The sequence below is a fragment of the Nyctereutes procyonoides genome, unplaced genomic scaffold (genome assembly GCF_905146905.1).
Source record: "Nyctereutes procyonoides isolate TBG_1078 unplaced genomic scaffold, NYPRO_anot_genome, whole genome shotgun sequence".
NCBI lineage: Eukaryota > Metazoa > Chordata > Mammalia > Carnivora > Canidae > Nyctereutes > Nyctereutes procyonoides.
This window is the reverse complement of record NW_026575030.1, coordinates 23,563,547-23,705,770: the sequence shown is the minus strand read 5'-3', so window position 1 is coordinate 23,705,770 and position 142,224 is coordinate 23,563,547. Positions and strand designations below refer to the sequence as shown.

General features: G+C 52.6%; 1 protein-coding gene across 1 annotated transcript; it reads right to left on the bottom strand.

The window, feature by feature from the left end:
* Positions 1-23,062: 23,062 nt before the first annotated feature.
* On the bottom strand, positions 23,063-141,449 carry SEMA5B (semaphorin 5B). The gene is made up of 22 exons (XM_055315780.1): positions 141,408-141,449; positions 63,628-63,829; positions 57,911-58,010; positions 52,871-52,916; positions 42,713-42,775; positions 42,236-42,334; positions 41,504-41,717; positions 40,595-40,880; positions 38,150-38,285; positions 36,802-37,009; positions 36,496-36,703; positions 29,511-29,628; positions 29,172-29,353; positions 28,064-28,207; positions 27,756-27,903; positions 27,258-27,483; positions 26,304-26,522; positions 25,719-25,889; positions 25,466-25,615; positions 25,109-25,153; positions 24,599-24,804; positions 23,063-24,381 (listed from the first exon to the last, which is right to left on the bottom strand). The coding sequence occupies exons 2-22, from the start codon at positions 63,779-63,781 to the stop codon at positions 24,223-24,225; spliced, it is 3,282 nt and encodes a 1,093-aa protein (XP_055171755.1). The 5' UTR covers positions 63,782-63,829; positions 141,408-141,449; the 3' UTR covers positions 23,063-24,222.
* Positions 141,450-142,224: the final 775 nt, after the last annotated feature.

Here is a 142,224-nt window from a genome sequence, read left to right as displayed (position 1 = left end):
CTTACAGAATTGCTTCTTTTATCTCAGAGCAGACTATGATCTTTTTCCTTATGCGTACTTAATAATACAATTTGAACATAATGGAACATTCTAAAATAAAGTCAGGCAGGGACTTCATCATAGCCCATATTAAATGCCGAGAGGTAGATCATATTAAAAAAAGAAACAATCTAGGAGGCTGGGTGAAGGAGGCTGGATCTTGTAATTCAACCGGTACATTTGGGGCCCCTGCTGTATGCTCAGCACCGTGCTACGTACTGAGGATGCAAAAACAAATACGATAGTGTCCTGGCCCTCACATTCATTTTCTGATGAGTCCATTCACAAAAACTGTGTAATTCAAAGCTAGGAACACACCCTCCCCCCACTCCAATGCTGCTAGAAGTTTTGTAGCTTATTTCTACAACTGTCCATGGTACCTTACCCCGTTTGGAAGAATATGTTCTAAATCCTGTCTTCTTGGGCCATTACAAATCCATGCATGCCCCTCATCAATGAATGGATATATGTAAGCTCCACACAGTATAAAATACTCCTGGCCAGCTTTGGAAGGGAAAGGCAGAGAAAGCTGTTTTGACGACTTGAGAAGAGGGGAAAAGGTTTTAGGGAAAGCTTACGAGCTTCCAAAGATTTCTGATCTGTTAGTGCTCATTCAGACATGGGATTAGGCAGGGGGGAGAGCCTTCTAGCAAGGAGGAGACAAGGCCATGTAAGGAGGCCCAGGAGAGCACCGTGGAAGAGTTGGTGAGACGTAAGCCAGGCCTCTGGGCATTTGGTAATGTCTCTGCTGAACAAAAGTGGAGGAGGAGGTTTGGAGGCAGAGCTGTAGTTGAAGCAGATTCTGGAAAACAGCCCTGAAACTGGCTTAGTCTCACTGAGTCATCTGGGCCAGCCTCCTGCCTCCAAGTACATCCTGCCTGTAGCATGTCTGGCCCACTACTTTCTCAGCTCGAGAGGGATGGAGACTCTACAACCTGCTCGTCTTCTGTTCCAGGGCCATTCCCCATTTGCACTGATAAGTTCTTGTTTTCAAAGAATGGAGGCCAGAGGGGGGTGCTCAAGAAATAGGGTGGTAGAGGGAGGCAGCAGAACACATCAAGTGAAGAGGAATTGTGGTGGTGAGGAGAGAGGCCCCACATTTCCCCTTGGCGCTCACAACCCTGCAGGAGCCCTAGAAGGCGGGCCAGCCACCTGGGACCCCCGCCCTCACAGATGCCCTGTCTGGCACAGCGGGGTATCCCATTCAGCTCTGAGAAAGCAGTGGGAACTAGACATCCACAGCCTCCCAAGAGGATCCCTGTTTTACTCAAAAGGCTGTAACTTTAAGTCAGTCCCCCCTCCCTTCCATCCCCCAAGGAATGTGCTGCAAGTGAAGGCAATGCCTTCAATACCTGTTGTGTTTCCTTCGCTCTACCAGAATAGTTACTTCTCATGCCAATTTTGGGATGCAAACAGATCCTAAGTAGTCCAAGTAGACTTAGATCCAAGTAAAGTTCCCATCTCCTGCTCCATTCAGACTTCTCCGGCCACCTCCACCCTCTCAGTCACACTCCTAGAAGCCAGCCAGAAAGCCTGTCCTACAGAAATCACTCTCCCAAACCCAAGCTCTTTGTTCTCCTACTGTTCCTAAGCCACCATGATTTGGTCTAATTTTATACTGTGCGTAGTTGTCCGGCCTACGTAGCTGTGCTGTACCTGACAGAGGAGGAAGGCAAGCAGAGGCCGGGGCAGCGGGTGGTGGGTCTGATGGCTACAGAAACGGAACTAAGGCAGCCCCCTCTGCCCCCCGGAGCAGGAGCCTGCAATGGTCCCGTGGCCACCACCGTCCAAACCGGGGGACCTAGCGTGCCAAACAGGCCCCTCCACTCCCATTCCTCGGGTTTCCTTAGGTCACCCTGCCTTGGGCCTTGAGCCTCCTCTGGGCCTTGAGTCTCGTTCCTGTTTGTGCCCTCCAATTCCCTCCTGTTCGTCCCAGGCTGCAGTGAAGCCCCTGCTTCCTTTCAGTCTGTGGGAAAACAAAGTCCTTTCCTGCCAGGATCCAGGTCCACCCTGGGAATAGTTTTTGGCTGAAACTGCCACAGTTAAACACAAGAAGTTCTGATTGCCGGAGCGAAATAGTGTTCCAGCAGGCTGCAGCCCACTCCCCGCTTCTGGGGCTCTAAGGAGGAGAATGGTCAGGGCTGTGCCAGAGGAGGACTGAGGAGAGACCTCGTGATCCCTTGAGATTGCTCCCAGCTCCAGAACCTGATTTTTTTAAATGGCAACACCAAGATCTAGGGAATACAAAGGTGCAGTCTCCTTGACAGCAGGTGCCCCGCCTCCTAGGACACCCCCTGTGCCTGGGCAAACTTCCTCTTCCCAGCACAAGACATGGCGTAAATATGAACAGGTGCAGGGTGGGGGTGGGGGAGTAGCTTAAAATCTGCCCACCCTGAGACTTAGTGCTGGGGGTGTGGTGTGCATATCCACTGGCCTGGCTCCGTGACCCGGTGGGTCTATGCCACTGTCAAAGCATGAATGCGTGTGATAAATGCCCCTCTGACACTCGTCACGATTTAGGAAGCGTTCTGTGCATTTTTTTTTAATAAATTACTTTTTATTGGTGTTCAATTTACCAACATACAGAATAACACCCAGTGCTCATCCCGTCAAGTGTCCTCCTCCGTGCCCGTCACCCATTCACCCCCACCCCCCGCCCTCCTCCCCTTCCACCACCCCTAGTTCATTTCCCAGAGTTAGGAGTCTTTATGTTCTGTCTCCCTTTCTGATATCTCCCACACATTTCTTCTCCCTTCCCTTATATTCCCCTTCACTATTATTCATATTCCCCAAATGAGTGAGAACATACACTGTTTGTCCTTCTCCGATTGACTTACGTTCTGTGCATTTTTAAACAATTCTTACCATGTAAAGATTGTATTACATTTTAATAAAAGAAATTTTTTTGCATTTTACTTTTTTAATATTTGGGATTTTATAGACTTTTATTTTATGGCCAAGTTATACTTTTGTAAGGAAATGTTGAAGTCTTGAGTACTTTTATTTTAAAACTATAGTTCATGTCAACTGTAAGCACTGATAAATAGCATTCATATGCAATTTTCCCTCCTTTTCATCGGGTCTTTTTAAGAAACTATGTTTTGGTGAAGCATTTGATTTAAAACTCTGCTTCATTTTACATGTTGTGAATACTGAAGATTCTGAAAAATAAAGATGCATTAAAAACCTCTGTGCTGTTACATTGTGGAAATGGTAATGTGCGTTGCTTTGCCAAAGTGGTAATTAAATGTTTAATGGTTTAGAACTCCTAGTTCAGAACGGGGGTTCTAGTCATTACTCACAGCGCGGGAGCTTCCATATAATAAGCCTCCGTTTCTTGGGAGAAGGCACATGAGGACGGCGATCTCCTGTTCAGTTAGGAAATATGGTTATGTTGACTTTATAGTTACTGTGCTGTGGTTTTGCAATAAATGTGTATTGAAAGCACTTGTGATAAAGTGGTCTGCATTTTGTTTTTAATCAAACTCCAAATGGCAGGAGAAGCGGAGCCAAAACTCCCTGCGCATTTGGGCAGCGAGATATGCTGGAGAAACACGAGCTTGGGAGCCTGTCCTGCTCCTCACCAGCAAGCCCCGAGACTTGGGAATACTTTCATCTGTTTTTGGTGATCCTGTTCTCTCACCCATTAAAAAAAGTATAATTAAGATGAAGGAGTGGGCTAATTACACCTACCTCATATGGATTTTGTGATGATGGGAGAGAGAACAGTGAACATAAAGGACCTGGCACATCTCTGTCGCCTGGTGTTATTTGCCTTCTTCCTTTGCTTCCCTCTTGTATCCCTCCCAAGGCCTTCGTTTTAATTTTCATTCAATTTTTTTAAGATATTCGAGTTAAGGGGCGCCTGGGTGGCTCAGTAGCGCCTGCCTTTGGCCCAGGGCGTGATCCTGGAATCCCGGGATCGAGTCCCACGTCAGGCTCCCTGCATGGAGCCTGCTTCTCCCTCTGCCTGTGTCTCTGCCTCTCTCTGTCTCTCTGCCTCTCAAGAATAAATAAAATATTTAAAGAAAAAAAAGATATTCGAGTTAAAATTTGTTGACTCCCTGAGCAAGGTGATAGTTAATAAATAAGTCCTTACATAGTTAAAACTCCCTTTCATTTATCATAGATGTGAATCCCCAAAAAGGCTGACCACAGCTGGGTTGAAAGAGCATTTGGGAAATGTGCCAGTGTTGTTTATATACATACCCCAAACGATTACAGCCTACTAGAGATCCAAAAGGATTTGCCTTTGTGGAATCTGAGACAGAAGAACAAGGGGCAAAACCTATTGAGGTAGGTCCAGATCCATCACGAAAACATGGAGGAATTTTTAGTCCCAAAGCAAGCACACCCATGGGTGAGTGGTGGGGAGCCCGGGCTTGAAAAAACTCAGCATCATGAATGTCCTTTAACCTTTTGGAAGGAGATTCTTCTTAAAATTTTCTGGATTAGTTTCCAAACAGTCCTGTTCTCCTCTCGAAGGTTCCAAAGTCTTCATTTTTAAAAATACAGAAAAGCATAATGCTTCCTTTACTTCTGACTGTAAATGATTTTAATATAGAACAGATCATAGCTATATTTTTATGTTCTATCCTTAACATTATATCATGAACATTTTCCCATGCCCATGGAAAATTTTATAATTTAAAGTATCTAATTTTATTATTGGACATTAAGACTGTTTCTGGGGAGATTTATTCTGGGGAATACATGTTGTATATTTATCCTCGACCTAGTTTCTGATTCTTTTCTTAGAAAAGATACCTAGAAGGAGAATTATTTGGTTTAGGTATGAAGACTTTTAGCTTCTGACAAGTATCCCCATATTAATTATTTATCCAGCTTAATGGGGAAAGAAGTGTTATTTGTCTACAGTCCCTTCTGACACCAAATATGTATGTTTTTTCACACAAATTCTCATCAGATACCAACAGGTTTTTTTTAAAATTTTTTTATCTTTTTAAGTAAATCCTACCCCTAACATGGGGCTAGAACCCAGAACCCTGAGATCAAGACACTGGCTGGTGCCCCCAGACACTAACAGTTTAACTCAATTGTGATACTAACTGCCTGGAGTTAAGGTAGACCCAACAGGTTAAAGGCTCAGCCTCAGGGGACTGCTCTCCTACCCCCCACTTCAGACCCCAGTTGCAAGTCCACACTGTCACCTGTGCTTCTGACCAATAAAAAGCTATAAATCAGCGGTTCCCATGACCCCATCCTTAGGTTTGCTCGTTTTCTAGAAGGTCTCACAAAACTCAGGACAACAGTTTAGGTGTTAGATTACCAATTGATTTAAACAGGATAGAACTCAGGAACAGCCAGATGCCAGAGATGCACAGGCAGGGTGTGGGGCAGGGGGCAGGGAGCTTGCAGGCACTCTCCAGTCATGGCACCACCTCCCAGCACCACCTCGTGGTCATCAACCTGGGAGCTCAGGTCCAGATGCCCTGCAAAGTAGGGTTTTTAATGGAGGCTTCGAGAATAGGCACGATTGATTAAATCATTAGGCATTAGGGATGAACTCAAACTCCAGTCCCTCTGCCCTCCCAGGAGGTTGGAGGAAGGCCGGAGTGCCAACCCTCAAGTCACGTGGGTGGTTCCCCATCATGGGTAACCATCCCCCATCTAGAGGGGATCCCGGACAGCCCAAAGACACATTGCATCGGAGACCCGAAGGGCTTGAGGAGCTGTGTGCCTGGAAATGGGGGGCAGAGACCAAAGATTTAGTCCTTATTGTGCCATAATCCCTATCAGGGTCCACCAGCAAATGAGTTTCAGGGGTTCTCGTCAGCTGGGAACAGTGACAAGGAGGGTGACAGGAAGACAAGTCACACAAGCCTCTCCTTCCTCTCCCTGATGTTGTCTTCACTTAGAAAGCACACGCCCTGGCACGAAGGGGCCCTGAGTCAGCCCTTTAGTCCTTCTGTAAGATATTAAAATATTGAACCTGATGATCTTTAAAATTCTGTTCCCTTCTGGATTCCAGCAAGTAAGAGGCCCAAAAGAGGACATGCAGGAAGGGATGGAGAGAAGGAGGGAGAATTGCCAAGCAGATAAACGAGGAGGGGCAGGCCCTCCGTGGGAGGCGAGGCTGTCACTTGCAAGCGCTGTTTCATGCACAATGTCCTGGGCCGGTGTCATTAGTGCCCCCAAAGGAAGCTAGGACATATTTTGGAATTCTGTCAATGAAGCAATTTTTGTAAAACTCAAGACCCTATTTTCCATATTTACCTTGACATGCCAGTGACTTGGATCACGGAAAGGACCCTTCACCCTCCCAGGCTCCACTCAGTAACAGTGGTAATAATTTGGGGCGCCTGCTAGGAGCCTAGTACTGTTCTAAGCACTTTCCCTGCTCCAGCCTTAAAACAGCACCCCCCCCCCCGGAGGTTCTATTATTAGCTCCATTTTGCTTTAGAAGAACAAATTGCCCAAGGTCAGATAGCTGGTGAGCAGTGGGGTGGGTTTGAGCTTGGGCTGCCTGGCTGCAGAGGAAGCAGTCCGGGCAGACACCCCCCATTCCCCCACCCTCACACACACACACACACACACACACACACACACACACACACCACGAAGGGGGTTTTTCAAGAGCAGTGTCTTTGTATCGCCAGACTTTGTTCAAGGCCCTGTTCTACACCAATTCACTCTTCACAAAGTCCCATAAGGCAGATGTCACTACTCCCACCTGACACAGCACACAGCTCGGCAGTGGTGGCGGGTCTAGAATTCAAAAGCCTAGGGTCATCCCTCCGTTTCAGGGGCCTTCAGATCAGGGCCCACGAGTGCAAGAGGTTCCCAGCAGGATGGATGTCAGGAGAACCGAATATACGGCCTTTCCTAACACCGCCTGAGATCTGAGACCCTCCTGCTGACTTGAGGTCAGGCCTGGTGCTGCTCTCACTTTCCAAACGGAAGGCAGGTCCCTCACACTTGCACCGTTACTGTGGAGGTCCTGGGTGGAAAACCTCTCACTGCCCCCCCCTCCACCCAGAGAAGTGGGAGGGGAGCAGGAGAACAGTGAAAAATACCCAGGGCCACAATACCGCTCCTAACCAGCTGTCAGGAACCCGGGACCCCAGGGTGGGGCTTCCCATCTGTCCCTGTCTTACACATAGTTCCGTCACAGACAATGGGGCTTCACAAGTGAGGAGCTTTGACTCATGTTGAGATGCTCAGAATGTGGACGTCGTATAGAGTGGGGGAGCAGGAAGGATGACAATTGTTATAACCTTGGTCATGGGGCACCTGGGGGGCTCAGTTGGTTATAGCTCAGGTCATGATCTCTGGGTGGTGAGATCCAGCCCCCTGCTGTGGGGCTGCACACTCAGTGCGGAGTCTGCTTGTGGTTCTCTCCTTCCTCCTCTGCGTGTGCAAGCTCCCTCTCTCTCTCTCTCTCTCTCTCAAATAAATAAATAAATCTTTAAATAAACAAGACTACCCAAGATCGGAATAAAGAATGCTGCTCCTGAAGCCCAGCCTCTCTGCCCGTTTCCCATCCTCAGTCTGGAGGAACAGCTCTGAGAGGGCTCTCCTTCCCCTGGGCCTCACCTCCCCCTCCCCACCCCAGGACATAGGAAGAGGGGAAGAGGACTGAGGAAGTTCCTTGTGCACTTCAGACAGGTGAATACTATACCTTCAAGCAAGAGACACATGGTAAGAGCCAGTTAGTATTTTATATTTTCTTGTACATTCATTCATACTTTTAAACGGCTTTATCAAGATCTCATTGCCATGCAGTTAGCCTCACATATTTGAGTGTACACTGTAAGTTTTGAAACGTGTACACGCCCATGACACCATCACCCCCGTCAAGGCATACCTCCCACCCACTTTAATATCCCTCCCTCCACCCCAACTGTTGACATACTCTGTCCCTAGGCAGCCATCGTTCTGCCTTCAGCTATTATGGTTTCTATTTTCTAGAACTATTTTCTAGAGCAATGTAGTATGCACTCTTTTTTTTTGCCTGGCTTCTTTTACTCAGGGTAATTATTTTGATGTTCCTTGATGCTGCTGCAAATATTAATTCATTCCTTTTATTTTTTTTAGATTTTATTTATTCATGAGAGACACAGAGAGAGAGGCAGAGACATAGGTAGAGGGAGGAGCAGGCTCCATGTGAGGAGTCCGATGTGGGACTCGATCCCACGACCCGGGGATCACGCCCTGGGCCAAAGGCAGATGCTCAACCGCTGAGCCACCCAGGTGTCCCTCAGGCCTTTTTATTGCTGTTTACATCCATTGTATGGATATACCACAATGTGTTTCACCATGTGCCTGATGATGGATAATTGGGTTGTGTCCTTCCAAATAAAACTGCTATGAACATTTGTGTATGAGTCTTTGTGTGTACACATATATTCCTTTGTCTTGGGTCAATAGCTAGGCATGGAATGACCAGGTCGTATAGTAAATGCATGCTTAATTATCTAAGAAGCTGCCAAACTGTTTTCCAAAGCGGTTGTTCTATTTTATATTCTCACTCGCAGTGTAGGACAGTTCTAGATGTTCCACTACACTTGCTGTGATCAGCCTGTTTAGTTTTAGTCATTTCAATAATGTGCTGTGGTATCTTTTTTTTTTTTAAGATTTTATTTACTTGTTCATGAGACAGAGAGACAGAGAGAGGCAGAGACATAGGCAGAGGGAGACTCCACCCCGGGACCCGGGGATCATGACCTGAGCCAACGGCAGACACTCAACCACTGAGTCAACCCAGGCACCCCTGTGCTGTCATATCTTATCATGGCTTTTTTTTTTTTTGCATTTTCCTAACAACTAATGATGATCAACTTGCCACATGTTCACTTACCATCCATAAATCTCTGGTGAAGGGTCTCGTCAAACTTTTTACCCATTTGTTATTGGGTTTCTTGTTACTGAACTTCGGTTTGTTATTATTGTTGTTTTTTAAGATTTTATTTATTTATTTGAGAGAGAGAGCATGAGCAGGGGAGGAGTAGACGCAGACTCCCCACTGAGCAGGGAGCCAATGTAGGCCTCCATCTCAGGATCCTGAGATCAAGACCTGTGCAGAAGGCAGACACTTAGCCAACTGAGCCACCCAGGTGTCTCCAGTTCTTTATATATCCTAGATTTGTCAGTAGTTTCTCCTAACCTGTGGTTTATCTTTTAATTGTTTTCACAAAATTCTTAATCTGAAGAAGTCCAATTTATTAATATTTTCTTTTATAGATTGTGGTTTGGATGTCCTATAAGATCCCTACCTGGGATCCCTGGGTGGCGCAGCGGTTTGGCGCCTGCCTTTGGCCCAGGGCGCGATTCTGGCGACCCGGGATCGAATCCCACATCGGGCTCCCGGTGCATGGAGCCTGCTTCTCCCTCTGCCTGCTTCTCCCTCTGCCTGTGTCTCTGTCTCTGTCTCTCTCTCTCTCTCTCTCTCTCTCTCTCTGTGACTATCATAAATAAATTAAAAAAAAAGATCCCTACCTACCCCTAGCTCATAAAGATTTTCTCCTATTTTTTTCTTCTAAAAGTTTTATCATTTTTATTAAACTTCATCCAAAGATTCCCAAATATGATAAGTCAATATTCATCTTTTACTTGGATACAAGTCTCCTTTTCTTCATTGCCAACTCTCTATCATTTTTAATTCCTACTGTAGATTTCAGTGTGCCCACTCCGGTGGGAGTGCTTTGTGGATTCTTCTGGAAATAAGGCACTTGGCAACGAGCATAAAAACATGTTTTGCAAGTCCTAAGACTCTCATTCGTCTCTCTCTCTGTTGTTAATCTTTCTCATTCTAGTGATAAGTAACATCTATTCGACAGCCCTGCTCTCTAAAATTTTACTTGACATTTAATAACTGTCAAAATTCAAGGAACTCTATACTGTTTGATGTTAGTAATAATCATAGTATCTCAATCCCAAATCATGTTTAACTTAGATCTCATCCTCATAGGAAATTTTAAAAATTAATATTATAATTCACATATATATTTTAGTTGCAGAAAGTAGGATAGTGTGAACAATAAAAAGACTTTTGAGCTTAAAAATACATTACATTAGGGCACCTTTCTAAGGGGAAGTGGAATGATATACACCTTTAAAGGGTAAAAAGAACAATGTAGATTTTCCAATTGTTCAAGTAGAATCTTTCTGTATTTTTAAAAATGCCGTGCCTTTTAGGTTCTATTAGTTACATTTAAAAGAACAGTTTTATTTTTAAATGTCAGTATTTACAATATGCTGGCAATTACATGCTCTGGAGATCTCTAAACTTGGAGGAAAAGTTCTAGATGTCAACGTAAAAAATGTGTGTAACTAAACTCTTCAAAATTCTTTCAGAAACTATGTGGTTAAAAAAAAAAAGAATAATTATTAGCCATTGCTCTGCCTCACAGCACCTCACATAAAAGAACCGGCAGGTGTATGCCTGGTGCTGGCTGACTGCTGGGCACACTCCTCAGAGGAGGGAGATAAGATGCTCAGGGAACTGGATTTACCTCAACATATGACCAGGCAGGTAACTGTGAATGTGTCAAATTCCTCTTTTCTCTGAAAGGGAAATTAAAGGTAAAGATCAGGGGCGCCTGGGTGGCTCAGTCAGTTAAACCTCCGCCTTCAGCTTGGGTCAGGGTCCCAGGGTCCTGGGGTTGAGCCCTTTGTTAGGCTCTCTGCTCAGCAGGGAGTCTGCTGCTCCTTTCCCCTCTCCCCCTGCTTGTGCTCTCTCTCTTTTCAAATAAATCTTAAAAAAATGAATAAAGGTAAAAATCAGAAGCCAAGCCAATCTTGCACCCTGTAGATGGAGAATCTCCTTGGTGGGGATTTGGGTGGAGGGAGGAGAGGGGCCAGGAGAGTGAGTTCTGAGCCGTGGATGTCCATGAGCTGTGTGCTCCTGTGGCCACAAGCACCAGTTACTTCAGGCATCTTAGCAAGATGGTCCGACTGGATATGTATGCTGAAGCCTAGGCAGGGGGCAGCCAACCCTGATTCCCCCCAGCCAGCCCCGTCTCTCCATGGGAGACTCTCTCATCCCTGTGTGTCTATACCATTCTTGTATTGCTACTGGCCAACCTAATCTTCATTCTTCAGCCCAAGTCCCACATGGAGCCAATCTTTTGACTGGCTTGGGTGATTTCCCTCTGGGCTTTTGGGCAGAGGCCTTCGTGCCAGGCCACCCTGTGGCAGATAGAGCCAATCACTGGTCATCCTTAGGCAAAGACCAGTCTAATGTTGTTTGCCTAATGGGAAGAAGACTGGAGTGGGGGTTGTTTCAGAGATTTGGGAAGAATAGACTCGACAGTCCCGTGACTGTGCATCCATTTAAATGTCATTCTCTGGGGTTGAGATGGAAGTCTAGTCTTCTCAGCCCCATGATTGCTCGTCCCAAGCCCTTCCCACAGATTAAGTTGAAGTCATGGCCTTTATATCACTATTCAGGGAACATGGTCCTGTGTAGACATTAAAATGAAGATCAAGAAAACACAAGAACTTTTAAGTCCACAAAGATACCCTAAGCAGAAGGGAAACTGCTTCTTGCTCAGATCAAAGTACTAGAAGTAGAGGTCAAGAAGGAACCATGGAGGAATCCAGAAACCTCAGGCCTTTTTCCAACCCCTGATATAAGAAAAAGGGGGAAAGAAGGGGAGGTAACAGTATCCCAGCGAGCTTTGATATAGAGGGCTTATCCAGTTTTGGAGAACAGGAAACCTAGAACATCTGGCAGACAAGCTTTGATGGCTCAAGGAAAACAGGTGTGATGGGGCCGTCAAGGGAGATTTGACCAGGTGCCCTGGGGAATCAGGACCATGTGGGCAAGCAGGGAGCTCCTCGGAGATGAAGGCCACTGAAATCACCCAGACTGACTGTCTTTCCCCCAGCATGAGCCCTCCCATTAAAACTGGAGAATTACCTCCAACAGAGAGATTAAACTAGAAGGTGTGGTGCAGTGTTACAGTAAGTTAGACACTGTATCAAATGTGGGTATTCTTTGAGTTTTTAGGAATTCACTCTGCCTTTATGGCCCTACCCAAGGGTTGTCTTTGCCGCACTGTTTATAACAAAAGACTGAAACACATCCTCAAAGTCCATCATTGAGGTTTGGTTAAATAAATGGGGTGCAATTGTTCGGAAACAAGGTAGCCCTGGAGCACTCTGCAGGGAGAGTGGTAGATGAGAAGCTGAAGCCGATGCTGACACTGAGCAGGCTTGCATGTTGCCTGCAATGTAGATTGGAGCAAACGCCACGGTCAACGTGGGGTTCAAGTTGAGGCCAAAGCCAGTTATGAACATCTCAGAAGAAAACTTTGGGGATACAAGAATTAATCTGAAATTTCACCCCCAAGAATGAAACGATTCTTATGATTTTGCTATTAAAATTGGAATGGTCCCATTTTAAGCGTGCTGTTAACGTGCAGGAGCAGTGGTTGCTCAGCATGGTCAGCTGCTCTTTTGTGATACAAAGTAGATGCTCACATCACAGGAGAAGAGTAGAGAAGCCAGATATTTTTTTTTTGGATATTACATTTTCCTGGATTTTTTTCTCTTCTCTATTCCCTTTATGTTCTTTTTTTTTTCTGTCTAGATTAAAGGTGATTCATCATAGATATGTACAGGATTTGGTAATTTTTTCTGGTTATGGGATGTTGAAGTAGAAAAGCTGACATTCTTTTTTTTTTAAATCCATTTTCTTAAGATGTAAACTCTCAAACAGAATTTATTCTTGAAAGACTCATAACCTAAATGGAATTAAATACCCCAAATTAAACATACGGCTTCAAGGTTATTTTGTTTAACATAATGAATGCTAAAGAGAGATGCCAACCCAGTTGACAAATATTAGAATTATTATTTAATCAAATCTCTATTACTCTTCCCTGTGATATTTTATATTTTTAATTTTTATTTATTTATGATAGTCACAGAGAGAGAGAGAGAGGCAGAGACACAGGCAGAGGGAGAAGCAGGCTCCATGCACCGGGAACCCGATGTGGGATTCGATCCCGGGTCTCCAGGATCGCGCCCTGGGCCAAAGGCAGGCGCCAAACCGCTGTGCCACCCAGGGATTCCCCCTGTGATATTTTAAATTGCTTCACATCTGTTGGCTCACAAAGCTCATAAAGTTCTTCCTAAAGTTCTCGTGCTCACATTTTCTTGCAGTGTTCTTTTTCTAAAAAAAAGATTTTATTTATTTAAGAGAGAGAGAGTGCGCACAAGCAGGGAGAGGGACAGAGGAAGGGGGAGAAGCAGGCTTCCCACTGAGCAGAGAGCCTTGAACCCAGGACCCTGAGATCATGATGTGAGCTGAAGGCAAGATGCTTAACCGACTGAGCCACCCAGGCGCCCCCCTACAGTGTTCTTTTTAACTCTCAGTCTTCTTCCTTTTTCTTTGCTATTTTGAGGTGCTTAAGTGTGTTTGAACATAAAATTAGTGACTTTCACAATCATTAATTATTGTGGCATTTTACTTTTACAATACTACACATACGCATGTAGTTCCACTGATGGAATTTGAACATATGGAGCATCGATTTTCACTTCAAGATTTACCTGGACATTTATAATGAATATCACGTCTGCACAGTAAATCTCAGAGGCATGCCATGTGTCCACCATGGGAGTCGACGTGCTGATTTGAGCCAGTGGTAACCTGTGTAACCCTGACTGTAGACCACGACAGACTCAGGGGAACCATAAATGATGGCTAAGGACACGTGCAGCTGGTTAGACTTCCAAAAGCGGCGCCTGAAGGCCAATTTTTGGCTGAATATCAAGATTAAAGCCAGACTTCGGTACATTTTATGTGTAGACACATAACTGTGCGTATTTGCCTGTGTTTTGTTGCCTCTATCCACCTCAGGAAGCGGAACTTGGGGCCCAGGAATCAAGAATGGGGGGGCACTTTTCCCTGAATATCTTTTTGTACTGTTTTTTTTTTGTTGTTGTTGTTGTTTCATTTTGTTTTTAAAGATTTTATTTATTTATTCATGAAAGACACAGAGAGAGAGGCAGACATAGGCAGAGGGAGAAGCAGGCTCCCCGCAGGACTTGATTCCAGGACCCCAGGATCATGACCTGAGCCAAAGGCAGACAGACGCTCAACTGCTGAGCCACCCAAGTGTCCCTTGTGTTTTTTGTTTTCTTTTTTTCTTCCCCATGCATGTATTCCTTTTAAATACCTGCTATACACCTTGAAGGAATTAATTAAAAATATATTTTGAAGGGAAATTGTAAGCTTATCTTCAAGCAAAGAAACCCTGTGGGTCAAGGCTACAGATAGGCAGGAATTTGATGCTATCTTGGTTATCTCTGGTTACATCTAAAAGAGCTTTGTGATACCAACTATTTGGGACCCACTCTGCTGGCAATCAGGGATTTACTGGGGGTGGGGGTGGGGAAGCAGAGCCTGTTTGTGAGTGCTCAAAGTCCCAAATGTGTGTGTGGGTGCTATGTCCCATCAGCCCCTGGACACTGGGCATAGTCCTCAGGAAAACTGTTTCTTTTATTAATTTTTAAAAAAATTTTACTTACTTATTTTAGAAAGAGAGTGAGCAAACATGAGTAGGGGGAGAGGGAGACAGAGTAGCAGACTTGCTGCTGAGCAGAAAGCCGGATGTGGGGCTCAATCCCAGCACCCTGGGATCAGGACCTGAGCAGAAGGCAGATGCTTAACCAATGAGCCACCCAGACACCCTAAACTGTCTCTTTTAGAGTGTTTGGAAGGACCTTGTGAGTAGGGATGAATTTTGCAATAACTTCAGAGATAGGACTCCAGACCCCAAGGCCTGAACTCCTCCTTCAGTCACCAACATGGGCAACACAGCCACAGAATTAGAGCCCAACTCCGTGAGCACCAATCCCCTGTTGGCAGCTCAGATGAGGAGAGGAGCTTTGCCTGAGTTCGTGTCTGACTGGCCTGCAAGGGTTCTCCAGTGAGTCATCTGGGGTGACCTAGTAACTGGAGGCACAGAATGACCTGAGCAGAGGGCCGGGCTGGGAGTGAAGCAGCTGGGCCTCCATGTGGAAGACTGTCTTCTGGAACAGAATCAAGCCCTTAGGAACGCCCGGGCTCCAGACCAAGACAAGCATCCATCACTTGGTATTAAGAGCTGAGTGTCTCTTATCTAACAGAAGCTCCCCTTTTAGAATGTTGCCATTCCGGGGAGCCTGGGGGGCTCAGTCGGCCAAGGGTCTGACTCCTGGTTTTGGCTCAGGTCATCATCTTGGGGTCATGAGACTGAGCTCTGCGGCAGGCCTCTGAGTCGGCTTGAGATTTTCTCCCTCTCCCTCCCCCTTTGCCCCTCCTGCTATGTGCATGCACGATATAAATAAATAAATAAATAAATAAATAAATAAATAAATAAATAATAAAATCTTTAGAATGTTGCCAATCCAGAAACAACATTCGTCTAGTTGGTTATCCAAGAAAGGCATTTTCCCTGGTTCCTGTGTGAGGACAGTGAGTTCAGGGAGTCTGTTTCTCCAGCAGCAGACCCAGCCCTGAGTAGCACCAGAGACTCTGAGACAAGGTATAGGGGGCAGAAAGAGGCCCAGCACAGGGAACCCCAGAGCACTTGGCTAGAAAAGAAAAGATGAAAAAAAGTACCATGTATAAGATTTTTTCAAAAGCTCTGGGAATCCTAGAATTTAACAGGGATTCTGGGCCCAACCCCTGCCATTTCATAAGCCAGGAAACTAGCCCAAAATGAGGAAGAGATTTGCCGAGGTCACACAGCTGGTGAGTGATAAAGCTAGAGACCCTGAGCTCTTAACTGTCTGCCAAACATGGTTCTCCCACACGACGAAGACTCAGAATGGGTGCTATGAGAACAGGGGCCTGTCCGTTGCCAGCTGCCCGAACGAGTTTGGGTCAATATCCTGTCCCCAGATGGCACGTACCAAGTAAGACTAAATTTTCATTTTGAATACAGAGGCTTGAATTATGCAATGTGACTTTGGAATCAGGATTGGAAACTGTCACCTGGTCAGAGAAGACCTGACTGTTGGCCAGGTGAACTGCCTCTTGTCAACAGCACCTCCCTGACCACTTGGGGAGATCGTCCCCTTGCATCAGCAGTGGGCTCCTTGCCTTGGATGCTTGAGGGTTATGACTGACCTGCTCAGAGACACAGCTATGATGGAGGGGGCCCTACACTCTGGGCATAACCATCCCGCACTGTGGCCCATCTCTGCTGCCCAAGAGAGGAACCCTAGGTTTTGTTTTTCATCGAAACCTCACTTGCCCTGACAAGTAGAAGGGGCCTGGCTGTGTTTCCTTCTCCCTGAGAAATGAACCTCTCACCTCATACTCTGTTTTTTTTCTTACTCTTAGGCATTCCTCTTCCTCTGGGGAGGGTAGGATGTGAGCTCCCTAAGTCAAATCCCAAAGAGATAGTTCCCCAGCCTGGAACTATCTTTACTTTTTTAGGGTAACAACTTTTTAGGGTCTTTATTTGTTTAGGGTCACTACCAGCATGCAAGGTGTGCAGAGAGAAATGTGTCCCCCGAACTCTACATCCTTGAGACTCACAGTCGTGACAGTGAGAAGACTCATTACTTCAGGGTCATTCATGCGAAATCAGGACAATTTTCATTTTTAATGGTTCTATGTAAAAAAAAAATTCCAAACATCTGTGTGTCAAAGCAGGCATACGATCAATTAGAGAAATATTTCAATCTCTTTGACCAAGGATTAATATATTTATTTTTTTTTAATTTTTTTTAATTTTTTATTTATTTATGACAGTTACAGAGAGAGAGAGGCAGAGACACAGGCAGAGGGAGAAGCAGGCTCCATGCACCAGGAGCCCGATGTGGGATTCGATCCCGGGTCTCCAGGATCGTGTCCCGGGCCAAAGGCAGGCGCCAAACCGCTGCGCCACCCAGGGATCCCGGATTAATATATTTATATACACAATAACTCCTTTGTATCTTTTATACACAAAGCAGTAAGGAAAAGATCACCACCTAAGAGAAAAAGCACAGGACACCTCCCTTAAAAAAAGTAGAAATGCAAATGACCAGTATGTGTATGGGGGAAATGGTCACTCACTAAATATGTTTAAATGAACATTTAAACAATTGCATTTTTAAAAAAAAATTGATAACAAGCACATGGAATCTCTGGGTTGAAATTCTGGGTGTGTTGATGACTAGCAATATGATTTTGAGCAAGTTACTTAAACTTATTAAATTTGTTTCCTCATCTGAAAGTTGGCCTGTTAATAGTCTCTTTGAGGATTGCTGTGAGAACCGAGGAAGGTGTTGGTGCACAGCTTCTGGTCCCGTGTTTGGAGGGGATAGCACTTACCACTGTTGGCTCTTGGGGTTAGTAATAAGAAAATGAGAATACACTGCTGCTGAGAGCACATTCTCATCAGCAAGAATCCTGGCCAGAGAAGTTAAGAGCCTTCTCTCTTGGGAATTTATCCTAAGGATATATAGTCATAAATATGGATAAGAAGTTCCATTAAAAAATAAAATAAAAGGGATGCCTAGGTGGCTCAGTGGTTGAGCACCTCCCTTCAGCCCAGGGCGTGATCCTGGAGCCCCAGGATCGACTCCCATATCGGGCTCCCTGCATGGAGCCTGCTTCTCCCTCTGCCTGTGTCTCTGCCTCTCCCTCTATGTCTCTCATGAATAAATAAATAAAATCTTAATAAATAAATAAATAAATAAATAAATAAATAAATAAATAAATAAAAAAGAAGTTCCATAAAAGTATTTTTGGCTAAAGAAAATTTTGAAACAAATGAGTGGTTTCAATAAGTTGTGATAAATGTATGCAATAGAGTGATACCCTTATATAATAGAGTAGAATGAATGTATGTAATAGAATGGATACATGGATACATCTAGGTAACAGAAATAGAATTTATATAATAGAATTTTTTAGGCCAGTATTTTTTCAAATATTATGCAAACTTTTGAAAGTAAACCTTCCTCAGTGTGTAAACAAAATCTATAAAAATGAACTTTCTCTTTTAAGGCATTAGGGTGCAGATACATTGCTACCTGTGGAGCTCTGGAAACAAGACCCTCTCTCCCACTCTCTGACCCATTCCTAGGGCAGCCAGTGAAAGGGGTCTTGAGGCTTACAGAATTTTTAACAATATGGGGAAATAGTGATATAATGTTACAAGTCAAAATCAGAATAAAAACTGTGTATGTAGTATGTCTTAATTTTATAAAGCACTCTGAAACTCACATCTATAAAAAAAATGCTTGGAAAAGAACATAAAAGAATGATGGTTATTTTTTGGCTGGACTTTGAGGCATTTGTATTTTCTTTTTATAAGTTTTTTCCCCAAATTTCTTTTTTTTAATTAAAAAAAAAAAGATTTGAGTTGAGGAGGGATAGAGGAAAATGGAGAGAATATCAAGCAGACTCACTGCTGAGCTTGGAGCCTGGACTTGGGGCTCCATCTCCTGTCCCTGAGATCATGACCTGAGCCAAAATCAAGAGTCTGACACTCAATTGACTGAGCCACCCAGGCACCCCTCCCCAAATTTCTTAAACGAATGTGTACCATAATTATAATCTGGAAAAAAAATTTTTAAATGTTTTATTCCTTTCTTTCTCAATATTTACCCAACATTCAGTTGGCAACAAAAGTTAAGACTTGTTCCTTTGGTGATGTCGCCTCATGATAAGAAAAAAAGTGTAATATATCTGTATTACAAGTTATGCTTCAGTACATATGCAATGCTTTAATTATTATGATTATCTAAATATCATGGTTGTACCAAGTGATAATGATTACATTTCCTTTTCTGTATGCTCTTTTTTATTCCTGGTGTTAACAATTATCTGATATTTGGAGGGAGGGCAAAGAAGAAGGCATCTTCTTGGAAAGGGGCATCTTCTGTGACAAAGATGGGACAGAAGAAAGGGAATCTGGAGTGTTTGTGAAAGTTCTAGCCCTCTCTTGACCTGGATGGTCATTATAAAGCTTTTAGCCCTATGTGCACTAAGCTATACCTTTGTTCTGTGTTTTTTTCTGTGCCTCTGTTTTATTTTCATAAAAAATACTTTTTAAATAAATCAAATAAAAAATACCATCTTTTTTTTTAGTTTTCTTTGAACCCAAACTTAAGTCTTTCCATGGTTTATAAAATAAGATTTAAAAATATTTATTTATTTTTAGAGTGGGGAGAGGTGAGGGGCAGAAGGAGAGGGAAAGAGAGAATCCCAAGCAGATTCCACTGAGCTTGGAGCCCAACAGGGGGCTCAATCCTACAACCCTGAGATCATGACCTGAGCTAAAATCAAGAAAGAGTTGGATGCTTAACGGACTGAGACACCGGGCACCCCTAAAATAAGTTTTATAAAATAAATCTTCATGTAATTTTCCATACAAACCTGCCAGATAATGTGCCTGTTCATTTTTCCTGGCTCTCTCCATGTGCAGGCTCTCCTCCTACTCTAACCTGGATTGTTGCTCTCCCAGCCTGTTGCATGACTGCCAGTCTGGTATCTGTTCTCACCCCTTTCCTGTGTTAGATCCCCTTTCCCTTGGATCTACATTTTGTTTACTCTTGTTTTACTGAAATGAGAACACATGTGAGATATATTTTTTTGAGATTCTGCATATCTGAAAATGTCTTTAATCTACTCTCCTATGACTCATAGGTTGGCTGGGTATAAAATTCACAACCAAATATTATTTTTAGGGGATCCCTGGGTGGCGCAGCGGTTTGGCACCTGCCTTTGGCCCAGGGCGCGATCCCTGGAGACCCGGGATCGAATCCCACGTCGGGCTCCCGGTGCATGGAGCCTGCTTCTCCCTCTGCCTGTGTCTCTGCGCCTCTCTCTCTCTCTCTCTCTCTCTCTGTGACTATCATAAATAAAAAAAATATTATTTTTACTTCAGAATCTTGAGAATAATTTCTACTGTATTCTAACTTTAAATTTTATTAGTAAGAGGTTTATGCCGTTCATATTCCTAATCTTTTTTTGTCTGTTGGAATCTTCTCTTCAAGGCTGTTGTTTTGAAATGTCATGTTTATGTGCCTCTTGCTGCTAGGTACTGATCTGAAGACCTTGTCTTTTGGTTCTGGCAAATTTTCCCAGAGTCTTTCTTTGATAATATCCTCTTATGAGTTTTTCAATGAGCTGTTAGACCTCCTGGATTGATCCTCTAATTTTCTTTTAAAGATTTTATTTTTTAAGTAATCTTTACACCCAACATGGGGTTCAAACTTACAACCCCTTGATCAAGAGTCCCATGCTCCACCAACTGAGCCAGCCAGACACCCAGATCCTTTAATTTTCTTATCTCTTTTTCTCCTATTTTCCATTTCTTGGTCTTTTCATTCAACTTTTTGGGAAACTCCCTTTATCGTTAAACATATTTTTCTCTCATATTTTTTTTTGACTTCTAAGAGCTTTACTCTGTCCATTTTATTTTATCTTGTTATTTCATGAATGCAATATCTTTACTTATTCTGAAGAATTATGGGGTCTTTGAAATGTTCTCTATGTATATATCATCTCTCTTTTCATTGAGTTCCTTTCTTTCATGTTAGTACTTTTTTTCTCTGATGTCTGTGACTCTTATCTGCACATTCCTATTTATGAGGTGCTGAAAAGTGACAGCAGGTTCTGTGTACATGGACATGCTTGTTAATGAGTGTACTTCACTGTAGGACTGTTGCACTGGCTTATTTTTTTCAGAATCTGCAGACTTAGTTTGTTTCTTCAAAGAATCATCTAATAATCTCCTGCCTGGAAGAGGGCTGGGGGAAGAAACTTGTCTGCCAGAGTCTTGGAGTTAGCTGAACAAGGCAACTGCTGAGTCCCACTGATAATCATAGCCTGTTTCTTAAACCTCTAGTGGTCCAAAGAGACCCTCACCACACACCCACTTCGTGTCTGGTATTTCCACATCCAGTCTGGTTCAGTGTCTCAAGGGAACATGCTTATTGCCCTCTGGGGTGACAAAGGAGTGGTGGCCTAGCTATGAGACAAGAGTGAAGATATCTTGAAGGTCTAGCTGAAGTTTACACCAAGCAACCTGTTCCTCTATCTGCTTTCTATATTCATGTATTATGATTTTGGATTATAGATACCTCCTAGTTTTATTGAAAATAGTGATAGCTTTTGTTTTTTGTCCTCTTTGCTTTTTTAAAATATTTTATTTATTTATTCATGACAGACACACAGAGAGAGAGAGAGGCAGAGACAGAAGCAGGCTCCATGCAGGGAGCCCGACGTGGGACTCGATCCTGGGTCCCCAGGATCACACCCCAGGCCCAAGGCGGCACCAAACCACTGGGCCACTGGGGCTGCCCCCTCTTTGCTTTTGGAGTAATGTTGAGAGAATTGTCTTCACACCATCATTTAAAATCCCTAAGTCCCTGCCTTGGTTTTTACTGTAACTGTGATTATATTTTTGGTTTTCTATATCCTCTAAATTTTCTACAATAAAAGTGCTACTTGGATCATAAAACGCAGTTATCCAAAGACAAGAAGGCCCAAGAAGGCCTAGAGTACCCAATCCGGCATTCCCTTTCTCTTTTGCCCAGCCAGCTGGGTCTAAGAAGCCCCCTTGTTTTTCATACCTCGGTTTCCTGACACCATGGAGCTATCCATGCAGCCTCAAAGCACCTGCCAGAGAGAACACAACCACCGGGGAGGACATTCTTGGCTTCCTCACCTGTGGGCTAGGGCTGGCTATAGAGCAGCCTTTGTCAACCATGCAAGCTAATTTGCATGCAGCGTGGATCCCTTAATGCATTCTAATGGTCATGCATCCAAAGCCACAATAGTTTTTTTATAAAAAGAAAATTCACTGTGTGTGTGTGTGTGTGTAGTGTTTTGCCACAGCACCCACAAATTTTCATCCCCATTGATGCCATTCCAGTCTATACGGGGTGAACATTAGCTAGGTATTCTCCATGACTACTTCCTACAGACCTGTCCAGTCCCTCACTTGGAGAGAAGAGCGACCCTCATGAAGTAGACATCCTGGGCCCTTGAACACTCTTGAACTTCACTTCCTCAGCCAGGTCCAAGAGAATCAGAGACCCCCAGATCTAATACTCCACAGGCTCCCACAAGCTCTGGACTCCATTATGTGGTTTTTTTTTAGATTTATTTATTTATTTATTATTTATTTATTTATTATTATTTATTTATGATAGACATAGAGAGAGGCAGAGACAAAGGAGGAGGGAGAAGCAGGCTCCATGCCGGGAGCCCGACGTGGGACTCGATCCCGGGACTCCAGGATCACGCCCTGGGCCAAAGGCAGGCGCCAAACCACTGAGCCACCCAGGGATCCCCCATGGACTCCATTATGTTAAGAGGAACCCAGCAAGAAATCCCAAAACAGGGGATCCCTGGGTGGGGCAGCGGTTTGGAGCCTGTCTTTGGCCCAGGGCGCGATCCTGGAGACCCGGGATCAAGTCCCACGTCGGACTCCTGGTGCATAGAGCCTGCTTCTCCCTCTGCCTGTGTCTCTGCCTCTCTCTCTGTGTGTGTGTGTGACTATCATAAAAAAAAAAAAAAAGAAAAGAAATCCCAAAGCAGGAAGTGCTTATATGATCTCTGAGCTCTCTCTGATTGGGCTCCACCCTGGCCTGAAGACCCTTCCTTTGCCCCAGTGAGCACAAGGGATTCCAGGACTTGGGCCCAGGAATGCTCTTTTCCTCCTTACCACTAGGACCACAGGCTTTAAAGCCTGACCTACAAGAAGAGTTTGCTGGGAGCCCTCGGAGAACTGATCCAGCCAATTAAGCTGAGAAATTGCTCTCTGAATTTAACATGTCCATCAAGTCCTCTCTCTCTCTCTGACTTGGGCTGAGGCTTAGAGGTTATTTACTTAATCCAGCAAAAACTATATTGGGCTTCTCCCATTTCACAAGTTTATTCATTTTCAGTCAGTTTTGGCTTTTATTAAATTTAGTCTTATAAATACCTCATAAAACCACCCTCATTAATACTCCCCTGCTGTACTCACGCATTCCCACTCTGGAGCTGTTGCCTGGAATTGCTGTTAAGGGAACGGGCAAAAAAATCTCAGGCTGTGTTGTCTTTGGTGTACCTCGAGCCCCTACTTACAAATCTGTTTGTCCCTAACCTCTTTTCCAGAAAGGATTTAGAGCAACATGTGTGTATGTGCATATTCTCACAAGTGGAGAGATCCCCTCTGGGAAAGTCAAATTCCATGTGGATCATTTCCTCTCCCCCGAGAAGACCACCTATTACCCAGAGCATTGCTCTGGTTGGCTAGCCCACGCCAGGAGGAGCCCACACACATATGCACGAAGACAGAATTACATTTGGAGACTGGATATCATCTTTAATTATTAATGCCACAGCCCAACATCCTTTTTGTTGCTGTAGCATGTTGAGTGTGTGTGTGTGTGTGTGTGTGTGTGTGTGTGTGTGTACGTGTTCCTGAACAGATGAAGGGCCAGCAGAGACTCCCAAGCAGGTCTCGGCCAGTAACTACCGAGCAGCAACTGGAAGACAGTCTGTCTCCATAGTGGCACGGAGGCTGGACTCCTGCCTCCCTTTCTCCTGGACGCCTTTCCTGCATTCTGAGGGCAAAGCTGAGGCCTGTGCCAGCCCAGATTAAAGGGCTTCTTAGCAAAGATCGATCTTCAGTCCCCAGCCCTCACTGCCTCTGACCAGGGGGATGTCCCTGGGAAAAATGCAGACTGCTGGGCAAAGGTGGACAACCTGGGTCAGCCTTGGTCCCCGTGTCACACTGGGACAGCACCACAGAGGCCCAGCCCCGGGCGGAGAATCCGGAGCTTCTGGGGCCATTTGACTTGTTCCTCTCTCAGAGACCATCGGGGTGTAGCCCAGGTCCTTCCTGGGGCCAGCCAGAGAGAGACAGCCTCGGCCCATGATGGCCACACGAGCATCACTTCCAACCCACACCTAAGAGCCTGCTGTCCTGCCATCTCCGCTCTCCAGTTCCTAGTGTGCCCAGTAGGTCCACAGCCGACACGGCAGGGGAGATCAGCACGGTCGTGGGTCACAAGGAGGCCATGAGAGACCTGGGCTGAGCTGGAACTGCAGCCGTGTGCCAGCCTGAAGCCAGCCCTCTCCCCCATGGTCACCGCCAGCCAGAGCTCTTTGAAGTCGGCTGGGACCCCCGTAGGCAAGGCAGCAAGAAAACCGAGCTGGCTCCACCGTCCCATTTCCACCTGTTCTGGGCCTTAAGGAGGCAAGGAGCCCAAGTCCCCGGGACAGTGTTATCAGCTGTTGGGGAAGCACCGTTGTCCAGGTGAGGCCTCGGGCCGGAAGCTGTGCTTGTTCAGTGGGCTGGGATAGTAGGTGGTTGTGTACACGTTGGTCTGCTGCAACGGGTAGAAATTGGCTCTGTCATCGGGGATCAGATTATTCTTGTTCAGCGTCTGTGGGAGAAGGAAGGACCGAAGGGGAAGACGTAGGGAAGGATGGGGAGAGGGGGCAGCCAGGGCAAGGGGATTAGGAACCAGTCGATGAAAAAACATTCTGGCTGCTGACAGTTCACAACACCACTGTGCCCTTCCAAGTGCCCAGCCCAGCTATTCCCTGCTCAGGGTCAGAACCGCCGCACCCTTCACCCTGCTCCTCTGTGAAGGCTCCCACCTTGAACTCCATGGGTGTGTACTTCTCGTTCTTGGGGGTGCCCCCGCCCTTGTAGTGCAGGTGGTTGGGGGTGGCCGGATGGACGAGTGTAGATTCCTGGGACTGGCGCTGGCAGTGCTGGCAGGACAGGTACACTGCCAAGGTTAGCAGCCCAGAGCCCAGGAAGCAGGAGACACCTGTGGCTACCAGGTGGATGAGACTGAAGCCTGGGAGAGGCAGAAGCAAGTGGTAAGGAAAGGGCCACGGCGAAGAGGAGAGACTCCTGACTGCCTCCCACTGGGAAGCTCTGTGACAAAGAAAGGGCTTTGAGGCCAGAGCCAACGACAACAGGAAGGCTGGGCAGCCTGCCACCTGGGCTTCTCTCACAGGACACCTGGCTTAGGTCAGAGGAAGCCACCAGAGGGTGTGGAGGTGGGCGACTCTTCTTGCATACAGACTTGCTGACTGCCTCCTAGTTGGGGAGGAGGGGTAGAAAGACAGGGCCCGTGAGGTGGGGCAGGTTCCTCTTACCTCCACAGCTGGTGGCCTCCTCCATGCTAGAGGCAGGCAGGATCACTGCGGGAAGACAAGCAGAAAGGATATTGGGACAGGGAGGAGACAAGGGTCCCTCCGGGGCTCGGTCTATCTCCAGTAGGACCCTGGTCAGCACTGACCTGTGGGATGGGGGCTGGGGGCCTGCATGCCACTCTGTCCCTGCTCAGACCCTCTCTCTAAGAGGGGTCGGTGGATTCACTAGAAAAGAAGGGACCAGAGCCCAAAGCACGTGCACCTTCCCCCCCCGTTCCCATCCTAGACCCAATGAGACTCTTCTGAAGGGGAAGGAAGTTTGGGGTCACAGAGTAGTAAGGGTGGGTGTGAAGGACCTACCAGGAATCTCGCTGTAGGGACAGGGGCGGCTCTGGCTGCTATTCCCAGCACAGGTGCTGGGCCCCGGGACCAGGTCTTCACAGTGCCTGCTGCGGCTCTGGGCTCCCTCCTCAGTGCACGCGCTCCACTCGGACCACGGCGACCAGCCTTCTGTGGGTCGTGGGCTGCCATGAGCTTAGCCACCCTGGGACCCCCTGACGGGGATCAGAGGGATCCAAGGTGCTCCCCAGCCCCAGCCAGATGTTGTCCCTACCCGGGCAAGCCTGTGTGGCACACAGGGCCTCCTCTGTGTGCAGACCCAGACAGATGTCCTCGCCTGGGGAGGGCGCGGGGCTGGTGCAGGATCGGGTGCGTTGGTAGTGGCCTCCCCCACAGGAGGCTGAGCAGGGGGACCATGGGGTCCAGCAGGACCAGGCACCCCGCACTGCAAGGGGACCGGGTGTGTGACGGGGCTGCAGGTGCAGGGCCCAAGGCAGTCTTCCGCCCAAGCGCGAGCTGGGCCACTCTGCCCTGGGCCGGCCTGGCCCCATCGGCGGCACCACCCCACGACCCACCCTTAGGGCTGCCCCCCCCCTCTGGGGGTACTGGGGGGAAGGCAGGCTGCAGAGGAAACAGCAAAGCCCAGCTCCATTCCAATCAAGCTTCTTGTCTGGCCAATCCATTAGGGGAGGATAAAAGTGGCCCGGAGGACGCGGAACGGCCCTGCTGGGGGAGACGCCGCCGAGCCCCTGGGTCAGGGCGCAAACCTGCTCTAGGGCCCGCTGTACGAGTCGCAAACCAGAGGAGGCACGAGGTGTGGCCCCTGCCCCCCCCGCGGGGTTCCGCGGGCGCGGGTCACCTGGACAGGCCTGGGGGTTGCAGTCCTGGTACTCGGCCGCGTCGCCGCTGCACGGCAGGCCTCCGCTGCGGGGCTCGGGGTTCGTGCACGTGCGCTTGCGGACGCGGAAGCCCAGCTCGCAGGCCCGGGAGCAGGACGACCACGCGCCCCACGCCGCCCAGCCGCCGCTCAGCGAGCGCGGGGAGGTGCTGCCGCCGCGCAGGAGGTCCTCCACCAGGGCTGCGGGGAGACGCGTCAGCGCGGGCTCCCGCCACGCCCCGGGCACCCCGCCACCGCCGCCCCGGGCACCCCGCCACCGCCCCGGACACCCCGCCACCGCCGCCCCGGGGACCCCTCCACGCCCCGGGCACCCCGCCACCGCCGCCCCAGGGACCCCGCCACCGCCCCGGGCACCCCGCCACCGCCGCCCCGGGCACCCCGCCACCGCCCCGGACACCCCGCCACCGCCGCCCCGGGGACCCCTCCACGCCCCGGGCACCCCGCCACCGCCGCCCCAGGGACCCCGCCACCGCCCCGGGCACCCCGCCACCGCCGCCCCGGGCACCCCGCCACGCCCCGGGCACCCTGCCACCGCCGCCCCGGACACCCCGCCACGCCCCGGGCACCCCGCCACCGCCCCGGGCACCCCGCCACCGCCGCCCCGGGGACCCCTCCACGCCCCGGGCACCCCGCCACCGCCGCCCCAGGGACCCCGCCACCGCCCCGGGCACCCCGCCACCGCCGCCCCGGGCACCCCGCCACGCCCCGGGCACCCTGCCACCGCCGCCCCGGACACCCCGCCACCTCCCCGGGCACCCCGCCACACCCCGGACACCCCGCCACCGCCCCGGACCCCGCCACCGCCGCCCCGGGGACCCCGCCACCGCCCCGGGCACCCCGCCACACCCCGGACACCCCGCCACCGCCCCGGGACCCCGCCACCGCCGCCCCGGGCCCCGGTAAGGGGGGCGGTACCGTCGGTGTCGCAGGCTCCGGAGCCGTCGGCGGGGCAGCTCCGCGTCTCGGTCCTCCGGCGGCCCAGCTGCAGCCCGTGCGGGTCGGCCAGCGGCGCGCGGCACGTGAAGCGGAACCGCTGCTCCTGCCGCGCCCCGCCCTGCGTCACGTTCACCGGCAGCCACGGCGTCCACGGGGTGTTGCGCCGCACTTCGGGGCAGCCCTCGGGGTTGCACGTCTTGAACTCCTTCGGGAGGGGAGCGGGCGCTGGGCGGCCGGCCTGCAGGCGCGGGCCCACCCCCCGCAGGCCCGCCCCGGGGTGCAGGGCCACCCACCCCCGCCAGCCCTCCCCACCTCGGGGTGCAGGGCCGACCCCCCCCACCAGCCGTCTCCAGGCTGCAGGGCCACTCACCCCCGCCAGCCCTTCCCACCTCGGGGTGCAGGGCCGACCCCCCCCCCGCCAGCCCTCCCCACCTGGGGCTGCAGAGCCGCCCCCCGCGCCCCTCCCCCGGGCCTCACCACGCCGCAGCCGGGGCAGGAGTTGCCGTTCTCGCAGGCCCGCCGCCGCGACTGCACGCCGCCCCCACAGTTGCTGCTGCACTTGCTCCAGGAGCCCCAGGACGCCCAGAAGATGGGCACCGGGCAGGGCGCGTTCTCGTTGCAGAACCTGAAGGGAAGGGGGGGCAGTCATGGCTCTAGGGAGTGGGCACCGTTCCCTAAGGAGAGACGCGGGGTGCAGGGGGAGGGCCGGCGAGCCCGGGACCCCACCCGCAGCGCCAGCGCCCCCCGGAGACGCGGACCCGGACCCGGACCCAGGGCGCGCTCACCGCTCCTCGCGGCTCTTGCCCACGCAGATGCGGCCTCCGTGGCGGGGAGTGGGGTTGCTGCAGCTTCGCTGGCGGACCTGGAATCCGATCCCACAGGACGTGCTGCACGGGGCCCACGGGGACCACGGGGTCCACGCCCCGTTCCTGGGGGGTCACAGGAGACAGGGACACGTGAGCCCTAGCGCACGTCCCTATCGGGCCGGTGGCTTCTGTATTGTTGCCGCCAGCGACGCAGGCTCCTAAGCAGGCCGGCTCCCGCGGACCTAGTTATTCCTTTTTCCTTGTTCCTTCCTCAAACGTGTGTTGAGAACCTCTCCCGGTGGGTCAGGCTGTGCCCGGGCTGAGGGCGTGCAGGTAGGACGCGCGTGGAGCTACTCCCGGGGCAGAAGGACGCCTTCCCTAGAAAAGGCTCCAGTTGCCTTTGCAATCTGCAACCTGCGGTTCAGCCTTCTGGGTGGGGGGTCGCTTGCACTCAGACCCATGCTCCCCCCTGTTCTCCAGCACCCCTGCTTCGCTCCAGCCTCAGGCACCATTCACTGCTGAGCCTGCTTTGACTCCATGTTCAAGTTTTGGCTCCACCGCTTCCTGGCAACGTGAGCCTGGGCACGTTCCCGAAGATTTCTGTGCCTCCTAATACTCTTGATCTTCAAAGTAAGGATAATGATTGTGTTCCTACCCGGCGAGGTTGCTGTGACAGTTCAATCAATACACGCACATAGAATGATTTTAAGAGAGTCCAAGGTCGCACCTTCTAGAGGATGGCCATCGGGTCGGGCACCAGGCCTGCCTCCTTTGCCACCATCTCCTACTGTCCTTCGTGTTTGGAATAGTGAGGCCTACTGAGCCTGGGGTCTGTGACTCCTGCGCCTGCCCAGCTTCCCTCTTTGTGTAAAGAGCCCCCGCAAGGCGGAGACTTCTCTCACTAGCGTGGAAATTTCCAACCCCCCCCCACCCACCCAGGGCTCATGTTTTAGCCACCTCTCCAGTCCCCTCCACAGCCCCGAAGTGGCGTCTGTCCCTCTGCAGAGGGACACCTGCCTGGGATGCTCTATTCCACCCTCGCTCCAGTCCAAGGCAGCCACCATCCAAGTCCTGTGTCCTCACGTACCTGGAACAGTTGGCGATGTGGATGGCTGGCCCCAGGCAGTCTCGGCCCCCACAGCGAGGTCGGGGGGAGTCACAGGCTCGGGCCCGACAAAGGCAAGAGCCGGAATTATCCCCATCTAAGTGTTCACATGGTTGCCATGGTGACCATTGGCCAAAGCCCCCATCCCGAGTCACATTTCGCACCTGCAGATACACATCAAACAGGTCACACAAGGCAAGGGATGGGAAAGGCACCAGGTGCCAGGGGACATGGGGGATATTGATGGAGAGTCACAGCCTCAATCACGGGGGGGGGGGCGGGTGGAGAGGTCCCAGGTGGGGGGCATGAAACGGTTCTCACAGGACACGCTGTTATGTTCTGGGTCCAGAGGCTCATGTTGGAGCTGTCCTCCAGTGTGCTGCAACGTTGCTGCTTCCCGTCCCAGCCGCAGTATGGGTCCCGGGCCCCTAGGCACGCCCTGCCGGACAGAGGTCCTGAGACTCCAGGGTGCTGGTCTCCCAGCTTCCCTCGTAGCCCATGAACACACCTAGCCACTCCCCTCTTGGCGCCCTTATCCACCCCATTGCCCTCCACAGTAAGAACTAAGCTCACTGAACACTTAGTGTGTTCCAGTAATCATTTTAAATACTTTACAAGCATGAATTAATTTAATGCAACAATCCACTGCAGAAGGTACTGATATTATTCCTGTGTTATATGGAGGAAACCCGGAGAGCTGAACGAGGACTCAAACCCTTGTCTTCCAGAGCCCACACACTTAACCTTGTCTTCCCCAAGCCTGAGTGCCCCATAGTCCTCATCTAGGGCCACAGAAGAAGATGTAGTGAACAGAAATCCAAAGATGTAGTGCCTCTCGGTCAGAGACCGTGATAATAGAGCCATAAAACATTCGTGATGGGAACCTTCTTAGAGATGGTCTGGCCTAGTGGTTCTCAACCCGAGCTGCACGTTAGAATCACTAAAGAAGCTTCTATTTTTTATTATTATTATTTTTAAAAGATTTTACGTATTTATTCATAAGAGACACAAAGAGATTAGAGAGGCAGAGACAGAAAGAACCAGAGGAAGAGGGAGAAGCAGGCACCATGCAGGGAGCTCGATGCGGGACTTGAACCCAGGACCTGGGGATCATGCCCTGAGCCAAAGCAGACGCTTTAACCGCTGAGCCACTCAGGCGTCCCTTAAGAAGCTTTTAAAAAGTACTGATACCTGCCCCCTCCCATATAAAACTCTCTGGGGATGGGGAGGTTTTAAAAGCTCCTACATAATTCTAATGGGACCCAAGTTGAGTAACTGGGATCCACAATACAACCTTTTTGTTGTAGGAAGGAAGAAACAGTTACAGAGAAGGAAGAGGAGTTTTCCGCAGATCACACAAATTACAGATGGCAGAGCTGGGGCTTGAACCCAGATTTCCTGGCCACGATACTTCCACCACACTCCTGCCTCCCAGCTGGAGGCTGCGTCTGACTTCACCCACTGAGTGAACATAGGCCCATGTCTCCAAACACGGGCACAAGGGCAGGGGACACCTAGCATAGTGTAGGGTCCCCTGGGGCCTCCACATGCTTATGCTGCTAAGTGGCAGGAACCAGAGTCTAGTGCGTTAGCATCATGAGGATGAGCTCAGCCTGCTAAGAGAGGGGTCATGTGTCCCAGGTCCCCCTTCCCGGGCCTCAGGACTGGTCTATCTGTAATAACCCAGAAAAGGTACGGTTCACATACCAATGAATGCCCCAAATGCCTCCACTTCTCATATTGTAGGGCTCCTTTCTTCCCTTTCTCCTTCAGACTCATTCATTATATCCTTTACAGTTTTTGACAACAACAACAACAACAACAAATTAATTCTGGGGGTGCCTGGCTGGTGGAGTCAGAAGAGTGTGTGATGCTTGATCTCAGGGTCACGAGTTTGAGCCCCACACACTGGTTTGGAGATCACTAAAAATAAATAAATAAATAAACAAACAAACAAACAAATAAATACTTTTAAAAACAGTTATATCTCTACTAATAAGACTTCAAGGAGGAGAAAAAGAGTATGGAAATTATGGAATCAGGATTTGCTGTTCATTGCTAAGCAGAGTATCAGATGCTGGAGCCTGAAGGAAGTTCCCTCTGCCCAGGGGACCCCACTGCCAACCCCAGGTGATACCCTGTATCCCTTCTGCCTCCTTTTCCCAACTTCCACCCCTCTTACCAAGCCTGGATGCTCCACAGCAGTGGGCCTGCAAGAGAGGGTCTAGAGAGAGCACTGGGAATGTGTAAGAGATCAGAGGTTAGGATGAGGAAAAGGCTTCAGGGAAAGAAGGTGCTGGACTGCAAGGAGGGTGAGGGAATCCACACCATGACGTGACTCTGCAGAGGGATTTTCGATTGGCCAAAGGGGCCAAGGATGCCAAGGGTTAAAGGAATACACGGGAGAGTCAAGAGTTTGCTCCTTTTGGTGTTTCCAGGATAGAATCTTTCCTCTCAAAGCCTCAGGGCGAGTCTCCTGTCAGGTGAGTTCTTTATTTTCAGTGAGTTCAATGGACCATGTCAGGTTCCCAAGACAAATGGGGTGATATGAGAGAGCTTACAAAGAAGAGGGTGGGGCTTCCCCGTGTTGCCAGAGGAGGCTGAAGCAGACAATGCTGCCCCTTGCTCAGGCAGCCCATGACCTCATGTAAGGGATGCGATGGCTGGGGCTTCAATGGGTGAGGGCCCTGCTGGACCCCAGTAAGCACCCACTGGCCCACCCGGGAATCCAGAATGCTCATCTGTTACTCAAGTATCTGTTTCCATTTTATCCACTCAAGGGCAGTTTGTGTAAGCTGTACAACGTTAGTGTGTTCATATTTTTTTCATTTGGGATCAATGGTTTGATGTGGGGGTGCTTCACCAGCAGAATGCATCAAACTAGACACCAGGGGACTAGATACAGTACATATGCAAAGTAGTCCCAGCAACATGTGCTTTTGAGATTCTGCTCTCCGGCTGACATTTGGACCAAATTTGCTGCTAGCAAATGCAGCCAATCACAAGTCAATGAAGCCCACTCCTGAGAAGCAAACTCCCGAAGTGGCTGATACGGCATTTTATAAGCAACATGAATTAAATGAAAGAGAGCCATGACTAGCGATTAATGATAATAGTAAATAAAATTCTATTCATCAAAAACAAGCCTGCCAGTAGATAAAATGGTTAAGAGCAGAAAATGTGAAACAGTTTTATACAAGATACGAGCAGAAGATTCTGGAGGAATGTAATTTGTCTCATGCTACTCCTTTCATCTAGGGTCTAACCAGTTCCAGAAAAATGGTTCCCAGTTTTGGCTACAAATTAGAATCTCCTCGTGATGTTTTGAGAAGCTTCAGCAAACAAACAAACAAACAACAACAACAAAAAACACTTATATCTGGTCTTCTGGACCAAAGTAGGCCCAGTCACTGGAACCTTTTAAACACTCTGTAGGTGATCCTAAAGAAGAGCATGATTGAGCATTTCTGTTCTACGGCCACAGTCAGGGTTCTCAAGCCAAGAGATGAAGTCCCTTGTCTTCCCAACCCATGACAGGAGAAGAAAGGAAGGAAGAAAAGAAAAACACAGGGTGGATGCTGGCCCCAGCACCCCCACTCCGTCTCCCTCATCCTCTCAGCTTGTTCCCAGTTCTTCCAGATGAGAAAGAGACTAGATTCTCCCCCTGCCCTGCCCTCCTCTGGCCCTGGCTGCCCGAAGCGGCTTGCACGACTCCCCTGGAGTCTCTTCTCATCCACATTCGCTGTTTTGGGCCAAAGACCGCTCCAAAGCTTACGGAGTAGGGAATGTTCTTAAGAAAATGAAAGCTCCAAGGAGAGCATTAAAGTGTGTCTGACTGTAAGAATGGGGAGCTGCTGAGGGTTCCTTTCATAAGAGCAGCCATTAGGCCAATAATATATCACCATGTCTTTTTTATTGCAGTGTCTCAAGCAGCCATTACAAAAGGGAACAGGTCCTTCCTTGGGCTGGGAGGCAGGACAGAGATGGATGGTGAAGGTGAAAGCAGGAGGATTCGAGCGCCAGAGCCAGAGTCGCGCAACGGGAGCTGTCCAAGGTGGAGCGTGGGCGCGAGGGGCCATTCCTTAAGGTGGCAGTGGAGGAAGACCCAGATTTCCTTTCAGGGACGGAGTTTGGGTGGAGATTCTCGGAGCCACCCTCCTGAGGGAGCTGGTGTAGACACCCCCACGCCCCCTCCAGTGCAGCATGAAAGGCATGCCAGGAGGAGGAAGGGGGAGGTTCATGCATAAAACACTGGCTTGGTAGAGCCAGTCAGCAGCTCATTCCCTCTGCCCCACCTCTCGTGAGCCCTGGTCTCTCTCTCTGGCCAGGACAGAGTCTTGGTTATGCCCCCACGGGGCTGAGATTTGCCTAAGCAAAAGGAGGGGGCTGGAGACAGCCCCCTGGATTCTGGGCAGGGTGGGGTGGGGCGGCGGGAGGCGCTGAAAAGGTCTCTGCTAGTCCACCCTCATCCTCCTGCCAGCTTTGGAAGGAATGGGGGGAAATGCATGAAATGTCTCCTAGGACACAGTAAAACCCTGTGACAATCCGGCCCACAACAGCACAGATTCTGATACGGTGTGACAGTTGGCTTATAGACTCTGGAGAGCACAGATGGGTGCTACACGGCCTCGCTCTGGTCATTGTATTAACTTTGCAATGATGAGATCTTCCATTTTCAGATCCACCTGGAGCCTTATAGCAGGGTCTCAATCGGTTGCATAGCAATTCAGGAATCCAAATAGATGAAAGTATCAGACTCCAAACTGATCTCTTTCTACCTTGCTGTCCCACCTGGCCACGCTAGGCAACCTCCCTGTCCCTTCTCTGCAGCATCGTGTGAGAGGGGAAATGCCCCGGCATCTTCCTCCTCTGGGTCCACTGCAGACTTCCTATCTGGCCTGGAGCCACACTAGCTCACCCGGGCCAGCCGTCTGCCCCTCGACAACAATGCTGCTCACCACTGTCTGATTGACCTTTGTCAAACACCTATTCACGCTGCCTGTCACTCCACTCCTCTGCTCAAAGATCACTTCGGGGCCCACAGCCACAGACTCAGATCAAACCCTCCCAGCTGGCTTCGGTCCCACTCTCCACTCTTCTCCTGCACCAGCGTCCTCTCAGGCCAAAGAGTCAATCAGCTCAAGGATCAGTCATGTGTGCAAGGCCACTCTGTGCCTTGGGCTGGGCGTGACCCCCTGCTGAAGCATAGAAAGTACTTGGTTTTGCTCAAGTGGGTTTGCCTTCAAGGATTTATAACCTCCTAAAGAGCAAGACACACTAAAAAGTTTCACACCAACACAAGAGTTAAAGAATACAAGATATGGGGCAAAGGCCGTCAGCGGACAGCCTGTGATTCATGCCAAGTGGTGCTGCCGATACTCAATGTCACAGGTGCGGAGACTCCAGGGAGCCCAGGAGGCTGCAGGGCCTCTACATGCAGAAGAAGCTATTCCCCTCTTCTCTCCACCCTAGCGACCGCCTAGGACTTGCAGGGCAGGCGCTTCATGAGTATGATTCCCAATCCTTACAATAGCTCTGCCGAAATTAAGTATCATTTTTTTCCATCACAATTTCCTCTTATTTTCCCCCGAGGAGAGATCTTCAAAGGTAAAGGACCATATAGCTAGTAGATGATGGAGCGGAGGGAGAAGCCCAGGTGTGTCCAATTCTGTCATGGTAGCCCTGCCTGCTATACCCCCCTCACACGTCCACCACAGGCCACGGTTGGTCTCTCCAGCCAGACATCCACAGTGCTGAGGGAAATGTGAGTGTGCTAGGCCCGTTTCATCTTGTCTCCTTTCTCTCACATCAATGGTCCTACAAAGTGCTCTGAGCATGGTAGGCCTTACTAACTGTTTGGTGTTTTGCGGATGGAACCCCATGGTGGGGCTGAGGGGAGCCTGAGTGTCTGGCCACTGTTCTCCCTTTCTTCCTCCCTGGCTGCCGCACCCAGAGCATCCAGCCTCCTCCCCTGCCCTCGGGACCTCTGCGCAGCTCCCAGCACACGCCACAGGGGCTGGAGAGCGACCCTCAGCAGCAGGGGTACCATTTGTTTCTCAAATCTCGAGGACAGATGGGCACAGCCAGGAGGCTTCTGTGTTGCAAAGGCCACAGAAGCCCACGTGGCTGTGGCGATGCCAACTAAGGCAGCTTTTGATTATCTCAAAAATGAGGGGGCACAGCTCGGGGGAGCTTCACATGGTAGGATTCTGAGATACGTTTCCATTTGGCTTTTGTTTCCCCCCTGAAATGCCAGTGCCAGTATTGCCAAATTCATGAAGCCACTTGAAGCTAAGGTCTCAGAAGCAGTTGGGAAGCAAATACAACCAACAGCTCCACATGGTACCTCACCTCCGCCCACCCCCACCCTCCCAAACACACACACCAGGTCTCTCTGCCTCTTCTAAGTCAGGAAGGAAGGAAAGCAAAAATCTGGTGCTGACTCACAGCATGTCTCCTATCTCCCTGCACATCTGGGTAGGAAGTGCTGTGGTTTCAAAGATGAAGACCTTTCTCTGAATTAAAGGGACCGAGAATGGGCAGCCCGGGTGGCTCAGCGGTTTAGCGCCACCTTCAGCCCAGGGCCTGATCCTGGAGTCTCAGGATCAAGTCCCACGTCGGGCTCCCTGCATGGAGCCTGCTTCTCCCTCGTCCCATGTCTCTGCCTCTCTCTCTCTCTCTCTCTCTTTCTCTCTCTGTATATCATAAATAAATAAATAAATAAATCTTTAAAAAAAAAGCGGGGGGGGGGGGACGAAGAATAAATCAAGAAAGGTAGGGCAGCCCGGGTGGCTCAGGGGTTTAGCGCCGCCTCTGGCCCAGGGCGTGATCCTGGAGACCTGGGGTTGAGTCCATGTTGGGCTCCCTGCATGGAGCCTGCTTCTCCCTCTGCCTGTGTCTCTGCCTCTCTCCCTCTGTGTGTCTCTCATGAATAAATAAATAAAATCTTAAAAAAAAAAATCAAGAAAGGTAGAGAAGGCTGACAGGCCCTAGCTTTGGGGTTGAGGAAAGGGTTAACAGCAGCCCCCCTCATCTGCTAAAGCCCACACTCCCCCAGGCAATGAGGAGTGGTTCATGCAGACTATCCCAATTAACCTTTATGAAAACCCTGCAGATAGTTTATGAGGAGGAACCCGAGGTTCAAAGTGACTGGTCCAAAGGCAAACAAACTGGAGACTGGGCCAGGATGCAGGATGCCAGCCAGGTGGCTCCGGAGCTCTGCCTCTGAGAGCCACCTCCAAGGGGCTCTACCTTGGGGACCTCCCCCCCGCCCCCGCCCCCGCCCCGGCTCCCCGCCCCGGCTCACCCCTGGCTGCGGTAGGCCGCGCACCTCTCCAGCGGCACCCGCAGCACGCCGTCGCTCAGCCCCACGAAGAGCGCGCGGGCGCTGTGCAGGATGCGCAGGCTGCGCAGGGGCTCGCGGCGCCCGGGGGGCAGGACGTGCAGCTCCTCCAGGTAGCAGCCGCGGAGGCTGCGGCTCGTCGTGGACAGGGCCTTCAGGATGGTGCCCGACTCTGCAGGGGCGGAGGAAGGTGGCCTCGTAGGCCCAGCCCGCACCCCCCCCTCCACCTCCACCCCCCCCCTCCAGCCCGGCTGGGCGGCCAGGGCTCACCTGTGCCGATGTAGAGCACGTGGTAGAGCGTGTCCTTGGCCTGCACAAGGTCCACCACGAGGTGTGAGAAGCGCACGCTGTCCTGGGTGACACAGGGCTCGGGGGTCACGGGCTGCACAGCCTCGCTCATCAGGAACAGGCGCTGCGCGTCCTGCAGGCTGCGCTCCGTCAGGTTCTCGTTGGGGCCCACCTCTGGCAGGGTGCCGCACTGCCGCGGGGTGGGGGGTGAGGGGGGTGTCACGCGTGCCCAGCCCCCGGGCTGCCAGCCTCCTATCCCTCTCCTGCCTCATAACCCGGGGGGCCACCGGCAGGTTCTGATTCTCCAATCCCCGCTCCTTCACCCCCAACACCCCCCCCTTTGGGTTCCCTGCAACCCCCTCCAGGGAGAGATGTCTCTTCCTTGAGAACTAAGGGACCATGAGGCTGGGAAGATGGGGAGGAGGTCCCTGCCAGGGACGTGAAGATGGAAAAGGGGCCAGGTTATCTACAAATGAATCATCTGAGTGTGTTTAACAAGTGTCCAGGGATTTCACACTGTCCCCGTAGGTGTTCCTCCCCCTTGCTGGGCCACAACCTGCCTTCCCTCTCCTGCGTCCCTACCAGCTCAAAGTTCTTACGCCTCCTAAACCAAAGCTGGAGGGCAACTACCATTTATTGAGCACTTACTACATTCCAGGCACTGTGTCGGGTGCATATTTAAGCCTTGCGCTTCTCTTAGAGGTTGAGAGTATTATCTCTAGTACCCGACAGGGGTAAAAAGACTCCGGGAGGTTGGGTGACTTGACCCAGGTCAAGGTCACACAGAGGGAGGGCTAGATCTGGGTCAGGATTATCTCCCCGCAAAGCCTGAGATCTTCCTAAACTCTGTACTGCCCTGCGGGCAGGAAGTTGGGTGGATTCGAAAGTTAACCATCCTTAGCTTCCTTTGCCCCATGGCCCTTTCCTCTTCTCCATCACAGCACGAGGGATGCTCAGATTACCCAAGGCTGGGCCTTGACCACTCCTGGCACTCTGACCCTCCAGGAATCAGCACCCAGGCTGGGTAGACTGAAAGCAAACTCCAGCTAAAATCTCGCAATTCTGGCCAGACAGCTGTGAGCGCTCTCCCAGCTCCCTATATCGCGTCTCCCTGGAGGTGGGAAGTCCCATTTAGAGATGGCTCGGAGCATGCTCCATTGCTCTGTGTCCCCCCAGCCCCTTCTCACTCCACCGTCTTAGGGAACTATGGCAGTCTCCGCCTATGGGTGCGGCCCGCTTGGGTGTGCCAAGGAGCTGGGAATCAGCTGGGGGCTGGTCCTATAAGAAAAGCTGGTCTGTGAAGAGAGGGAATGGGGAGGAGGAGTTGTACCTGAAAGTTGGGGATGGGGTTAGCGATGGGGAGCCAGGCGGCCCTGGGGTTCTCCTGGTAGCGAAATGGGCCATTGAAAGCCTGGGAGATGGCACTGAGGTTGAAGGCGCAGACAGCAGAAGCGGCGATGCTGTTTCTGAAAGGCAAGAGGTGGTGGGATGCGGCCCTCCCTGCGGGCCCGGGTGCCCTGCGATCCCACAGCCAGCCGGCAGGACCTAGCGTGAGCCCCGGGCTTCGCACACCACGCGGTGTCTCAGAAGGAGGAGGTGCGGTCCTCACACTCCGGAAACGCTGGGAAAGGCCAGTGATGAGAAGCCCTGGGGGGTCACTCTGTGCTACTGCCTCGTCCCTTTCCCTTCTCCAGGGGGACGGTCACATAAAGTGAGTGTTTTCCCAACGTTTAGCCCATAGCCCACTGTAAGAAATACACTCCACGTTACAGCTCCAAAGAACTCCCACACTGAGCACACACCTCTATAAAGAAATCTCATGAAACAATACCCTTACTAAGTGCATTGTACTCGTACTCGGCTATTTTTATTCCACTCTATTCTGCTTTCTTCATTTTATTTTACGTTGTTTCAAGCTGGTTATCCAACCACTGATTCATGCTGCAGCCCACAACACCCGATGACCTCTTAAGACCCTTTCAGTCCCAGGATCAGGTGTTTTATGAGTCTGATGGGAACAGACCACTCTGCCCAGCGTCTCCGGTTTTGTTCTCGGCATTTAGTCCCTCTCCAAAATGTGTCCATCACCCTCCCGGCCCTTTCTGCCTGGCCTCGCCCCATCATCTCCGGCTGGATGCTGTGCTGATCTCGTGACTGGCCTTCCCGCAGCCCGTCCAGTCTCCTGAATCCATTCTCCACACAGCAGCCACGGTGAACATTTCAGATTGCGTATCCCAGCTGGTCTCTGGCTGGCTCCAAGCCCTTCAATAATTCCCCCTTTCTCTTAGAATAAAGATCAAAACCCTTAAACAGTCTGGAAGGACAAAATTCTTCCTGTTTCTCCTCTTCCTTACCCTCCAGGCTCCTGCCACACTGGTCTCTTCAAACATTTCCGTCTTCCTACTCCAAAGCTCTGTGTGTGTTATTCTCTTGGGCTGGAATGCTCCTCTCCCCTAGTTAATTCCCACTCATCCTGTAGATGCCACTTCCTACAGGAAGCCTTCCCTGATCACCACCCCTCCATACTGGTAAAGGCTTCCCTGCACACTATCCTTTCCCTCTCTAGCATTTATCACAGTTAAACTTGGGTGTTTGATAACCACCATTTCTAGAAGGGCAGAGCCAGGTCTACTTTTGCTCACTGGCACCCCTGCTTCCCTCCCTCTCCCATCACGACAAGCACCTGGCACGATACATAAACTATTGACCATCCGAAGCAATGTCATCATTTCCCCCTGATGCCTCTCCAGCAGCGCCTGCCCCTTGCTCCTGGCTGCCCACTTTCTGGTGCTGACTGCCGGGCCGGCCACTGAGTCCTGGCTGTCAGCTCATGGCCTGCGTGGGCTGTGATGCATGGGGTCCCCCTGCTTCGGATGGCCTCTCCGCTCCTGTTTACCAGTTTTACTCCCATCCCTGTCCATCCCCTCAGACGGTGCTTCCTATAGCCAGCCTGGCCCTCCTCCGAGCCCTGCTACCTGGGGCTCAGGTGAGCCCACAGCGCTCCAGGCCCATATGCTTCTGAGGTCCTTACAGAGAACCCCACGCGGCATCCTGTGCAACAGACGTGTTCCTCGGTCTCCGCTGCCCACTCAGCATTCTGTGCGTGAGCATCACCTGGGTGGGCCAGCCTTGCACGGGAGGTGGTGGGAGGACGGCCTGGCGATCCCGATCCCCAGGACGATCCCCAGGACGGCTACCCTTCTGCACACCCGGGGGCACGGGGCCCCCGTTCCCAGCCTGCGTTCCCCGCGCCATCAGGACTGCCAGGAGACTCTCCCGCTTGGCTTTAGCAGGCTCAGGGAGTCCTGCGGTTGGAAGGCACCAGAAGGCAGCCGTTCTGAGCTTGCTCGCCCATAACGGGCTGCTCCTGCACCTAGGGGCTGCCATCCCCTCGTCCAGGGCAGGCTGTTTTCCTTTCACCGCCAGCAATTTCCTCCTCCACGGAGCCATAAGCTGGCTCCATTTATTTCTTCAGATTTGGCCTGGGCTTGCCCTTGGCTGCAATCGGGAATAAGTGCTCCCCACTTTGGCCTGGGCTTGCCTTTCCCCGCAATCAGGAGTAAGTGCTCCCCAGTGCGCAAGCAGCAAGGCGCAGCAAGTAGGGAGTGGCTGGGAGCACCTTACCCCCTAAGACGGGCTGGAGAGCAGCTGCCCTGGGGGGGGGGGCAAGGCCCGCACTCCCCATCCCACAGAAGGGGAGAAAGGCCCGGAGAGGGAGCCGCGCACCCCTGCAGCCTGCCAGGCGGGGAGGGGAGGGCGGAGGCCAGGGACTCACACGTTGGTGGTGAAGACCCCATAGATGAGGTCCTGCTCCGGCAGGTGGAAGGCGCTCTGCAGCTCGTTGTAGTAGAAGGGGACCTCGCCCGGGCGGGAGCAGTTGAGCCGGGCCTTCATGAACGTGGTCCACGTGTCCTCCAGCAGGAAGCGGCCTCCCACGTCGTTCTTGCACACTCGGGCCACGCGAGAGTACACCGTGCGCCCGCAGTCGTGCTCCACCGCGTTCTCCCGCAGGAAGAAGTAGGCGAAGAGCCCGATATCGTAGGCTGCCACAAAGTTTGGCTCTGGGGGCGGGGGGCAGAAGAGGAAGGGGGGGTCGGGCCTGAGCCTGGAGGACGTGGCTATTTGTTTTCCCACATGGGGATCCTGACACCCCTGGACAATTTGGTGGCCTGAAGGCTCTAACTTCATAGTTAATGAGCGCTACTGAGCGCTCACGGCATACCAGGCCTTATGGCAAGTACCCGGAAGATCCTCTTAGCCACCTAGGACGGAAGTCCCGTGACTATCTTCATATTCCAGATGAGAACATGACAGCAGAGAGAGGTCAAGTACTTGCTCGGGGCCGTGCAGCCGGTCAGTGGAGAAGCAGGAATCCACCTCCAAGGGAAAGGAAACGCCTACCACCCTCTCCCAATCTCTTCTTTCCGTAGCCCTTTCTCCTACTTAATTCCCAACTCCTCCTCTGCCCTCAGAGCCTCCTCTCCACCTGTTCTGGTTACACCTGTGATTTCATCCGGAGTCCATCTCCGACATGCCACGGTCCTTGGGCCAACATCTGCCCGACTCGGGGCCTCTGGACAAAGCCAGTGTGATCGCTTTCAGAGGGTGGGTGGGAAGGAGGATGGACAGGGGTCAGGGTGGGCTGGCAGGAGAACCCCCAGCCCCCCTGGCTGCACCCCCTTACCGTTGAGCCACTTGGAGTTGTACTGGGCGGTGCGAAGTGGTGGCCCGCTGCCCAGGCTGCGGTAGATGGCGGGGTCCCGACCTGAGAAGTCAATGACGGTGGCCGCATAGAGCTCCCCCTGAGAGGAGATGACAGCTGTGGAGTTGTGGCGTGGGTCGTAGGGGCAGCGGGCCACACCATTGATCTTCTCTATGGTCCGGCTGAGGTTCCCCACCTGGGGACGATGGGGAGACAGGGGCACTTTTCCCTGAGACCCAGGAGCCGTCCTTTCCCACCCCCAACCCCAGAGTTTGCTTCCGCCTGGGTCCCTGGTCTCTCTAGGCCTCTCCCTGTCTCCAATCTCCTCCTCACCTCCCCACCCCCAGCCCCCAGGGTCCCTCTGAGGGAGCTGCCACCCCGGAGGGAGGAGGTTGTACCAGGAGCTCCATCTCCCTCTGTTCCCTGCCCCCCCCCACTCAGGCAGGATCCTCCAAGGTGACCTTGATGCTAAAACACAGCAGGCCCAGGTAAATTCGAATGCTGATGAATGAGGAATAATTATTTAGCGTAAGTATGTCCCAAATCTTGCGGGAGAGATGCTAAAATATAATTTATTGTTTATCTGAAACGTAACCGGACATTCTCTTTGAGTTGTTTCTGCTACATCTGGCAGCCCCGCTCCAAGGCTGTGTGGAGCCTGGAGGAGGGAATCTCGTGCCCTCCTTGGGTGGCCTTACCCTGAGGGGGCCCCACCTGTCTGCTGGAGCACACCGGGGAAAAGGCATTGGTCCCACACAGGAACACTTTCCGGCCAGTGACAATCAGGACCCGCACGTAGTTCTGACACTCCTCCTAAAGCAACAGTGACAGAGAAGTAATAGAGGAACAAGCGCACCAGGTGTGGGGCACCAGGTGTGGGGGGCTTTCCTTCGCATCACTGCGCCACAAACATTTGAAAACGCTGCCCTCTGCCCCAGATGTGCCCTGCTCTGAAGTTTGGGTTGCATCTGCCGACCTCCCCTGCTCTCATACCCCCCCCCCCCCGGCCAGCTGCCCGCACCGTGCCTCAGATGCTCAGCGTGGAGGCCTTACCTGCATCCAGAGCGCCCCGCTCCTCCAGGCTGGGCCTCTCACGCAGGTGACCTCAGCCCACACGGTGCCCCCCGTCCCCACAACGACAAGCCTCCTGCCAGCTCTAAGCCAGGCCCTTGCACCACTGGAGCCACCTACCTCAGTCTTCCCTTTGCTTTGGCAGGAGCGGCGCGTGTCCTCGTTGGAGGCCCACTCTGTGGCCTGTGGGAGGAGCACACAGACATGACACGGCTGCGCCACTCCCCGCCGTGGCGGGCAGCAGTCAGGGTGGGGAGTGGACCAGAAGCTGGGAAAGGGTCAATGCCAGCCAGCACGGTAAGGGCTCCCTTCACTAGTCCACGTGGACTCAGAGGCCAGCCAGGTCTCCTCACTCAGAGACCTTAAGGAGGATGTCCCCTCAGTCCAACTCCCTGCCACCTGCTTGGGGCAGGGAAGCCTCGAGTAACAACATCCTCATGCTGAGTGATGCCCATGCAGCTCTGTCCTAGGATCTCCTCCTCTTTCCTTTCCCAGGTCAGCCAGGGAGCTGGAAGGGGCCAGGGAAGACCTCGAGGACCACCCCAGACCCAGAGTGAGAGGTGGAAAATGTGCCTCCAGTGTGTGCCAGATGTCCCTAAGGTGAATGAGAGGCAGGCAGAGAGGAAGAGCTACCTTTGCAAACCCTAGCGACAGATCTACTTAATTTTCCCACTGTTAGCCTGGAAAGGTTTTTTTTTTTTTTCTTTTTTTCTTAACAGACGAAGGAACTCAAATTCTGTGAGACTTGCTGCTGCTATGTGGTGAGATGGTATTGGAACCCATATTCTTGAGTCAAAGTCTCTGTGTGTTTTTTCTCTTTATCCCACTGTCTCAGGACCTTGGGCTTCCCATTTCTTAATTGCTACCCCTCTCCTCGACTCTGTGCTGTCTGCTTCCCTTGGAGCATTACTCACGCTCTCGTGGGGTGCTCGGGGGTACAGCCTTCGCTCAGGGACTCCTGTTCCCAAGTGCCCATGGCATCAGGAGAGGGCTGTTTCCCAGCAAGGATCCCCGCTTCCTTCCCCTTCCCCTATTCCGTCTCTACCCTCTGACATCCCTCCCAGCCTCTGAAGAGCAGCTGCAGGGAGGAGCGCCACCCTCCAGGTCCAGGCAATGTCAGCAGCCCTGGTGTGTAGCTCATTATATATTTCTGGGTCACATGTATAAACATGAACCTCCCTACCTGTCCTGGGAGAGGCAGAAGTGAGCAAGCAGGTCTTCTATTCAAAGAAGGGGGGAGGGATCCCTGGGTGGCGCAGCGGTTTACCGCCTGCCTTTGGCCCAGGGCGCGATCCTGGAGACCCAGGATCTAATCCCACGTCGGGCTCCCGGTGCATGGAGCCTGCTTCTCCCTCTGCCTATGTCTCTGCCAATCTCTCTCTCTCTGTGACTATCATAAATAAATAAAAATTAAAAAAAAAAAGAAAGACAGGATAGAAGACATCTCCTAATCTTTAAAAAAAAAAAAAAACCAAACAAAACAAAACAAAAAACCAACCTGCTTTTAATTTCTTGTAAAGCTCCTTCGAGCCTTGAAGTCCCTGCCTGCAGGGCCCCAGGGCCAGGGTGTGGGAGGAGGAGGGTGCTGAGAGAAGGAGCATCACAGCTCCAAGACGGCTACTTCACTACTTCAAGGGGCAGAGGGAGGGCTGACTCTTGCAAAGCCTGGATTCAGGAGCTGAGGGACAAGTTGCTCAGGCTCCCATCAGACCTAGGAGCAAGCTGGGCTCATCCAAGCCAGGCCTGGAGCTTAGACAGTATCTTCTGCTCCCAGACCCTGGAGGGCAAACGACCCCTGGCATCTAGCTGCAGAGCCATGGGGTTTATCTGGACAGTGGAGCCACTGTCCTCCTCGGGACCCCATCAGCTCCCTGGCTGAGGCTGATGTGAGAGGGAAGATGGATAGAAAGAAGCAACGTCAAGGCCGCCCTGGAGCCTGAAAAGAGCAATGGCCCACGGATGATGCTGCAGATGTCCTGGCCCAAAGCCCCGGACAGTGGGTGGCGGTGGGGGATGAGGGGTTGGTGGGCAGAGGGCCCTTGCTCATCAGCGGGTGGGAATTCCCCTGGGTAGGTAGGTGGGACAGCCGTTCACAATCATAAGCAGTTAAAGTCACACTGAGCCGAACACCCAGACAGGCACTGTAAAATACGTAGATTTCTGCTCATTTTACAGGGGAGGAAAATGAAGCTCAGAGAAGTCAGGCAATTTGCCCAAGGTCACAAAGCTAGTCAGCAACAACCCCAAGATGCAAACCCAGACAGTTGACACCAGAGCTGAGCTCTCTCTGTTACATCCTGCAGCTTCTCACAGTGAATAGATTTTTCAAACCCAAAGTTAGAACATATGGCCTGAAAAGGATATGTATATTTATAATGATGACAGCACAGAACAGGCTTGTTGGAGTCATTTTTAAATTTTTTATTTTATTTTGAAAATTATTTATACCCAAGTAATGATGTACAGAGTTGAAAAAGTCAAATGATATGAAAAGGATTATAAAAAAAAAAAAAGGCAACCCACTCCTCCTCCACTCCAATCCCATTTCCTAAGGACAACTAGGTCCTTTTTTTTTTTTTAAGATTTATTTATTTATTTATAATAGACATAAAGAGAGAGAGAGAGAGGCAGAGACACAGGAGGAGGGAGAAGCAGGCTCCATGCCGGGAGCCCGACGCGGGACTCGAGGATCATACCTTGGGCCAAAGGCAGGCGCTAAACCACTGAGCCACCCAAGGATCCCCCAACTAGGTCCTTTTAACTGTTTCTGTATGTTTGTGTGTTTTAATATAATTTCTTTTAATTTTTCTCAAAAATATGTATCAATCTCAGACTTTCTCTTCTGACTTACTATTACAGAGGTAAAGATTTTTCCCACCCATCCCATTGTCTCCCACCCCAAAGCACACAGACATTTCCCTTCTCCCCATCTTCCCGTTATAATTATGTAATATTAACTATTCAAAATGTTGATATAATTATTTTTAAATTAAAATCAACATTGGTATTTACATTATTATGAATATATAGAAATTATTCACTACTACTGGAATTCGCTGAATATAAAATGCCATTGATTGTAATATAAAACACCAGGAAAGAAAATATGCTGCCTATCAAATCCTTTATTCCTTTAATTTTTAATATAAACTTATTGAAAGTGCTCTTGTTTAGATACATAATTTTTATCATCTATCAATCTCGTGTGCGCAAAAAAGAAAAATGGAAACAAGCTTAATTAAGTATTCTTAAACCTCCTTTGAATTCAGAGTTTGCCTCTTCTGAGTCCCTTTTCAGTTGTCAGTGCTCATTTGTTTTGTTCGTTTGCTTGTCTTAGAGGATCTTTTTTTGAACCACCCAGTGCTTCAGTGATGTAGCAATTCTTAAAGAGTATTCCACGGTGGTCTCCAGAATTTTCTTCCAAGCTATGGATCCCATTCTGCAAGTTTGGATGCTGGTACTTTCTTGGTCTTACCCGAAGGTGTCCACAGAAGGTTTTCTGAAAAATCAGGACTCATATTGCCTCCTCATCTGATCCTAAAATGTTCTGTGGCCTGAAATGTGAACGGGTTGCTGTTATCAGAATAATGACCAAGTTCATGCCTGCATAGGCGAGGACAGCTCAATCAGGACGGCGGTCTAGATGACGGTGACTGTAAGATGTGGCCTGATTTCAGACTCATTAAAATGTGAAAATGTGCGGCTGAGAATCTGTAAAATAATGCCTACTTTGATGAGGTTTCTTTCTTGACCAACTCTTTGTTTTTCCTGGACTGAATAATTGCCTTGATTTTCTTCATTTGCTTGTTTTGCAATGTACTTGCCATTAATTTTTCCCCCAAATGTCCAACAGGGGTTACAAATCCCTCTCAATATCATTTGCTAACTGTAAATACAAACGGTTCTGATCATCCATTTGTTCCTGTCCTCTTCCCCCTACCCCAGCCTCCAGCCTCCTGCCCCAGTGTGGACTGGTTGCTCCTGGAGCCTCCAACTTGGCTGTTATCCTGGGACTTACCTTCTCTCCCTTCCTTTTTGCTGAATCCCACGTTTCCCAATATTTTGATTTACTTGCTAATTTTGGTGAAACACATTTCCGGTATCTTCCTAAGAAAAGGAAGATGGTAGATCAATTTTTTCAAGTTTTTATTTATTCATTCATTTAAGTAATCTCTACACTCAACATGGGGCTCAAACTCACTACCCTGAGATCAAGAGTCACGTGATCTTCTGAATGAGCCAGCCAGGTGCCCCATGACAGATCAATCTTTAAAAATTCTTGCATGTCTGATTCATTTTATTTTCATACTTGATTGGTAGGGTTGATAGAGTTCTAGGTTGGAAATAATCTTCACTTGGAATTTTAAAGGCATTTATTCTTCCATTGTCTCCTAGATTCCAGTGTTGCTATGAGAAGTCTGATGTAATTATTTTTATTTTTATTTTTTAGGAAGAGGGGCGGGGGAGGGAGAGAATCTTAAGCAGGCTCCACATTCAGCACAGAGCCAGACACAGGGCTGGATCTCATGACCCTGAGATCATGACCTGAGCCAAAATCAAGAGTTAGATGCTTAACTGACTGAAGCATGCAGGTGCTCCAAAGTTTGCTGTAATTCTTATTCCCCAACTTTTTTAATGACAGTTTTTTCTTTGGACTCTAGAAGCTTTGTGGATCTTCTCTTTCATAACAATATCTTGAATTTCACACTGATGTGCCTTAGTGCATCTCCCTTTTGAAAACCCATTTAGCCCTTTCAATGTGAAGACTAGTCCATCCTCCGCGTTGGGAGATATTCTTACGTAATTTCATCTTGAGTTTCTTCCTCATCTTTTCCTTTGTTCTCTTTTTTTGTAACTCTTTAATCCAATCAATGGTTGGCCCTTGGGTTTTGATCCTTTAATTTTGTTTTTTTCTCCCTTGTTCTTAATTTTTTATTTTTTTTTGTTGGTCTAATTTCTGGGAGATTTTTCTTCAGCTTCATCTTTTAATTCTTCAGTGCAGCTTTTATTTCCCCAATCACATTTTTAATTTCCATATTTTAAACTTGTTTTATAAAACAATATATTTTTATATTTCAATACGGTTTTATATCTTAGTTTTTTCTAAATAGTTTTTAAAATTGTTTTCTTATATTTCTCTTATTGTCCCTGTTTTCTTATAGCTTTCATGCTATTTGCTTGTTTGTTTTCATCTTTCTCTTTCACTTTAGAGGCTTTCCTGATATATCTGGTGATTTGGGGCTATTTCCTTTTATTTAAAAATAAATTGGGCAGCCCCGGTGGCGCAGTGTAGTTTAGCACCGCCTGCAGCCTGGGGTGTGATCCTGGAGACCCGGGATCGAGTCCCACGTCAGGCTTCCTGTATGGAGCCTGCTTCTCCCTCTGCCTGAGTCTCTGCCTCTCTCTCTGGCTCTATGAATAAATAAAATCTTTAAAAATAAATAAATAAATAAATAAATAAATAAATAAATAAATAAATAAATAGACTAGCCACTTCCCACTGAAAGGAACCGAGTAACAGCTGATTCCAGGTCTGGGGTTAGGAAATGTGCAACCAAGGTGAGTCTGGAATAAAGTCTTTAGATCTAGCTGTCAATTTACAGATGATACAGAGAATAGAGGAACATGTTAAAATCTACCACTTTGTACCATTTTGCAATCAGCAAAATCCAGACTGTGGAAAACTCTATAGGACAAATGACCAGTTTTCTTCAATAAATAAATTGCACAAAGAGAGAGAGAAGAGAAACACTCTTTTAGTCTCATACCCCATTAGTGTCCTTCAGTTTTCTTGGAGTCTCAAATTTGCAGACTCACCAGTCAGCTCTTTAGAGAAAGAATCTTAGTCTCTCTTTATTGGGGGAGGGGTAAAATGGATGAAAGGATTGCTATGGGGGGGCGGATAGGAGCCCTGGATTCCAACCACTCAATTTAGACAATTTCAACTATTTCCCCCTCCTCACTTTATACTTCATCCTCACATTCCACAGTACCCAACATCCCAATTTCTGAACCTTTGGAGCAGGGCGGTGGTCAGCTTAATTCTCTGCCATATTGTCCTCTGTAAATTATTCTGCTCTGCTAAATCAGTTATGATTGTCCATCCACTTTCCATCCCCCTAAAATGTGTTTAATCTCTTCTCCACTGACATCTCTTTTGTTCTCGCTGTCATTGTGGATCTGAACCTTTAAAAATTCCTCACCATCATTTTAGTGGTGGAGATAGACATGTATGATCAATCGACCTGCCACGCATAAAACTTTAAACTAGGACCGTCCCAGAAGTTCCAGGATGGCAATCCCTTGTAACAGAGTAACTGCATGGTTTTCTGCTATTGGAGAGAACAGGCAAGTTGGCCAGGACCTGGAGAATCTCCTGGCAGACTCAGCACTTCCCCTGTACGCCAGTGACAATGGCTCAACATTGAAACATCTCCTGAGCATCAAGGCCACCATGCAGCAGAGTTTAGATTTCAAGTAAGTCAAGAGCTGCCAGGCTAGCTTAGAGACTGTGGAGATAACTAGAAGAGAGCTCAGAATCAGCTTCACTGTCTGCTGAGGCCCAACAAAGCCCCACATGCGTCCTGATGGTTGTGTGCGGAACCGTCCAAGTTTCTGCACTTCCGGGACATCTGGCAGCCCAAGTTCATAAATCCATTGCAATTAGGCCTCCAGTCACATCAGCCCCTTAGAACCACTCTGGCAAAGGTCAGAAAATCGCCAAATCCAAGTGAGCTCATCATACAGCAGCCCAAACGGACACTGTTGGCCACTTGTCACCTTTTCTTTCCCCAAACCAGTTTAAAGTACGCTGATAAATAAGCATCACAAATAAACTGATTTAATTTCCTCTCCCGGTCCACAAGCACGAGTCTACACACACACACACACACACACACACACACACACACACACACACTGTCCTCTGCGCTGCTTTTCCTGCTGGAGAATTGGGAAGGAGCATTTCGATTTTCCTGAAGGAATAGTAGTTTACATAAACTGTTTAATAGGAGTTAGGTACTTAGAAGTCCTTTTAATGGCTACTGGTTTGCATAAACTGTATTTAGATTTCCTTTAATTATTTAAACTATCAATAAAACCTTGAGTTTTAAGTTTGGTTAAATCCTACGTTAGGGGAGGATCGGTTGGCTGTAAAGGAGAGTTACAGCCATGCATAGCCCCAGGCAGTATGGAGTAGAGGAGGCTGGGTTGGGGAGCCTTGGCCCTACCTCCTCCTGTGGGGGGGCGGGGGCAGATCAATTTTAGCACTTGGTTGTCCAGAGCCACTTGTGCCAGCAGATGCTGATGACTGGGAACTTACAAGCAGGGACCCAAAGCCCTAGTTAGGGTAATGACAGGGCACCTGCTGAGGTCAGGCTTCTGTGGTCAAAAGTCAGGGCTTTTTCACCAGGCCAGATGACGGAGTAGGGGGCTGGGGGCCAGTGTTCACCCCCAGCCTCTCCAGGGAATGCCAGACAGCTCACTCCAATTTCTCTTCCTTTGTCTCCGCTCTGTGGCTAGATGGGACCCACTACAGTGGCGATGTGGGCATGAAAAGTATTTACTCCTCTCCTTAGTTCCATTATGGAGAATCCACTCTGGACTCCTGAGTTCAGGCCCCAGAGAGACACCCTGAGAAGGTGGTAAAACCAATTCCTGGTGCACTTGTGGCTGATTTGCAGCACCCTGCAGTGAAGGCTGAAGCTGAGCCTCTGTCCCCAGTATGGGGCTGGCATTGAGACATCCTCCCATGACTGTGGCCAGATCAACACACAGAGATGAACCCAGTGCCAGGCCTCATCAGTAAGCCAGAGTCCTAACATCTGATAAGCTGCGGGACCTGGGCCCTGCAGGCCAGCTGTCAAGGATACCTGGCGAAGCCAAACCAGCGGGCAGCACCTACACAAAAGATGCTGGTATCCTAAAGCAGCGATCCTAAATTTGGCTGCACATGAATCACTTGGGATTGAAAAATCCCGGTGCCCAGCTGTACCTCGACCAAACGAGTCAGGATCTCTGAGTGTGGGACCCAGGCATCAGTGTTTTTTTAAATCTCTCCTGGTGACTCTAGTGGGCAACCAAGAGCGAACCACTGCCACACGCCAGGCAGGCTCCATTCCCAACCTGACTTATGCCACTTAGCTCTGTAAGCCAGAAACCTAGGTTGCCTTTCATGTTGTGACCCTATGCACTTCTGTCCCTTGTAGCTCTTCCACCCTCCTCTCTCCATCCCCACTCCACTACCTTAGTTCAATTTCCCCACCCCTCACCTGGGCGATTGCAGTTGTCTCCTAACTGGCTCCTCCACTGACCCATTCTTTGCACCAGGCCAGATGATCTAAACACCAACACTGGTCAATGCCACTTCTCTGCTTAAAACCCTTTAGCGAGCCCCATTGCCTTTGAAATAAAATACGGACTCCTCTGCTCTGCAGTGTGGCCTCTCTTTTCCCAGGCCTCATCTCCCACCCCTTTCTTACTCACACCCCAGAATCCTGCACCCTGGGCCCCTTGGTGCTCCATGTATCTCACACCTCTGTGTCCTCCGCTCAACCACCTGGCAAATCCCCACCCTTCGAGCTCCAGCCCAAGGGCAGCTTTCCAGGAAGGCTTTGCAGACCATGCTGAGCCCAGTGGGTTCCTAGCGCCTCTGGGCCACCGCTGAACCTACTAGCATTCACCCCTCCCTGCGTGCTTCCCACAGCGTTGCTTTTATTTCTGTGCATCCGCTTCTCCTCTCTGACCTCTTTATTGCTCCTAGAAGACCTTCGTTTGTAGAACTTGGGAATCTAACAAAACACCAACTGCCTGAACTCAGGGCAGGACCCCTGCAGGGACCCACTTCCTCCTACCTACTTTGAAACACATCTGCAAGCACTGACCTCCCCCAGGCTCTGACCTGCTGGGCTTGGCATCTTGGCTTCATTTTCCGTGGATCTCACCTGGTAACTAGGTTCTGGATGAGTGCCCAAGCTGGCAGGCCACCGGATGTTGCCATTGTCCAGGCTCTGGGACCAAGCCACAGAAATCCCATCCAGAACAGGGAATCACTTGTGATCTCATCTGCTTATTCCTGAGGCCAGGGACTGAGCCTGATTCACCTTTGGAGCTCAAATGCCCAGTACCATGCCTGGGACCAGACCCGGCTTTCGGTAGGTACTCAACACGTGTTTACTGGGTGGGTAGGTGGATGAATGGATGGCAGCTTGGCTGGTTAAGGTGAGGCCTGAAGGACAGATGGACCCATAAATGGATGAATGGCATTTTCTTTTCAATTTACCCTAGTTCCTTCGGGCCCCCTCCCTTCCTGATGGTCAGACCAGAATGTCACAACAGCTCACCAAGGAAGGATCCCCTTCCCCCAGATACACCTTTGCAGTGAAACCCTATCCCATACAGCCTAGCCCTGACCATCTCCTTTGACCGTTCTGTCATAAGGTCAGGTGCAGCACTCATCATCTTGTCTTGGCTACACCAGGAGCTCTAGAGGTCAGAGACTCTGCTGGCCTTATAGCCCCCACCACCACCACCCTCAGCTCTGATGCAATAAATGCTCAAGCCTCCCAGACACAAGAACTGAGTCTTTCTCCTCATTGAGGAAAAGATGGACTTCTTTTCTCTAGAATGTTCAGCCTCTGCAGAGGCAGTCTGACATCTGTTTCTCAATCTGGGATAAATGTTCTGGATCAGGGAGTCCCATTAAAATGCCTCCCAGAGCACTTAGGGAATTATGCTTGGGGAGTCCTTCTTGGCAGCAGATAATAAATCAATCACAGCTCAGTGAAAATGCTGAGTTAGAATGGGATCGCTCTGGCCAAGCTAAGAAAGGAACCAGGGATACTGATTCTCTTGAGGCCAAAACTTGGACCTTGCTGTAGGACTTAGAATAACCAACCATTCCAGTTCACCCAGCACCATCCCAGATTTAGTACCTAGAGTCCAGTACCCTGGGATGCCCCATTCCCAGGCAAACGGGGCCAGCTGGTCGCCGGAGCTCGGGTGCTCCTTCTCTCCTCTGCCAGCAGCTCCTCTGCACAAGGCAGGAGCCCCACGTGTGCCTCTATGTTTATGTGGCTGCACCCCCGCTTCCAACTACCTTCCCAGCAGTTACCTGGAAACCAGCCGGAGTCCGGGGCCAGTGAAAAAGAGCACAGGGCTCCTGTTTTCGCCTGTTAGGGCTGAATTCTGAATCTTGCTCCCTGTGCACCCCCAGGCCTGGCTCCCAAATACCAGGGAAATCACAGGGAATGGAATGGAAGGGAAGGGAGGCAAATGTACCTGAAGGAGGGAAACATTGGCAAGGCTGAGTCTGAAGAGGTAGTTCCTGTGAAAACAGAGACAAAGATCATGAGTCAAGCTGGTTCTGCAGGCAGCTCCCCCAGGAAGCAGCTTCCTGGCTCCTGCGTGGTGGGGGACAGACCACAGGGGGCCTTTCGTGGGTCAACCTCCAGGGAGAGCTTTCTCCCCATGGGCTCTTTTAACCTTCGGAGCAACCCCGGGAGAGAGAAAACTTCATTTGCAGATGAGGAAACAGGTGGGGTAAATGTCCAGGTCACAGAGACAGTTAGCGAAGGAGCTGGGATTAAAATGAGACTGGTCTGCTCCCGAAGCCCAACGCTGTCCCTGCTCCCTGGCAGCCCCGCCACCATCTTCCCAGCCAGGGAGCCCCTTCTGTTCAACCTGGAGCCTCAAGGAGCTCCTGCCTTGTGCAGCAAGCCCCCTCCTTCCTCCCACCTGCCCCACTCTCCCCTCTGACAGGCCAGCCGTCTCTCCAGACACTAGGCCTCGGCCCCTGCGGTCCCGGCTGCCTCCTCCTCTCCTGCGGAGACTCTGGATCTGACCTTGCCACGGCCACCTCCCTGGACCACCGTGTCACCCCTTCCCGAATCACCCCCTCCGTCCCCTCATGATTCCTGTCCCGCACTGTCCAGCCCACGGAGGGCTGTCGGCCTCATCTGCGTCAAGCACGGTCTCCATCACATTAGCCTGCTATGTGTCAAACCCCTGAAATCAGGGAACACGTCCACACAAAAACCTGTGCGTGGATGATTGTAGCAGCTTTATTCACGATTGCCCAAACTGGGAAGCCACCAAGAGGCCTTTCAGCAGGTGAACGGATAAATAAACTGTGGTGTATGCAAATAATAGACTATTACTCCGTGCAAAAGAGAAGCGAGCTATCAAGCCATGAAAAGACAGGGAGGAAACTTCGATGCGTAATACCGAATGAAAGAAGCCAATCTTCTTTTCAGTGTGAAAAGGCCACACACTGTATGATGTCGACCGTATGATATTCTGGAAAAGGCAAACTGTGGAGACAGTGGTAAAAGATCAGTGCTTGTGGGGTAGGAGGATGAACGAGCGGAGCGCAGAGGATTTTTAGGGCAGTGAAACTACTCTGTGTGACACAGAGTAGAGGGGGACACATGTCCTTACACACCTTTGTGCAAACCCACAGAGCGTACCACACCAAGAGGCCACAAGGTCAGCTCTGGGCTTTGGGTGACAATGATGTGCGTGTCAGGGTGCAGACGGACCCCGCTGGTGGGGGAGGCTACGCATGGGTGGGAGCCAGAGGAGGTATGAGATTAGACCTGGCTGCAGAGACAGGGAAACTTCTAGCTCAGCTACCTGCCGGGGGCCTTCTGGGAGCCTCAGTGTCGGCATCTGTAAAATGGAGAAACTAATGCCTCTCGTTCTCACTTCCCGGGGCTGCGGAGACGGGGGAACGGTGTGGTGCCTGTTGAAAGGCTTTATTAATGTCAAGCAGATGTAAGGTCTGGTTTTCCCTAAGAATTTTCTTTCTTTCCTTCTAACATCTTCTTTTGGCCATTTCTCTTTTGGCTTCTGAGGTTTTCAGGAATAATTAGAACCTTCTGGCCTGCCTCAGCTGTCCTGAGAAGAGAATTGAGGAGAAAGGCTGGGGAGGGGGCCCGCAGGAAAAGGGGGGCCCTGCTGAATGAATCCAGGGGCCTGAAGCAGAGACACCTCAGCCTGGAGGCTTCTCTTCCCCAGCTCTGGGCTCCAGGCCCAGCCTCCACTTAGCTTCTTTGCTGTCCCGGGGCTGGGCAGGTCCCACCAGCGACCTTGGCTCTGGGCCTCTGCGAAACCTCCCCAGCCCCTGCCGAGGACAGATGGGCTCAGGCTCTGCCCCAGCTGTCTGCTCAGGTAACACTGGCATCTGCTCACAGCTTTAAAAAATTAGGGGAAACATTGCATCACTTTATTAATTTTTATCCCATCAAAAATCATTCATCCCAGCATTGCAGTCTGCTCTTCTGGGAGAGGAGAACAGAGAGAAATCTCTGCAGCCCGCCCTCCCCTAACTCCCTTCTAGAACAGGGCAAGGTATAAGTGAACAACAACAAAAAAAAATCCCAGCCTGAATTCCAGAGACCCAAGGGGCCAGAAAGAACGAAGAAGAGGAGGAAGGGAAGAAACTGAGGACCTCGCTTCATTTGCAGTGAGGCGTGCAAGCTTTGAGCTTTGAAGTCCAGGAGCTCCGGGGTGAAGATAGGGTGATTTGTTAGGCACCTCACTCCCTGCATGCTGGAGGTGCTTTGCTGCATGTACGGTGCATAAAGTGGCACCTGGCACCAAAGGGATGGCAGCCTTCAAGATGCTTCCACAAGGATCAGGGCGGAGGCATCGGCGCTACCTTTGGGGTTTAAGAAACCTCATCGGTGAAACCGGTGGAATCTGAAGAAGGGAGAAGGATGGCATTGTAGGTCAGCTCCCTCACCGTCATGCGCCATCGTTCCCCAAGCTGTCACCACTGGGGGAGGGGGGTGTGAGGACCGGGTCTACATAGGATCTCTTACAACCGCATGGGAATCCGGTACTTGCTTGGGCAGCACATACACAACTGCGGGGAAACCCACAATTATCACAAAACCAAAAGTAAGCCAATCGCAGCTGACTCTTGAACAAGCTCAGACTGCGTGGATTTCCACACATGGATTTCTTTTCAACTTGGTCCAGTACCGTAAATGTGTTTCCTTAGGATTCTCTGAATAACACTTTTTTCTCTAGCTCACTTTATTGTGAGACACATTATAAAGCATACATAACATGAAAAAAAAGTGTCAGTCAACTGTGTTATTAGTAAGGCTATCAGTAATAGTGGCTATTAGTAGTTAAGTGTGGGGGGAGCCAAAAGTTACAGGCAGGTGTTCAAGGACACGGGATGGGAGGGGCTGTCGGCGTCCTTACCCCACGCCCCCTGTAGTTCAAGAGTTAACTATTTTATTTGTGGGAAGATAAAGCCTACATGCGCTCATATAGTTGCATAAGCCCAGTGCTCATCACAGGTCATGCCCTTAGGAAAGGGTCCTGCTTGGGGTGTGCAGGGGTGGCCCTGCCTTCCGCTGTAGATTCTTTTGTACCTTTTGAATGTTTTACCATAATGCATATCACTGATGCAACCTAGTTAATTTAAAAATTAAAACAAAAATTAAAAGAAAATGCTTTCAGACCCTGGTTTCCCAACAGTCCTGAGAGACTGGCTGCACAAAGACTGGAATCTAGACTTTACAGGAAGAAAGGTCAGGAATCTAGGCTCAAAAGTCAACATCAGACCCTTGAAGCTCCAGGGTCTCAATCCACAGCTCTGCCCCACGGGCTCCCTTTTCATAGGGTGAATAGGGGGTGGGTACGCTCAGGAAAGGCTGGTGGTCAAGGAGAGGAGCCTAAACCTCACAAGGTAGCCTGGGGGTGGCCCACCCTCCCCCGCCCTCACACCTGCAGAATCTGACTGGCTGGGTTGGAGAGCTTCTGGAAAAAAAAACAAAAAAACCCAGTGCTACCAAGTTGATAACTGACTGGCAGAAAAAAACCTCTAACCCTGGGGTAGGGAGACAGGATTTGCAGCTCCCACCCTCTGTTGTCATTTTTGATGAAGGTTTGGAATATAGGTGAGGTTTGGTGGGGTGAGGTCTGGAGCCCACGACCAAGAAAGAATTCTTGAAACATCTTTGGTGCAAAATGGTGGTTTTATTAAAGCCTGGGGACAGGACCCTTGGGCAGGAAGGGCTGCATCCCCTGGCCTGTGAGGGGTGGCTGCTATACCTGGGAGTTGGGAGGGGTTTGGGGATAGCGGCCTCTCTAAGGGATTTTGGAAGCAAGGTCTCCAGGACCTGGAGGGGGTTGGTTATTGTTGGGAAAAAGTCACTTATTACGGTCTAGTCAAACCTGAGTCATGAACCCCTTCAGGTGTGTATCGGTGGGCCATGTGCTTGGGGATGATTGCCAACATGGATCTTGGGGGCTTAGAGATAAAGGAAATTTCTAAAGAAATTTTTGTATGTTAAAGTAGATCTACAGGCTCCTGGGGGTTGGGCTGAGATTGCCTGCTGCCCCTTAGCAAAGCATGAACATCGAGGCAGTGGAGTCTGTAGAGGAAGGTCCCTCTGCTTGTTTCAAGGACTCCTCAATGTGGCCCCTGGGGCTTGTGCTTTGTCCTCAGCTAGCCCTCTGCTCCCCCATCAATCTTGTTATGTGATCTTGGGGAGGTCCCCTTCGGCTCCCCCGTCCATCCCTAGCCTCTTCACGTTTAAATCTAGGGCAGTTGGATTAGACTTGGGATTTTCAAACCCCAGTCCCTCAAACTCACCTGGAGGGCGTGCTAAAACACATTGCTGGCTCCACCCCAGAGCTTCCGAATAAGCAGCCAGGGGGGTGGCACCCCGAGAATCTGCATTTCTAACAAGTTCCCAGGTGCCTTTGGTCCTGCAGGTCCGGGGACCACTCTTTGAGACCCCCCTGGAGTAAACATCCCTAAGCTTCCTTCCCTACTGGAGTTGAAGGCCCAGGATTTTGGGCCTATTGTTCCACTCCATAATGTCTCCGCAAGTCCTCCCTAGAGCTGGACCAGTGCGGCAACAGAGAGGGAAGCGAGGTGCTGCCCCGGAGAAGCTCACCGAGCGAGCGCAGGGTGCCAGGTGCGGGCGGCCAGCCAGCCAGCAGGGGGCTCCTGGCACCTTCTCTGCGGGGCGCTCCCAGGGAGGATGTTTGCCCACAGTCCCCGCAGCAGGGTGGGGACAGCAGGTGTTCCTGCTCTCCATAGCCACCAGGCACAGGAGGACCACGGCTGGCTGAGATCTGGAGGTCTAGGGGTCGCCCCGCTCCCCACCCTTGCTCCCACTAATGCCCCCTTTGGTGGGAGACAGACGTTCACATACAGAAAGGGCCTGGGAGAGAGGAACGCGGCCCAAGGCCAGGAAGGGTCCGCCCACCGTGGGCATATCCCAAATAGTATTCCCTCCACCCGACTCTAAGCACACTGCCCCTCGTGGCACCCAGCCTCCTACACCTCATTACCTGGCTCCCACGATGAGCTGGTTCCTGGGGGGATCCAGAGCAAGCTGGGAGAAATCTCGGGCTCCAGGGTAGGTGAAGTTAAAGACCCACGGCTTCAGATCTGGTGGAGGGAGAGGCAACCGTTCTGGTTACTGTTGGGCCGGGGGCTTCCAGTTGCACCAGCATCGGACCCCAGAATGGAAGGGCTAAAGTCAGGATGAAGTCAGGGAGCAATGAGGCCGGGGCACCTTCGAGCCTGGTCCCACCCGCCCTGCCCCTGCCCGTGAGCAGCCAGCTGGGGGGCGGGCAGTGGGGATGTGGCCCCTATTCCTGCTATGTTCCCTAGTTCGGACAGGGGCTCTCCCCTGACCCCTGGCTGCCCAGGTGGAGAACTGTAATCATCCTTGACTCCCCTAGACCCTCACCAGCGCTTAGAAACACTCACAAATCCTAGATAGGGTTTCCACCTCCAAGAACTCCGTCCCCTTGCCCTCTGCATCCTACTCCCATCCAAGGTACTATCACCTCCTGCCTGGACTGGTGCCAAGGGCATCCCATCTAGCCTGGCTTCCACTGGCCCCCCTGGTCCACTTGCTACAAGGCAACCAGAGCGATCTTTCCCAGCTGCAAGTCCGGTCATGTCCCTCTCCAGCTTAGAACCCTATAATAGCTCCTGGTTGCCCCAAGGATAAGTTGCAACTCCCGTGAAGGCCTTTGGGTTCTGGACTCCCTGGCTTCCCAATTCGAATGCCTGGCATGTCAATTATTCAGTGATTCATTGAGAGAATGATGCTTCACTTTTACATTCCCCCTCAAACCACCACGTCGGCCACACTAAACTAGAACACTGTGCAGATCTATCCCACCAGAGCCTGCAAACCTTTGCCCTTCTGTGCTCCCTCAATGGAACAGTTCCTGTTCACCCCCATCCCCACCCCGCCTCCTCCAGGAAGCCTTCCCTGACTCCCTCAGGCCAGGGTAAGGTCTTTACTGCCATCAAAGCCCCTTCTTTTTTTTTTTTTTTTAAATCAAAGCCCCTTCTTGTTGGGAGTCTAGCCCCGTTGTTTTCACTGGGGGGGGGGGGGCGGGGGGTAGGGGAGATCTTGCTTCTTAGAGCTGTAGGCTCCGCCCAGCACCTGGAAGGAGTTGTGAATGCATGAGTAATTCTCAACTCCCTTCTGGGTTTTTCTGGTTTGTTTGTTTTTAAGATTTCAATTATTTGTTTATTCATGAGAGACACACAGAGAGAGGCAGGCTGCCTGCAGGAAGCCCGATGAGGGACTCGATCCCAGGACCCCGGGATCAAGAGCTGAGCCAAAGGCAGACGCTCAACCAACTGAGCCACCCAGGTGTCCCTCTCAACTCCTTTTTGTATAAGAAGAGTCAAGTTTTCAGACAAGGCTCCATGGAGGTGGCGGAAACGGCACGTGGGTGGTCAGTGTCTATTCTTGTCTCCAAGGAAGGCCAAAGCCTATCATGGGGACTGGGTGGGCAGAGACCTCACGGCCCTCTGGATGGATGGGGCGTGGTCTGAGGAAGGTACACCTGAAGAGCAGTGCTCGCTGACTTTCCCTCTTTCCCTCCCACTGGAGACCCTCCCATCCCATCCTCACACCCCGTGCACCAGAGGGAACTGACCCATCGAGAGAGCCGTGGGGCACCATCGAGCCGTGGGTCACAGAGCTTTCCCATCAAGGGGGCAGCGATGGGGGAGTAACGTGAGGCCCTGTGCTTGCTCCCCACAGTGCATTAGCAACTGGCGCACAGAAGGTCCAGAGGATTGTGTATGTGTGTGCGTATCTGTGTAATCCAAGGGAATAAATCATGGCTCATTATCCCTCCACTCCAGAGTCAAAGCAGCCCTTCATTTCTGCACGATAGGCAAACACTTAATCGCTCCCCGGAGAACTCGAGGTTTTGTGAGCTGGATGTTTTTCAGAAAACTGTGATATGCACGATTTAAAAAAGAAGAAGAAGAAGAAGAAGGAGAGAGAAGTTCTGCAGCAAAATGTAGCAAACCCTTCGGTCTGCCTCTGCCCTCAGCAGGTGACTATGGGTTAGCAAGGATTGTCATGAACGTGCAATGACACCCACGCAATATGGGTATAAGGAGTGGATCTGGAGTCAGGTGCGCTGGGTTTTTAGTTGACCTCAGGGCCACTCAGAAATCCTGGTAGAAGAGTATACACTACCTTAGAGACTAAGCCAAGGGTCCTCCTCCAGGAAGGCTTCCTGGATCGGAACCTCTCCACCCTGATTTTATTTTATTACATAATCTCTCTACCGTGTCTGTTCTGTTCACACTGTGTGTTTTCATCTCTCTGAATATGCTCGTTTGTTTTCTGTGTATGTGTTGGGGAGGGGAGAGGGGCCTGACTGTCCCCATCAGGCTGAGGGCTCCCCAACAGTAGCGGCTGGGTCACGCTCTGGCTCCCTTCTTTCTCGCCAACAGGGATGTGCCCGCTGTGGGGGGAGAGGTGGTGCGATGCGTGAGCAAGCCAGGAGGAGCCCGCCGGGACCTGCTGAGCCCCAGCCTGCGCTCAGGGCCCCCCCCCGCCCCGGGGAGGAAAGGGGAGCAGAAAGGAAAGTGAAGCAGGGCAGGGGTGGGGGATGGCACTGGGAGGCTGGGGCAGCGGTGGGAGTGGAGGGGGGCAGCCCCTCTGGGTTTCTGTCCCTCTCCCCTGGCCCCAAAGGGACGGGGCAAGGGCGAGGGGACAGGGGCGAGGGGAGCGGGAGGCAGCGGGTGCAGCAGGTTGGTCCCGGGGGAGCTGTCTGGGGACAGGAGCCGCTTCGTCTTAGGAAACAGGCCAGCGGCCGAGGGAAGGCCTTTAAGACACCAAGCACGTTCTGAGCTCCGTGTGCAGCGGAGGCTGTGGACGGCGACTCTAGGAGGAAGATGACATTCTCCGCGACGCGCCTGTGATTTTAATTATAGTCAATTCAATTACCCACTCGGAGGACTAACCGCCATCCGGCCTCACCGCATCCTGTCGCCCTGCCGCCCAGGGACTGCTGCGGGGCCCAGGGAATAGCCCACGCAGGTGCCACCCCCTCCCCCGGGAAGCCCACGGGAGAACATGTAGCCTTAGGGAACGGGGAAATGCCTGCCAGGCTGGCACCTGGCAGTTCCTCGAGGGTATTCGGGTCTTATTCACAGAGCCGTCGGGGGTCGGGGTCGGGGGGTAGGGGGGGAACTCGGGGCGCAGGGCTGGAAGCCTACTGATGGGTCAGAAATAACATGCGACACCTGAGGGCTTTCTGGAAGCCGGGGGTGGGCGCTGGCCTGGGTTATGGGGCCGCTTCTCTGGAACGAGGCCGCACCCAGGACACAGCCCCTCACCCGACACGAACGGAGCCTCTCGTGGGTGCCCATGGGCGCCAACAGCTGTGAGCAGACCAGAGGCCCTGTCCTGCTCCGGGCGACCTCTAAGGCCCAAGGGAGAGATCGAGCACCCGGAGGAGACTCTCGCTCACCCCCCAAGTCCCGCAGCCCCCAGCTCAGTCCCCGATGTTGAGTAGGGCCCAGGACAAATCTGCTGAATGGACAGGAAATCCCAAAGCTGTCGAGTGGAGGCCTGGGTGAGTTGGGGGAAGGCCGGGGGGGCCAGGGGGGTGGGAAGAGCAGAGGTGACGCCTGTCCCCAGGACGGTCAGTATGGGGCGACGGACCATCTCTGCGTGCTGGGGCTGGGGCTTCCTCAGTTACTCCCTGTCAGCCCTGTAGGTCTATCTGAGCCTCAGGCATCCGTTCGGAAAGAAGATGGGGCGGGAGGTTGGTTTCATTCAGGTGACGTGCACCGAAGGTTAAACCCGGGGGGTCAGTGGCTGAGCGTCTGCCTTCAGCCCAGGGCATGACCCTGGGTCCTGGGATCAAGTTCCGCGTCGGGCTCCCTGCGAGGAGCCTGCTTCTCCCTCTGCCTGTGTCTCTGCCTCTCTCTCTGGGTCTCTCATGAATAAATAAATACAATCTTATGAATAAATAAGTAAAAAAAATAAAACATGATGTCAAAGAAGCCAGTTTCTTCCAAAGAAGGAACTTCTACTTCTCCACTACCCCGGACCGCCAGCCCCGTTTGCCCTGGTACAGACCAGGCTGGGGGTGGGGGGTGAAATAGGAATTCCCTTGTTCACCTCCCATTGTCCCTGTCCCAGAATCAGCCAGGCCCGCAGAGGAAATGGTTCATTAGAAGCTGCCACAGAGGGAACCCCAGGTGGCGCAGCGCTTAAGCGCCTGCCTTTGGCCCAGGGCATGATCCTGGAGACCTGGGATCAAGTCCCATGTCAGGCTCCCTGCATGGAGCCTGCTTCTCCCTCTGCCTGTGTCTCTGCCTCTCTCTCTCTCTGTGTGTGACTATCATAAATAAATAAAAATAAAAAAAATTTTTTAAAAAAAGAAGCTGCCACAGGGCGTCCAACAAGACGACAGCCCCCAGAATCCCACTACTGTACCCACTTGGTCCTTCCCTTCCCAGCCACCAGAACTCTGGGAGCCATCAGGAGTCTGAGAGTGTACGCCGTGTTTTGTAGGCTTAAGGACATCGCTAATTTACTTTAATCCACTTAAGCCTTCAAAGCCTTGGATCTCAGCTCAAACAAGACAGCACTGAGAAGACAGCTGCAAATTCTCCTCCCCGAGACAGGAGCCAGCCCACAGCTGGGGATCCCACACTTCTACACACCCCGGCCTCCCCACCTTGCCACCCCCAACTCCTGTCCGTACCACCCCTCCCGCCCCCCAAATCCCATGCCAGCCTCAGACTCTTGCATTTCTTCTGCTGCTCTGGTTTCCACCTTGCCCCCCCTGGACTAGCTGTGTGGAATCCCAGAGGGCAGCTTCTCGTTCTCCTGCCTGGGAGGCCTGAAGGTGGAGCCCCGACCCCTCGCCACAGGGAGTAGAAAGAGCACTGGATGCCCACCGCGAAGGCCTGCCTCTAACAAGTCTCTCCAAACCTGCATACCCCAGCCCTCCCATCTGTAAAAGGAGGTGACAGTCCTTGCCTTGCCTCCCTGCCAGGGTTATCGTGATGTGGAAACAGGGCAGGGACTTAAGAACCTGGCGACCCTTGAAGCTACATCCACAGATTCTAGTGTGAGCTGCCACTCAATGGATCCTGAAGTGGTGCTGCCATCAGAGCACCACCAGGGAGCCCCAAACTGGCCACCGGGTCATGGGAAAACATCTGGGCTGCTCCAATATTTGTGTTTTGCTTAGAAGTTAAATTATTATGGAATATATACATTAATTTTAGAAACTCATACTGAGAATTTATAGACCTCTCAGAATATGTCCAGTGATTCACAAATCTCAGTTTGAGAAACACTTTAAGAGGACATCTCATGCCCTCCCTTGACAGACAAAGGGAATTATTAGTCATCGAGCCCTCCTTCCCTCTGGGTTCCCAGGGCCCTGAGGACAGGCATCCCTGCAACTGTCTTAGAGCAGCGGGAAGCTTTCCAGAGGTCGCCAGGCACTTCCTAAGCAGTGACTCATCTTCATTCTGCCTCCCAGGAAAGCTACAAAATAGAGCTCATGGTTGCAGAAGAGTTAGAGCTGAGACGGCCGACGAACCCTTGCCCACTCCCCCCGGGGCACCCACAGCCCCGCTTCTAGCAGGAATCCCAGAGAAGGTCGCCCTCCTCCCCCAGGTAAACAAGGATGAAAGGCTTAAATAAATTGTCTGGAGACTAAAATCAGACCTAAGTCCTTCAATAAAGGACGGAGTGGGACGCGGCTCTTACCCGCAAAGGCCACAGTGGGGTGTTCCCTCAGCGTGCACAGCTGCTGCTCACTGCTGGGTTCGGTGGCGACATCCTGGGAGCTGGACAGGTGGACCACCAGCAGCGTGAGGCTGGGTGGCAACAGGGTGACAGCCAGGGGACTGGGGAACACCATGGTGGGCCCCTCTGCAGTCCCAGCTCTTGGAAGCAGCCTGGGTAAGATCTGCAAAGCAAATACTGAAAGTCACCACCTGTTCCCCCATTTCTCCCAGCTTCAACCATGGTTGTGAGCGGTCCCACCGGTTTTGTTCGTTTGTTTGCTTAAATACATTTATCTTTGACTTATGCTACTTACACTTTACCTTGCCCTAGTAACACGAAGTTATAGATCACATCTTGAGAGCTAATTTCCCCTGTAATGGTATTCTGGATAAAACTGACAAATATAGAGCTTTTTCTATTATCCCAAATGGTTTAAAATTAGTTTTAATGATAAAGGTGGTGTCTAGGGATTTTAATAAGTGGAGCTAGGACAAGTGGGTAACCATTTGTAAAAAGATAAATTTGGATCCATAACCCACACCTTGTACTAGGAAAAATTCCAACTAGAGACAAGTTTAGGTGTTAGAGACAAGTTTTTATGGAATAAAACCATAAAAATACTAGAAGAAAATGTGGGCAGTATTCTTTATAACTTTGGAAGAGAGAACCATGACTCGAAATCCAGAAGCTGTTAAAGAAAAGATGGACAAACTTAACTACACAAAACCCCAACCTTCTGCATGGCCCCTCTCCCCTAAAAAACAAACACCAAGCAAAATCAAAAGGCAAATGACAAACTGGAAAAAATAGTTGCAACACATATCACAGACAAAGGACTAATATTCCGAGTATAGAAATAATTCCTGAGGCTCAAGAGGGAAAAATCAACAAACCTTGAGAAAAGAATATAAATACAAACAGGGCTTGAAAATATGAATGATGCGCCCCCTGGGTGGCTCAGTAGCTGAGCATCTGCTTCCGGCTCGGGGTGTGATCCCGGGGTCCTGGGATCGAGTTCTGCATCGGGCTTCCTGCAGGGAGCCTGCCTCTCCCTCTGCTTGTGTCTCTGCCTCTCTCTGTGTGTCTCTCATGAATAAATAAATGGGATCTTTTAAAAAAAATACATGAATGGGACTATTTCTACTAAAAATAAGAGCAACAGAAATTAAAACTTAGAGAGAAGCACCGTTCACCCATCACTTTAGCAAAAATCCAAGGTGGAAGGCTCTCTTGGCGAGGTTGTGGGAAAGGGGGCACTCTCACAAACCACTGTGCCAAATGGTACACCCACCACGGAGAGGACTCCGGCAAAATGGCACAGGCGTGTACCCTTTGACCGAATTTCTGGGAGTCTGAACCCGTGCTACTCAAAGTGTGGTCCATGAACCAATGACAATCGTACACTGTGACGACTTTGTGGGAAGATAAAGGCAGGAACTTCAGAGTGAGTGTTTAAAAGCCTCCTCGTAATGTATGACAGAGTAATTTTTATGTCCAATGGATCCAATACAACTTGGGGGCTTGTATTTTTCATAGTTTTTTGTCAATTCACCTCTCTAGTAATTCACTTTTATTGAATTTTATATAAGTACCCATCTGCGACAGATTGTAAATTGAAATGTGAAACCTGCTCCTTCGCCACAGATCGTGGAGAAGCAAAAATAGACTAAAGAGGCACCTGCACATATGCAGAGTGATTTATGCGTAAGATCATCCCTTGGGACATTGTTTGAACTAACAGAAGACGGGGAAACGACCAAATATCTGGCAACTGGAGACCGCTTAAACAAGCTACGGTGTATTTTTGTAATGGAATACTACGCAGCTCTAGAAAAGAATGGTGATTTTTTTTTCTCTAGATTTTGATAGGGAGAAAACTCCAGGTGTATTAACTGAAAGAAAAAAAACCAACAAAACCCCCCACAATGCAGAACAGTCTAATAGCATGTAGCCTTTTGTGTAAAAAAGGGGATAGAAATAAGAACATATATTTATGCTGGCTTTTATTAGCATTGACATACACTGGAAAAATAAACCCAAACTGATTTTATTTTATTTATTTTTTCCCCCAAATGATTTATTTTTTATTTTTTATTTTTTCCCAAAATGATTTTAAAAGCAGGTTACCTGTGAGTAGCAAAATCATGATAGAAGCTTCTCAATATATACCTTATTTATACTGTTTTCAGTTTTGATTATTAAATAATCAAATTTTAGGGTTTAATTTAATAATTAGGTTTAATATTACCCATTCAATAAAAAGTTTAAAGACCTTTTAAGGCCTAGTTTTAGTTCCCTAAAACTTCTAATGCGGGGGAGCACAGCAGTTCCTCTGGGGCAGGACTCAGACCCTCTGAATCAGCTCACCACCTCTCTCCTTCCCTGGCCCATCCGATGTGTCACCAAGCCTTGCAGACACCAGGTCCCTCACAAGTCCCTGAACCACGGAGTGACCTCCTTGGCGTCACTTTTCTCTTCTATGAAATAAAAGGTTGAACTAGGTCAGGGATTCCCCGCTGGAGGTGGGAGCAAATCAGAATCATTTCCACTGGTGTTGGGGGGGGGGCGCGGGGTACCGGGGCTGGCAGGTGTGTCATCCCAAAGGTGACTGTGACCAACACCTGGCAGGGACTGGAGTCCCCTGGGCTCCTTCCCACTCTAAGGCTCTTCACTCCTAACCCCTCCTCTCTCTTCCCTTCCTGCCGCCGCCACCTTACTCCAGGTCTGGAAAATGAGAGCAGGATGATTTTCTTCCTGCCTCTTCTCACATGTGCGAGACTGGCTAACACCTGTCACTGTGTTGCTTGGAGGCTTCGAGGAAATCCTCCCGTGACTCTGCGGACCGTGCGCCCAGCACAGCACCTCTTCTCTCTTGCCCTGTCCCATCCCACATCCCACGGGGGCCCTGGGGCCCCTCAGCCTCAGGGTCAGACGTGCACCTCCCTGGCCCCCTCTCCCGCCGAAAGCTTGGCCCACCCCTCGGAGCAGAGCCGCTGAGAGGGAGGCCCGGGCCTGGCCTCCTCCCGGAGGGGTCTTCGCCTGCCCGCTCCCCGCTGCTGTTCCCCAGAGCCCCGCTGGCTCTTCCCTGCGGCCTGGGGCTTGCCGCTGCGATGGGATTTCCTCTCGCCCTTTGAGGTCTGGGCTAGAGGCTTGCTTTCTTTTTTATTTTAAAGATTTTATGTATTTATTCATGAGGACACAGAGAGAGGCAGAGACACAGGCAGGGGGAGAAGTAGGCTCCATGCAGGGAACCTGACACGGGACTCGATCCGGGACCCCAGGATCACACCCTGGGCCCAAGGCAGGTGCTAAACCGCTGAGCCACCCGGGCGTCTCCTGTGCCAGAGGCTTTCTATCTGTGCCCCTATTCTGTCCCCTCCTCCCTGCTGGGTGCGTGGACTGCTACGGGGCCTCCTCTCCTCTGTGTGTCCAGGGCGGGCATTGGCACAAGGCGGGAGGGAGGAGGGTGAGAGGGGGCAGCAGGGTGAGCGCCCCACACAGGTCAGAGTTAAGGCCCCCTAGCGCCCTGGCCTGGGGGAGCCACTGCCCCAGATCCTCAGCTGCAGGGGAGAGCCCAACCCCTGCCCCCACCTTCGCAAATTGTTCCTTTATTAACCCGCCCTCGCAGATCCCAATCTGAGCATGCCAGCTGCCTCCCGGGGCCCTGGGAGACAGATCCCCTGGGTGACCCTGACACGTGTGCAAATATCATCTCTTTAGACCTTAGCTGAGGCCTCTCCTCCATCAGCCCCTCACCCGAGTGGTCTAGCACCCGCCCTCTCTGGGCCCCGGGCCTTAGGGTACCTGATTTCCACTCACATTACATCCCTTAGGCACCTATGTCCTCCAGGTCCCCTCTGAAGCAGTAATCAGTAGGGCCCAGTCCCCCTGGGCCCCCGGCAGGGAACGCTGGCTGTCTGGGGGGAAGGGGTGGGGGTGCAGCACACGGATGTGGGTGGGGAAGGGCTGGGGCAGGACCCCGATTCCAGATCAGCTCCACTCAGGGGAGGGAGGAGAGAGAGAGGAAGAGAGAGCTAGAGCTCAGTGGCGCACACTGCACACAGACCAGTCAGCCCCCCAGAGAGAGGCCTAGCGCTTGGCAGGGAGGAGGGAGGGAGGAGGCAGGGAGGAGGTAGGGAGGAGGTAGGGAGAGCCTTTACTCAGATGAGCATTGCAAGCCTTAGGAGAGCAAGTGTGGGCCAGGAGGTTGACGTCAGAGAGCCCACGGGACGGGGACCCAGGCATGGGCCTATTTTGCCTATCCTCACCCTCGAGGACTCCTTTGCCTTTGGTAGGGAAGCCAGTGGACCTGAAGAGGGGTGCAAAGGAGGGGCAGGAGAAGTAGGGCAGCGAGCCATAGGGCTAGAGTGTGGGGTGCTGACGGTCGGGGCAGAGCCTGATAAGCCAGGGCTTGCCGCTTTGCAAATGTCAGCAAAAGCCAAGGGTGTCCTGCCCCACATCCCTGAGTGCTAGGATTGGTCGTCGTGAGCAGAGCGCTGGACTCCCGAGAGTCCCCCTTCTTTGGAAATCATCTCCCCTCCCTGCACAGGTGGAAGGGAAGGCGCCCCGCAGGTTTATGTGTACCTCCGCCCTCCCCACCAGAGCCCCTTGCACTGGGGGGACATGCGGTCAAAACAGGCCCATCAGATGTTTCCCCACGACAACCTGGGTGTCTAACCCCCATCCCGCCCCAGGGGCAGGTCGGTCGTTGTGGAGGAGACTGGAAGGAGCCCTGTGGGCCCCGTGCGGTGGCCTCCCGCCTGTCATGTGGGCTGAGCGGGGGAGCAGATGTGGTGGCCACCTGAAGTCAGAGAGCTGTGACAGGAGGCAGACCGCGGAGGCTCCCTGGAATACTAACTGACTCTGGTTCCCGATCCCAGCCCCTTCCCGAGGTATGACTACTTCCTCCCTCCATGAGCCATGAGCTACTCCTGGATCCTTGTAATAAAACCTTGCATTTTCGCTGAAGCCAGCCAGAGTTGTCAGACCAGGAGGCGTCTCACAGCCTCGTGTCCCCTCTCGCCTCCTCCTGCCCCAAAGGGGCCTCTGCACTGGTGGGTGCTGAGGGGCAGGGGGCCCTGCCCGAAGGCCCTGCCGGCCCACCAGACCAGACAGGGGGCGATGGTGAGGCAGCTGTCAGCGGGGCTTGCAGGAAAGCGCTCCGGGGCTTTCTCCTCCCCCGTGGCCTTCAGCCAGGATGCAAGGGGCTTCATTAGCCTCCCCCTGGCCCACGATATGGACTGTGGTGCAGAGGAAAGGTGGGACCTGGGAGGTTGGCGGGATCGGTCAGCTCTGCTCTGTCCACCTCCAGACTTCATGCTGTGACGCTTGCCCACCACACTGCCGTGCTTGTGTTCTTGTCTGTAAAACGAGGACACTAGGGACGCCTGCCTCGGAGAGGTGTGAAGATTGAGTGGGGCTCGGAATAGCCCCCGACCTGGGCACCTGGGTGGTGCAGTCAGGTAGGCGCCCGACTCTTGATGAGGGCTCAGGTCATGATCTCAGGGGCGTGGGATCAGGTCCCAGGCTGGGTTCAGCGCTGGGCGTGAAGCCTGCTTAAGGGTCGCTCTCTGCTGCTCCCCCACCGAGGACTGCACCTGTCCTGAAGTGCACGGAATAGGGGGGTCGCTATTAACAGGGTGGATGAGTAACTCACTCCCCATCTGTTTAAGGCCTTGTTCAGGTCTCAATTATCACCAGCCAGGCACCATTCCTGTCCCATGCGGTCTGGGTTTTCATTCTTATAACCAAACATGCCTGAGACAAATAGGAATTTCTATTTCTAGCCTGACCTGACATTAAAGTAATCTGGGGGCAGCCTCGGTGGCGCAGCAGTTTAGCGCCGCCTGCAGCCAGGGGTGTGATCCTGGAGACCCGGGATCGAGTCCCACGTCGGGCTCCCTGCATGGAGCCTGCTTCTCCCTCTGCCTGTGTCTCTGCCTCTCTCTCTCTCTCTCTCTCTGTGTCTCTCATGAATAAATAAATAAAAATCTTTAAAAAAAATGAAGTAATCTGGGCGTCTCTCTATGGGGGGCGTGCAGCAGAAACCTCCCGATCTGCTGGAGGGTTGAGGAGGACCACGGCAAGGCCTGAGCTCAGGGGGCCACCAGGCCCGTGTAGCTCTTCTTGGAGGATCCTGCTTTGTTACCCATAAAACAGGGGTAGGAGCTCCCTGCCTCAGGACCATGGAGCGCCCTTAGGAGATCTGCTCGTATAAATGCATTCCTGTGCACAAAACCTTCACTAGTCGCTGAAATGTCTTCCCAGGCTCACCCACTCGCTTGTTTATAGGATGCTTCACTGAGCATTTGCTGAACACCCGCTATGCGCTGGTGCCTGTACAGACAGGGGAAGTGGGGGAGCGGGGGGCGCCTCCTGGCAAAAGTACGGTCCCTGCTTTCAAGGGACTTACAGTTTAATAGAGGAGAGGAGACAGTTCTCCAAGGACAGCCACAGCAACCCAGGGCCTGGGGTCGGACAGGTAAGGGGGCACCGAGAGCCTGTGCTTTCATCCTGCCTCCTGTCTCGGAACCACTTGTCACTGGCACGGTGGCAAGGTTCTCCAGGAGTGGGGGAAAGGGAGCTGGAGCACTCCTGCTATTTTGGGAAACCTTCAGTGGTAAGGAAAACATTTTCCCAAATCATTGGCCAGAGCTTCTATTGCCTTCTCTCCGCTGCTGCCCCAATTCCCTGTGGTCCTCGATATGGGGTCACTCTAATGATGCTGGGAGGCGTGTGATGCATGTGCTTGCATGTGAGAGAGGATGCACACCCACACAGGCACCCCTTGAGGACGCCTCGCCTTCCACGGGACTGCTCCAGGGCTCATTTCCTTCCCCAGCACAGACAGTGGGAGGAGGATTCGCTGCAGCCTGGGGAGGGGATGAAATTGCTGAGTGTGAGGGAAAGAAAGCAAGGGAAGGGCAGAAGGCCAGGTCCAGAGCGGCTGGAAGGCCCAGGTACAGAAGGACCTTTGCTCTCTGGGGCAAAGAATGAGGGAGACAGGGGCGGAGTGTGTGTGTGTGTGTGTGTGTGTGTGTGTGTGTGTGTGTGTGTGAGTGAGAGAGAGAGAGAGAGAGAGAGAGAGAGAGTGTAACCCCCTCCTCCCCCATAGAGCCCAAAGTGGCCCCCACTGCTTGCTGGAGAGCAACTTGCCCAAACCTTCCTGCAGTGGGGAGAAGCTGAACTCAACATTGGAGACCATCTTCATTCCCCAAGCCATTCAGGACAGGGACAAACAAAGGGGTCCCAATGTCCTGCCGGTGACAGTCCTACAAAGCAGATGGAGGCCTGGGTGGAAGATGAGCAGGAGGCAGATTAGGAGGGGGGCCTGCAGACAAGGTGCCAGGTGCCCTGGGAAAGACAAGAGAGGAATGCCGGGTGCTGGAGGTCTAAGATGCCTCTCCTACAGAAGGGAGCACTCCTTGAAGGAAAGAAGGGGGGGCTTCCCCAGCCATCAGGGGTGAAGAGCATTCCAGAATGATGGGATGGCAAACGGCACAGGCAAAGACTTGGCCCTGGACCATCCTCACACAATCTAGCAAGGCTGGAGAACTGGGCAGAGGGAGCCGAGTCTAGAGAGGAAGACCGAGGCCAAAAGAGGGGGACACTTTAAGAAAAAACCTAAAGCGTCAGGAGGTTTCCTTCTGCTGAAAAGGACTAGCTGGTGGTTGGGGCAGTGGAAGGATGTGGTCAGATCTGAGCTTTGGGAAGTCGGGTGGCAGCGGGCAGCAGGGGCAATGGGTTAGAGTGGGCCACCCGGCTGCAATCACAATTTCGACTGTAATCGGAAGGGAAAAGACAACCTAGGACCCTAAGGACGAGGGCTTAAATAAACACGGCCTCCGTGTATCAAGAAGTGCCGCGAACTGTGCTAAGCTCTTTCCCTGCAAGACCTCACGGCAATTTGGCAAGATCGCTGAGATGACCCTGCGATCATCATTCGAAGATCATCACTCACAGCTGATAGGAAGACGGCGCCCAAGGTCCCAGTGCCAGTTAGTAAAAGAGCAGGGATTGGAACCCAAGACCACGCACTGGGCCACTCCACACACCTGGCCCTCCCTCGAGGAGAATTGGCCCCAGCCCTCCTGGCACCTTCCAGAGCCCTAACCCCACACACTCTCCGAGCAGCCCTCAGAGTTTAATTTGGTTTCCTGAGTTGCCTTCCCAATCAGGGAGAGCACTTTCGAGCTATAAATTATTAAACTGACTTCTTCCTGCTGCAAATCAGTCTCCTGTGAGTTTGGGCTGCGGGAGCCAGTTTTCCAAGTCCTGAGCGCCTATGGAGAAGGCAATTCCAGAGGTTGCCGACCAGGGGGCCAGAGCGGGCACCCCCGCAGCCCACCCCCAGCACAGGCCCCACAGCCAGGGGCCAGGCGGGTGGGGGACCAGGGATGCTTCTTTCCTGCCCAGCCCAGGAGCCCCTGGACCTCTCAGAAGGGTGCACCGCTGGTCCTCCTGGCCGGCCCCTCCCTCCTTGCCGCCATTCAAAATCTCTCCTTGGCTGCCTGCCTGGGAAAGAGGGAGAGAAAGAGAAGGAAAAGAAAAGAAGAGGAAACAGGGGGAAACCAAAAGCAGGAAAGAATGCATTCTGTCTGCGGTTTGGTAAGGAGGGGAGGGCGTGGGGGCGCCCCTCACTCCCCCGAGGGGGCCACCAATGCCATCCTCCCACCCACCCATCACTCACCACTTGGGGGACAAAGCTTAGCCAAGCTCAGCACAAAGATAAAATTGAGATGCAGATTCCTTCCCATTGCTCTGAATAGAGCAGATTGGATACGGATTTTCCTCTTTTCTTCCCATTTAGACCATCTGGGCGACTGGGGCCCAGAGGGAAGGTTGGGACCAGGTGGGGGAGGGACAGAGACTGCCCAGCAGTTTTCAGCTGCGGAACCTGGGAGCAGCGAGCCCTCCCACCCTCTTTCCCAGGATCAAGTCCATTCTCTGCCTGTGCAAGATGCTCTCTGCCCTGTGGCAGGGCAGGTCCCGGTTGGGGTCCCCTCTCCTCTGTCTATTCCTAGCAAACCCCAGGCCGTGCACGGGCCCTGATGGGGGACGGGCCTTCCTCCTTGCCATCTCATCCACGTGCCCCCAACTGCAGTTACACACCGTGGGAAGGTAAGAGGGAAATGCTGTCCCATATCAGGGGGTATCCTATGCTCCTGATGCCATTTTATCCATACAATAACCCTGTGAGGCACGTGCTGTTATCATACCCACTCCACGGCTGGGGAAACTGAGGCACAGACCAGTCCAGTAGCTTGCATAAGGGCAAACTGGTAGCCAGATCCAAACCCAGGCAGTCGGGCTGCAGAGCTTGCCCCTTGCACAGTCTCAGTGCCCCACGCAGGAACATGGCACTATTTGACACAGCCTCGTGAGCTTCTCACCAGGGCTCAGGCCACCCTGGTGATCTGTTGCAAGCGAGGATCCCCTCCCACAGGGTCCCCAGTCATTCTGTATTTAGGATCACGGAGCCAGGGCTCGCTCCCATGAACGAGGTATGTCCGCACAAGGGGAGAACAGGAAACAAGAACACAAAGGGAATGTTCACATCATTTAGGAAAGCAAGCAAGCGTGAACCTCATGAGGGCAACTTTGTGGGAGACGACGCATGTGTGGAGGAAGGTGGACCAAATGCACGAGGAGAGGACCGCTGTGGGGAGGGGATGCGTGCAATGGACCCCGACGCTGCTCATAGTTGCAGAGCAGCCCAAGTGCAGTAGGGCGAATGAGTGTTTGGTTCACGCCAAGCTCAGGTAAGCATTACGCATGGTGATGGTGGTCCCACTAAGGGGGTACGACAACGAGTAGGGCTTTTCCCCCCAAACAGTCTGTAATATTTTATTGTTTTTGCACGGAAAAGGAAAACAAAGACTTGCCTACACTAATTGCTGGAATTAAATGCTAAGGATGTTGCCAAACACAAATCAAGCTTATCTATTCATTAGAGCAGCCTTCTTTTTCTCCTCCCCATGGGCAAGCTCTCTCCGTGGAAACATTTTGCTATCAGATATTCAGTTGCTCTATAAAATGAAAACTGCATTTGAAAACATGCCTACAGCTCAAAAATAGAAGGCAAATCCAGCTAAAGGCCCAGGCTTCCTTGGGGTTTCAATGACAGATTCACTTACTCGACGTAAACCTTTGCAAAGAGGGCCCAATTCCACTCACACTCCCGAGCGTGGTTCCTCCACACCCGGAGAGCCCGTGCTCCTAAAGAGATGGGTGGTGCCGGCGCATGCACGGCAGTGTGAACGCACTTAATGCCACCGACCTGTACGCTCACAACTGGCTAAACTGGGTTGATGGGAATGTAAAATGGTGCAGCTGCAATGTAAAACAATATCGTGGTTCCTCAATAAATTAAAAGTAGAATCGCCATCTGATCCAGCAAATCCACTTTGGGTATACACCCCAAAGAACTGAAAGCAGGGACTCGAAAAGGTATTTGTACACCCGCACCCACAGCAGCATTATTCACAACAGCCGAAAGGGGGGAAGCAACCTCGGTGTCTACTGGCAGATGAACCGTGAACAAAATGTGGTGCGTACGTGCAATGGACCATTATTCAGCCTAAAAAGGAAGGAAATTCTGACACACGCTACAGCCCGGATAAACTTCGAGGACCTAAGACTGAATTAATATAAGCCAGACACAAAAGGACAAATACTATGTGATTCCACTTAAATGGGCAGATTCATAGTAGAGACATTAGAGTGGTGGTTGCCAGGACCAGGGAGATGGGGTTGTGGGGGGTTGTTATTTAATGGGTGCAGAGTGTCAGTTTGCAAGAGATGGATGTTCTGGGCTTGGGTGGCCGTCACGGTTGCACAAGTGTGACTGCACCAATACTACTGAGCTGTTCACTTCTAAATGGCTAAGGTGGTAAATTTTATCTTCTGTGTATGTTGCCACAATTAAAAAAAAAAAAAGAGAAAGAGCTCCCAAGATCCATTGGGCTGAGGAAGGAGGACCAGGAGCTCTCAGGAGGTGTGCTGCTGACCCCGCAAATGCCTGGGCCTTCCCTCTGCCCTCCCCTCAGCGTGGGCCCCCTGCCAGCCCCTCATTCTCTCTCCTGCAGGACACCTTCACCCCTGATCGGAGCAAAGCGAGCCCCATCCTGTCCATCCACACCTCGGCTGGTGGCTGGGACGTCTAGTGGCTCAGGGATGAGGTGTGGGCAGCAGGAGAGGGGGGCACCCGGGAGACCGCAGAACTGGCTGGAATCACTAGGGAAAGGGGAGGATTTCAGGTGAGTCCATGAGCACGAGGTGGGGGGAGGCAAGAGAGAGGAGGTTGGGGGTGAGGCCAGCCTTCCCGACAGACCGTGTGGTTGCCACTCTCGGCCTCCTGGCGCTGCTGTAACCAGTGACCACAGACCTGGTGGCCTCAGACTACACACTCGTCCTCTTACAGTTCTACGGGCTGGAAGTCTGACATCTCCCTGGGCTAAAAAGTCAAGGTGTCGGCAGGGCTGCGATCCTTCCCAGGGGATCCAGGGGGGCACCCATGTCCTTGCTTTCTCTAGCTTCCAGAGGCTGCCCATATCCCATCTCCAGAGCCAGCAACACTGCCTCCCTCTAGCCATCCTTACACACTCACAGCTCCCTCTATCACAGCTGGGAAAAGGTCTTGGCTTTTAAGGACCCTCGAGATGATGATGGGCCCACTGGGCTAATAATCCCAATGACCTCCCCACCCCAGGGCTTAGCTGAATCACATCTGCAAAGTCCCTTCTGCTGCATAAGGTGACACCCTCAGAGGTTCTGGGGGTAAGGACATGGGCCATGACTCTGCCCACCACCCCAACCAGATGCACTCCCACCCAACTGTTCACACGTGACAAACATTTCTGACACCCGGAGGTGCATCTGGGCCCTGAAATGTGGAAGAAGGAAGAGCGGCGGCCAGTAAGGGGGTCACCGGCAAGTCATGGCCCCACAGTCTGGGGGCAGAGGGTTGGGGGAAGAGGCCGCTGAGCCCCTGGCCGGGGGCATGGTGTAGGAGCCCGAGGGCTGGGGAGAGGGGACCAAAGTAAGGGGGAGACCACACACAGGGAAGGGGAGCAGTGTGATGGGGGGGGGAGGACCTCCACCAAACGGGAAAAGGAGATCGTGGGAGAGGCCTTCCAGGTGAACTGTGCTTCACGGGAAGAAATTCTTGAACGTTGGCACACAAGTTTTACCAAAGGTTGATTATTATTCACTTCTCGAAAGGATTTTCCGAAGCGTTCTTCAAGTAATGAGTTCCACTGTGTTCTTAAAATAGGATTTACACCCAATTTTTCAGTAACACATAAAGGGATGCTTGTAAATCTATTGAAATGAAGTGAGACCAGTAACATCTGCTGCCTTCTGTGCTGGGGGTGTCAGAGCGAGCGGGAGGGAACCTCTGCTGGGGGGCCGGGCCCAGACACTGCAGCCCAGAAACCCCGGCAAGCTGCCCTCCTCCCACACGTGTACAAAGCCACTCTGGAGAGCTGAGAAGAAGGGGGGCCCCCACACAGGCTGGGGACTAGCCCCAGGCCTCTCAGGCTCCACAGCCCTGCTCCTTCAGCCTTTCCGAGGGAGGAGAGAGTCTTTGGGGTGGCAAGGAGTTGCGTGTCCGTGTCAGTTCCAGACGCTGCACCCCTCCTTCTGCGCACACTGACGCAGGGCCGCTGCTTACCTAGTGGGTCATTTCTTGGGATGATACTGAAACTTTCCATCAGGGACAAAGTCTTTCATTCTAAAGTTATTCGAGAAAAAGACTCTGGGTGTCCTGAAAAGAGTAACACTGCCACGATGTAAATGGTCGGTTTCATGGGTCTTTGGGGAGCCAGCAAACAGGGCAGCAGGAGGAACAAGGGCTTCAGCCCCAGAGCTTGCTGGAAGTACCCCTGGGGCTTCAAGGCAAATAAAAGTGGAAGGCGCCATCAACCTTGGACACCATACTCCCTTCTCTGTCGTCACATGTCCAGCTTCCTCCCAACCTCTCTGCTGGCCCTAACTTTCATTCCTAGCTCTTTCTCCCAGGTATGTGGTTCTCCAAGGTTCTAGTCTCAATTCGGTCTTCTCTCTGACCTGCTCCCAGGGTGATCTCAGCTCCCACTCCCTCCTTCCGGGGTTCCCACTTGCACCCCGGCTCCGTCAGTTCCCCAAATCTCCAGCCCCTCACTCTGAACTCCAGACCCCATGGCCATCTCCACAACAGGCCCGCTGCAGCCTGCCCCAAATTAATTTGCCATCTTTCTCTCTTAACCTGCTCCCCCCAGATCCCCCATTTCTGTCAAAGGAACTGCAGCCCCCCCCAGGTACCCTGAGGCTCACGTCTCAGCATTCCCAGACTCCTCATCTCCTACGTCCAATCCATTGTCAAGTCCCAGCACTTGTACCTCTGCAGTGGATCCCAAGCCCAGGAGTCCTCAGGGGCAGCAAAGACACACGAGCCAGGTGGATAGGGAGGGGACACAGTGGAGGATGGGAAACATGGACCCCGTCTGGACAGGACAGCTGCCACTCAGCTCCCTCTTCTCCAGCTGACACGGGCCACGACCTGTCCATTTTTAAAGAATGTCTACACATTTGGATTTATGTGCAATTCCCTTATTTTTTATTTTATTTTATTTTTATTTTTTAAAAATTATTTATTTATGAGAAACACACACAGAGAGAGAGGCCAGGGCTGCCCCCCTTATTTTTTAAATGCTGGTAACTAACTTCCATTTTTTTGAAATCCCCACGTGCACCAAACAAAACCTGTCTGTTTACGACCTCAGGCCTTCAGCGTCTCTCCCACCTTCCCGTTCTCTCTGTTCCCAAAGCCGATATGCCAGCACATCTACGCTCCCCACTCCCGGACAAGGGAACCACCTCCTCCGGGTCACCCTGGCCCGCTTTCTCCATCTTCCCTCTCCTGGTCTCAGACCCCCTGCACCAATGTCATGAAGGTGAAGGAGACAGATAAGAGAGGGCTGATGCCACTCAGGGTAACAGAGCCATTAATTAACAGAGTTAAACATCTGGTGTTTAATTAACACTTTCCCTCCTCTTTCATCCTCCCTCCCATTTTCCTTTCCTAAAGGGATTTCATGGTGGGTAAAAAGTAAAGTGGAAAGCAGGAGGGCAGAAGGCAGATGTGGGGAATGGGATGGAGGAGGTCGCAGCTGGTAGTGGGGCGGGGAGGGGAGGGGCACGAAGGAGAGGGGCAGGAGGGTCCCCATGTGCAGAAGGGGAAGAGGGTGGACTAGGAAGAAGCAGGTCTATGATTCAGCAGGAGGGACTCAGATCAGTCCAGAAGTTGCTCTGGCAGGAGCTAGGGGCAGAAGCTCAGTGCCTAGGCTCGTACGAGGAAGTCCACGGCTCTTCTTGGGGCAACACTAGTGGTTGCCTCCCTGACATCCACCCCCCACCCCCTTCAGTCACTGAAGGTGCATAGTTCCAGCCCACGAGAAGTAAGCAGAGGTCAGCTACAGATCCTAGGAGAGCGCTGCTTTCCTCACAGGAGAACAGAGTCAGCTGGCACCAACCCCTTCCATCCTGCCACCTTCCTGTCTTGCAGAGGAATGCGACGTCTTGAGCTACGGCAGCCATCCTGGCACCATGAGAGACAGGCCGAGAGGATCACAGGATATCCTGAGGCTGTTGAGCCAGGGAGCAAAGACCAGCAGCTGCAGTTACCTCTAACCACCTTGGAGTGGTTAACACGTCCTCACTTTTAAGGTCATTCTGGTGGTGGTTTTTGTTACATGCGCCAAAAGCAATCCTGGGGGACACCCTCCCTCCTCTAAAACCTCTTCTCTCTAGGGAGGTTAACAAACTGATCACTTGCTTATTTAGAGTTGAGTGAAGTCAAGAACAGACACTGCTGTTCAGAGCATTTCCCAGCCTGCACTACTCAGGACCCAAGATTAGGGTCCGGAAAGATGACAGCAGTGTAGGCCATGTCTGCATTAGATGGTGAGCTTCAGGGGGAGCACTCTCCTCACTGCCTCCCCAGAGCCAAGCACGGAGCCTGCCATGTAGTGGGAACTCAGCTGACACGTGTTGTGTGAATGAATGGATGAGCGGATGGATGTGCCACTGCCTGGCACGGGTCTCCCAGTGACAACCAGCTGGCAGGAAGGGATTATTTAGCAGCTAGCTTGGATCTAGCTGATTCAAGACCCGCCCTTCTCCAAGGCCAGCCTGGAGCGCTCCTCCCCTTCAGGAGACCCCCCACACCCATTTCCTATGACGCCCACCTATCCACTTGGTTGCCAGTTGATCCAACCTCCCTGTTTGTTATGTATCTGGCTCCCTGGTTGGACTGAAAGGATCTTAGGCAGATGCCACAATCTTTTTAAAGTCCCCAGACACTACGAGGGTCTTGAACCCTGAAGACAGTTGATAAATATTTTTCATTTGAGGTTGATGCTTTGGAGGAGGGCTAAGAGGTTGATGATTTAAAGAGCTCTTTTGAGGAAAGAGCCCTCCTAACCAAAATAGTCCCCAGATGTCTGTGATACTACCTGAAATTTTACTGTTAGAAATGGACTACTTGGGACCCCTGGGTGGCTCAAAGGTTTGGCGCCTGCCTTCGGCCCGGGGCCTGATCCTGGAGTCCTGGGATTGAGTCCCACATCGGGATCCTTGTATGGGGCCTGCTTCTCCCTCTGCCTGTGTCTCTGCCCTCTCTCTCTCTCTCTCTCTCTCTCTCTCTCATGAATGAATAAATAAAATCTTAAAAAAAAAAAAGAATAAATGGACTACTTTGACTAGCTGAGTCACCTTCAGTAAAATACTCCACCACTGACCAACAGTTTGTGCAGTGGGAATAATAATAATAATTAATAATAATAATAATAATAATAGCTATTTCACAGTGCCCTCTTGAGAAGCCAGTCAGCATGAAATTTCATTGTAAGGACATTTATTAAAATAAGCCTTTACATATGATTAGTCTTGGAAGAATTATCCCAATAATTATTCACTTTTGAGTGTAATCTTATAGACTTTAGAATACAGAAGGACCTTAGACTTTCCCCTTCCCAACTACCCCACAAATGACCTCTCTATGATCTTCAGAAATACATGAGGAACTTCTTGAGTTTAATTAATGTGGCTTTTCACAAGAGAGAAAGAGGAGAGGACAAATGTGGGGTTGGAATAGCTGTGTAGCAGGTGCTGTTGGCACCCTGCCCAGACCCCCATTCCTGGGCCAGAGTACCCATCCCCCACCCCCCAGCCCCCGCCCCCTTCTTGAGAGGCTGGCCCTGAGCCCAGGGCAGTCTCCTCCTGGAGTTATGTCTGGGAGACTAGGGGGCAACCACGACTGATGCAGAAGCATAAAAGCCCAGTCCCCTGTCCTGGGTGTACCAACTTCTGTGGTGTAATTCATGCCCCAGAGCTCGCAGCAGGACCAGGCAGGCTTCCCTGGAGAGTGCATCTTCATCTTCCATCCTGCTCCCCTCGCCCCTCCCAGGTGATTCCCAGGGGCTCTCCCTGTTAACCCCTTGGGCAGGAAGGCCAGCTCAGGCTCCGCTTCCAGGGAAGCTGTCCTAAAACCGGTCAGTCCTTAAGAGGCTTTGCCGAGGAGGGCTGACAAGGAGCTAGGGGAAGGAGTGAGCTGGGGTCAAGACCAAACTGCACAAACTGGTCTGGGGCTCCTAACCCCTCGCCCTGTGTGCAAGACAAAGTGGGGGGGGGGGCAGGCCCAGCCCTCAACCCCCTCCAGGCCCTGAACCCGGAGCAGAGCTGGTGTCTGCACCTTTGTCCTCCAGGCTGTCCTGCTCCCCTCCACACCTGCTTCCCCTGCAAGGAAAGGTGTGAATCCTCTCCAAGGCCTCGTGATGTTTTCCTGGAAAACTGTGAATTTAAAAATCAATTGGTCTCCATGTCACCTGATTGCCAGGATGGGCCCCCAGGAATGCTTAGGCTCCTAGACTCACACAGTATTTGGGCAGAAAGAGCCTCAGGGGATAGTGTGCTCCCCTTTGCAGTTTAATTTGGATTATACTTCTGCATCGTGCTCTCCTGCTCATTATAATTGTGATAATTATGGGCTGCTTTAGTCTTCGCTAAGCCATTTACACAGCTGGAGAGAATCAGAAATGCATGGATGCTAATCCCCCCCCTCCAGGCCCTCTTTTCAGGGCTTGTCTCTCCTGGAGCAATGAAACTGAGTCAGAAGGAACAGTGGACCTGGGGGTGATCTAGCAGTGGGGAGAGGTGGAGACTGAAAGGACTGGAGGGGTCCAGGCCCCCAGTACTGTCCTTTTTATTTATTTAAAAATACTTATTTATTTTAGAGACAGAGAGAGAGAGTAGGGTTGGGGGTGGGGAGAAGCAGGGGGAGGGCAAGCCAACTCCTCACTGAGCACAGATCATGACCCAAGGGGAAAACAAAGAGTTGGACATTTAACCAACGGAGCCACCCAGGCGCCCTAGTACCTTCCCGTCCTGTTTAGATTGGAAGAAGGGCAGCTCTTTGCCTCCCAAACCCCAAGCACCCCCCCCCCCACCCAACACAGCCGGAAATATCTTCTTTGCAAGAAAGGGCAGGGGGCAATCAGGTAAATCTGGATCTTCCTTCCGACACTTATCAAGGGCCCTAAGAAATGCCACGGGCCCCAAATATTAGGGGCGGACCACTTCTCTTTCTATGGGGAGTGCCCTCTTTTGAGAATTCCTCGATTTTCCGCTCACTCGTCAATGCTCACATCCGAATCCATTTTCCTCGCCAATGACTCCAACTTGCCAAATTCAATACCTAGTCTTCCGGTGAAAATACATGGTTTCTGTTCTCTGATAATTATAATTATACCTAAGCTTATTGTGTTCTTTATTCCATGACAGTGTGCTAATTGTTTCACAAATGTTATCTCATTTTATCCTCACCGCATGCCTGTAACATTGGCTTTCTGGACTTTTGAGGGATGAGCAAACGAAGAGGTAGGGTCGCTTGTCCAGAGTCACGCAGGGAGTGGCTGAGCCGGGATAGGACCTCAGAGCCCTTTGGTGGCAAAGCCTGTGCTCTTAGCCAGCCTGCTTCCTGTCTCCAGACGGGGCTGCTACAGAGGTGTGTTCCTTCCAGAAGGAAGGTGGGCACTGGTGGCCCAGCAGGGTTGGGGGGGTCGGGTGCAGAGCAGGGATGCGTCCTGGGTCTCCGCCACATCCCTGTGTCCAAGGTTGAGTCCAGCTCAGTCCCAGTCCCGCCACCCAGAGCTTCCTCCCCACCTCCCACTCCATCCCACTCCATCCCACTGCATCCCACTCCATGCTGGGTTCTGGGTCCATTGTCAGTCATGATGACCTGTTCCAGCCTCAGCCCTGGGAGCTCCAGCTCCAGCTCCACTTGCTCCATCCATCCCCCCTCTCCCCCCTGCACCTCACCACAGCCCCTGGGCCTCCCAGCCTCCCTGGACCCCACCTGTACTTCTACTTCTGGGGCAGGCCAATCCCCACCCCAGGCTGAGCCGTTCGCTGCCCCAGAGCTGCAGCCACCGGCCCTTCTGTCCCTCTGTGGCCCTTCTGTTCCTCTGCGTTAGCCGTCTCTTTCCAGTCACTGCTCATCCCTGGGCCAACAGCGGGGGTGGCACAGAGCAGCCAGGCAGATAATCCAAGGTATGGGGAATGTAAAAATCATCTCTATTTGGCTGTGGAAGGTATTTTTGGACTTACAGTTGAATGTGGGTGTGTGTGATGTGCTGGGAATTCACAACACTTCAAACCAAATCCTGAAGTGAAAGCAGCAGGACCTGGCTGCTGGTTTGGGGAATTAGAGAACAGTCTACCCTGTTCCTATTTCCTGCTGGGCCGGGTAGCTCAGCCTCTTGGGACATTCTCCTGACCTCCTGATGTCCAGGATCAGCCAGAGCAGAGCCGCTGCCTCTCCAGTCCCCCGACCCAGGGCCCGGGCTGCAGACTCAGAGGCTGGCTGCCAGGGGCTGGGCAGCCCAGTAAGCGACGCCAGCTGGTGCAAGGCGGAAGGGAGCAGCAGGGGAGGACTGTACCCCCCTCCGAAGGGTGCAGCCGCTCCTCGGGGCAGCTGCTGCTCAGCTCCAGCTGATGACAGAAGCCAAACAAAACACATCTGTGAAAGAATTTGGCCCCCTGACAGCCGGTTTGCGATCTCCAGCCCAGGGGTTCCCACATTTTAGCATGCAGCAGAACCGCCTGGAGGGCTTGGCAAAATAGGCTGCTGGGCCCCTTCCCCAGCATTTCTGATTTAGTGGTTCTGAGGTGGGGCGCAAGACTGCTTTTCTAGCAAGTTCCCAGGCGCAGCTGAGTCCGGGGCCACACTGGGGGAACCACTGTTCTAGCCTCGGGGTCCTGCTCTAGGCGGCCTGGTACCTCCTTACTTTCTCATATTTGCTGGCCTTTTGTCAGTAAGCATCAGTCCCAGAAGCAGTCATGTCCTTCAAAGGCTGAAAGTCAGGGGCACCTGGGTGGCTCAGCTGGTCAACAGTCTACCTTTGGCTTGGGTCATGATCCCCGGGTCCTGAGATCGAGTCCTGCATCGGGCTCCCTGCTGAGCTTCTCCCTCTCCTCCCTGCTTGTACTCTCTCTCACCACCTCTGTCTCTCTCACTCAAATAAACAAATAAAATCTTACTTATGCCTTGGGGTCTGGGCCTGGAATCCACATCAGCCCAACTGCTGATGCCCCGTTTCCCAAGCCAACAGGCTCCATTAGGAGAAACAAGGTTCTTCTTTTGCCCTCTTTCTGGGAGCTGAGAGGAATGGCCTCCCCTTGTCAGAGGCCCTGCTAAGTCGGTCCACTGGGGCACCTCTCACAAGAAGGGCTGGATCAAGAGCCAGGAGACCGAGAGAGTTCCACGCGTCCTCCGCCCTCTTCCAAAGGGAAGGATCAACCAACTCCTGGTCCTTGGGTGCTCCCCAGTGGCTCATCATTCCCAGCAGATAGGATGGGCTGAGTCGGGGTCACCATGGGACCCTAGGAATGCCATGCCTGAGGGAGCCACTCCTGAACAAGACACCTAAGTCCTTCGGAATACCTCAGAGCACGATGGGGGAACTGTCTGGTTAAAGGCTATAAACTCCTATGGGCAGAACTCATGTCCTTCTCACTCCGCTCTGTATCCCCGGCTCCTAATACAATACCTGACATGTAGACCCTGAATTATTTGTTGAATGAGACAATGACTAAAAGATGGAACAACAACAACAAAAAAATATAAATAAATAAATAAATAAATAAATAAATAAATAAATAAATAAAATAAAAGATGGAACAAAGGTAGGGAATCTCTGCTCTTCGCCAAAGGGAAGGTAGATAATGTGCCCACCCACAGCTGAAAGTTCAGATACTCATAAAGCAGCCAGCTTTGAGAAGGAAAATGTGGCAGGTGATAATTCTGCTCAAGGTAACTGATTGGAGACATTTTCTGAATCCAGTGTGGGCTGAGAAGCAAACGTATTAACGGGCCTGCTAAGAGCTGACAAGAATAGGGTCATATTCACCTCTGGATCCCCAGCCCCGATGTCTGTTAAATGAATGAATGCGAGGCTCCCATCCCGAATGCCCAATGGGGAAGGTGCTCACACATGGCTGCATGGGTGGCTCCATGCTTCCACGGAGGAAGCTTCCCCCAGGCTTTCGGGAAGGCAGGTGGGGGGTGGCGACAAGAGCGTGGACTGTGCGTGCCCAGCCTCTCTCCCTGAGCTAGTCAATGGGCACGATCCCAGGCGGGGCCAGGCCAGACACTGTGTGTGAATCACTGGGCACCACTGCCTCCCTTCTCTTTAAAAGAGGGACAATGACATCAACACCAGCAGTAATGACAGCTACGTCACGGACGTGGCATGGAGAGGAAACGCTTGTGAAGGTGGTGGCACCGTGAGTAGAGCAAGTGCTCAACAGATGCCTACTGACCGAATGAATTCATTGATCGGCCCACTGTGGCTGGGTCACTCTCCAGTCTAGACAGGTGGGAGAAGCGGCCCTCGCCTCTCCAGACAGAAAGTTCTTCCAAGGTCTCGTTTGTCTTCCTCCTACAGCAACACACAGCTTCTTACTCTGCTGTGCATGGTGACGGGGACTGGGGTGGCCGTTGGTGAGACCTTTCTACAAGACTAGTTCTTCAGTATTTCCAGGAAACCAGCAGTAACAGACTCTTGGGAGTCACGCACGGATGTTGTGAAGAGTGTGCACTGACTTAACAGATGATGTGTCCCGACCGGTGCAATTCCAAACCTCACAGTAACACGTAAGGCTCTGCTGCCCCGTGTGAAGTGTGCCAGCTGTTGTCCCCACCAGCCAGCACACTCTGGATCTCTCGCCTCACCCAGCTGTGCATGTGCAAAACTCAACCTAGACCAGACATCCCCAGAACTGGAATCAAATAAAAGTCATTCAGGGCTTACACGCTGCTTTGCACTATCTGTGCTATGGGCTACAGTTTGACTTTATTCAGCTCTCCCTTTAACCCACTAGCTCCACTCAAGCTCTTGGGCTAAGAGGTCCAGCCCTGCGGAGAGAGTTTTCTGGCCATGGGTGAGAGTGGTTAGGATTCTGGCCTGGGGGCAGGTGAAGTGGCTCCGTGGAAAGGCTGGAGTCAGGGATCACACATACCCCCTCCCCTCTGATGACCCCGTCAGATGCCCCGTGAAGTCTGCAGGCAGGCTGCCATTCCTTCCACTCAACAGATGAGAAGTCGGAGGCCTCAAGCCCGAATGGTCAGAGTGTGAAGTTAACCCACGCCTGCCCTCCCCTGCTACATCTTCTCCAGACCTTGGGTACAATTTTCTCCCCAAGTCAAGCCTTGATGGCTCACACTGGATAAGGCTCTGAGCGACCGGAGCCTGGGAGCCTGAAGCCGAGAGCCCCTCCTCACTGATGACAGGTAATTCAGAGTGTCCACATACCTCGATTGGGAAGTCTGGGAGCTAGAAAAGACTGAATCACACCATCCCCAGAAAAACAGCTCTTAATATCCTCTTTGGGGAGTGAGCAGGACTGCGACGAGGGCAAGAAAGCGAAACAATTGCTAGTCATCCATCCAGCCCGGATCCCTGGTCTCCCTGACTCTGGCCCGTGTTCAGGTTGCATTTCTGTCCCCTTTCTGCCTGCCCCCAGCTTTCCAGTTAGAGCAGCCAACTGGGCCTGGGTGCTCAGACCCCTGGGGGGAGTCTGCTCAGTCTGCTCAGACCCCTGGGGGGCAGCCAAGGAGCTGCCAAGCCCAGGGTGCGTAGGCCGGTCCAGCTCAGCTCCTGAGAGGCAGCCAGCCAATGATGGCACCCAAGCCTCTGTGCTGCAGGCGTGTCTCGTCCCCTACCCCAGGTGAGGGGGGTAGAGCCTGGCAGGCAGCAGAAGGTGCTGGAACCTGCCTTCCTTTCCTCTTATGGCAAGGAAGGAAGCCAAAGAGTGGAGTGGGGTGGGGTGGAGGGAGGAGGGATGTAATATGGACAGGGAAGGGAACAAAGAAAATTGAACAGCTTGTCTGTTAAGGTCATGAAACAGAGGGAGATTTTTTTCCTTTGGTTTATGTTATTGCTCTTACAGTGGTGTTTGTGCAATAAATAAAACAGCAAAAGGATAAGAGGCTGGAGTCCGTGCTCAAGCAGAGTTGGTGGGCTGAAGATTCCCAGGGAGGGCAGACAGTGTGGAGCCCAGCTTGGGGAGGCAGGGGGAGGCGGGAGTGACTCCAGAAGGCTTTCCTCCTGGAGGGCTGAGAGTTCTCTTTACCAGGCTCAGTTCCTGTTGGTCTGGGTCCTGCTCAGATCCCCGAACTTCCAGAACATAACTGTGTCCCACCTCATTGGGCAAGGCCATGGGGTGGCTGGGAGCTGGCTGCCGTTCCCTGTGCACGCCCCATCGGCACCCAGATCCATCTGGCAGCAAATAGTTGGCTGAGGGAAGCTGGGAGAAAAAGCCCAGGGACACCATCCCCCATCTGCTCCCCACACATGCTACACACTTCAGCCCAGGGAGGAAGAAGGCTCACAGGTGGTTGGCTGATGGGGACGAGAGGCTGGGAGAGAGACAGGGCACACACAGCCCCACTGTCTAGCCCGAGCGAGGAGCCTTTCCAGGAAATGCTTCCATCACCCTCCCTCGCCAGGTGAGCCCCATTTCTCCTGCACAAACAGGGAAGACCCACAAATGGGTCTGAATGAAGGCCAGGTCTGGGGCTACACCACCAGCACTGCCCCCAACACACACCCTTGATATGTGGACATGCACATATGTGCACACTCAACTGTGGGCATGCCTGTGTGCGTGCGCATGCGCGCACACACACACGCCTACAAGGCTTCTCCTGCAAGCACCACCACAGCCTCCTCAATGCTGCCCCAGCCCCAGGCATCTAAGAGGCAGGTCCTTCTAGCTTGGGGCTCTTGAGGGGGGATGGGAGCAGGGCAGGGCACGCGCTCAAAGAGCTCTCAGGTGGACAGTGTCCAGGAGGTGAGCAAGCCTTGGACTTGGTGGAGGGCAGAACAGAGAGCTGCAGCCCTGGGCCAGGGGATGGGAGGGGAGGAGGGGGGTTCTTTAAGAGAAGTACAGTGAGCTCTTTCTGACCTGGTATAAAAGCAGCCCTTCTTAGGGACAGAAAAGATGGTCAAGATCTGACAAAGCTCTTCCAGTGCTTAATGAATGTCCCTCTTTAAACCTGGTCATTGGTGCCAAAGTCCCTAAGCTCTGCATTCATGGAGCCCAGTTATAATAAGAATAACAGCTAACAGGCTTACCATTTGCAGGCATTTTTTAAATGACTTTATCTATTACTCACCCTGCAGGTCCTGCCCCCACCCCCATCTCCTTTCCAGTAATGGAACTGCCTGGGTATAGAGAGGCCACGGTAGGGGCCGGTTGGAGGAACACCTGAAATGCAGGAATTCTGGGGAACGTGCCTGGAAGTGCCCCCTGCTCAGGCCCAAGGACAGCAGGGATGTAGAAGGGGGTAGGGAGCAACGTTGTGTTCCTTCCAGAAGCCTTAGTTGAGTGCCTACAGGTGTGGTCTGCCGGCAGCTGTGGGGAGCCCTGGACAAGGAGGGACAGAGAGTGGGCGCTGGGCCCGGGGCAGGGTGGGGGGAGGCACAGCTGAGCGTCCGCTTGCCAGGAGAGCAGCGCTGCCGGCTGGTGGCGGGGGACAGTGGTGGCCGCTCCTCTCCCAGCTCAGGCCTCAGCAGGCAAGCGCAAGGAGCTCTGAGAGGGGCCCTGGTGCCTCTTGGGGGAGGGGAGGACCAAGGCACGGACCTGCTGGCCTCCTCCCCCCGCCACCCCGCCGCTTGCCTTTGGGTGAGCACCCACACAAAGCACCTGGCCCCAGGTTCAAACCCCAACCTGGGCATCCCTTTACCCCTCCGAGTGGGTGTCCTCACCTGTGTTAGACCAAGCAGGGCAGCTGTGAAGACTAGACAGTAATGTCTGCGAGAGCCCAGAGCGCTGGCTGCCTCCTAGAAGGCACTCGGTCCATGCCAGCCGTTATTTGCTCATCATCATCAGTGTTGCGACTATGTGGACCCCGCATATCACGCAGCAGCCTCCGGAGAACGCTGCCCACCTTCCATCTCTCCTCTCCGACCTGCTCCACAGGGCTGCCAGGGCAAATCTACGGCGATGATGTGGCACATCGTTTTGCTGCTAATAGACCTTCCCCAGCTTCCCACTGCCGACACGATCAAACCCAACCCCTCTTTCCATCTGGCACGAGCTACCCTCCTGCCTCCTCTCTGGCCATTCCCTCTGCATCCCCACTTCCCTCAGTTCATCCCCAGGCACTTGCCCCCCGCCCCCTTATCTTTGCTTCTACTCTTCCCTCCATGCAGAACACACTCTCCTCCAGGGGAAACCTCCCCACCTTTCGGGGCTCACGCAAAGCCCGTTCTGACCTGCACCCAGCTAACGGCTTCCTCCGCTGGCAGATGCAGCGTGTGGCTTATGGGACTCTGAGCACTGATCTGCCCTGGTATGAGTGGTCGGGGCTTCTCCAAGTGTGGTCCCTGCACTAGCAACATCTGCACACCCCGGGAACTTCTAAGACATGCAAATTCTCAGCCCCTACCCCAGACCTACTAAATTAGAACATCTGGAGACCAGGCCTGGTAATTTGTTTTAACCAAGCCTCCACACTCGGATGCACTCTCAGTCGGGGAACCACTGACACCTGTACTCTGCAGGTGGTGCCTGGTGCACAGTGAGGAGTGATGGGTTAGTTCAGATCACCTGGGCAGCGTTGAAAAGACACTGCTGCCCGGGCCTCACCTGCATGGATTCTGATTTAATTGCGCCGGGGCGGGACCTATGCACCCAGGGTGCTTTTCCTCCCAACCATGTATGAATACTTCCAAACACACCAAACAGTTAAAAGATTGTACAGTGAACATCTGTATACCCACCACCTAGCCTCTACCATCAATGTTTTGCCGTATTTGCTTTATCACATATCTATCCATCATCCCCCTACCCATGCATCCATCCATTTTATTTTTTGACGCATTTCAAAGCAGGTTGCAGACATCGTACACGTCACCCAGACACAGGGGAGTGATTTAAAATCCCTCCAGGTGGTTCCACTGTGCAGCCAGGGCTGCTCTGATCTCAGTTGGGAACCCCTGAAAGCCTCCTACCCCCAGTGCCCACTGTGAAATGGGGATAATGGCGAGGATGTCGGCTCCGGTTCCCCCTCGTTTGCAAGGATGGAATGAGATCACATCAGAAAAAGCCCTTTGTAAAGGGAATACAATTAACAAGAACCAATTGCTGACTCTGGGCTCGAGAGAAAAGTGTGCAGAGCTGTCACAGGGTTGCCAGATGAAGTACAGTGTGCCCACTGAGATCTACATTGCAGATAAATTATTTTAGTATAAGTATGTCCCAAATATTGCATGAGACACACTTATACTAAAATGCGTCTCATTGCTTTTCTGAAACTCAGATTTCGTTGGGCACCCTGGATTTCCATTTGCCAAATCTGGCAATAAGATATAAGCCCTGTCCTGTGGGTGGCAGCAGGGTTAGGACCCTCCACCCAGAGAAGAGTCAGGGCCAGGCCACAGCAACTCCTGCTCTGCTTGGCCAGGCTCTCTGGCGCTTTACAGCACATGCCTGCAAAGCCAGGACTGGTGGGCAGAGGCAGCCAGAGTCGGCGTTAAGCCGACATCTGCCCAGGTACGACTGTGATGTGATGACCAGGGTCTTACATACAGCCAGCCAGTGCATTACTCGGGCCTTCAACTGATTGGACAAGGCCCACCCACATTACAGAGAGTAATCTGCTTTATTCAAGGTCCGCCAATTTAAATCTTAATCTCATCCCAAAATATCCTCACAGAAACATCCAGAATAATTTTTGAACAAATATCTGGGCACTGTGGCTCAGCCACGTTGGCACAAAATTTACCATCACAGCCAACAAGTCTCAAACGTTAGGGCACAAAAGTATCACTTGGGGAAACTGATTTAAATGCAGACCCCCCCCCCAGGCTCCACCCACTGTTTCTGATGCATTCGGTCTGGCATAGTGCCCAGGAGCCAGCATTTTAACCGTCATTCCAGATGGTTCTAATCCAGAAGCTCCATGGGCCCACTTTGGGAAACACTACAGTTTGAGCTCAATAAATACTTGCCAATTCAAGGAATGCTGGAGGCAACAGTGTAGGCAGGAAGATGACCAAGCCAGGGCCAGGTCACCCCTGCGAGACCGTGTCCTGGGGGCTCTGGGGTGGAGGCAGCGATGGCAGACGGGGAGCCTGCCAGCTTGTCCTGACCCAGGTGGGGACCCACAGCAGCGTGTGGGGACTGACGCGGGGGACAGAGGGCAAACCTTGCACCTACAGCAGCCCTTGCGCTGACCTGAGGGGTGAACCCCACAAGCTCCCCTCACCCCGCTCAGACCCCAGAATGCCCCTGTCTCTCCAGTGTGAGTCCGCGTACGTGCCCAGCCTCTCATGAGCCGATGAGATCATGGCTCAGGAATCTGTGTGCAGTCGGTTGCCCCTGAAAAGAACCACTCACTCAGCTGGGGAAGTGAGCAGCTGAAGGCGCACAGGCCAGCGGGGGAGGCAGGGTGCCGGGCTGCAGGATGGGGCCGCAGGATGGGGCCGCAGGATGGGGCCGCAGGATGGGGCTGCAGGATCGCAGCGTCCCAACGCCAGCCAGCGGGCAGGCTTCCCTTCCTGCAGAAAGGAGAATCGATCCAGGACAGTAGAAGCCCATTATAACACAGCTTGTTGTGTAACGGACTCCCATAAACCACGGGTCACAGTGATGTCCCTGCAAACCTAACAGCTAAATAGGAAACCGCCGGGGAGCGGAGGGGGGCAGGCAGACAGAGACACTCGGTGCTTGATCGGCCTGTGTCCCAGCTTCGCGGAGCAAAGAGACTTAGAGGAATGGTGGCCTTGGCCCCACGAACCACAGTGCAGCTCTGCGGGGATACGGAGGAAGGCCAGGGGCTCCTTTCTGGAAGATTCATTCGCTCTCAGCACTCCCCAGAGTGTGGGGGGTACCCCAAACACCCACGATCAGCTCAACCAGGCCAAGAGTGGGGGAGGGAAGAGGGCAGGAGGGGAGGCCGGGCCCCTTGGGCACTTGTCACCATGTCCCGCAGCTCCGGGCTGCTCTAAGTCTGCCCCTTTCCCGTGATCTCCAAGCCCCCACGCTCCCTAACCCCCAGTCATCCTGCCCACGTGCTTTTGACGTCTCCAGCTTGTCCTGCGGTTGCAGAGTGGCTAGGAATGGCGGTTCAGAGGGAGGTGTGGGATGCAAGGGACGTCTCGAAAAGAAAGGACAACGCACTGGGGCTCTACAGACTGGAACAGGAATAAAATATCAGTGGGACAGGAGGTGGGGTTGGGGTCACAATCTTCAAGTCTCTGAAAGACTATCACCTGCAGGGGGTGACCAGAGACAGCCGTCGCTCTGAGGACAAAACAAGGCAACGAGGGTGTCAGAAAAACCAGACCCAACTCCCAGAGAGCACTCGGGGGCGTCCGCAGGAGCTGCCCGGCCACCGGCCACAGCCCCCGCAGCCCCTGACCACCCATCGTGGCTTGTCATCCACAAGCATGACCGTACTCTCCCGGGGTGCACTCTGGGCTTAGCTTGTGCCACCTCTGGGGGCCACGGGTCCCGTCTACGCCTACCACCTGCCGCGTAAGTAGCGCGTACTCACGCTGCAGCTATAGCTGCCTTTGGCCAGCTCTCCGTTGTGACTGGGGGGGCTCGGCGATCGCAGCGTTAATAAGGAGAGGCCGTGCACAGTGGAGGAGGCCCCCACCTTCTGGTTTCCTTCCTGTCCTGGGGTCCCCGGTAGACTTAGTCTCACCTCGAGAGAACAATCCCTTCAAGATGAAGCGACAGTCTACATGTCCAGTTTTGCCGAGGTCAGAACCGAACGCCGGCTGTTTCCAGCACCCTCACTGTAAAGTCTGGCCGTTTGGCTGGTCTTTTTGTCCAAAGCAGCACATTAGTCCAAAGCCTTGAGCAGAATGTTTCCAACAACTTCTTAGATTGGCTGGGCCGTGTCAGACCACTGGCAGCTCCCAATCGTGGACAGGGCTTTACTTATTTTCCCTAAATGTATGGCCTTACACGTTTACACGTGGGCAAAGTGAAACTGACCCTGTTTGGGACCGTACACACTAGCTGATCTAAGATCTCATCACTTGGAAGCTTTTCATGTCATCTACATTTCCTATGAGAATCTCTGCCTTTGGCTTCCCCCATGAGAAAAAGTATCATTTCCTTCTGTTCTGTTAGGCCAGTCTCTGACTCATGCGTGACACAAATCCCTCCTGTCCCAGAATGACTTATTGTGGTGTGGAGCCGAAGGACTCAACGAAGGTCTGTCTCCAGAGGTGTGGGATGCTGGGCAGGGCAGTGGAGGATGTGATCCCGCCTTCTCTGGAGAGCTTCAAGGCCAGGGCAAGGCTGAGCATTCTAGAGAGCAGGGCTCTTCCCAGGGGCAGGGCAACGGCTCAAATTATTATAGTTTTTGTTTTTATCATGGTGAAACACACATAACACAAATTTACCATTTTTTTTATAAGTTTTTTTTTTTTGTTATTTATTTATGATAGTCACAGACAGGGAGAGAGAGAGAGGCAGAGACACAGGCAGAGGGAGAAGCAGGCTCCATGCACCGGGAGCCCGACGTGGGATTCGATCCCAGGTCTCCAGGATCGCGCCCTGGGCCAAAGGCAGGCGCCAAACCGCTGCGCCACCCAGGGATCCCCAAATTTACCATTTTAACCATTTTTCAGTGTATAGTGGCATTAAGTATGTTCACATTGCTCCCATCACCACCATCTCCAGAACTTTCTTCATCTTCTCTTTTTTTTTCTTATTTATTTTTTATTTTTTTTTCATCTTCTCTAACTGAAAGTCTGTACCATGAAACACAGACTCCACATTCCCTCCTCTCTCACAGCCCCTAGTAACCATCATTCTACCTTCTGCCTCCATGAATTTAACTATCCTAGGAACCTCATGTAAGTGGAATCATGGAGTATTTGGCCTTTTGTAACTGGCTTATTTCACTTAGCATAACATCCTCAAGATTTATCCATGCTGTAGCAGGTCTCACCAAAAAACAAAAACAAAAACAATTTGTTTTAAAGGAAGCTCTATGCCCGACATGAGGCTGAAACTCCTGACCCAAGATCAAGAGTCACGTGTTCTACTGACTGAGCTAGCCAGGTGCCTCCTCACCAAAATATTTTTAAAGCATGTCAGCAGGTGGCCCTTTGGGGGCATGGTGAAGTAGGGATGGGCCCAATTAGCAGAGTGGCACCCATAAATATGGGCATGAACACATACTAGGGTCCTGCAGGACCAATACACACGTGCTTGCACACTCTCTTCAATGTGACTTCCACAAATCCCAGAGGGCTGCCCCCCTGCCCTTTGGGAGCTGTTCTCAGACCTCCTTGTGCATTAGAGATGTGTGAAGAGCTGGTCACGGTGCTGGTCCCACGCCCCGCAGGGGTTCCTATGAGACGGGGTACAGCAGGTGATGCTGAGGCAGGGGACCAGGCACCGCACTTTGGGAGACCTACAGTCATGGAAACTGCTCCATGTGCAACGAAAGGACTTTGCCCCAGCCTGAGCTCCTGTGTAGACAGTTGGCAGTGGGTGGCTTCTTGTGAAAACCGACAGGCGAGGGCTCTGTCGAGAGATGAGGTCACATCACCCTGTTTAGGAGAGCAGGCCAGTCAGCTCTAACTCGCCACACCCATTCCAGGGGAGGTTCCCATCCTCTCTACTCGAGTAACCTCTGGACAGCACCTGCCAAAGGCAAGGCAGTGCTCCGGGCTTCCGCGGGGAGGACAGACTAATCAAGAAGCTCCGGGGTGTCTGGGTGGAATGAGACACGAAAACCGAGGCTGTCACACAGGTAAAGCTTGACGTGAGCCATAAGAGAGGCACGTTAGCCCCTGGTTTTCTGAGCAGAGAGAGAGAGAGAGAGAGCGAAAGAGCATTCTTGGAGTAGGGACAGTTCCTCAGAAGAGGCGGCACTTGGGGTCAACAGAACCGTGCTAGCAGACACAGGAGAAGAGGCAGGAGCTGAGGTGTGGCTTTGGGAGTCAGCCAGGATCCAGTGTGATATGGATGAAGGGAAAGACTCGGAGTCAGGATTCTGGGTACAATTCCAAGTGCTTTGCATTTAGCCACATGACTGTGGCAAGTCACCAGGCCCCATAGCCGTTGTTCCTAATGTCAGGAGCACGGCTGGGAGGATGGGAGAGGAGGCTGGGACCAGGCTACAGAGGCCCTTGAGTGCACTTAATTCAGGGAGAAGCTGGGAGCCATTCAATGCTCTGGAGCGGAGACTCATACTCCTTTTATTTTACGAGGGCTTGGTGTGGGGGCGGGGCGGGGTGTCTCTCTTGGCCAGTGCCCTCCCGTGAGGCTGGCCTGGTTAGCCTAACACTTCCATTCTTTTCTCCATTTCCCACCTCGGGAATTCCCTCCAATGAGTGCATAATCCCTGGAAGACGGTTTCCTCTGGCCTCTGGGAGGATTTACAGCCCCCTCCCAGCACCCGTTCACAAAATCATGAAATGTGAACTCTAAATAATTTATAAACATGTTAAATAAGACTGGGTCTAGCCTTGATCCCTGGGGAGCTCGCTGTTAATACTTCCCTCATTTAACATCAGCCGGAGCCAGACATCATTAGGAAGGGAAATCTCCTCTCTCTCTTTTAAAAATCATGTAGCTTAAATGGTTTGGGATTATTTGCTGCTTTGAATCATTCTTGCCACTGCTCCCTCCCATTACGGGGATAATTAAGAATTGACTATGGTTGGCAAAAAGCATTCGACAGCCAACTTTTCATTTGGTTTTTCAAGTGTCCCCACCATCCCCGCCCGCCCCCTCCCCCCGCCAGTCCTCCTTTTCTTATCCCTGCAGCCCCCCGTCCCCCAGTCCCCGGTGCTCCCCCCACTCAGGTCTGCTGCCTGTAAACACACTTGGGGCCCCATGGAAACCACACACTGAATGGAGGGAAAGCAGAGAGGCCATTCACTTTCCTCTTATTCCACTGCCCTATTTCCTCCGGCACCTTGCCTGGTGTCCCTTGGGCCTGGGGCCAGAGTGTGTTTGTTAGGCTGCCCTGGTCACCCGGGAATGGGGTGGGCTCAGATCCCAGGCCTGTCCCCCAGCTGGTCATTCTTTCTTTCAAGAGTCACTCTCTCTCTGATGGCTAAGGCAGGATTAGAGGCTTCAGGAGGAAGAGCATGCCTCTGATCACAGAAGAAGGGGTCACGACATCAGGCAACCTCCAAGACCAGCCAGTCAGGGCGCCCTGGTGGGATGAAATGCCACCTGTCTCCACCTCCCCTCCCCCCACCAAACCTCCTCAACAGCCTGCTGGTCAGAAAAGGCAAGGGATACCCAGCCAGCCTCAGCCTTCGAGGGCAGCCCCAGGACTGGGGTGATCTCTATTTCCCTTTCCCCGACCAGAACCACATCTCAGTCACTGCATGGAATTTTCTTTCTCTTTCTAGCTCTGTGTCACTGATTTCCAGTATTCTAAATTCTTTACCCAGTCTGACTTTAATCTTTTCTGCTGTGGGTTCAATGAATTATGGGTTGTTCTGGATTCAGGAAGCTGAGGCCTCACCTCTTTCGTATAATAAATCATCACGGAAACAAAAGCAAACCATAAAGACACACAGGTAGCCAAGCTACCTTTTCGGGGAGATTGAGATTGGAATGCAGAGAAGCTTCTGGAGTGGTTGCCAGTGTTCTCTTTCTCCACCCGGGTGGTGGTGTAAGGCACTAACTTGAATATAACCCATTACTAAAACATCTATGTTGTGGTTTTCTATATTTGTTTTATAATATCTCAATTAAAGAAGTTAAAAGGAAGGGGCATCTGGGTGGCTTGGTGGTTCATAGTCTGCCTTTGGCTCAGGTCATGATCCCAAGGTCCTGGGATTAAGTCCTGTATCGGGCTCCCTGCAGGGAGCCCGCTTCTCCCTCTGCCTGTGTCTCCCCCTCTCTCTGTGTCTTTCATGAGCAAATAAATAAAATCTTTTAAAAAACAAAGTTAAAAGGAAAAAAATAAATCATCATAGTGTTAGAAATAATCAGTCATTTGAGTCATGATGCAGGCCCCCTCCCTATGAGCTCTTCTTTGGGGTAAAAAAACCCCAACTTCTTTAGCATCTCCTCCAAGGTTCAGAACCCCCTGAACCAGATGATTAGCCAAATCCTGTGACATTTGTCTCAAGGGAACCCTTCGGGCGAGGTGTTGCTGGCCTATTTAAAAGGACAGAGAGCAGACATTTCCCTGAATGTCCAAAACAGGTTGTCGGACTGTTGTGTGCTGGCTCACTAATAAATATCTACGGAGACAGAGAATGTGGCACAACACAGCCTTTCATGGCACCCTGGTAGTGAGGTGTGATGGGAGCCCATAGCCCTCACTTCCCCTTCCAAGTTGGGAGGACTCAAGTTTACCAAAAAGAACCAAGAAAGACTCAGTTCATCTCAGCCCAGCATCTAGTAACTGCTCAATAAACAGTAGCTATTGTGATTCCCCCCACTACCATGGCTGTGAAGAAGAGGGAGGGAGTGGCCATGAACATGGGATATGATGGGAAAAGGGAAAGGAGAACAGAGAAGCAAGGGCAGGTCACCCTCAGGGTTTGGCCCTAGAAAGACATTAATTCATCAGCCTCGTAAGTGGTCCTGCTATGAAGAGGGATAAATAAATAAACAGCTGGCAAGGCTAACAGAAGCCCCCTTTACCATCCTACAGTGTTCTGCTTCAGATGGTTGGCCAGGCCTAGGATTCTTCAACTACCCTTCCCCCCTCCCTTCTCATTGGCTGCTTCCCCCAAGAGGCCCCATAGGCTCATCCTCCAGATACTGGAAGCAGCAGATGCTCAGTGTGGGCTCTTGTCTCCGGTCGGGTCGGCCCGTCCAACATCCCCACACCCACAGCTAACAAAGGTGCCTGGCAAAGTGCTCGGACATCCTCACTCCCAACCTGGCCGGGGACAGGCTCATTGTCAGGAGGGTGTCTGTGTCTGCCACGAAAGTCCTCTCTGTCACTTGTCTATTGGGACTGCCAATCTGTCCATGTCTTTTTCTTTTTTCTCTCTCTCTCTCTTTTTTTTTTAAAGGTTTTTATCTATTTATTTGAGAGAGAGAGAAAGAGAGAGCATGAGTAGAGGGAGGGGCAGAGGGAGAGGGAGAAGTAGGCTCCCCACTGAGCAGGGAACCCGATGTGGGGGCTGGAACCCCGGGACCCTGGGATCATGACCTGAGCTGAGGGCAGATGCTTAACCAACTGAGCCACCAAGGTGCCCCCCATCCATATCTCTTTATGTCCATTTGTGGTCTTCAGTTTGGGCCTGTGTCTTCATCCCTTTGCTCTCTCCCTCTCTGACTCTCTTGGGCTCCCCTCCTTGAACCAAAAGCCACGATAGAATCCTGAACGCATCCTAAATGTTTTTCTTTAAGAATAAATGACAAAGGTAGCAGCAGAGGAGGAAAGAGGAAGGTAGGTATCATTCTAAATTTGCGCAGCACAGGAGATTCCCCAGGGACAAGACTGAAAATGCGAAGGCCTAGAAGAAACACATAAGGGGAAAAAAATAATCGCCCCTTCTGTTTACTCCCAAGGACTTCTTTGAAACAGATAATTTCAAATATATTTCTGTATTCTAAAACTTTTTCAGAATGAATAAAGCGTGGAGGGTGGAGTGTTTTTACATTTCCAAACTGTCTCTAAAAATCGTGCAGTAAGATTTTACGTCAAACGAACTGCATCAATCTTTTTGTCCGTATATAATGATGCACCTTGTTTGACATTCCTTTTTAAATGACCTCCAGAAAAATCAATTGTTCCTGGGAATCCAAGTACATTTCCACTTCTAAGTACAGGGGCAAGTAAAATAAATTACTCTAATCAAGTATGGTAAAAATTTAGTCCTCAGCAACTCAAATTGTTGTGAAAGCCCCGGGTCCAGGATTCAGAGGCAGATCCGTGGGGAAGGGAACAGCCACCATGATAAGGGCCTACCGGGGGGACAGGAAAACACGGGGGTCAGAGGCTCAGGGCTGCAGACCGTAGGTGACATGGGGGGCTTGGGTTCAGGGAAAGCTGGGGGAGGAGGGTCCCAAGCAAATCCCCCCAACAGGCTGGCCATGCCACCCTATGGCTCCAATCTGCCCCCAAGTCTCTTACTACACATGACGGACATGCAGCCATACTTGGAAAAACAGGGTGCAAATCAAGAGATGAATTAACATGTGAAAAAGGAGAGCCACTTATTTCAATCAAGGCAAATCTTCAGTTTTCAAGACCGGGGAGACCATAAAATGCAATGCTGGAAGAATCAAGAATGACTCAAGGTGAGGGCTCAGAGGAGTGGTCTGCTTGGAGAACGCTCCGTGGGGCAAACTGTGTCCAGTGAGATTGGAAGGTCTCCCTCTTCTTTCTTTCCACAATTCCCTTCCTGAAAATAAGTGCTTTTCTGTTTCTCCCAGCAGCAAGTCCAGAAAACATAATACTGTCCTTTGTCTTCTTCTAAGTGTATTGTAGATGGAGTCTTCTGTTCAAGGTTTTACTATTTCTTAGGAAAAAAAAATGATCAGAAGAGGAGAGAGATGCCAGGCTTCTGAAAGGGCTGGTGCCTTTACCATGGGAAATTTGGAATTACCAGCAGAATAAAGTGTAGCAATTTGACACACTCAACAAGCTGATTTTATTTTTTTTAAATCAATTATATACAACCATTTTTGATGTTTCAAAACAAAGGCAATTAGAATTTGTGAAAATCACCAAAAGAAAGTTTTGTAGGCATGTGCATTTTTTCCTGAATATTTGAAAAAAACTTACAATCTCTTCCCCCACCCATGCTTCCCAAATTTCTGAGAATGTTTACATCCATCCAAAATAAGACACTCCTGGTGCTTCCGGCCCCTCCCCCTAAAGCAGGAGAGGCAGGAGGCACAGACGAGGCACTGGGAGGTGAGGCCTGGGAGGTGAGGCCGGCTGCAGACCCAAGTGTGCACGTGTGCGTGTCTGTGTGTGTCGGTCCTTGGCCCTCCGGGTGCGAAGGGTGGACAGAAGGGAGACAAGGGACACGGACACACACACACACACACACACACACACACACACACACACACACACGGGGCATCCACTCAGCCAGGAAAACCCTCAGCTGAGGTTAACCCCCATAACCCTACATTCGCTCGGCCCTCTTCAAAGGAGCTTTGGAATTCCTCCCCCAACTTTGCTGCACTTTCCATGAGAATGGGGATGTTCCTGCATAAAACATGAGTCTGGGAGGGCTGGAGCTGCAGGCTTGGGGAGCCCTGGGGAGTCGGGGGGAGCGGGCAGGGAGAACAGAGCAGTGGGGGAAGGGAAGGGAGGCTGTTTTCTCAGGCTGCATTTCTTGCAGGCTCCTTGGAGACCGGAGAAAGGCCGGGAAAGGTCTCAGCTGGGGCCTGGCCGGCACAGAACCCGTGCAAAGTGGGATGCTGAGCGTGACCCGGCGGAGCCCGAGCAGCAGGGCTGGGGACCTCCGGGAGCCCGAAGCCAGCTGCGGGCACCGAGGAGGGAGAGAGGCTTCGCGAGGGGAGGGCGAGAGCCCTTATCAGAGGCTGCAGGCAACCCCGGGCCCCCTGGGCTGCTGGGGGGGGGGGCAGGGACACACCTTCTATTTCTTGTGGTATCATCCCAGGCCCAGGCCGCGGCACTTCCACGCGGGGCGCTTCCACGCAGGGCTGTGCAGGCCCACAGGTGGCCGGCAGGACTCCTAGCCTGTCATCAGCCCCCAGCCCGTAGGACTTGGGGGGCTGCGAGGGCTTCGCACCGGACAACCGGTTATTAGTATTGCTTGGATCAACTCAGCAACGGGCCAGATGCCAGCAGCCGAGAGAAATGTTAGGGCACTCTGCTCCTCTGAGGAGTCACCGGGCAGGGCTGCGCCCCGCTGGGGGGGCTGGAGGGGCCCGGGGAGAGAGGGTTGGGGGGAGGGGGAAGCTGGGGGAGAGGGTCTGCGCTGTGGGGAGGAGAGGATGGGGCTGGAGGGGGAGGGGGCCTGTAGCAGGGAGAAGGTCAGAGCTGTGGGGGGCTGAGGGAGAGGGTCAAGGGACTGTGGCTCGCCTGGAAGGGCTCCTCCCTAGAGACACTGGGGATGGGGATGCCCCCGTGGCTCTGCGGTTGAGCATCTGCCTTCAGCTCAGGGCGTGTCCCCGGGGTCCTGGGATCGAGTCCCACATCGGGCTCCCTGCATGGAGCCTGCTTCTCTCTCTGCCTGTGTCTCTTATGAATAAATAAATAAAACCTTCAAAAAACAATAAAAGACACTGGGAAAAGAAACCACCTTAAGTCCTCTCTGGAGAAACGTAGGGCATAAACAGTGGGCTTTAATTTTGAGAATTCCATGCTGCCCTCACGATAAGAATGTGGCCACTGGGTTTTTGCCAAGTCACCAGTTACTGCAGGGTGGGAAATGACGGGCTCAGCCATAGCATCGCAGTTGGAAAGAGGCCCAAAGCGTTCCAGGGCTGTGGTCCTCCGACGTGAGCTGCATCACCGTCACCCGGAGGGCTCTTCAAACACAGGGTGCTGGACCCCAACCCTGGCGTTCCAATTTGGTGTTCGGGGTGGTGGGGGGGATTGCCTGAGAATCTGCATTCCTAACAAGCTCTCCAGTGCTGCTGCTGCTGGTCTGAGGACCACACAACGAAGACCCCTGTTCTATCTAGAACACCCCTTCATTTTCCATATGAGGAAGAAGCACTGGAGTTCACCAGTAGAACCAGGTGCTAACAGCCCCCTTCCCTAAGCCCTGCCCCCAGTGGAACAGGAGAATGTGGAGGGGAGCTAAGGAGAGCAAAGGCACCAGCACGGTTAAAATCCAATACACCCCCTCTCTGTCCGCCACGTGTTCAGGTGGGGTCTACAGGGACACCAGCCACGTGTGTCCCACTGGAGGGTCTGGATGGACAACTGGGGAGGAAGGGACGGTCCCAAAGCTGAGCATGCAGACAGCCACAGGAGGAGGAAGGGCAGGGAGGGAGCAAACAGATTGTGGAAAGCAATTAACGGAGAGCAGAGAATCGAGGGGCACGGAGGAGCCTCCTGCCAGCCCTGGGGGGCAGAGATTAACAAGCCCCGTTAGGACTTGGCAGTTTGGGATCGGCTCCACTCCTTCCAGCTGTGACTTGACCCCACATCTCAGTTATCTCCCCAAAGCCTTGAGGTGGGTCCTGGAAAGCTCTGCTGGGAGAAGAGCCAAAAACCCAATTAATCTGGACTTCAAATGGGCTCCCACAGCTGTGTGAGGGTCACCATGTCTCGGCCTCCATCCTCCCCCGGGCTGTGAGCTCCGTGAAGCCGGAGATGGTGTCACCTGGCGCAAGGCTGGCAAGCCCTCCGTTAAAAAGTTGGATAAAGGCAGGGACGCCGTGATGAATGTAGCCTCCTGCTCCCCAAGAAGTGGGCTCGGCCCTCAGTATACTGCCTCAAGAGGAGCCACATCTGCTTAAGCTTTCGGGGTAACTCCCAGGTTGGGGCGGCCAGCAGGGTTCCTGTTGCCCGCTGGCATGGCATGTGCAGAAGTCCCTTTCCAAATGCCCTCTCCACACCTCTCTCTCCTTGCTCACTATGGGAAAAAATATTTTTGCATCTGAGCAGCACATCACACATGTAGAGTCTGAGAGTCTGACCACTACTTAGGAGACTGGGGCTGGGAACCTGTGACCCTGTCAGAAGCTTCCCACGACCGCCCATCTTGTTCCCAGGCTCAGAGCCCTGCTGTGTCCCAGCGGCCACAAAGAGACAGCTGGTTTTCGGGTTGTTTTAGGGTTGCTGCCTAATGTTACCAGGAAACACTGGTATGGAGAAAGGTCCCAGGTGCAGAGCCGTACCATGGCTTTCCCCTGTAAACTGACCCTGAAATGGCCCTCCAAGACCCTAGGTGGGTTTTCTGGTTTGTGCTTAATCTCACATCCATATGCCTGTGTCCTTTGTAGGAGCACCGAGGGCCTCTGTCCATCTGAGTGATCTCTCTGTCTCTGTTCCACAGTGGATGAGTTTCATTGAAGTCCTGGAAGTTACATAAACCCAGGCCTGGCCCTGCCCGTGGGCCCTGTGTTCCTATGTGACCAGCCAGCTCAGAACAGAACAGAATAGTAGCTGAGGACCCAGCTCCGTCTTAGGACCACGAGACTGCAAACCTCAGAGCATTACCACAACACTATAGGTTCAAAAGCGGCAGAGCTCTTGATTGCCGCCAAACTCCCCCATATAATGAGACTTCTCTCCCCTTCTCTAATGCCCATCAAGCTTTTCAGAGAAAACTGGCTCGCTGAGGGAGATAGGGCCAGGAAAAGGGAAGGTCAAAGGCTCCCAAATAGTTACTGGGGAAAACAGTCCATGTGGTCGGTGGAGACCGTGGAGACGCAGGCCTAAGGACAACGTGCCATGGCTCATCTGGGGTGACGAGAGATGCCAGGCAGCATTGTGCGACCGCTTCCACATCCCTGCAGTTTCCATGCCGTTTGTTTGGAGCCTGTAAACTTACCCACCACAATCAAGCATCATTAGGAGACATAATCTGCTGCAAATGGATCACACGAGGCATTTCAAAGCCCAGCGGGCTGATTAGGTGATGATTTGCTGGTTTGTGCCACCCGAAGCACCTCTCTGCTCTATCCACAAATTAGAATTTGGCCATAATTTCTCTGCAACATGGGGCTTCCTGTAAGTCCCTCCTCTGTGCTAGGGATGGAATCTACCTTCCAGCTCTGGAGACAAGTTTTAGCAGAATGGATAGGAGGCGTGAAAAAAAAAAAAGGGCTGGTACCTCGGCTGCTCAAGGAGGAAGGAAGGACACTCCTTAGCCAACTTCTCTACCTACCCGCCTGAAGTACACGGGCTTCACACACACACACACACACACACACACACACACACTCACTCACCATGCTGCCTCCTATCTATATTATAGGTTCTGAAATAGCTCCTCCTTCATGAAGTCCTCCTGGATTGATAAAGAGCAAGACCACCATGACCCCACAGAGATTCTGATAAACAAGGAACTCAAGAGCCACCTTCTCCTCTTGTTTGTTCCTCCTCAGAAATAATTTGCCTAGAAGGATGGAACTTAACAAAACATGGCAGAGAATCCTTTGGATTGATTTTTTTCTTTATTGGTACATAATAGGATGTCCATCTCGCCCTGCGAGTTTCCTAAGGCAGGGCTCGCCTCCGCATCATCTATTCAGTACAGGATCCAGACAGCGGCAAGCAAGTATGCGTGCCCATTCACACCTGTTCTGGGTACTGAACCCATCCTGGCTTCCATGGCACTTTTGGCTTTTGGGCAAACGTCAGGAAGAAATGGTGGTAGCCTGCAGTGGGGTTTCCTTTCCCGGACCTCATCCCCCACAGAGGGAAGGCCCTACCCAGCACCGCCTGAGCCTCACCACTGTGTTTCCACTAGGAAGATCTGGAAGTTGATGGAGACAAGGGAGGGCTAGAAGTGACTCTCAGCCTAGACTGGATGGGAATGTAAGCTGCATCACTCAAGCCCAGAGCCCAGGTGTCTGTATTCCCAGGCCGGAGATGGCTACACTTCCCTTGGCCACACTGGACCCACTCCCATGAGGCCAAAGCAGAGAATGTAGCAGGAAGAGCATTAACCTGAACCAGCAATTCTCAACTGATATAGTTTTGTCTCTGGGGCAACATTTGGTAATGACTAGAGATATTTTTGGTTGTCACAAATGAGGGTGTTACTGGTGGGTGGAGCCCAAGGATGCTGCTGAACATCTTACAAGGGACAGGACAAGCCCCCTACCCCACCAAAAATTATCCAGCCCCAAATGTCAATGGTGCTGAGAAAGCCCACCCTAACCACACACCGCTGCCCCAGCCCCATGCCTTGATTTTGGAATCGTAAGATTAGAATTCTCAAATGAGTCAGAATCACAGTTCTCCAGCCGTGCCTCAGATTTCAGACAGGCCCCAAAGGACTGGGGTGTAATGGGACACAGGGGTATGGAGTTGTCCCCCCCACAATTGTCCAGAAAGTTGGAGATGTTCCCCAAAGGGACCTCAGAAGTCATCATGTCCAAACACATTCACTGTATGAAACCCGTGCAAATAAGGGCAGAGACTGTGCAATCACGAGGGGGGCAGAAAACATGACCACAGACACATTGGGAACGCTAGAGAGCGGGCCTTTGACGGCAGAGCCTAAAGGGACCGTGGAGGGCCCATCCAGGAATATGAGAAGCAGGACCCCAGGCTGCACGTGGCAGCCCCCCAGACCCCCCACTCCCAGAGGCGGTCCACACTGAGAACACACCCGTAAGCACCGAGCAGCGCGCTTCGAGGGGTAGGCAGGCAGCGGGGCTGTCGCAGGGAGCCCCTGGGGCCCGAGGCTGCACCTCCCAGCCCCACGAGCCGGGCCCCCGAGCCGATGCCCCCGAGCCGATGCCCTGGGCCGGTCCTGCCGGCAGCAGTCTAGCCCTCGGGGCCCAGCAGGCAGGGCCCAAGGGAGCAAGGAAAAGAACTGAAGGGCCCCCTCCGATGGCCCCAGGATGGTGACGTCTGTGCGGGAGGAGGCAATGAGCCACAGGGCAGTGAAGGGGAACCCCTCTGAGCCCTTCAACCAGCAGGGGTTGGGCAGCAGGAGTGCAAGTTGGCCCCAGAGCCAGAAACACCTGTGAGGAGCGGGCATTTGGGGGTGGCCAGTCCTCCACACCCTCGCAGGCACATCTCTACCCAACCAGGAGGGGGAATCAGTGAGAGAAGCTTCTCCTTCCAGGGCTCCCTTCGAGCTAAGAAAAATCCTTGCGGCCCAGGTGTGTGACCCCTCACCTCCTAACCCCAGGTCGGCCCTGCTCCCCAGATTTGTCACCCCACCCAGCTGGCATGAGGCAAGGCAAATTCTGTTCTCTGGAGATGGAGCTGCAGAGCTAGCCACAGTGACTCACGTGGGCACGGCCAGTGAGCACGACAAGGGACATCTGTCCAAGTACTCACCACCAGCAGCTCGCCGTGGACACCCGAGACCAAAACACGGCAGAGGCAGGAGAAGCAATCGTGGGGAGGCCAGCACCATCAGCCCGGCTGTCGTCAATGCCCAGGCTGGCAGCTGCGGTCCTGCACGTCACCCCTAGGGCTGGCGCTCAGGACCCCGGCCCCGGCCCGGGAGCAGATTCAGAGTCACAGGCCAGCCCGGCTCCTAGGTCTCTGATAGGAGGTGGGGCTTCTTTGGGAGGATGAAGGGCCAGGGCTTGAGTCCCTGCTAGTGTCCCTCAGTCCAGGGGACCAAGGCTGCTGCCACCGCTCTCCGCAAGAAACATTTGCTGGTGAAATCACCCCGGGCTTCCGCACTCAGGTTAGCAAGAAAACATCCTGGTCCTGTCCGGTGGCTCCGGGAGCCTGGTCTGGCCACTGGGAAAGCAGGACACGACGCGGCAGCCCGCCTGAGTGGCTCCGATTGTCCCTCACACTGCCGAGCCTTGCTCCCAGCATCAGACAAAAGCACTGGAAACAGCTTGCAGCCCCAGCCAGTGACACACCAATCACGGGCTCCCAGGCTGTCCTCCCGGCCACCCCATCGAGGGCTGGCTCTGTCTCCCGAGTTTCTTCAAAGGCGCCCAAGAATGGTTGAGGATGATTTATCCTCATGGAGTAGACTGCTCATCCCAGAAATACTCCAACTTTGGCTGGACCAGAGAGCAGTGGTGTGATGCTTACGGAGACAGAGAGACCTACGAGAGTTCGTGTGTGTGTGTCTGTGCGTGGGTGTGCATGTGAGCAGGAGTGTGAGAGGCAGGGTGTGTGCATCCTCCTGGGGTGTCTGTCCCTCTCTCTCCTCCGGCGGCGTTTGGAGCCCGAGGGGGTGTGTGTGTGTGGGGGGGGATGGGTGGTGAGAGACGCAGATTCCAGAACAGGCAGGAGACACCATCCCCCTTCCCGCCCCGCAGGGTGCTAATGCCACCCCTCTAGCTCCCGACGCCTCCACAGCTGCTGCTGTCAGCAGTCAGCTTCCTCTGCCGCACACTCTCGGGTAACAACTTCGGAGGGAGCCGTGTCTCACAAAAGTCAGCGGCACAATCTCTCCTCTTTCCAGCCCAGGTCCTTTTCTATCCCCATTTTGGTCACCGTCCTCCCTGCTCCCTCCTCAGTGCCCGTGCTCCCAAAGATGCAGAGCCTAGAAACCTCCGTGCTCTGCTCCCATCACAGAGCCATGTTCCTCTTCTCCACCCTCCCGGGGGTCCCGGGCTAGGGAAGGAGGAGGAGCCAGCCATGGGAAAATGGGGAAGCCAGTAACCAGGGAGAAGGATCTAGAATAAGATGAGTGCTTTGGGGAAAGACCACCAGGTGGCCACACCTAAAGGTCATGTGCTTGGCCATGCGAGCTGACCGCCTCGGCAGCTTGGCATCATGGGGACCTGCCCAGACTCAGGAGTTAGGCACAACCAGGGCTTTAAGACTTATTAGCTGTGTGATCTTGAGCAACCTACCAAACCTCTGACATTCAGTGTCCCTGCAGGAAAATTGGGAATGTTAAAATCTACTTTGTGGGGCTGTTGCGAGGAGCCAACGAGATAAAAGATATAAGGTGCCTCCCACACGCCGGGCCCGTGCCAGGCCCTCGGGAAAGCCTGGACCTCGTTTTCCTCATCTGTGGAACCCCAGGATGGTTACGGTAGCTCCTACAGGGGAAGGTCTCTGGGGGGGCTGGTTATAGAAAGGGCTCGGCTCTAAGATACGAAGAGAGGTGTGTAGGGGGAGCAGAGCCAGCGTGGAGATTGGAGAGGAGAGGCCACAGGGCGCTGTGTTGGCAAAGTGAGCCCCGCCGAGGAGAGAATGTTCAACAGAGCAACCGTGCTGGAGAACGGGGCCCGTAGGAACCATAGGAGACAACAGGGCACGGGTGGTGGTGGTGGTGGTGGTGGTGGTGGTGGAGGAGGAGAGTGCCACCCGCCCAGAGCGAATGTTAGTCTGGGGTTTTCTGGAAAAGAATCCAGAGACGGAGGCGGGAGTGGCTGGATCAGCACCCAGAGTGAGAAGCCAAAGTGGACAGGGGCACCCAGCTGGTTCAATTGGTGCAGTGTGAGGCTCTGGATCTTAAGGCTGTGAGTTCAAGCCCCACTTTGGGTATAGAGATGGCTTCAATCAATCAATCAATCTTAAAAAGAAGAAGGAGGAGAAGACGACGATGATGATGACAGCAAAGCAACCCAAATGGACAAACTGACGCCTAAATAGAAGAGAGCCAACCTAACAGATTCTCCCAGAAAACCCTCGATAATCACCAAGGCCCACCGGGATGATACGGGGGCCACAACCCAAGGATCTGGGCAGCTCCAGGGCTGAAGAGGCCTGGGGGTGACCACGGAAGTCTTGCTTCACGGGCCTGAAGTGGGCTTGCCTAGGCTACACATGGCTGACATCCTAGAGCCCCTTCTGGCAGAGGAAAAGCTAAGGCAGCGTGGTGCTCAAGCTCAAGAGGTGGGCCTGACCCTGTCGGACGGGGCAGGGGAAAGGGGAGCACCGCTAGGCCAGGAACGCCCAGCCTAGCACTCCGAAAGAGGTGGCTCAGGGTCATGGAGCAACGGGGGAGCCAAGGGGTTTGGGCTCCAGTCCCCATTCTGCCAGCAACCGGCCAGGCTACTGGCCTTCTCTGACCCTCTGTATCTTCCTCTTGGAAAGGAGAGCAGATTTGTGGCCCTCAAACTCTGTTTTCCGCAGCAGAACCCATTCTTCAAATGAAAACTTAACAAGAACATCTATATCCGAATCCGATAGAAGCAGGGTTACGCTGGCGGGCAGGAGGGGCTGGGCCCTGGATGCTCAGCCTCTCGCAGTGGCTCTCAGGGTAGCTTGGAGGACCCCCAGAGCTCCCAGAACACAGCATGAAACGACACTACCAGCTGTCCCTGGAGTCCTTTCACTTCCCTGGCACCAAGGCCTTTTATTCCTAGATACCAGCTAGGACGGGCACCAGCTAGAGGGTCCAGGTCAGCGAGCGAGTTCCAAGGGAGCAGCTGCCCCCGTAGGGACACCTGCTGGGGCCGCGGGCCCTGCGGGAGAGGCTATGGAAGGTGGGAGCTGCGGCTACAGATGGCAGAAGGGAGGCCAGCCTGGTTCCAGGCTCCAGGGTGACAAATGTACTACACAGAGAGGCCAGATGGATGCCCCTGCCTTTGGCACCGTGGCTCCTCCAGGAAACACTGGGCCGCTTTTCATACTCTGAAATTGCTGCAGGCTCCCGCTCTCCCCAACTCAGCCAAATCATAAATCTAGCCTGCCAGGGGAGCTGGCTGCCCTGACCCCGGCCCTGCGCCTCCTCCTCCCTCCCACCCCGGTCTTGGCCTCGCCTCATGCCAAGATGGAGATCCAGACACAAGCAGCAGAAGGAGGGACCGTGGGTGGAGTTGGGCCACATGGACTGGAGGTCCTGTCTTGGGTTGGCTTTCCAGAACTCCCTCATCCGGATTTCTCTCTTTTTGCCTCTCGAATCCTTTCCTCCTCCGGTCTGGGACTCGGCCTTGGGCTTTTACCACACAACCCCCGCCCCCCACCCCACACATAGCAGCCTCCTGAGTCAAGAGTTTCAAGTCTGACAGGAATCGGGGGGCTTCCACGGCACCCCGAGCCCGAGCCTGCCTTCTCCCTCCACCCACCCCACCTCCGGGGGAGGTAGAAGCGGCTTTCCTCCTGCACTAGCCTCGCCTGGGCTGTTCTCTCCCAGGCAAAGGCTCCCGGGCTAGGGACATGGGCTAGGGACGCAGGCTAGGGCTGCAGACGGGCTAGGGACATGGGCTAGGGACGCAGGCTAAGGCTGCAGATGGCTAGGGACGTGGGCTAGGGACGCAGCGGGGCTAGGGACGCAGTCGGGCTAGAGCCACAGGTGGGCTAGGGACACAGATGGGCTAAGGACGCAGAAGGGCTAGAGACGGGCTAGGGATGTGGGCTAGGGACGCAGGCTAGGGCTGCAGACGGCTAGGGACGTGGGCTAGGGACGCAGGCTAGGGCTGCAGACGGCTAGGGACGTGGGCTAGGGCCGCAGCGGGGCTAGGGACGCAGTCGGGCTAGAGCCGCAGGTGGGCTAGGGACACAGATGGGCTAGGGCCGCAGACGGGCTAGGGATACAGACGGGCTAGGGACACAGCTAGGGGCTAGGGACGCGGGCTAGGGCCGCAGACGCAGCCCACCACAGGCAGCCGCCCCGCCCCGGCCTCCCAGAGGGAGCACACACAGCCCCACTGACATGGGGTTTATTTCCACCTTGGCCCACCTTTGGTTATTTCTTTTTTAAAAAAGATTTTATTTATTTATTCATGAGAGACACACAGAGAGAGGCAGAGACACAGGCAGAGGGAGAAGCGATCCCGGGGCTCCAGGATCACGCCCTGGGCAGACGGTGGCACTGAACCCGGCTCCCCATTGGGTTATTTCTTTTCCTACTCCCCACCATCCCCTAGATGCCCGTCCCCAGGAAAGAACAGCTTCCTCAAAGGATCTCCCCCGGCTCCCTGCCCCGGGTCCTCCCTGCCTCTCTCCACAGTCGCTTGGGTGCTCCTTTCCGGTGTGTAACCCCCGCCAGTTTTACCCTTGTCCCCCCAGTGCCACGTCTCAGGTGTGGAAGCCACGGCTCAGAAGCCCTGACTCACCAGCGGCAGGGCGGAGACCAGGCCTGAGCTCCGTGTTTCTCGCTTCACCACTGCTTTCTTCTCCTCGCCTCTATCTCTACCCTCCTCTCTTCTCCCCTTTCTTTCTGGTTTCTCCTCTCAATCCTTTTCTGCTCCCTGCCCGCCCCCTGCCGCCCCCTAAAGACCTCCTCCAGACCACTAGAGCTCAGAGCAGGTGGGGACCTCGGGACCATCTGCTCCATCCCCTGGTTTGCAGATGAGGAGACAAGGGCCACGTTACCTGGCTGGGTCGTCAGGCTTCCTCCCCTATCTCCACCAGGGCCCGTGGGTGCTTGTGGGAGGCCGAGAGGGGGTGATGGATTTCCTAAGTCATCCTGATTTTATTACTCGAAGCATTTCTAGGGCAGGACACAGACAAATGCTTGCTGGCATGCTCGCTCCCTCCCTGCCTCTGCAGCAAAGACTGCATCTCTGCATAAAGCTTGCACCCTTTTTCACTCAGAAGGGAAAGGTCAAGGTCTTCTGCCTCTGGAGTCAAAGTCATCAGCAGCCCAGGGGCCTGGAGACATGATCTGCTTGCTCCCTGCACCCCCACGCTCCCAGGCCAGGAGACCCTGCTCCTCCCCACACCACACAGATGGGGTTCTCTCCTTGCGGGGTCCCCTTACTGTTTGTCTCCCTGGTACAGGGATCCTCCTCACCTCCACAGATCTCCCTTTCTCATCCTCACACCCCCGGCTTTCGGGCATTCGTCCCGTAGATGCACCCTCGGGGGGTCAGTGCACGCTGAGCACGGCCGTGCTGGGTTCGGTGGCAGGCGTGGCTGTGCCCAGTTCTTGGCAGGGCCTCGGTCTGTCGAGAACCGTGGGGCCTCCCTCGGATGCCCTCACCCCCCAGGCCAGCCTGGTCTTTCCCACTCCCGGGGCCAGTCCACAACGCTGCATCTGGGTGGTTCTGCAGCCCCTCAGGGTGCCTTCAGCAGGGGCGCTCACAGACGTGGCCGGCCAGGCACAGGAGGAGCTAGCCTGGGCGGGTAGAAGGGACGTGGGCTCTGGAGTCAGGACGCTTTAGCTGAATCCTGGTGATCACTTACTAGCAACTTTACCTTGAGTGGGTCCCTCCTCCAAGCCTCCATTCCTCATCCGTTAAATGGGGGAGATAAAAGTTCCAAGCTTATCTATTTTGCCAGGGATAGGAGAATCAAACAAGACGATGCAGGTGGACGTGTTCTGGAAATGGATATTGGGCAGAAGTACGGTTCCCCAGATCTGCGGAGCAGCCATTATCTGGCTCTGTCCGCATGGCTCCAAGCCTACCCTGAGAGGTGACTCATTTTGTTTTAGGACAGTGCCACCTAGCTTCCTCTATGTGTGGCTTTGTTCCTGATTCCTGGCCTCCCTGAGTCCCCAGGTAGGAGCCAGTGGCTCTATGCTCCCTCTTCCCAAGGGCCCCATTAGGTGAAAACACAATCTGAGTCTCATCCACTCAACTCATTACAAGAAGTGGAGAGATTTACTTCTGAGGCCTTCATTATCACCTAATTGTGTTTCCACTAAAAAACTCATTAATTAGCCATTCTAAAGCTGTCAGCACATTTAAATAGGCTTGTAAACTCACAAACTTGTAGAGTTGGAAGAGAACTTTGGCAAGTCCAATCTGTTCAACCCCCTTATGTCAGAAATGAAGAGGCTGAGGCCCAGAGAGGTTAAGTGACTCAACCAAGGTCACACAGCAGGCTGGTGATAGAATTGGGACTAGAAACTGAAGCCATTGAGTTCCAGCCCAAAGACCCTCCTTCTCACTACTCCGCTTTGGTAAAGAAAAGCAACACCACCCCTCACCTCTCTCACCTGTCCTTTTCTCAAAGGAGCAATTCTAGATTGAGGTATGTATGACCCCAGCTGGAAGAAAACATAGATGTGGAATTCTAAGTAGATATTTTTATTTTATTTTTTAAGATTTTATTTATTTATTCATGAGAGACACACAGAGAGAGGCAGAGACACAGGCAGAGGGAGAAGCAGGCTCCATGCAGGGAGCCCGACGTGGGACTCGATCCTGGGACTGTGGGATCACACCCTGAGCCAGAGCAGACGCCCAACCACTGAGCCACCAAGGCGACCCAAGTAGATATTTTTAAATGATGATATATGTACCTGAGCCCAGTGGTGAGCGGCTGTTAGCATGCTAATGGGGCTCGTACCCCCTGGGAGTGGTGGGGGGGGCAGTGGCCCGGCTCCTGGACAAGACACTGGACAGACACAGACACTGGACCTGCGGGACTAGAGGCTGGCTCTGCGGATGCCATCAGCAGCAAGTCAAATGCAGATTCTTGCTCCCCAGCTGGATATCCCGAGTCAGAATCTGGAGTGCCCCCCACCCCGCCCCGTCTGCGTTTTGAGTACCAGAGCCTAACAGAGGTTCTAAAAAAGAACCTGTAACAAACATATACAACAATTATGGAGACAGGGAAAGAGAAATACAGTAGAAGTAGACTTCTAATGAGAGGATCAGAGGAGCAGCCCTCCAGAATGATCCCACGGAGTGAGGGCAGGAGGGAGGAGCTGGGCGGGGACCAGAGTCAAGGAGGCGCACCCTGGGGTGGCTCAGGTGCAGGACTGCGGGTAAGTGCCCACACCTGGAGCTAAGGCTCTCAGTCCTGGTGGCCGTGGGTCCAGTTGTTCTTGAGGCAAGTGTCTGCCTGGACCACAGGTTCGACCTGAGGCCTCGGGTGGTGAAGCCCAGGCAGGAACAGCGAACGCCTCTCTGGCACTCGGTGCGCACGGGCTGTCCTGAGTCTCTATGTATCTTAACACAGCTAACAGCTAATTCTACTTAAAGTCTGTGTAGTGGGGGCACGGTTATCACTCCCGGCTAGGATGAGGATCCCGGCTAGAAAACTAGTCCCGGGGCCAGTAAGTGGCAGGGCGGGGACTCAGGCCTCTGATTCTGCTGAACTGCCTCTTGCTTCTGGAGAAGACCAGAAGCTCATCATCCAGCCTGGGGTGCACAGTGTTTCTCGATGGAGGAGCCTACAGCATGTTTTGAGGGCTAAGCCTTCCCTGTGCCCTGCGGAGACTTAGCTTCCCTGGCTTCTGCCAACAAATAACGGTAGAGTTCCTAAGTCACTCCCAGCAGAAAGAGCCCTGCACTTCTGGACACCTGTGTGCTGGGTGTCCAGGGGCATCACCTGGAGGTGGGCATGAAGGATGGAGGCAGAGATGCTCCTGGAGCAGCGTGGAGTTTGTGTCCAAGAGCCCCCTCGATGCTCAGAGTACCAGGCCGGCTGATGCAGGAGGGGTAGGCAAGGCTGATGCTGCCATGAAAAGGGAAAGAGTGAGAAGAAGCCTTAAAGCCAGACAGTCCAGGCGAATCTGAGTGTGGGTTCCCCCAATGTCTGCCCTTGACCCTAGCATCAACCTCTCAGAACCTCAGAGGTTGACCTTTTCTGCAGAAGCCAGGGGAGAAAAAGAGACTGGAGTCTGAGGACCCAAGCTGCTGACTTTGGAAAAGAAATTATTCCACCATCACATTTTTTTTTAAAGATTTATTTATTTATTTGAGGGGGATGGGGAAGGTCACAGGGAGAGGGAGAGGATCTCCAGCAGACTCCCCACTGAGCACAGAGCCCCATGTGGGGTTCCACTGGGGCCTTGGCATAGGGAGGGACTCAATCTCACCCTGAGATCATGACCCCAAGATGATGACCTGAGCCGAAATCAAGAGTCGGATGCTTAACTGACTGAGCCACCCAGGCCCTCCGGCCCCCCGACCCAACATTTTCTTAAGCGTGGCTGGTGGCATCAGAAAATTCACAAAGGGGGATCCCCGGGTGGCTCAGTGGTTGGGTGTCTGCCTTCGGCCCAGGGCGTGATCCTGGAGACCCGGGGTCGAGTCCCGCATCAGGCTCCCTGCACGGAGCCTGCTTCTCCCTCTGCCTGTGTCTCTGTCTCTCTGTGTCTTTCATGAATAAATAAATAAAAATCTTAAAAAAAAAAAAAAAAAGAAAATTCACAAAGTGCTGCAGCAGCCCCAAATGGGCTGGGAGGGACCCGTGTCCCCGCCTGTAGGGAACCCGGGTCATCATCAGATGTGGCAACAGAGCAGAGCAGGGGACCTTTGAACCTTTCTCTCCTAGTATTCAATACACCAACCCCATGGAGTGCAACTCTGCGTTTCCCACGGATTTCCCCTTCAGGACTCCTGGGGACCAGACACCCAGGATGTATTTGTAATGTCCTGAGGAGTGCATTCAGACATTATAAACTATGTTCACGCCCACTCATCCTCTTAAAAGCTCAGGCTTTGTGAGTCCGGAATTCATTCTCCCAGTGAGTGGCCAGGCAAGGTACTCAGAGGCAGAGGGAGTAAGCACGCATAATCCATAAAGTAGAACTCCAAGAGGCGATGACATTCCTCAGGTATTTACTGGGTCACACATTCCTTTGAAAACTCTAAAATTCTACCTACATAAGGTAAATGCTAGATGCTGTGCATCATATAAGAGCAACGTAAAACATAATCCTTGCCCTGCAGGAAACAAGGCATACGCACAATGTCATTTTTGAAGTAATGTCCAAATAAGTGTTCTACACCATAATTTCCATTGATGTTTGGAAGTGAAGCAGAGATCAGCTCACCATAACCAAAGGTATAGGGATCAGAACAGGCTGTGCACCCCGGCGTGGCAAGCATCATTAGAGAGGCCCTGGCAGGAGAAGTTCAAGGGCAGGAAAACAAAAATGGGTTAGGTCCGTGGGGCAATGGCAAGTGAGAAGGGAAGCGGCAGTATGAAAGCATCGTTTCGGGGGCTCGGTTTTGGGGGCTCGGTGCTCGGTTCAGGCAGACAGGCATCAAAGGAAGGATGCGGTTGGGATCGCTTTTAACACTTCAATGAAACTCTGCACTATATACACGGACGGAAGAAGCCCTTCCCAGCTTTGATTTATACAGGGGATTGCATTCCCTCAGCCGCAGCAGGCAGCAGCCTCACGTCAGAGCTCCCCAAAAGCCTTCGTGTGGATAACCGTCGTTGACACGTGTCCAGAGCAGGAAACCCTCAAGTTTCACGATTCATTTTTAGCTGCAAAACTTATGAGAGCAGACAGGGGCAAACTCCTGCTTCTCTTCCACTGGGGAGAGAGCAGCCCAATTTGAAGAGCAAGCACCAATTAGCTAGGTGAGAAGCTCAAGCTGTGAATCTTGAAGAGCTTTGCAACCGATGGCAAATTGCAATTCTTCGGGTGGCAGTGGGAGGTAGAGACAGTGCCATCCTGAAGACCGACCCGCAGCTGCTGATCATTACGTTATTTATGTCTCTTAGCGACCAGAGGAGCACCCATTTAGGAGAAGTCTCTCAAGAGAAGCTCCTTTATAAGCACACAGGATTATTTGTTCTAAATGAAGTGCTTTGGATGCCACTTCGAAATTAAATTTGTTAAGAACTAATTATAAAATTAAGCTTCGTGTAAATCCACTGACCTTTGGTTTTCTTATCTGTAAAATGAGGATGATCCAGGCACTACCTACTTCCTGAGATAAGGTTGAGGTGGTGTCTTGGAAGCTGGGAAGCACTACAGAAAAATTACTTGCGTGGAGTTTGTGGTGTGTCTTTAACATCCTGATAAACTTGATAGGTAGAGAACAACAAGCTCACATAAGTGCCAACGGGAAAGGAGAAAGCACCCCGCAGATACATGCAGACTGCTGAGTTTAAGTCAATTTAGCAATTTTCTGAATGTCTAGTAAGGGCAAGGCCCTTGTGAAGAGTACTGGGGATACAGAGGTGAATGAGAAGCAGTCACTAGCCACCCTGGAAAAACTCAGGAAGAAATAAGGCCCTCAAAATCAAAACACACACAAAAAAATCAGACTTCTGAGAAACCAAAACAGAGGCACCAAGTGCATGTACCAAAATCTCCAGGCTTCATCCAGAACCCGCTCACTTTTATTTCATCCACTGGATATTTATCCATTGGGATGCTTTTAGTTATAAGTAACCCAAAACCCCACTCAATTCAAAGGGGCTTAAACCAAAGCAAATATAATAATTCACATGAGAGGAGGTTTAGATAGTTTAAAAAAAAAAAAAAAAAAACACCCGGCTCATGGTTCCTTCCAATTTCTCCACTATGCCAGTCTCTATCATTCCACGTCCCACTCTGTCATCCCCAGTAGGATTTTTCCCAAAGAAAGTTCTGAAAGTTACAACTGGGCTGCCAAGAGCAATCAGGGCTGCGTGTCTCTTCATTTTTATCTACTTGGAGAATGACTTCCTGTGGCCCTCTATCGCTAGTGAGGAAGAACTTTCTCAGAAATCAGCGGAGAACCGCTCTTCAAATCCCATTAGTCAACACTGTGTCACATGTGCACGTATGACCTAGCCACTAATGAAGGACGAGAACGTCCCCTTAAACCAATCAGGCCGCCTCCCGAGGCTGAAGTCAAACCTAAATGTCACTGCTGCTCCTTGGGGAGAGGGTGTGGAATGAATAATGGGAAGTGAACCACTATGTATGATCTCCTACCCAATTACAAGGCCTTTAGTTATCCATTTCCCAAACCCATATAATAGATGCAAATTGGAAGTGAAGAGAGGTTTGCTTTAGGCAGGTACATTGTGTCTAGCAAGAAGGGACATCAGTCAGCAAGGAGGAGCAGCTGGAAAAACTAAAAAGCAGACATGAAAACTCAAAACCTCAGGGGTCCATTTGGTATAAGTAGAGTCCCATAAGCCCCGCTGAATTACAGCCCAACACATTAATTAAGGTTCCTACCATACCCGTGGGACATCGAGGAAAGGTTACATTTATGCTCGTGTGACTGTTTACAAAGGCAGGGGCGCATGTAATACAATTTTACAAACACGATGGCTGACGATTTTTCAGTGAGTGTCGCTGCTTAAACAGACACATCGCAAGCTAGTTAGAAAACTTTGAAATTTGGAATGACCCAGCCCAGCTTCCCTGGAGGGTTGGGCCTTACTGTGCACACTGTAAAGAGGACACCCGGCAGGCAGCGAGATGTCACGGCTGGCCTCCTCCCAGACTCCTTCGCGCTGATGGAAATTGATTGCACCTCGTCTCCCGACAAGGTGGCTGATTACCAATGCCAAACAAATAGTAGGTATTTGTATTATGGTGTTGCTCTTCTAGAACAAATATTCAGGCTGCCAGCCCCACCTAGATCTATCGTATCAGAGCCTCGCGGGCATGGCCTGCACTCTTCTTTCCTTAAAGTTCCTCCAGAAAAACCTCAGACTCCAAGTGTCTGAGAATCCAGAATGCTCTGCAAAGGGGAAAAGCCTCTAAGAGGTAGCCTCCTTTATGCTTTCTTGTAACAGGAAGGCCAGCATGAAACGTCAGAAACAACAGATGTTCTGGGCTCTCAGCCCTCTGGGGACAGGCACCGCTCCGCTCCGCCCCCAACAGGAATGTTCCAACAGTCCTTGGCACGAACCACCATCAGGTAAGTGTCTTGCTGGAGAATCACAGCCAGCCCGCCTCCTAGACCCAGCGGCTCCCCTCCTCCACCTCTTCCTGCCTACAGCCTTCTGCTCTCCCCCCTCCCCATCCCACCTGCCAGGCCCAACCCCTACAGCTCCCTACAGCTCCCTACAGGTCCCTACAGCACCCTACAGCTCCCTATAGCACCCTACAGCTCCCTACAGCACCCTACAGCTCCCTACAGCTTGACAGCCCCCCAGGACATTCTTCGTCATCTGTTAAATGGCACCACCACCAGTTTCTATGCCACAGGTTCCCTTTGTAATTGACCACCCCCACCCCCTCTCCATCCAATCTCACTCTTCAAGGTGTTATTCATGTCATGTCCAGCCCCAGTGCCTCTCATTGCAGCTGCTGAGCGTGGGGTAGAAGAGGGACTTGGGACTCCGAGAATGTGACTCCCAGGAACCAAAGAGTGGTTGGCCTAAAGGGGAGAGATGTACTCTTTACCTTTGTCCAGACAAGGGAGAGCGGGATGCCCTGGCCTCAAACACTCCAGCCAGGGAGACACGGGTCCTAGGCCCGACAAAAGTGACTGCAAACAGAAGTCACCACGTCCTGCAGGCCAGCCCTCAGCTTCTTTGACCCTCTGCCTCCACCTCCCAACTCCCGTGACCTCCAGCTACCAGCCAGCCTCTGTGCAGCCAGAGACTAGGGGGTTGGCCATTATCCAAAAGCTCTTCTGGTTCTGGCCCCTCGGTGCACCACTCATGTGACCTTGGACATGGCCTGCAACCTCTCTGAGCCTCAGTTTCCTCTTCTGGGATGGATAATGCTGGTCTTGGCTCATATCCCCCATTCTCATGAGGCTTAAAACACACAACTAATGTGACTGTGCTCTGTCGACCAGAAAGCACTGTTCACTCATGAAGGATCACTGTCCACCGGGCCCAGAGCATCTCCAGCTGGGAAGAGCGTCTCATTCATCTTTGTGTCTCCAGTGTCTGCAGTTGGTAAATGTTTCCCGAGGAATGGCTGGGGGTGGCACATGAACTGAATGAGGAGAGGACAATAAAGGAGGGTGGGAGGGCCTGCCAAGCCAGGACAGTGATAATGAAGAAAGTCGGGGAGACAAGAAACACTGCCCCTTTCCTCTCCCCCTCCAGTCTCCAGGACCAACAATGTCCCCCAGTTGATGCTGATTCGACAGGTAGCTTTTCAAAATTACTCTAGCTCCACGTAGAAATAGCAAAAGATGTTATTAAAGCTTTTCCATGCCAATTTGAATAAAATTTCGAACACATCCAATCTTTAAGGTAAATGAAAAACCCCTTTTTGGGGGTTCAACTGGGCCTGGGTGACTCAGTTGGCTAACGGTCTGCCTTCGGCTCAGGTCCTGATCTTGGGGTCCTGGGATGGAGCCCTGGGTCAGGCTCCCTGCTCAGTGGGGAGTCTGCATCTCCCTCTCTGTGCGCACAGTCTCTCTCTCTCTCTCTCTCTCTCTCTCTCTCTCTCTCTCAAATAAATACATGCAAAAAATTTTAAAAAAAAACGTTTTTTGTTAACAACCCTCCAGGGTGCTTGCTGGCCTTGGCTGGTGCCACATGGAACACTGACATTGGGAACTGGGGGACTTGGAAGTTTGGGATGGGGCCCTGGAGGGCAAAGCTTTCCCTAACTCCCTGTTGCTTTGGTTTGGAGGAACAGGCACTCCAGAGGCTGAGGGAGCCCAGGTGGAAATTGGGTAATTTAAGTAAAGGGAGGAATCATTTCCACACACGGAGCAGCTCCAGTCCTGGGAACCCACAGGCAATTCTTACCCCCACCCCCATCAGCTCTGTTCCCCGTACCTACCCTACCACCACCACCCCCGTTCCCAGAACAGAAATGCGACCCCTTAGAGGATGAAAAGCGCAGCTGCTTTTCACCACACACAATCCCTCCCACGACAGGCTCCACCTCATTGTCAATACTTCTGCCTCCTTTGCATCCCCAGGCCTAAACTGTGATGGAATAATCGGGATAAGCTGTAAAGGGGAACCCCCGCTCCCAACTCAGAACAGCACCAGGAATCAGAAGGTGGTAATTAGGGGGTGTAGAAGAACGCTCCCACAACGTTACCTTTGGCCTCTGAGCATGGAGGCACACGGGCAGACGAGCACCCCTCTTGGGCACACCCCTGCCACACACGCGTATGCACACGCATGCACATGTAGGCATCTTGTTCTTGCCTCCTTCCTTTCTTCCTACGCCCCACTCCTCCCCACTTCCTCCCCTCCCTGCTGGTAGAGCTTGGCCAGGATACTGCTCCTGAAGCAGAGGGTGGCCAGGGGCTCTCTAGATAGTCCCACATCCCCAGAACCTGACCCTCCTCTCTCTCTCCACGGGGAGCCAGAGCCAGGGGACCCGCTTCAGCCACCTCCATCCTCACTCCCCAACTCCGTGACATCTGTGAAGCACCTCTCAACTTGAAACCTTGATTCTCCCCTTTATAATAGGATATGGAGTCAAGTATAAATCCAAGTCCACAAACGTCTACTCCACACCAAACAGTAGACTAAGCTAAGGAAAGACGCAGAAAATGGATAAGCCCGTGTCAAATGTCCTTATGTCGATGCAATTTATAATTTAACTCATTAATGGGGGATGGTAAAGCTAGCTCCAAAAAGAATTTCCAGACAGGGGTTTGTATCATGGGTCAGGGAAGGCATGCAGAGACGGGTTGGTGAAGCAGAGACAAAACTGGTTAATGACCTACAGGGCTAAAGACCCGTAACTCCAGGGTTCTCTCTTCCACTGAACAGAAACCATTTGCATCTCTGCTGGGTAAGGATCTGTGTTATCTTATCAACCTATATGTTAACATCTAACTTCATAAAGTCTGGCCCCCAATCAATGATAAATTGAGAGTCAAGCCAAACAGGATGAGGTGGCCAGTGCAGGTCTCCAAGCTTTGGATGCTTTTTTTTTTCTTTTTTTAACACCGTGGTCCTGGCCTTCAAGGGGCTTCACACACCTGGCGAGGCAAGATGATCAGACACAGCAGAATTAAAGAGTTCCAGAAGAATCACTGTTGTTTTTGCTAGGTGTGACAATGGCAACGTGTTTACGTACAGTGTAAAGACATCTTAACCAGGTGAGATGTACACTGAAGTATCTATGGATAAGATTTCATGATAACTGGGATTTATTTTAAAATATGCCAGGATAGGGGCACCCGGGTGACTCGGTGGTTGAGCATCTGCCTTCGGCTCAAGTCATGATCCCAGGGTCCCAGGATCGAGTCCTGCATCGGGCTCCCTGCATGGAGCCTGCTTCTCCCTCTGCCTGTGTCTCTGCCTCTCTCTGTGTCTCTCATGAATGAATGAATAAATGAATGAATGAATAAATAAATAAGTAAAACATGCCAGGATTAAAAAAAAAGTTTGGCAGGGAGGTGGGGGGGGGGCAGCATGGAATGGATGAAACGAGATGGGCCAGATAGCGGCAACTGTCGAAGCCAAGTAAGGGGTACATGGGAATGCAAGCATCGTCCTATTTGGGAATATATTCAAATTGTTGTCCTGCCAACAGTTAAAACCACATCCTATCACATGTTTATTATCTTCTCACACGCTACATGATTTACTGTGGTTTTTCTGTCTCTGCCGCTTAGAATAGAAACTCCGTGGGGGCAGGGCTGCTCGTCCGTGCTGTCCAAGCACAAGCACAGGGGCGATCTGCACCCGTGGGCACACAGTCGGTATTTGTGAAAGGACTCCTTGAGGTGCGCCCCCGCTCAGGGCCCAGGAGAAGGGGCCGCCTGCGTCCGGCGGGCTAGTCCCGGTCCTCATGGGTGGGTGGGATCAGACGGGAAGGGAGAGAGCTGGCAGGGGGAGAAGTGTGCAGGCTGGCCGGACAGAAGCCCGGGAGGGACAGGGTTCGGAGAAGAGGCTGTGGAGAGTGGTAAGGTGGGGGATGCCAGGAGGCAACCGAGTGTCAGAGAGTCAGGTGGGAATGGGGGAAGGGACTGCACAGAGGTCGCGGGCAGAGACCACACATCTGAAAACCTACAGACGAGAGACAAAGCAGAGGCAGTCCAGGGAGCAGGTGCGTGGAGAAGGGCCAAGCTGGGCCCGTCTGGGGACGGGAGGAGAGAGGCATGGCCATCCGAGCAGCAGGTAGGGTGCACACTTCCTGGACGGGGCTCTCCCCTGGGCCCTGGGCTCGGGGCGCAGTGGCGGGAGGCGGGCGGGGAGGGCCTGCAGCTGCCCGGGGCTGGGGTGGGGGACTCTGGGCCCCACTGCAGGTGCGCTTTTGATGTGGCTCGGCCTGTGGGGCCGAGGAAACCCGAGCTTCCCAGTGCAGCCCGCTGCATCAATGCCACCCAGTCTTCAATGAGGCCGCAGAAGATGTGGGCCCGCGGGCCCGTGGCGGGGCTGGCAGGAAATCAAGGCGCAGCATTTCAGCCGGAGATGAAAGGGAGTTTGCACCCAGACTCCTACCGACACACGCACAGCCCATTCTCTGCTCTCCGGGAGGGGTTCTCAGCGTGGGGAGACTCCCACTTTCTCTTCCCAGTGGGGGGGTCTGTAAAGAGAGAGACTGGGGACCCAGGGTCTTCCCTATCTCTGCAGGTTTCAACAAGCTTCCCCTGCGGGGTGAGGGCGGGCCCCGCACACGCATCAGGTGGAAACACGGAGCCAAGGTTTGTGCCCTCGCCCCTGGCTCGTCAGGCCCCACTCCACCCGTGTGTGGAGGGACCTACGGGCTCAGCTACAAGGATCACAGGGTATGAGAGAGACACACACACAGAACACATGAGCCAGTGCTGCTCCCTTGCTGCTCCACAAAGGGTGCCACCTCCGTCCCCTGCTGTTTCCGGCCACAGACATCCACCAGGGACCTTGAAATGCTGCAGGGGTTCAGGACCCTACTCCTCACCCTAAGCTAGAGGTACACAATCGAGGACCCATGCATGCCCCATCCGTGCCTGGAAAGAAAGAGAAAGGGAGGGGGCAACCGGGATGCTTCCTGACTTGAGCTGTCCTTAACAGCACACCTCGAGGAGGCTTCAGTGCCAGGCGCTAGGCCACGCAAAGGGGCGTGAAGACCAGCGGGGCCCTCTCCTTGCTCTGGGAGATGGAGCTCACATCGGGGAGACCATCACAGGCTCTCACGCCATGCAGGCAGCACCAAGGGCCGAGGGCAAGGCAAAAAGAGGTGCCCCAGGGTTTCTCTCCCTGACTGTCCCCGAGATTCTCCTGGGGAGCCCTGGCAAAGATACCAGTGCCCAGCCCCCTGCCCCAATAGATGGAATCTCTCTTTGATGGTGGGGCCTGGGCTTCCAGAAGTTTTAATCACCCCCCACCCACCCCCGGTGGTTCTACGGTGCTGCCAGGGAAGAGAAGCGTTAAAGCATACGTCCCTTTTCAAAATGGACACGAGAAAGGATGACAGGGGTCAGGGCCCCAGGGAAATGCACCAGCTCAGATCTGCCCCTCCCCACCAAAGCGTGGTATGGCAAGTGGGCAGTAACAGTCCCCCGCCCCCTCCTCAAAGGGCCACCCTGGCCCATGTGCCAGGACAACCCAGAGCAAGAAGGGAATTTTGGGCTCTTTTCCCCCAGAACTTTGACCTCAAAGGTGGAGAAGACCAAGAGATTTTGTTGACTTAGAGCCCAGAAGCATCTGTTCCTCTCTTTCTGAAACTCCTTCTGAGTTTTATTGTTGCCTTTTTTTAAGCACTCCAGTGTGCTGGAGGAATGAAAAGGAAGAGCACCCTGCTGAGTGTCCTAGATGCCCAGGGAAGGGAGAGGCGCTGCTGATACCGGCACGGGGGGGTGAGCAGCTTCAGGTCCAATTCTATCAGATCTAGAGGGGAGCAAGCAGGGCTTACCCGTAGGGAATGGGGCGAGTCGCCAGGATGGCTAGCTCTGCTGGGTGTGGGGCAGGGAGCCCGCTGCAAGCCCAGAACACAGGGCTCACCAGAGCCCAGGACCACGGTCCCCCAGGACACTCACACCGAGAGTGGGCACCATGTGGTGTGAAGGGACACACCATGGAGTTTGGAACTGGAAACAAGGATCTGAAACTGCCTCTTAGTCGATGGCAGTGCAACTACCTTCCTTTAGAGATTTATTTATTTATTTATTTTAAAGAGAAAGAGAGAGCATGAGCGGGGGTTGGGGGTGGGGGGTGGGTGCAGAGGGAGAGGGAGACAGAGAATCCCAAGCAGATTCCATGCTGAGCACAGAAACCAACACAGGGCTCGATCCCACGACCCTGAGACCACAACCTGAGCAGAAACCAAGAGTGGGACGCTTAACCGACTGTGCCAACTGGGCTCCCCTCTTCATTTTTTTTTTTTACATTTTATTTATTTATTCATGAGAGACACACAGAGAGAGGCAGAGACACAGGCAGAGCGAGAAGCAAGCTCCATGCAGGGAGCCCGACGTGGGACTCGATCCCAGGTCTCTAGGATCAGGCCCTGGGCCGAGGGCGGCGCTAAACCGCTGAGCCACCGGGGCTACCCCTCCCCTCTGCATTTCTAAAATGAGTATCACAGCATCAAACTCCGAATTGTTTGTTTTTTGGTGTAAGAATTAACCGAGATAACGTAGGAAGCAATTAGAGCCGTGTCCCGCACAGACTCCGGTAAAGGGAAGTTTCAGTTGCCTGGAGAAGAAACTTCGGGTGTGGATGCTCTCTGGCAACAGAGAGGCACCCCTTCAAAACATGGCTTTCGTCCTCTTCGTTTTGCCCAGAGCAGGTGAGGGTGAGTTACCTGAGACTATATGGAGCCAGTGAGTGACCCCGCCAGTTCCTGGGAACTTAGCGCCGCAGGGCAGGCACGGGTGTGGGCGATGCCAGCTAAGCCTTCTTGCCCTTGCCTGGAACTGTCACCCCCTCACCCCCCTAGAAGGCAACAGCTACCCCTCCGATCTCTCAAGCATCCAGCACAGTCCTGGTGCAAGACGGGTGCTCAGGTCAACATTCCTCGTTATTGGACAGTCGGTCAGTTCAAGGTGGAACAGAAGAGGCTAATAGGACGGGTCGGGGGTCAAGTCTGTGGCCTCAGAGAAGATCCCTGTGTTGTGCTGCGCTGACAGCTGTCACAGTCCAGAGAACCAAGCAGGTGGCACCAAGGCGCCCAGCTCCATCCCGGGCACCGCTGCCAGCCTCCACCTTCTCTTCCCCTCCCTGGCTCTTCTCTGCTGCATGTGGGCCTGCACATGGGGTGTCCAGGCTGCAGGCTATCCTGTGGGCCCGCACATGGGGTGTCCAGGCTGCAGGCTATCCTGTGGGCCCGCACATGGGGTGTCCAGGCTGCACCGATCCTGACACTTAGATCCTGCCATTTCCTCCCATCTCAGCATCCCCGCCTGAGGGAGGCCGGGTATCCCTGGTTTCCCGCCTCTCACTGCCAGATCCTGAGAACCGGAGAAGCGTGTTCCTCCCCAGAGCCAGAGAGGCCCATCTTTCAGCCACGTCCACGGTGGCTCGATGCGGAGGCCTGGCCCGGCCGGAACTCCAGAACCACCGCAACCCCCATGCCCCAGCTCCTGCTGCCTGCACTACATGCCCTCCCGGTCCTTCCAAGCCGTGCGGCTCTCTCTGACATCTGTAGCCACAATGTAAGCTCTGCACAAGGTCTTGAATTTAGAACCAGGGACAACTTGGGCACAGTCCCATCAGAGCAAACCCAGCGGGAGAAATCTCAGTTTCCTTCGTGCCTGCAAGGACGGATCGTCCACGCACGCAGACCACTCAGCGTCCGAAGCCGGGCCTCCCTCCCACTGACCTTCACACCCTCATGAAGGTGCCAGCTTGTGTCAGACCCACAGAACCGGTCTTCCTAACACAGGAAGATCATCCGAGACCTGTGGTGAGTGGAGCTGGATTTCTATCAGTGCTTCTGAGATGTGAGCCTCTCCAAATGCCCCCTGCTGTGCACCCCCAGCCTCACCACCCCGAATCTCCAGAATCTCCAAGACAAATACTGGGTGTGATTTGGGCTGAATATCCAGGCGCTCTGTCCTGGGAGCCCAGCCTCCAGGGGGCAGGCCCAAAGCCAATTGCTGAATACACTGAGAGGAGGGCGGGTGGTAGTCTCTGAGCTGCTGAGCCTCTTTCTCTTGCAAGCCCTCCGCTGCCAGGGCTGCCAGGGAACAAAGGGAGTCAGTAAGGTAGAGACATTGACCTGGGGTCAGTTACCTAACTATCCAGAGCCTTAGTTTCCCCATTCAAACGACGAGGGAACAACTCTTGGGACAGTCCCCTGGTAATTTAGAGAGCAGAGTGCCAGGCACATTGAGCATCCAAGACACGGTCCCCCTGGTCTAGTCTCCTTGTCACACCTTAGCAAGCGCAGGGCTGTGCAGGTCCCACATAGGGCAGTGTGGGACATCTACGAGGACAGGAGATGGAGTTTAGAGTTTTGTCCAAGAACCATGGGAATATGAATTCTGACTTAGATGGGAGGAAGGGCCTCCATGGGGCAGCAGAGTCTACCCGAGGTCTCTGTGACATGATCCCCCAACACGTGCACACATACACAGCCTGTGAGTCAGGCCCGAGGGTTCGATCCTGGAGGCTCAGGAAGTACCCAGGACGTTGGCTCTTGGCAAAGATGCAGGCCTGGGAGTGGTCACTAGAGAGCTCAGGGTGGCACCCAGGTAGCTGCCCCAGGGAGGTCATAGGAGATTGACAGCCTGAGAACCAGCACAGGGCTAGGGGTTGGGAGTGAGGGAGAAAGAGAGAGAGTCGGTGGGAGGGAGGCCATGGCTGTGCTGTGGGAGAGTAGGATGGCTTCCCATAAAGCTTCCTCATTACCTCCTCGGGACACAGAATGACCCAGAGAGACCCAGAGCCCCCGGTTCCCAGCAGTAAGCACTCATGCACAACATTGCAGCGGAAAACACTGCATGCGCCAAATATTTGAACGCCCTGGTTTCCTATCTCCCTCCACCGCCAAGCGCATTTCCCTGCACTCCTGGTCTACAGGAGACGCTACTAGGAGAGGCCACCAGCTACTGGGAGAGGCCACCAGCTACTGGGAGAGGCCCATTGTCAGGTGGAAAGAGCCCTTGTTCTGGGTTCACTGCGGCCTGGGATTAAATCCTTTCTCCACCTCACCTCTAGATTGTGCGATGGTCGGTAAGTTTCTTGACCTCCCTGAGGTCCTTCCGTCCTGCGTAAAGCAGGAGCTAACCCCCTCCGTTACGGCCCTCCCGGAGACCTAAGTGACAGACTGGCGCATAGTAGGCATGTTGGGGTTATTCTTTGAGAATACGAAGCAGATCCCGCCACAGAGTCCCTGGGGCTGAAGGCATCCATCCACCCCGAGGACTAGCCGGGCCTTCTCACTGTGCTCCCCGCTTCCTGCTTTCAGAGTCCCTGGGAGGCCACAGCACCAAAGCACCAGCAGAAGCCTAATTCACAGTCGGAGAGGTTTCCCCAGACAGGCGACCCGGGCAGAGCAGGGCAGGTGACAGTCACAAGCATGCCCACCATTCCTATCCCCCAGGCCCGGGCCCACGCAAAGCCGTCCCCCCTGGTCCTGCCATCTCGAGGAGAGGAGTTGGTGAAGTGGAAACTGCTCCAGACATTTAGCCCAGTGCGACAATCTCAAAGCAATCCTCTCTCTCAGCAGGACCGGGCTGCAAAGTGTAATTAAAGCCATGGGTTAATTACGAGCGGGCGGCAGCCGTCTTGCCAAGAGGAGCCCCTCATCACCGCCGCTGCTCCAGCATCCAGAACCATCCACTCAGAAGGCCGGTCCTCTTCCTCTTTCACGCTCCTCCTCAGCCCTCGGGATCTCCAGCTAAGTCATGCCAGAGTCGCCTGCAACTAGCTGTGTCCACTGCTCTTGCAACTCACCCTTGGGAAGTTCGCCCTGTAGTCTAACGTAAATCTATCCTGCTACAGATCGACGCTGGGAATGGGGAGAACTGACGTGGATGTGAGTTAGGGCTTCAGGAAGGTGCCCTGAGAAGTGTCTTTAGAGAAGGCCAGGGCCTTGTGCCCCACCCCATAACCATGAAGAGGAGATGGTGCGAGGATCCTACAGGAGGATCCAGCTGGGGACGAGGGCAACGTGATGGCTGACGGGGAGTGGGCAGTGGAAAAGCATGTTGGCTGGATGGAGCAGAGAGCCAGCTAGGAGGTAGCAGGCCCACCTGGGTTGGAAGCCTGGCTTGGCTGAAGAGCTACCCAGTAGGGACGTCTGGGTGGCTCAGCAGTTTGGCGCCTGCCTTCGGCCTAGAGCGTGATCCTGGGGTCCCAGGATCGAGTCCCACATCGGGCTCTCTGCGTGGAGCCTGCTTCTCCCTCTGCCTGTGTCTCTGCCTCTCTCTGTCTGTACCAAAGCTACCCAGTACCTCCCTACCTCAGTCAGCCCATCTGTAAAATGGGGATAATAATGCCATTCCTACTCTTAGGGCTTTTGTGAGCTAAAACACAGAAAACAGCTTTTTAAATGGCCTGGCACAATGTAAGCTCTCAGCAAACTCTAGGAAATCCTCTTAACGCCCACGTCCTCTTCCACAAATTGCTCAGAATCCCAGGGCTTCTCCCTTCCCCCTTTGTCTCAGACTCCTTCTCCGATCCCACAGAGTCACTGCCGACACCCCCGTGCTGGGCCCAGCCTGTGACCTCGCCTCCTCCCCACAGGCCCCCTTGTCCCCACCGCATCCTCCGCCAGCTCCCCCGCACGCCTTCTCCCCGTAGCCCCCAGGGACTCTTCTCGATGTCCTGCCTCACTAAAAGGAGCTCATTAAATCACTTCCCCCCCATCGCCCTCTGGAGCGGGTGTTACGGCCACCTTACAGCCGAGGAAGCGGAGCCTCGGGGAGGAGAAATCCTCCGCCAGAGTCACTCTGCAGGTAACGGGTAACCCGGAGAGCCAGGACCGGAGCCCTGCTGCGTGGCCCCGGGCTGCCCTCCGCACCAGACTCCTCAGCCAGGCCCCGGCCCAGGCGGGCCAGCTCCTGATGCACATCTCACCTTCCCTGTGTCTCACCCTCAAGGAGTCGAAGAGCAGGAACAGGATAAAGAGAAGGAGAAGTCATAGGACATGAGAGGAACCGGGGAAGGGGAAGAGCCGAAGGGGAACGAAGGCCGAGGGAACTAATCTGGGGTCCACAGGTTTGGGGGCTTCCCTGGCGGGCCTTCAGCTCCTCCTGCAGCTTTGCTCAGTGTTCTCCATCAGGGCACGGGACCCCAGGGCAAGGCAAGGGCGAGAGGAGCCTGAGCACAGGAGGCCCAAGCTGGAGGCTGGTACGCAGGCTGTAAGAGCACCAGCTGCTGCGCGTGCGTCTGAGCCACTCGGCCCAGCCGCGCACCCAGGGTGCATGCAGATGGGGCTCCGAGCAGCTGCGGGGATCTCAGAGCGATCCTGACAGCATCCTGGCAAGCACGAGAGGCGCTTCCAGAAACGGGTCTGGGGTGGTTTTTGCAAACCACACAGAAGGAAACTCACTGTGCTGCCCGGGAAAAATTCCTGAAAAGACTGTAAACGAGGGGTGGTGGGCACTTGGGAAAGGCGGCTGAGATCACGGGCAGGCAGTGTGTGCTCAGCAATAAAGTCCTGTCAGGCAAAGCCCATCTTCTCTGCTGACGGGGTCACCAGGCTGGTAGGTGAGGGAAATGGGGTTTGCTGCTATAGCTGATCTCGAAACCATCTGACAATCTCTTCATGAAATCGTTGCATATAAGCTAGAGAATGAAGCTAAAAGGTGGGAAAATTAGTAGGGCATGGAGCTGGCTGAGCAATCATATCCAAGGGTGCTTGCCAATGGATCAAGTCCCTGTAGATGGAAGCATCCAGGTGCATGTAGGGCTCTGAATCATCCCCCTGCATTCAAGATCTTATCAGTTCCTTGGACCAATAGTTGGGAAGCATTTGAAGGTGGGAGCTATTAGCAGATATATTGGATGTCAGAGACAGAATCAGAAACATTTGTTTCCTTTAAAAAAAAAAAAGATTTTATTTATTTATTTGAGAGAGAGAGAAGAGAGCACAAGCAAGGGAAGAAACAGAGGGAGAGGGAGTAGACTCCCCACTGAGCTCCCCAGGGAGCTCAATGCAGGGCTCGATCCCAGGACCCTGGGATCATGACCCGAGCCAAAGGCAGACGCCTAACTGACTGAGCCACCCAGATGCCCCTGAAATACCTGTTTTAAATATTATTTATTTTTTTTTAAAGATTTATTTATTTATTCATGAGAGACACACAGAGAGAGATGCAGAGACCCAGGCAGAGGGAGAAGCAGGCTTCTCAAGGGGAGCTTGATGTGGGACTTGATCCTGGATCCCGGGATCACACTCCGAGCTGAAGGCAGACGCTCAACCACTGAGTCACCCAGGCGTCCCTAAGATTTTATTTTTAAGCCATTTCTACACCCAACTCGGGGCTCAAACTCACGGCCTCGAGATCAAGAGTCATGTGCTCCACCAACAAAGCCAGCCAGGCACCCCCAGAATCTAAAATATTTTATTTTATTTTATTTTATTTTATTTTATTTTATTTTATTTTATTTTTAGAATCTGAAATATTTTAATGGGCTAGAGGGATGGACTGAATGTAGACAAGATGAAATGACTTAGGGAAAAAGGTAGAGTCCCAAACATAAGAACAAAAAGGCCACAGCACTGCTCTGGGCTGAACTGTGTCCCTCTAAAACCCGCACGTTCAGGTTTCAGTCCCCAGTACCTCCGAATGTGGTCTAATTTGGAAAGCGGTTGTTGCAGATGTAATGAATGAAGATGAGGTCATACTTGAGTAGGGTGGGCCCCTAATCCAACACGACTGGTGTCCTGACAAAGGGGGATATTTGGAGACAGGTGCACAAGGAGAGCCCCATGCAAAGATAAAGGCAGAGACTAGGGGGGTGTTTCTATAAACCAAGGCAGGGCAAGGATTGTCGGGAAACCACCAGAAGCTAGGGGAAAGCTCTCCCTCGCAGGCCTCAGAAGGAACCGACTCCACCAAGGGCTTGATCTCAGACTTCTGGCCTCTGTTGCCCACGAGACAACAGACTTCTGTTTGTGAAGCCTCCCCAGTTTGAGGTACTTTGTTCCGGCAGTGCTAGCAAACTAACGCAACACAAAGACAAAATTGGAAGATGGGGCTGAGTTCCGAGTTACAATAAAGAGACCTGAGGGGAATGGTTGTCTGCAAGCTCAGTAAAAGTCAGCAGGGCCACGTGGCTGCCAAAAATAGCCAGCGCAGAACTGAGGCTGCGTTAACAGAAGCTGTGGTGCCTGCACTGATGAGGATGGCTGGCCGGGCCTCACCTGGAAGGCCAGATTTGGTCCTAGGGACCACAAGTTAGACAAGCGGGAGGATGCTCAGAGTTCTGTGCCCAGGGATGAAGAGACAAGTCAGAGGAGCACTAATGCAAGCAGGGGAGACGTGAAGGCAATTGGTCCCCAATGCTTAAAAAGCTGTGGCGTGGAAGGGACAGCGTTTGCCTGGAACAGCCACGTGGGAAGAGACGAAGCCCTCAGGGAGAGACACAGACCTCAGAGAAATAGAAGACCTTTCTATTAAACATTGTCGACCCAAAACTGAATGGGCACCTGCTGGGCAATGAGCTCTGAGTCTCTGAAGAACTGAAGACTCCACCAGCTGACTGCCCCATAGGGACTCCTAGAGGTGACCCTGGCACCTTCCAGCTCTAAGAAGGGCCCACTCATTCCCCAGCCTGGCTGACACCAGGAACTCAGGCTCCTTACCCATGTAAAGTTAGAGGCTGCTGAGGGCTGTTCGGGCCCAAGACCTCTCATCGATGGCCTCGGTGGGTCAAACTGCACGCTAGACTCATACACCTCAAGAGATCAGGCTTGGCAAGACCCCGTCCACTGGAAGGATGAACCTGCTCATGCTCACAAGGACACAGTCCTGAATAGGGGTGGAAGGAAAGTGGCCGTGGCTCTCCATTGTCCATGGAGGGAGGAAGGTGGCAGCCCCAGAGGTAACCAACTCCTACCCTGAAGGAGTGCCCTGCTGGTGGGTGTAGGGGATACGGAGGAGGCCGCACCCTGGCCTCCCTCTGACCTACTCCTATGCCAATAAAGCCCTTCCCAGTATGACGTGATACTCATAGTGTGCATCTAGCTACAAGGGTTATGCAACGTCATTTAATCCTCCCTTAAACTAGTCCTCCCTCATTTTCCAGTAAAAAAAAAGAGAAGGTTCAGAGAGAGAATGGAGCTCACAGAACCCCCAGGAACAAGAATCAGTCGGGCTGGGTTTGAACTCAGGGCTGTCTCATCCCGAAACCCACATGCCTTCCAAGTTTCCACACTATTTCCCCAGTAAAGCGTTATGTGTTGTCGAAGTGCCACGAGCACCCAGCAACAGAAAAAAAATGGCCTGGGGTGGGGGTGGGGGGTTCTAGGGTAGTGTCTCAGACCTCAGCGCACAACATAATGGCCTGGAGGCCTTGTTAAAGGGCAGGTTGCTGGGCGCCAGCCTGAGAATCACTGAGTCAGGAGGTCTGGGGTTCAACCCAAGAACACTTGCGCTCCTAACAGGTTCCAGGTGGTGCTGGTACCGCTGGTCAGGGACGTCATTTTGAGGACAACGGCTCCAGAGCAGTCAGGAAAGGCAGCAGGTGTCCTCCGGACTCTGAGCCACACAGAGATAGAGATTCACCGGGCTGATCATCCACCTCCAGTACCGGAGTCCCTGAGCAGCGTCCTGGGCAGCAAGATTGACAGCTGGTGCTGCTTCACCACAACCCATCTGGTTGGGAAGATGCTCATTCTGAAAAAATCCAGCTTCCTGTACTTGCTACTCTGGAGTCTTCCGGTTCTCCCAAATGGAGGAGCTGTGTTCTCTCCTATCGGAAGTGCTGCCTCTTTGGCAGTCAACCATCATGACCCCCAGGGTTTTCTTCCTAAGTGGAAGAGTTCCCTTCACCAGATCTCTGGTGGCTGGGTTTCTCAAACCCCTCCTGTGGCTGGCTGCCCTCCACAGAGCACACTACAGTCGGTCAGGGTCCCCTCTAAAATCCATGTCCAGAGATGAGGACACAATGACCCCAATCTGGTCCCTGCACTTCTCTTAGTACCGTTGAAGACGGTGCTGTTTGGAGCAAGCCCGTCTACTCTGCTGGTTCCTATAAAGCCTGTGCACAATTAAACCCCTCAGATTTTTTCCTCCGGATCCTCAGCCAAATCAAGTCTGCTCGCACCCTCCACCCCCCTCATGAACTTGAGTAATTAATTTGTGCAATCTAAATGTGACTTTCCATCTGCCCCTGTTAAATTTCATCTTGTTGGTTTAAACCCAGCATTCCAGTCTGTTGAGATCATTTTGAATATTTATTCTGTCTTTTATAGGAGCTGCCCATCACAGTCTTGTCATCAACAAATTTGATAAGCTTGCTTACTCTAGTTTCATCCAACTCATGGATAAAACTCTGAGGCTTCATTTTTCAGAATCTCACCTGCCACAAACCATCTTCCCTTTTGGAATCCTTAATCGTAAGCTGAGACTTCCTAAAATCAGACTTCTTCCATCCTAGGGAAGGTCTGTGGCCATGTCATTTCTTTCCTTGGCTGTTATTAACACCACGCTGCTGCGGTGTCTTTCATCCGAGCACCGTCACATCATCACCTAGCTCTTGGTCATGGTCAGAATCAAATCAGAAGGATAGTTTTGTTTGCTATTCCTCTCTCTTTTGGGCAATGGCAATATTAAAGAGGCAAGTACACAAAAAATGTACCCAGGCCTCCACTTTAAACAGTATTTGACGTCCAACAGAAGTCAGACTGCCTATCCCCCCATCATTACTATAGCATGCCTCCCTGACAGCTTTATAAGCCATACTGGGCAAGAAGCATCCAAATTGCTCTGACTGGGTGGAGAAGCTGCAATAGGGATATGTCAAACTGGGACCTGCTAAGCTGCAAGGCATGCTGGGATCCTGGCAGCTGGTCAGTGAGGAAGCAAGAAATGTTTTCTGGCACGGGGTCCCTGGAGGAAGGGGTGAGCCCAGAATCAAGGAAGTGAAAAGGCTAAAGCCACTCGTATGAGAGAACTGCTCTTCTGTTGGAGAAAGGCACAGTCTATGTCCATGGGATACTGAGAGGGCTTTTGTGAACAACACGGTGATACAAGCCACAGATAGGACAAAATATACATACATATACATACACCCAAAGTATGCAAAGTATTCATAGTTAAGAGGATAGGCTCTGAAGTCAGGCAGCGTGGCTTTAAACCCCAGCTCTACTACGTTTTAACTGGGTGACCTTGGGCAAATGGTTTGTCCCTCAACGTTTCAGGCTCTTTGTGTAGAGTAAATGCACATAAGGCCCGTTGAGTATTAAAAGAGAGAATGGGTATCCAAAGTTTAAAAGACTATCTGGGGCACAGTAACAGCTCAGTAAATAATAGCTGCCACAATGGAACAATAGCTTGAAGGCACTGAATGCTTGCCCATACTTCCTGGGCTAGAGGTGTGAAGAGGAAAAAGCCAACCAGGTGAAAGAAGAAACTGAAGATGCTGGGAGTTAGGGGCAGGAGAGACTTGGAGCTCCCCCGGAGGGGGGGAGCAATAATTTGTGGGACACCTGGAGGGGGAGCTGAGGCACCCAGTCAGGGTGAAGCTTTTGACCTTTGGGTCAAGTGGGGTGAAGCAGCCAGCTTGAAGCCTCATGGGAGTCCAGTGAAAACAGTTTGCTTTTTCAGCCCTGAATAAGAAAAATGTTTATTGTGATAGGAAGTCAGTCAAAAATTGTCTAGATGGTCCATGTTAAAAAGAAGCATAAATACTCCCCTTCTGGAAATCTATTCTGAGGAAATAATCATCAATAGGCACAAAGATTTATATACAAGGATGTTCACTGCAGCATTATTTATAATAGTAAAAAATGGTTTACAACCTAGATGTCCAACCCACAGAGGATTCATTACATAAATTATGGCACATCCACATGATGGAATACTGGCGGCCTTCAGAAAGCCCATTTGAGAATACCTCAGACAGATATGGGAAAATTATCATAATGTGTTATTAAATGAAAAGGGCTGGTTACAAAGCACCTCAGCACAATCACAATTTTGTTACATATATATCTAGAAGGAAATAAGCAACAGTGTTGAATGAATATGCATTACTTTTATAAATGGGTTTTAAGAAGAAATGACCAGGATGATGTTACACTAGAAGGGTGCTCCCACAATCAGCTTATAATAGAAAGTCATTAAATTCAGAACACAGGAACAGAAACAGTAGCTATGATCTGAATGCCAGGAGCTGTAGCTGGTAGCTACTAGAAAGGACCTGGCTGTTTTGAAGGGCTGAGGGCAACGAGATTCTGCATGCCATTGGCGTAAGGCCAGCGGGAGCCTAGGCAAGAAGATTTAGGTCAGTGGCTCTCAACCATGGCTGCATATTAGAAAGCTCAAAAAAATATCAATTGCTCAGGCTCCACCCTCAGGGACCCCGACTTAATTAAGGTCTAGGTTGGAGCTGGTCATCTCTATTTCTTTCTTTTTTTCTTTCTTTTTTTTTTCAATGCTCTCTAGGTGATTCTAACAGAAATCAGTGAATTAGCATCGAACTGGGCCAGGCTTCTATTACCCGAATACCAGAGCCCACTGGAGCCTAGCTTTCCAGACTGGGCCCTGTATGTCAAGAGAGGCTTGCTCTGCAAGCTAGAGAGATACTTAAACGGAGCAGGTGGCCCTAAGGTACCTGGTCTATGCAGGGAAATGCCCCTCGGCCTTGATCGGCATTCACAGAAGTGCTTCTTGGGAGCTGGGCTGTTTGGGAGTTTGTGCCATAAGGATACTGCTCTCCCCTGAGACTCCTGATGGGGCCCGGGTGACCAGCTGACTCCATAAACTGCAAGTACGGGTGGCTCTACAAATGAGGGGTGGGAAGAAAGCCAGGATCCCAGGAAACCTATAGGGACCTGACGCCACAGAAGCTGGAGTTAGTCTAGTGGTATTTTCCTCTTCTGTCCTGCTTTTGGGCAGAAACACACCCTGGTTAAGGTGGATAAGGCCTCTCACAGGGCTCCTGGTTTCCCCCAGGCGCCTTGAGGGAAGAGGAGCAGAGGGAACCAGCTGCTAGAAACAAAAGTTTGTATTAAATGATAAGATCTCCCCCAGCTTCTCACGACAGGTATAGAGTTACCCCAGGCACCAAAAGAAGGGAAAGAACAGGCTTGGGTCGGCTGCTTTACACACTGGATCCATCCATCCCTGAATAATTAAGAGCCAACTGCAGCTCCTTTGTACTCCTTGAAGGGGAGCTCCTGGGGGCCCTTCAGGACAACGACTAGGGGACTAGGGCGGTATGGAGGGAGCATTGGCTCAGGTGGAGCAGTAGGGTTGGCAGGTAGGGATAGATCCAAATTGCTACCCCACCGGCCGTTTCCCGGAAATTGTCTCTCTAGGCAGATGAACGGAGCTGCACATAGTCCAAAATGCCAGATGATCAAACCATAACGCAGCTTTGCAATGCCTCGCACCTATGTTTACACATGGACATGTATAAGTATATTCACACACACACACACATATACCTAATATGGAGCAGATTTACCTTCCAAATGACGTTGGCCTCAGGCAGAGGCTAATAGGAGAATGCACTCTGTGAACATACTGGCAGTCAGGGGCTTACCAGCAGTGGGGCAAGGAGGAACCGGAAGCTGGTCTTAAACTAAACATTCTCCACAAGTGATCCACAAAAAAGAGATCTTCCTGGAAAATCGAGAAGTGACTACAGTCTCCACTCAAGGCTGCTGACCTCGAGGGCCACAAAGTCTCAGGGTTCATCTCACCACCTCGTTTTCACAGATGGGGACTCTAGGTCTGGCAGGAGTGCTCAAGGGGGGCAAACTCCCTCAGTTCTAACCCAGACTCCTCCTTTGGGAATTTAAACCTATCTTCTCCAATTTGATCCTCAGGGGACTGACAAGAGCAGATGGTCACCAGCCATCCTCCAGAACCCACCCTGCCTATCAGAGAAGAGGCCAGCCAGAGACATTCTTGGTTCAAATGCAAAGATATTCTGATAATATCGACAAGGCTTCAAATTCAAACGAGTTCCAGGTGCAAGTCTGATGAAGTCATCCTTATTAAACGCAGATCAATGAGGGCAGTGTCAAGGCACAACTCAGCTCGCACAGTGTTGCCTTTAGAGCTTTCATTTGCTCAGGGACAGTCCAGCAGAATCCTTATCCTCTTGTGTCCAGTCAGAGTAGAGGAGGATCAACAGCCCAACTGTTGGGAAGTGGGCTCAAGGTCAAACCCTGTTCTCCGTCCCTGGGGTCCCCCCTCCTGCTTTCCCCACTACGCCCAGCAGCAAATGAGACAGGAAACCACCTTCTTCTTTCTTCCATTTTGAAGCTACCATGTGTAGTAATTTCTCATCGGTAAGACCCTGACTAATGTCAGGATTAAAGAGTGCATTCTGCAAGGTTCGGTTTTCATCTCTCATGCTCACTAAAGCAAAACACTACAGCAGAAGGGAGGAACAGTGACATCGCAGAGCCATGGAACATTCAGCACCCGGCTTCCTTTTAAGAACTCTGCTCCCAGCTGGAATTTTTCCCTGCTACTTTCTAGCATTCAAGCCAGTTATAGGGGGGGAAAAATTTTTTTTTTTTTTTCAGAAAAAAAAAGTCTTGGGAGGAGAATCCTCCATCTGAGACAGAGAATGGCATACGCAAAGATCCCGTTCCAGATTGCCCATCGTTGGGCCATCTCTATAGCTAAGGCACATGTTATCAAATCGAACGTCAGCGAGAGGGAGGTTCACAACAGTAAAGCACTGTGAAATCCAGGTGTTGCCCACACAAGCTGTAAAAGCAGGGCTCCATTCGGCAATTAAATGAAACCCCATTAGTCAAGCCACTTGCTTTGGCTTCTTTTCATATATTTAAGACCAAGTTAGTTAAGCTTTGTCATGGATTTAAGACCAACTTACTGGTGCCTAAACTCCAATGCAAAGATCTGAATGTGAAGGAAAGTCATTCATTGGAGGTAACGATTTCCAACACACACACACACACACACACACACACACACACACACACACACAGTCACCAATCAATGAAGACAGGCTAATGATGTAGGTGACTGGATGAGGCAAAGGGTCATTCAGACTCTGAAGAATAAATAACCAACACTCCCAACAGTTCTCATCCCCAGATCTTCGGGTGCCTGGCTTTGCCCCTGTGCACACCGCAGGAACAAGGTAGGTGTTCAGCCCCGCTTGATGAGTGAGAAATCTGAGGAACTGAGGGAAGACCTGAGGTGATGCAATCCTAGCCCTCTCAGCCCTTCCCACAACCCTGGACTCCAAGTCCTTTGGACAACTCCACATTAGCGGTCAGATCACCAAGACAAACCACAGGGGGGGAAAAAACCCTAAAAACCACCTCACAGTAAATTCCATCATAGAAGTCGAGGCGATGCGAGTAATTGTGTCCTCCTAGTCATACCAATTCACCTCCATTCGGGCCAGAGATAGATCTTGTTCACCATCATATCCATAGCTTCTAGCACAATGCCTGGTATTAGGTAGATGCTCAGTGAATGGCAAACATGTGAATTTGCCCCCACTGTTGGTCTCCTCTACCTTGCACCTAGGAAATAACAAAGCCAACACTTGAGGATCTTAGGGAACATCTGGCTGCTGGAAGCCTGGGGCTCAGGGCGGCGTCACTTAAGGCTTCCATAGTAGAATGCATTTCTACTCAGAGAACTGTCCTTTGCCCTCTGTGTCCATTCTACACCTCAGTCCTCAATGAAAGTAGTGAACAGGTTGATTATATGGTTGAGATCTGAGTTGCTACCTCATTGAATTTCCCCGTGGGATACAGGAGGGTTACCAAGATTAAGAACAAGAGTGTCACGATTAATGTTCAAAATAATTGGACACAACAGCATCTTCCTCCCAAGTGTGCACACTCCACCTATTGATCTTCAGCCCTGCCAGGCTAATCCTCTATAAATGTCTGCCATCCCTCCTCCCTTGCCGGGGCTCCTCTTCCCCTTTTTAGACCCACACCCAGGGCTCAGGACTTTCTGGATATTCCTTGGGATCCCTGAACATCAAATGTGAGCTTCTAGACTTTTCTTATCTACCTCTGAATAAGATTCTACTACATTAGGAGAAGCAAAAAGTCACGGTTGGATTTTCTTCCTTTTGTGTAAAGAATAAAGGTGGCTTACACTCACTGGGTTTCTGGGGATCTGAGGAGGGGGAAGAGACCTGAGCCCCAGTCCTGGCTGTGCATCTGGAGTCTTGCATCAGTGGATGTGAAGTGCTCAGATTTATGTAAGACAGAAGACTCCCTGACCTCAAGAAACCCATCATCTAGAGAAGTTGTCATAGAAGAATCCTCATGGGCCCTGAGGATGAGTGTGGGCTGGGAAGCCAGCAGATTAGAGGTAGGATCAGGCTGTGTGGTGTCCACCAACCCCCAAAGTACTGGAAGGCATGATAACACGTACACACAAAGATATAATGCTTCATCTTAATTTGTTGATCTAGAATTACAGGGCATGAGACTGCTCAAGGGCAGCACATCCGTTTTGTTTAGACCATTTTATTTGGACCATTTCGCTATGACTATCCAGTTGTCCAGCCTTTGGTTGGACAGCCATGGTCACCTGCCTGCCCTCTGTAGGCATCAGAGTTTGTGACATGAACTATCCCCAAGCCCTCTTCCAGGTTTGAGCCTCAATAAGAAGAAAAGAACAGAGGGGCTTTCAAATAAGCCAGGAAGGGTAGACCAAGGATAGGAAGCTTCTATGGAAAAAAAAAAGGGGGGGGGAGAAAAGAAAAGCTTCTATGATTCCATCAGCCCCAAAGTGTAGGTCAGTCCACAGACCCAGGCTGGACCTCTCTCAGCTTCTCTGCCTTCCTGGTTTGGCTCTAGAAGTGGAAAGGGAACCCCTTCCTGGCCTTCCCTTCTATTCCAGCAGCTGGTGGGGAGGGGGGCAGAGTCAACAAGCCCAGCTCTCTGTCCCAGAGTATAGAGGCTTTCTTCAAATAGTCCTCTCCTAAGCCCTGGGTGGCCATTTGGCACCAAGTCCTCGCTGTGTGGTACTGCCCATGAACCTCTCCATTCACTATCTCCCTCCCCAGACAGACACATAAATGTCTTCTTTGGATCAAACTGATGAATTTATTTGTTTGTTTATTTATTTATTTATCTTTAAAGATTTTATTGATTTATTCATGAGAGACACAGAGAGAGAGAGAGAGGCAGAGACACAAGCAGAGGGAGAAGCAGGCTCCATGCAGGGAGCCCGGCGTGGGACTCGCCCAGGGTCTCCAGGATCACGCCCTGAGCCAAAGGCAGGTGCCACTCAGGGATCCCAGAAACTGATGAATTTAGCCAACTCTCTGGGCATGAGCTCAGCCCCGCACCTCTTTGTATCTATGGGCACCTAGCCTGGCGCCTGACACACAGTAGGTACTTAAAAAGTGTTTGATGTCCAGGTGATGACATCGCGAACTGCTGTTAGCTCTGGAGGAGAAAGGCTCTGGCACTTACTCCCTAGAACCGGAAAGGAGATGGAAGATTGGCCACCGCCTCCCACACTGGTGCTGGTGGTTGTGGATACCACGAGGTGCTCCCCCCACCCCCACCCCCACCCCCCCTAACTTGGCGCAGCCAGAGGCAGCCCTTCCCGCTGAGCGCGTCTCCCCAAGGCAATTGTGTCTTCTGGGTGACCAAGAACTCCCTATCTCTTTCATATTTCCTCCCCCTTCCTCCTCTTGGGGGGGGTCTACCTTTCGGACAGGATTGGGGCGGGTTTTCCAAGCTGCTCCTTAATCCGTCCACCCCGTTCTCTTAGTTGGGAGGTCCAGGTCTCAGGCTCCAGATCCTCCCCAACCACCACCACCACCACCACCCCGGCCCGTCCCCAAGGTCGCCCATCCAGGCTCAGAAAAGGTGAGAGGTCACTTTTAAAGGTCAACAAGAAATGGGGAGAGCGGGAGGTGAGTGAGGGGGAAAGAATGGGCAAGAATAGGCTAAAAGACGCCAAGTGGGGGTGGGGGGGGCGAAGAGGCGGGCCCGGAGGGCGCGGGAGAGGCGCCGCTGCCTTCGGAGCACGCCGAGGCCCAAGAGGGAGGCTGGGGAGGGTGGGGAGCGGGGCGCCCGGGAAAGGTGGAAGGAGCTGGAGCTGCTGGGGCCTGAAGGAGGCGGCGAGGGCTGGAGGCGGAGCAGGTGGGACCGCGCGGGCTCCCCGGCCTCGGGCCCCGGTTGCGCGGGCTCAGGCGCAGCGCCGGGGAGGAGCGCACCCCAGGGTGGGCCGCCCGCGCCCCCGCCCCCACCGCGCCCCCACCGCGGGGCGCCCGGCGGGGGTCGCAGGGCCCGCGGCTCCCCGTGCGCCTGCAGCCACCCGACCCCGGGCACGGGGGATGGGGACGAGGCCAGAACGGCGCTTCAGGTGGCTCCTCCTCGCTGTTCAAAGTTTGCGGCCGCCGGGGGCGCGGGCTGCGTCCCCCTCCGCTGGCCGCCTCGCCCCCGCGCCCCGCGCCCCGCGCCCCGCGCCCGGCCCTCCCGGCTCCCGCCCCGCGCGGGGCCCGCATCCCCTCCGCTGCCTCCATCCCTCCCCCGGCCCGAGCACCGCGCCCCCCGCGCCCTCCCTCCGCGCCGGAGCTCCCGCACGACGTGAGCGGAAAGTGAATGCGCAGCCCCAACCACAAAGACAAATTACCATGAGAAAAATAAACCAGGGAATCGCCCTTCGCGCCCCCCATCCCCCGTCTCCCGCCGCCGCACCCCTCCGCTCCGGCCCGGGCGGGAGCGCGGGACCCTCCTCTCCCCTGCTCTCCCCTCCCCTCCCCTCCTCCCCTGCTCCCTCCCCTCCCCCGGGGTGGGGGGGCGCGGCGTCTGGGGCTCCCCGGCGGGGCAGAGTTTGGGCTCCGCGGGGTCTGGGAGGGATCCGGGGAGGGGGCCCCCACGCGCTCCCACGCGCCGCGCCGCCCGGGCTCTCGGCGGCCCTCCCCGAGCCTCATCTCCGCGCGGGTCCCCATCCGCGCTGCAGCCCCGACGCCCCGGCCCAGGCGAGGCCCCCGCGGAGGGCGAGGACCCGGAGGAGGCGCAGGGCCCCCCTCCAGCTCCCGCCCGCAGCCTCCTCCGCCTGCTTCCAACTTGCGGGCGCCCCGGGGCCCCTGCCCCGCTGCCCACCGACTTGCTGCAAGTTTGCAACTCGCAGCCCCAGCCCGCGCGGGGGAGACGCCCGCGGCTCCCGGGACTCACCTCCGGGGCTGCGGGCGCAGGTGCCCGGCTCTCCGTGGCTCCCGGTCCCGGCGGCGCCAAGCAGCGGAGGCGAGCCGGGAGCGGGGCGGCCGCGCAGGGCGGCCCCGGGCTGCGGGCTCCGGGTGCAGTGGGGCCCCGGCCCGCGCCCGCCGCGCTCGGGCTCCTCCCGCCGCCGCGCGGCTCCGCGGAGCTGGGCTCGGGCGGCGGTCCCCGCGCTCCAACTAGCTCCCGACCCCGAGCGCGGGTGAGAGCGGGGAGGAGCAGCCCGAGCGCGCCCGCGGAGGGAGGGAGGGGCGGTGGGGGAGGAGTTGGGAGCCGGCAGCGAGGAGGAGGAGGGAGCGGGAGCGAAAGGAGGAGGGGGCTGGAGAGGACCTGCGGCGGCCGCGCCTCCCCCGCCAGCCCCGCGGCCCGAGGCGCACGGCGGGGCGCGAGGGGGCGCCGAGCATCTGCGCGCCCCGGGCCCCGCCTGCCCAGTGCGTGTCTCGGGCGGGCGAGACCCAGGGCGCCCCGAGCGCTTGCTGCCTGTGGCCACATCCGGCCTTATTGTCCTCGGCGACCCCCACCCCCACCCCGTTCCTCGCCTGACTCCCTCCGGGGGCCTCAGCGCAGCCTCCCTCCCCCACCCACACCCGCCTTCCGAATCCCCCAGCCCTATTAGCTGGAGACGGTCTTCCCGGCTGGAGATGCAAAGGTGGGGGGTGGGAGGTGGGAGGTGAGGGGGGTGGGAGTTGGGAGGTGGGAGGTGGGGGGGACTCTCGTACAAAACGGGGGAATCTGGAACAAACTGCTCTCCAAGGGAGTGAGGGGAGGCTGCTGG

Coding starts and splice junctions, on each gene's coding strand:
- SEMA5B (XM_055315780.1), bottom strand. CDS start 63,781: ATGGTGTTCCCCAGTCCCCTGGCTGTCACCCTGTTGCCACCCAGCCTC. Junction 28,208..29,171: donor CACATCGCCAACTGTTCCAG/GTACGTGAGGAC, acceptor GTGACCCCCCAG/GAACGGGGCGTGGACCCCGT. Junction 25,616..25,718: donor TGCCACACAGGCTTGCCCGG/GTAGGGACAACA, acceptor CACGACCCACAG/AAGGCTGGTCGCCGTGGTCC.